General features: G+C 44.4%; 2 protein-coding genes and 2 long non-coding RNA genes across 7 annotated transcripts; 2 read left to right on the top strand and 2 right to left on the bottom strand.

Moving 5' to 3' along the window:
• Nucleotides 1-42,631: 42,631 nt before the first annotated feature.
• On the bottom strand, nucleotides 42,632-63,497 carry LOC102408962. 2 transcript variants are annotated; one of them, XR_006550133.2, is made up of 5 exons: nucleotides 61,649-63,497; nucleotides 56,999-57,223; nucleotides 56,343-56,415; nucleotides 55,149-55,216; nucleotides 42,632-45,172 (listed from the first exon to the last, which is right to left on the bottom strand). It is a non-coding gene; the product is annotated as an uncharacterized LOC102408962 (long non-coding RNA). The 2 variants fall into 2 exon arrangements; XR_006550132.1 differs by lacking the exons at nucleotides 56,999-57,223; nucleotides 61,649-63,497 and having other exon boundaries at nucleotides 56,343-56,973.
• A 34,574-nt stretch (nucleotides 63,498-98,071) lies between these two features.
• On the top strand, nucleotides 98,072-102,769 carry KLF4 (Kruppel like factor 4). 3 transcript variants are annotated; one of them, XM_006079409.4, is made up of 5 exons: nucleotides 98,075-98,569; nucleotides 98,678-98,798; nucleotides 99,473-100,466; nucleotides 100,566-100,730; nucleotides 101,686-102,769. In XM_006079409.4, exons 1-5 carry the CDS (start codon nucleotides 98,565-98,567, stop codon nucleotides 101,859-101,861), a joined length of 1,461 nt encoding a protein of 486 aa, XP_006079471.1. In that variant the 5' UTR covers nucleotides 98,075-98,564; the 3' UTR covers nucleotides 101,862-102,769.
• Nucleotides 102,770-109,136: 6,367 nt separating this feature from the next.
• Nucleotides 109,137-114,538, top strand: LOC123332945. Its single transcript, XR_006550131.1, has 5 exons — nucleotides 109,137-109,762; nucleotides 110,748-110,814; nucleotides 110,908-111,030; nucleotides 111,175-111,309; nucleotides 114,106-114,538. It is a non-coding gene; the product is annotated as an uncharacterized LOC123332945 (long non-coding RNA).
• Nucleotides 112,620-115,852, bottom strand: LOC112583507 (translation initiation factor IF-2-like). Its single transcript, XM_044940398.1, has 2 exons — nucleotides 114,891-115,852; nucleotides 112,620-113,401 (listed from the first exon to the last, which is right to left on the bottom strand). The coding sequence occupies exons 1-2, from the start codon at nucleotides 115,725-115,727 to the stop codon at nucleotides 113,360-113,362; spliced, it is 879 nt and encodes a 292-aa protein (XP_044796333.1). The 5' UTR covers nucleotides 115,728-115,852; the 3' UTR covers nucleotides 112,620-113,359.
• Nucleotides 115,853-144,179: the final 28,327 nt, after the last annotated feature.

Genomic DNA, 144,179 nt, shown 5'->3' with positions numbered 1-144,179 from the left:
GAAAGCAGCGTGTGCTCAGGAGTCCTCAAACATCACTCTGCCTTCAGTATCCCAGGACACCAGAAAACCCATTTTCTCCTATTTTATTTGGGAATTTTGATACAGAATGCTAGCCCAGTGATGGCAAACCCATTTTTTCCAATTCAGATACCATGAAGATGAAAGACGCAGGGTGAGTTTGAGGTTGATTTGACAACTTCATCAAGGATCCAGAATTTTCCCACGTCGAGTACATCAACTTTGTTCCCAGACGGACTCCCTTCATGGTCACAAAATGGATGCCAGGCACCACAGGAACAGAGAAATATCCAGAGACAGAACAGAGACTGAATCTTCTAGTTTCCCCTTTTGAAGAGTTGAAGAAACCTTTCCAGGGAGCCTCCCAGCAGCTCCCCCTTTATTCTATCTCTTAGGCCATAGTAGATGATACACCTGCCCTAAAATCCATTGCTGAAGAAGCAAAGGGTGATTATGGCAACTACGTAAATGAATGACGATTCACGTGAGGTAGATGCCTTCCACTACCAAACTGAGATCCTGTTAGAAAGGGGGAGTAGGCAAAGTCCGGGCAAGCAATAGGACCTGTACAAAAGGTTCCCCATGAACTGGGGCCTTTCCGATTTGAAGCTGCCTGGGTTCTAGGCATCTCTTCAGGCAGGGAGGCTACGGCAGGGAAGGGCTTAGGCACTTGGGTCACCCATGTTGTCTGCTTCTGGCTCCTCTAAGGGCCTCAGCCAAGTCTGTGGTGGAGAGTGGAGGGGAGCGCTGGTGTGACGATTTCTGGCAGTGTGGCCACTACCGGTTGTTCACCTGTTTACACCACTTCCCCAGGCTTCCGCATCTCACAGGATATGTTAGGAAAAAATATAGTCAGGGTACAAGAGCAAAGGGAGCCACTTTATTGTACCTCCGGGACACACGGCACTTTTTTACACACCGAATCATTTAATTCTCACAGTAACTGCCAGCTAAGTTGTCACCAGTACTCTGTCATAAATGAGGAAGCTGAGGCATGATTAAACAGCTGCCAACATCCCACAGCTAGAAAGCGGCAGAGCCAGGCCTCAAGCCACCTGACTCTAAAACCTGCAGCCTCTGAGTGCAGGCGTGTTACCCTCCAGTGCGGGACGGAGTACCACGCCGCCAGTGATGAGAAAGAGACACACACAGAAACTGTGAAGTCAGTGTAGGAACATTGCCTGAAAAGCTGAAGGAAGAGTTAACAATGTTCAGGAACCCAGAGTTGGCATCACATTATGACCCCATAAATAGATCATACACACACAAGGGCCAACAAGGCACCCTGCACCCCCAAAGCCGCATCCATGGGTCATCACGAGTGGATTTCATAAGACCCCCTAAACCAGTGTCACTCAGAGAATGGTCCACGGACCCACGATGGGCCATAAACTGTTTGTTTCCAACTCAAGATAAATACAGAAAGGAAAGCGAGTAGAAACCTTTATAATGCTTTGACACAGCTGTGATGCTGAAGCCTATAATTAACAGACTCTCATGGAACGGGGTCTGTTTGAGTACTGAACGCAGGTTGCATCTCCCACAGGCTACATTCTAGCACTGGCGTGTGATGAATTTTTTAAGCGTTTACTGAAAGTAAATCAATAAATTTTTTTAAACTCCACTTCTTTACCACAGACCACTGGAAAAGCACCGCCCTAATGTTCTCTGGGTAGACATAATTACTCCCATTTTACAGGAGAAAATAATAAAACTCAAAGAGACTGAGTCACTTGCCCAAGGTCAACACCAAGAAGCAGGAAAGACAAACTCTCTCATTCAACCAACAAATGAGAACCATGAGATCTCTCAACTCCTAACAACAGAAAGAGTGTTGGCAAAAGGAGCTGTTAAAAGGTAAAAAGGTGGGGGCTTATTTAAAAAAAAAAAAATTTCCTCTACCTCTTCCTTTGTCAAAAGTCCAGCTAAGATGCCTCAGGGAAGAACTGTCTATAGAACAAAAGGGAAATGAATGGCTTCATTCCTGACAAAGACCAGTCTTTTGCATCCCGATGTACAGATGGGCTTACTAATTGTTACCGCAATTGCACTTCCACACATCAGGAAGGACTCCTGAAAATCCTCCCAAGCTGGCTCTAGAACTCACCAGCCCCATTACTGACCCTAGGACCAATCTGACTTGGCCCTTCCTAGAATGTTCTACCATGACCTCTTCCTGGTCCCTAATTAGAAAAACTCTGCTCTGCCTGAAAGTATTTTTAGAATAGATTATTGTTAGAGCAACACTCTGGGTTTCAAGAACTAAGAAGCCTTCAAGTTCATTTTCCTTTTTTATATCGTTTAACTATTAATCTTTACAGATACTATATTTATTGAAAAAAAAATTCACGTATCAGGTAAACTTGTGTAGTTCAAACCTGTGTTGTTCAAGGATCAAATGTATTTGTGTGTATGTATAATATATATAATATACTTTTATTTATAGATCAATAAAATTAAATCTCTATTTATATATATATATTTGCTCTTGTTAAAAACTCTCAATTCCTATTTTCTTGAGTATTTTTATCTTCCATGAATGTTGTTTTTATTGAAGGCCTTTTCAGCATCTATCAAATTCTCTTAGATTTTAAAATATTTTTTCTCATGGATTTTTTTTTTATTAAAGTATAGTTGATGTACAGTGTTTCAGGCGTACAGCAAAGTGATTCAATACTCCCTGATAGCTCAGTCGGTAAAGATCCGCCTGTAATGCAGGAGACCCTGGTTCGATCCCTGGGTTGGGAAGATCCACTGGAGAAGGGATAGGCTACCCGCTCAGTGTTTGGGGGCTTTCCTTGTGGTTCAGCTGGTAAAGAATCCACCTGCAATGCAGGACACCTGGGTTCTATCCCTGGGTTGGGAAGATCCCCTGGAGAAGGGAAAGGCTACCCACTCCAGTAATCTGGCCAGGAGAATTCCATGGACTGTATAGCCCATGGGGTCGCAAAGAGTCAAACATGATTGAGCAACTTTCACTTCATTTCACTTCATAACATATATATAAATCAGATTGGTTTTCATTATTCAAATTCATTTTAAAAGAGGGTATAAATAGTGGGGCTGCTCAGAGGTCTCCTAAAGATACCCCAAGACAGGGGCAAAAGTAGAGGACCACACTGGGGACTGGAAAACTGTTGCCACCCAGGTACCTCTTGCTCCCTCTCTCGTGGAAACCACCAAGAGAAGGCAGAGTCCCAGGCTTCTTTCCACCTGTCTGCCCCAGTCTCCTTTTTCTCCCATGATCTCTGCTTATCTATTATTTTCCTGCCAATCAGAGTCGTCTCCCAATCTCAACTCTACCTTGTAACTTTGTAAATGCAGTACCAGTGCCAACCAGATTCATCTCTATTTCCAAGTCAAACTTCCTGGAGAAGGCAATGGCACCCCACTCCAGTACTCTTGCCTGGAAAATCCCATGGACGGAGGAGCCTGGTAGGCTGCAGTCCATGGGGTCACGAAGAGTCCAACATGACTGCGCGACTTCACTTTCACTTTTCACTTTCATGCATTGGAGAAGGAAATGGCAACCCACTCCAGTGTTCTTGACTGGAGAATCCCAGGGACGGTGGAGCCTGGTGGGCTGCCATCTATGGGATCGCACAGAGTCGGACACAACTGAAGCGACTTAGCAGCAGCAGCAGCAGCAACTTCCTGGAAAAGGACTCTGGTTGGCTGAGCACATCTTTGTAAGCTGGGTTGCTAATCAGTGGTCACCGGCCTACCTGAGAATCAGCTGTCCTGGGATCCAAGGTCAATTTCTGATCTCAACAGCCATTGACAATAAAGGCCAGGTGTGTGATATGGAGAATGTCTGCTTCTGTGAAGGAAGCTTTAAGAAGACAAGCCAGCACTGCTAACATGGTCTATGTCGGAATAAATGAGAAACAAATGCATTCCTATTCATCCTTCACTTCCCAACGCTGGTGACACCTCCTCTGGGAGGTCTTCCATGATTTCTCCAGGTTGGCTTTTACTCCTTACGTTCTAGCAATTCAGTGTGAATCCCTCTATAGGAACACTCTCCTTGTTAACTAGAAACTGCTTTCCTGGGGCTCTGCCTTCTCCACCAGACAATGAGGACTCTAAAGATTTGGACCATAACCTGTGTTTCCTCAGCGTGCGGCATGGCGTCTGGTGCTGGGTGAAGAAGGAGCTCAATAAATGAGCCGGGAGTAAATGAATAAATGAACACCCGAGTCAGCACCTGACTGAAAGGCTAGACAGCAAATCATGCTATTCAACTCGACAAATTTAAGTCCCTCTGCGTCTACTCTAGATAAGGGGGTGAAGGAAGAGAGGAGGAATTAAGAGGTCGGGGGATTCTACCAGGACAGGTAAAAAGAAAAGAAGTGATTAAGAAGTAGGTAAACCGCTGGCTGTGTTGCACCATCTTATTTCCAGACGCTTCATTTCAGGGTTGTTCGATTCCTTGAAATAGCACTTGAGAGCAAAGGATTAAGGCTTGGATTCAGCTTTCCCATCTATAAAATGGAGCTAATAGTAGCTGCTTTGATGGGTGGCTGAGAGGGTAAAAATGAGGCAACAGGTGAAAAGTGCCCAGCAGATGACCTGGGGGCAGGTATAAAGTGCTCCTGGGTTCTGGGAAGGGTTTTAGATCTGCTGGGCACATCCGGGCAGTCTCTTAATGGCAGATGCTAGCTTGTACGGGGATTCTCACACGGAAGCACTGAATCCTGATGAAATTGTTCTTCACCACAGGGCTTAGGGCACCGGGGAGCTGACAGCAGGGTGTGCTGCCCAATGACAGCAGGAGGCTGGCGCAGGCCAATAACAGTGTTACGATGTTAATCATTAAAATGCTCTGTCTGTTTTTGTCTGGGGACCAGTCATGTCGATCTTTGTTCTCCCTCTATTAAGATGAAAGGTGAGGTGCTACCAAAGGTGGCGACTCCAAGCTGAGCCAAGAGGGTGGCAGGCCTGCCTGGCACCTGCAGGGCAAGGCTCTGTCTCCCTCAGTCCCCAGCATTCTTGGGGTCCTTGGAAAAGACAGCCGAGTAGGGAGGAAAGGGAGGGAAGGCAGGTTAGTTTCTCCTCCCAAGAGGCCCAGCTCCACCCAATCAAATGAGAGTCCTCCTTGGCTAGCTGGCAGAAGACAGTTAAAAAGCAAGAATCAAAAATTTTTAAATAATGTTAAAAATTAAAATAAATTTTACAATTTTTAATTTTAAAAGACAAAAAAAAATTTTTTTGTTAAAAAAAATTAAAAGCAGGGTGAAGATTTATACCCAGGAGAAGTGAACCATATCTTCACGCAGAAACTTGTACACAAACTTTCACAGCAGTATTATTCACAAGAGCCAAAATGTGGAAACAGGCCAAATGCCCATCGACCAATGCATGGATGATCAAAATATAGCATATCCACACGGTGAGGTATTATTCAACAATGAAAGGAATGGAATACTAACACTACAAAGGTGAAGTTTGAAAATATAACACCAAGTGCAAGAAGTCAGTCCCCTCTCCCCGCAAAACACTCCACATGTGCTATGATTCCATTTATATGAAACGCCCAGAATCAGCCAATCTATAGAGAGAGAATGAAGATTAGACTTGCCAGGGCTAGGAGACAGGGGACTGGGGAGCAGACCCTAATGGGTACATTAGGGCCCTTGTCAGGCACCTGGTGATTGCTACTCCCTAGAGGCTCTGCTGCGGCCTTCTCCTCTCTTTAAGGGCCTTCCAGCTGGCTCTGAGCCCTGTTTGGCACTGATCTGAGTCGGAAGCTTGGTGAAGGAAGAAAACATGAGCAAAGGCTTTAGACTCAAGCATATCTGGATTCCAGGCAAACTTACTTCTACTTCTTCCTGGCTAAGTGCCCTGGGGATGGGGCTTCTCACCTCTAAACTCCATTGTTACCCTTTCACAGAAGAGTAATCTGAGGCTCAGACAATTAAAGTCAAGTGCCCATACTGCTAGTTGATGAAAGAACCACTGGAAGACTTGGCTTCCACTGCAGGGGACACAGGTTCATTTCCTGCTTGGGGAACTAAGATCCCACGTCACACAGAAGGCAGCCCCAAAATATAAATAAATAAACCCAATAAATCTGGCTTCCAGAGCTTGTGATCTTTACCACCACACACTACAACATCTCAAAACTCTGAAATTGGACAATAATGTCTGTGTAGTACATGTTTTGTGAGAGAACTGACAGAGCCAGTGTACATAAAGCATCTTGGTGCTTGAAATACAGCGTCCAACAAATGGCACCAAGCCTGCCACACTTACACCCCTGGCGTTCAAAGCACATTCTGCTGTTGGAAGGGTTTTTTTTTCAGACTTCCAGGTGAGGTGTGTCTGGGGAGAGATGGACAACACTAACTGTCCGGTATTCCCTGAAGTTCCCGTGGGGTCCTGGGACTCCCCCTACAGAACAGACCCAAGAGAGTTGACTCATGCTTTCAAGGGAAACTGCTGGCATCAACTTCAAGGGACCTGGACCTGACTAGAGCTCTGAGCTAGATGGGGCTTCAGTGGCTAAGAGGAGGAGTGGGGAGGGCTCCCAGGAGGTAAGCTGAGGGTCCAGTCCACTTGGCCCTATCAGCAACAATGGTTCTCAAAGTCAACCTGGAGGCAGAAGAAAACTTTCAGTGAGACACTTTCAAAGGAGCCTAGAACCCCAGCTTGGAAGTGGATGAGAGGGTATGGCACTTAGTCAAAGGAGAGCTGCATCTCCCCCTTTGGGGAGCAGGAGTCAGGAAAGCAGCAGAGAGACATGGAAGGAGCCTAAAATCATTTCTAGCACTTACCAGGAAGGAACTTCTAACTGTTTCCAGACTCCATTTCTCCATTTTCAACATGAAGCAAATAACACTGACCTTACAGAGATCAGAGCACCAGATACATACAGCAAGTATCCAGCACGGGGCAGGCACATAATAATAATAAAATTTATTTGATAATTTATTTACTGTGCTAAACTTTACAGGTACATTTGATATTCTCATTGATTCCCCACAACCACTCTATGAGGGAGATCTCATTATTAGCCCCATCACACAGACGAGGAAACTGACTTTTAAAGAGTTACAAGATTGCATGTTCAAGATCATACAACTAGGGAGCTGTCAAGCTGGGATTTGAAACTGGGCAGTGAGATCTCCGAGCCTCCATCTGAATTGGTTCCACTCTCCCTGCCTCTTCTCAAGCGATCACACAATCAACCCAACGCCAGTTCACAATGATGAGGTCATTCATGGTAACTTGGACAGTGTGGAGGAATGGCTGAGACCATTTATTGACTTCAGACAAGACCAGCTCCTCCTTTATGGAGGAGACGTAGTATTATCTCATCAAATCCTTGCAACAGTTCTGTGCAGTCGTTGTTCGGTTGCTAAGTCATGTCCAACTCTGTGACGCCATGGACTGCAGCACACGAGGCTTCCCTTGTCCTTCACTATCTCCCAGAGTTTGTTCAAACGCATGTCCATTGACTTGGTGATACCAACTCTGTGAGAGATGTAATATATTAACTTCACTGTGCAGATGAGGAAACAGAGGCAAAGCAGTGAAGTGAATCATTCAAGGTTATGGTCAGGCAGTAAGAAGAGAAACGAGAGCCCACTTCAGCCTTAGGTTGGGTTTCAGGGAAAGAGTTGCTAGATAATAAGTTATCTCACCTCTGGGAGGCCAGGCAGCCTTGTGTCTACACAGGAAAACAAAAGTAGATAAATGCAGGAATTCACAGCCCTATAAAAAATGAATTAAGATAAAATACATGTACCCTTACTACTTAATGAGGGAGGTTTATGAACACAAATGCATGACAATGACTCAGAGGAGCATAATTATCTTATCATAAGTTAAAGGCAATCAATTTTCATTTCTAAGTAAACATCATATTTCCTTGATCCTAAAACACACCTTTTTTTTTTTTTTTTTTTTTTTTTGGTCATTTCTGAAGTTCAGGGATAGGCACGTTGAATTTGTGTCTTTCTTCCATCCTTTAAAAGCTGGTATTGAATGGAACCTGGATCCGAAAACGGATGTTGCCTTAGAATTGAAGTTCCTGCTTCTTGCTTCTGTCCTAGGTAAAGGCCCCCCTCCCCCGCCTCTTCTCCTGTCTTCCTTTTCTTCTCTCAAGTCCAAAAAGGAAAAGTGGGCATCCTTTGTTAGGAATAAGAGGTAGCTAGAGGGATCATGGAAGAATTAAGTGGTTGGGGATAGCATAAATAGAAGTCTTCTCTCCCCCAGCCCAGGACTCCCCCTATACCCTGATCCATAATGCAAAGACATGGGAATGGTTGACTGAGCCTGGTTCCACCCATCCTAGGCCAGAGGAATGTGGTCAGTGGAGAGAGGGTCTTTGTGAATCCAGATGCTGCAGACCCCTCAGCTATGCCACAGTAGAACTTGGTCATCAACCTGAGGTTCTGGGTTCCCAGAATGGATGCTTCTCATTCTCCTGCTTCTGATTGGTTCTCTCGACATCCCTGTGGGGAAGGACCCTCCCGCTGGCCCAGGAGAGGTGGCGCTGTCCTCCCCGAGGCAGAACAGGCTGTGTGCCCCCTGGGCAAGTCAATTATCTCCTCCCAAATGCCCCCAGCCTCACCCTGCCCCAGGTTCTCTATCTCTCTGGATTAACAAGGGGCCTCCTTCAAGGGCCTTCAGTCTCAAATGTAGGGTTGACCGTGATCATGGACTCTCAAGGTTCTCCTTTCTCCTGAACTCTTAAAATAAAAGAAAGAAAGGACTCAAAGAAAGTACCCAGTCAGGAATCAGAAGTGCCAGGTTCAGTCCTGACCCTCACCCTCCCTTGTCTGTGAAATGGGCACAGCCCTGGCCTATCTCTGAACCTGATTTCCTACTTCCTCTCCAGCCTGGCATCCGAGGCCTACAGGCTGTGACCCCAGAGCTGCCGGCAGCCTCTGCCTGGGCAGGGACTTCCAATAAAGCCCCTGGGCTGTAAGCTTTGTGGGGGCAGCCTCTGGCCTGCCTTGTTAATGCATGTTGATGAATCACTCAGAAGCCACACTCTGGCCTCCTTTTAAATAGCAGACCCCAAAGACAGGCAGCTACAACCTCAGCGTAGGCTTCTTAACAAAACTCTGGCCCAAGGAGCTTTGCCTCCACCCTTGGATGCAGAGCCAAGTCTCAGCCCAAGCTGGGGGGGATGGTGTGTGGGGAGGGCAGGAAAGGGAGAGCAAGGGGGTGGGTGAAGTCCCCAAGAGGGCCCAAGGATAGGTCTCATCAAGGCAAATGGTTGGTGGCACCCAAATCAGCTGGAAGCCACTGAACCCAGCCAGCGCTCAACAAGCACACAGCTCCCCGGGGGCAGTGTTTGCTGGGTGAGAGCCAAGCTACTGGATTCACTCTGCCGCCTACAACCTGTCTGACCTTGGGCCACAACTTCACCTACCTGTAAAATGGGAGTAAGTAGTACCTGCCTTCTAGAGCTGTGGAACGATCAAAACAATGCTAGCACAGAGCTAATTCTATGGTATTGTTTGCTGCTATTACCTGCCCGGAGGCTCACATACACTATTATCCCATAGAATCTTCAGGACAAGCCTGGGAAGAAATAATTGTTTTCTAGATGAAAAACCTGAGGCTCGAGTCAAACTGCAGCTTTGTAGCAAGGCTGGGATTGAATGGTTCCCTATTCTTGCTCATTTCAAGTTCCACGGTCCCAGGTTCCCTCCCAGGAGGAGGGAAGAGTAAAGTACAATGTCATGGGAAAAGGGAAAGAAAAATAACGAAGGGAAATTGATGCCACTGAGAAAGGCTCAGGGTGGGAGAAACTGGCTGGTGGCCAGGCAGATGGAGCATCTTTTCCCATCGTGAGCACTGCCTCCAATGGAGGATGCTGGCTGCAGGCTGAGGGTCTCTCAAGAGCTACAGGTCTTTCCCAGCAAGGCTGTAGTCTCTGAGGCTCAGGAAAAATCCTGCTGCCGATGATACCACGGGTCAGCATCCACAAGGGAGGAAGGAGAACAGGAGGAATGAGGGCCTGTCCTCAGCCCCTTGGTCTCCAAGGAGATCCAACCAGTCCATCCTAAAGGAAATCAGTCCTGAAGATTCATTGGAAGGACTGATGCTTTGAAGCTGAAGCTCCAATACTTTGGCCACCTGATGCGAAGAGCCGACTCTTTGGGAAAGACCCTGATGCTGGGAAAGGTTGAGGGCAGGAGGAGAAGGGGATGACAAACGACGAGATGGAATCACTGATTTAATGGACATGAATTTGAGCAAACTCCAGGAGATGGTGAAGGACAGGGAAATCTGGCGTGTTGCAGTCCACTGGGTCACAAAGAGTCGGACACAACTGAATAATAGCAACAACAGCAAAAGGATGGGCCCCAGGCTGGCCCCAGGCTCCTCGGGTCCCAGACATTTCACTCTGGAGAGGGGAATGGGGTGGGGGTGGCCACATGGGCGGGTGGACAGGCGGCATCCCTTCCCATCCCAGCCAGCAGCAGGCAGGCCTGTGGGGAGGCGAGCAGGAGTCCAGAGGGCGGGCAGCTGTGACCACAAGCCAGGCATCTTTCTGGCCACAAGGTTTGGCAAAGGGCAACCAGACTGCCTTCTCAGACTGCAAAGAGAAGGCGTCTCTTCAGCTCAGAGGAATTCCTGCCTAGTGCCACTGGTCTATTCCCAGACTCGCCAAACATTGGAGCAGGAAGGGGTTTCCTGAGGTCAGCCAACGCGACCTTCCATGTGTGGGGAGGAGAGGAAGGTCACCCAAGTCGGGAAGGTGTAAATGAGACCAGAACCTGGGTGCTCCAACACCAACGCCTAGTCCCATGGCCTTCGGGGGAAGTAGCAGAGACTCAGGTCAGGTCTCCGTGACTCTGGCTCTGTTCCCAGCTAGCAGTTCTCTAGAAGCGTCCTTCAGCTTGTAGATTCTATAGTTCTGAGACAGAGGGTGACCGGCATGCACCCGGGTGTGCGTGTGTATCTACTCATTCAACAGTAAATATTCATCAAGGGCCTTGGGCCAGGCTCCACTTCAGGCCCTGGAGATAAAGCTGTCCACAAAAGAGATGAAGCACCTCCTCTTGGGGGGCTGACATTCCAGAGAAGAGACTTACAGTCTGCGGGGGTCTAGAAGGACCCTCGTGTATCACTGGTGCCTAGAGGCTGGTAGTTCGGGAACGTCCCATCCATACCATTAAGAGCCACACCCTTCTCCCGGCTTCCTTGTGCATCTCAGCAAACTTGGACAAATCTTGTGAAAGCATTTCCTGGGCCCTCACCCCACACCCTGACCCCCTGCTCCCACAGCACCCCAGACTGCTTCGTCTGACAAGCCTTGCAATCATCGATTCTGTTTGCTGACTGTGTGAACAACCTGAAAAGAGCCTGCATCAGTGTCTCCTCTGGTCCCCAGTGCCTGGGAGACAGGAGTTCCCTGGAACCTCTTGTTGAATACAAGTCTGATTGAATGAAACCATTGATTCTGAGCTCTGATCGCTCATCTAGAAAAAAACAGGCGATCACTATCTGGATGACTCCTGACTGTCCCACAGATCAGATGAGACAGGAGATGAAAGGACCTTGGAACTAGCAGGCTGTTCTGCCAGCGATAGTTCTTATTATCCCCCATAAAAACGGCACCAGTTAAGTGCCTCTCTCTGGGAAAGGACTGAGAGGTGGTGCTCCTGGCACTGGCGGCGGCGTATGCTGGTGCAGGAGCAGCACATGTGCACACAAGGCCCAGGGATGCTATGAGGAGGACAGGCCGCCTGGGCCAGCAGGGCCCTGCTGAGTCAGCCCATGTCAGAGGGCAAAGGGGAGGAAGGGAAAGAGAGCAGGCACCGAGTCCCCATGGCCACCCATCCATCTGTCTGCTGCAGCCAGTAACCTCCAGCAGGACGGAAGCACTGCCCGGCCGTAAATGACTGCTGGCTCCAGGCTGGCCACCCGCCCTGGCTGCCTGCACGGAAGGGCCGGACTTTACCCAGCAAATCGGGAAGGAACTGGAACCTCTGAACTTGGGACTTGGGCTCCGTCGATAAGGCCAGTGGACAAACAGAGGGCAGGGGCTGAGGTTCCCCTTTATACACACAGAAGCCCGGCTCCAGGCTGATACTGCCGAGATCTTTGCCCTTTAGTTCAAACAGGAAATCTTAAAATGGAAAATGAGCTGCGTAAGGAAGGGGCGCGGCCACCAGCTCACAGGGAAGACGGAGCAGGTTGTTCCCAACAGAGCTTTGAAAGGGGAGGGATTCAGCCAGCCAGGGGTGTCTGGGGGACAGAGAAAGCAGTGCTGGGCAGGTGAGAGGAGCCTCAGACTGTCTTCCTTGTGGCATACAAGGCCACTGGAGGGCCAGGTAGAAGCAGAAGGCTCATCTGAGCCACAGTATACCATCTCTTCCTCTTGGGGCTTGTGGGGCTTGAGTTCACCCATAGGAACCTCAGTTTCTCCATCCATAAATTGGGCTAGTAATGCCATCCCCATCAGAGAGCAAACAAAAGGATCCAAATGAAGGCATGAGTGTGTGCTGCAAACTGCAATGGGCTTGACTGGCATCCTGGCAGAGCCCCCCCGCCGCCCAACCACCACCAACACACACACACCCCTGCATCCCACCAGCCCCCAAAGGTATTTCACAATTGAGAGGGGAAATCCCAAATAATATCTCCTGCTCCCCAAGCCACCCCCATCCACCCCCATGGTAGCAGTTCAAAGAAGAGAAAGTTGAGAGAAGATAAATAATTAGAGAACCCCAGCAGTCTCCCTGCTGAGGTTTCCAAGTAATTATTCATCTGTAAATTACCCCCTCTTGCCTTAATTCTATCTCCAGATCCTTTTGACAAGGTAAATTCATTTATTTACATCTCTAACTATCCTGCTTTGGTAAACATTCCAACAAGCTTGGATGGCCCATTAAAGAAACAAAAAGTTGGAAGAAGTAAGGCCGACAGGAGAGAGAGAGAGAAATTAACTCGTGGTCATTACTGGCACTTACAGAATTAACCTTGGAGGGTAATTAATGAAGACTCCAAGCCAAGGCAAACCTCATCCCCTGCCAAAAGGGAGCCCGTCACAGCGGGGTGGGAGCTGCCGGAGGCCCCTGTTCCACTTGGCCCACACCTCCCACCAGCAGTAGGGCTGGAGGGGAGATGACTGGAAGGTTCCAGGCACTGGTGTGGGCTGCACTTTCATTTTCAGGAAGAACACTCCTTATCTGGTGAAGTCACTTCCTTCTCATTCACTGACCCCCAACCCTGCCAGACCACCCCCCGCCAAGGCCTGGCCACTTCCAGACCTGGCACATTTTAGCTGCTGAATGCATGGGTCAATGTACTGTTCATTCTGGTGTCTGAAGGCATGTCAGATGTGTTCAGTTCCACAGCTGCCCCTCTGATGAAGGCCACCATCCTCCTTTGCCTAGACCAGTCCTCTCAGCCTCCACACAGAATTATCTCCTAAAAAGCAAACCAAAAAAAATCCAGCAAGGTAATACACTTCAGTTCTGATCACCAAGGAGAAAGTCATGGTTAAGACAGGGATCCCTGGGTGATTCTCTAGTGCTTAGGTGGTTAGGGTTTTGCAGGAGGTCCAGTGGTAAAGAATCCGCCTGACACAAGAGACGTGGGTTTGATCTCTGGGTAGGGAAGGTCCTCTGGAGAAGGATATGGTGACCCACTCCAGTATTCTTGCCTGGAAAATTCCATGGACAGAGGAGTTTGGTGAGCTACAGTCCATGGGGTCACAAAGAATCGGACACGACTGAGCACGCATGAACCATATCCAGTGGTTAGGGCTCAGAGCTTTCACTGCTGGGGCCCAGGTTCAATCCCTAGACAAGGAAGTAAGATCCTGCAAGCTGTACTGCCAAAAAAAAGACAAAGATCCCTGGGCTTGAAGTCTGGGCCTTAACAGACCATCTGTGAGGCCTTGGGTAAGTTACTTGACATCTCTGAACCTTAGCTTCCTCTTCTAAGAAAATAGCAATAGTATCTATTTCTTTACAGTTGTTGTTTGTGTTATAAGTTAGTGAAGGGATGCTGAGCACTTAATAAATATTAGCTATCAGCAGCAGCACAATTATTATTGTCATCAACATCACTGCTTAAAATGTCTTCACTGTTTTCCCATTGTCTTTGGATTAAAAGTCAAGCTCTTTAGCTCAGCACCTGGACCTGCTGCCTCCCAGCCTCAGTTCTCACTCCTTCCCCACTCTTGCTAGTCCAGCCACAGAAATCCTTGTTGTTCAGTCGCTAAGTCGTGTCTGACTCTTTGTGACCCCTTGGACTGCAGCATGCCAGGCCTCTTTGCCCTTCAAGAAGTCTTTGCAATTTCCCAAATGCTCCTTTCTCTCTCCACCTCAGCTCTCTGCCTTGGCTGCTTTCTCTACCTCCCAGGACCCAGACACGCACACACAACAAACCTAGAGAAAGTAAAAGGCTCCATCCCATAAAGAGGCTCCATCCTCAGAGACTTACCCAGATTTGGGCAGAGAGTATGTGCGAAGCGGAGTTGGACCTTGAAACCAGCCTTTCTACGTTTATTGTCTTTTAAAGAGAGCTTTCCGGTTGCTTTGCAATATCCAGTAACTCTATGAAAAGAGAAGGTAGATATGACCACCTCCACCTGAAAATGAAGGGACTATGGTCCACAGAAAGCCAGTGCCTTGCCCGCGCTCACTGCTTAGCAGCTGTAGGAATAGTATTTTCAGTCATTCCAAACAGCAGAATGGGGAGAAAGAACACCCACCTGAAGGTAGACCTGAGTTTGCATCCCTAAGACGACCATGGACAAACTTTCAGCTTCAAGTTTCTTCATCTACAAAGCAGAGATAAGAATGATTCTTTTGCAAGATGCTTTGGAAAGATGATTGAGATACCTGCTGTAAGAGAAAAGGGCTCAGCCTCTTGGAAACAAGAGCAGAAGCATGAGAGGAGAGGGGGGCTGCACGGAGGGATGTGAAAGTGGCCAGAGGAAAACAGGAGAAGCAGCCTCTGCCTCCACCCCTGGGCTCAACGACCTTCACAGCCTTCAGTTCACTCTCAAAGGTCAAGGGCAAATGGCATCCTTGGCAGAGAGGCAGGGGGCAGTTAAGACCAGAAGTAGAGGCAAGATTGGGGTTGGGGACACCAGTCTGGGGGGCCAGCATCCACGAGGAAGCCACAGTGATGGGACTGGGTGCAACTTCCTAGGAGAATGCTAAAGACAGATGCCGCAGGCACACCTGGGGCCAGGAGGCAGGAGAGACTTGGAAAGGGCAGGGACCTAAGACACAGCAATGATTTTGGAATTGTTCCCACGACCACCAGCCCAGAAGTAGCAGTTCTATTTAATCAACATTTTCTTTCTTCCAAGTGTTTTCTAAGAGAGTTTTGTTTATTTCACTAAAAGAACAAATGATCCCACCAATGCTATGATTCATGTTAGGGGAAAGTAAGACAAGTTCACTTCACCGTCCAACTAGGACATGGATTTCTCAGGGACAAGGTTTCGATTCAGAGCCTGGCCCAATTATCTGGCCCCAGCCTCAATATAGTGAATGAATGAAGAAACTAAAGAAGAGTGAACACTAGGATTAAAAGGGGAAATACCTAGAGAGCCCTTAAGTTCATATTTTCTTCGTATGAATATTATTGTAGTTATATAATAACAATAATAATCTGATTATTATTATTATTTTACCTTATTTTCCAAATTACAGAGTAAGCTATTACTTGAATAGAAAAACAGTTTTGAGTTAAACTAACCTGAATTAACTCTCGCCTTTTCTGCTTACTTCCCTGAGCCTCAATTTTCTTGTCTGTTCAATAAATATTCTTTTTTATTTGGAATCAGCATTGGGAAGATTCAAGATTATGTATATAAAGGGCCAGCCATATGTTTTTCACTTAAAACATGAAAACTTGTCTTCCAAACCATAAACCAAGTCCAACAAAATTCACAAGCACAGCATATATGCTGCATTCTCTGACCACAGAGCAATTCAGTTGAAAATAAATAATGAAAAGATGACAGAGAATCTTATGGTTTTGGAAATTTATGAGCATACTTACTTCTACAGAAGTCAAAGATCAAAGAAAGAATTAAAGTAGAAATTAGAACATAGATAGAACTGGTTGTCAATGAAGATTTTATGTATCAAAATGGATTGAACACAGCTAAATCAACACTCAGTGAGGATATGCAACCTTAAATGATTAGTTGAGCAAAGAAGAAAGGTTGAAATGCCCTGAGCTAAATACTTAATTTAAGGATTAAAAAAACAACCACAGGAGAGGAGACATAAGCAAGGAGAGCAGACATAAGAAAAATGAAAATAAGAGCTGAAATTAATGAAGTAAAAGATAAAAATAAGATAGCCCCAACAGAAATTGGTTCTTTATGAAGTCCAATAAAACTGATAAACTTGCAGTGAGAATGGTCAAGAAAAAAAATGACAAGGCTTAAATAAATAAGGTTAAGAATAATAAAAGGGGGAAATCATGGATAAGTAGAAATTAAAAAGATGAGTCAAAGCTGATTTTTTCAGTAGTCACGTGTGGATGTGAGAGTTGGACTATAAAGAAAGCTGAGCGCCGAAGAACTGATGCTTTTGAACTGTGGTGTTGGAGAAGACTCTTGAGAGTCCCTTGGACTGCAAGGAGATCCAACCAGTCCATCCTAAAGGAAATCAGTCCTGAATATTCACTGGAAGGACTGATACTGAAGCTGAAACTCCAAAACTTTGGCCACCTGATGCGAAGAACTAACTCATTGGAAAAGACCCTTGGAAAGATTGAAGGCAGAGAGACTACAGAGGATGAGATGGTTGAATGGCATCACCAACTCGATGAACATGAGTTTGAGCAAGCTCCGGGAGTTGGTGATGGACAGGGAATCCTAGCGTGCTGCAGTCCATGGGGTTGCAAAGAGTTGGAAAAGACTGAGGGACTGAACTGAATGAAAAAAGACGAGAAATACTCTGAACAACTTTCTGCCAATAAATGTAAATTTTAGACAAGCTAGAAAAGCATAATCAGGGAATTCCAAAGCAGTGCAGTGGTTAGGACTCAGCATGGGTTCCATCCTGGTTGAAGAACTAAGATCCCTCATGCTGCACAGTGTGGCCAAAAAAAAAAAAAAAAGTGTAATCAACCAAAATTGTCTGAAAAATTAGAAAACCTGGCTTTTCCTTTAACCATTAAAGATATTAAATCTATGATTTAATACCAACCCATAAAGAACTGACAGGCCCACTGGTCGCAAAAACAAGCTCTAACTTAATATTGAGAACAGGTAATTACAGGAAATTCCCTGGTGGTCCAGTGGTTGGGACTCTGTGCTTCCACTGCAGGGGGCAAGAATTCCATCCCTGGACAGGGAACTAAGACCCCAGAACAATATATTAGCAAGTAAACTCCAGAAATTATAAAGAAAGATCATACACATGACCAAATGTGGTTTATCTAAGAAATGCTATGTTGGCTTAAAGTAAATACTTATTATGCTGCTGCTGCTGCTGCTAAGTCGCGTCAGCGGTGTCCGACTCTGTGCAGCCCCATAGACGGCAGCCCACCAGGCTCCCCCGTCCCTGGGATTCTCCAGGCAAGAACACTGGAGTGGGTTGCCATTTCCTTCTCCAATGCATGAAAGTGAAAAGTGAAAGTGAAGTCGCTCAGTCATGTCCGACTCTTCACGACCCCATGGACTGCAGCCTATCAGGCTCCTCCATCCATGGGATTTTTCCAGGCAAGAGTACTGGAGTGGGGTGCTGTTGATTTATTATGCTACTCATCATCATTAAGTGAGAGAAATCACAATATCATATGAGGAGACATAGAAAACTCTAAAAATTCAACACTAGTAAGTGTTTGGGGAAAAAAAAAAAAAACCTAGCAAACTAGAAATAGAAAGAAATTTCCTTAACTTGAAAAAAAGATATTTACAAAAATCCAAAATAAATATCATACTTGATGGTGAGTTATTAGAAGAATTTCCTTTACAGTCAGCAAAGAAGCAGCTATTTTGGTTTAAATTTGATTTCTTTTAGAGGTCCTACTTCATGCAATTAGACAATACAAATTTTTTTTAAGTATAAAAATTATCTTTATTCCCAAATTATATGAATATCTACCAAAAAATCAATGAAAACTATGAATTATTAGAAATAACAAGAAACTCAGAAAAATTGTTATCAGACAAACAAAACTCAAAAAGCTTCATTTAAAATAATTATACTTTTATAACCCAACACTCGTCAGTTGAAAATACAGTTTAAAAAATACAATTTATCATGATAGCAAAAATGATTATAACAAAAAATGTGCAAATCTTTATGAATAAAGCTATAAAACTTATTAGATGACATTTTAAAATATTTAAATGGAAAGAGAGAGTTCATAGATAAGAGATTATGTTCACAGATAAAAAGTTTCCATAGATTGATGTCAAACATCCCCAAACTTAGATTCAATACAATTGAAATCAAAATACCAGCAGAGTTCTCAAGGGACCTTGAACATCTCATTCGAAATGTATGACCACAAGCAAAAGGCCAATAGTAATTGAGACAATTCTGAAGAATAACAAATAATAAAACTTGCCTTTCCAAATATCAGAGCTTATTATAAAATTATGAAAGTATGGAGGGGACACATCTATACCTATGGCCAATTCATACTGATGTATGGCAAAAACCACCACAATATTGTAAAGTAATTATCCTCCAATTAACATAAATAAATAAATAAAATTATGAAAGTTAAGATAGGACACTATCCACATGTGGAGAGACATATATGCCAATTGGGAAATAACAGAGCCTAGAAACACACCTATGTAGATTGAAAAAGTTGGCTTAAAGCTCAACATTCAGAAAACGAAGATCATGGCATCCAGTCCCACCACTTCATGGGAAATAGATGAGGAAACAGTGGAAACAGTGTCAGACTTTATTTTTGGGGGCTCCAAAATCACTGCAGATGGTGACTGCAGCCATGAAATTAAAAGACACTTACTCCTTGGAAGAAAAGTTATGACCAACCTAGATAGCATATTCAAAAGCAGAGACATTACTTTCCCAACAAAGGTCTGTCTAGTCAAGGCTATGCTTTTTCCTGTGGTCATGTATGAATGTGAGAGTTGGACTGTGAAGAAGGCTGAGTGCCGAAGAATTGATGCTTTTGAACTGTGGTGTTGGAGAAGACTCTTGAGAGTCCCTTGGACTGCAAGGAGATCCAACCAGTCCATTCTGAAGGAGATCAGCCCTGGATTTCTTTGGAAGGAATGATGCTAAAGCTGAAACTCCAATACTTTGGCCACCTCATGCGAAGAGTTAACTCATTGGACAAGACTCTGATGCTGGGAGGGATTGAGGGCAGGAGGAGAAGGGGACGACAGAGGATGAGATGGCTGGATGGCATCACTGACTCAGTGGACGTGAGTCTGGGTGAACTCCGGGAGTTGGTGATGGACAGGGAGGCCTGGCGTGCTGTGATTCATGGGGTTGCAAAGAGTCGGACACGACTGAGTGACTGAACTGAACTGAACTGAAAATAGGAAAGACTTTCATGGCAGGTCAGCAGATAGATATGGACTATTCAATAAATGGTTATGGAATGATCAGATATGCATACAGAAGATACAACAAAATTCTTGATCTCTAAGTCACCGTTACCAAAAAATCAGTTTCGGGTATTTTAGTGACTAAAATGAAAGGCAAAACTTTAAAATGTTTTACCAAAAAAATATAGACTGTATTATTGATGGTTTCAGGGTAGAGAGGGAATTCTTAGATCGGATACACTAAAAAAGCATTAGCCTTTATCAAATTGATATGTTCAACAACTTCTGTCCCTCAAAATACAATATAGAAAAGTGAAAAAGCAAAAACTGGGAGAAAATATTTACAACACTAGCCAAGGAATGGTAGTTGGAGCATATACAGTACCATTATATGGTACTTTGTGTATCAAAGTTATACAACCATGCTTATCTTTAAATGGCAGATGTCTCTTTCTCTCTTTTTGTTTTTGGTAGTTTCTAATTTTCTACAATGAACATGTATGTCTTTTATAATCAAGGAAAGAAAGAATAAATACTTTATTTAACAAGACAGACCCCCTAATTGTAAGGGTAAATACCAGGCAGCTGAAAGGAGAAAGAAAAAACAAAACAAAACCCACGAGGTATAAAAATAACTTTCCCTGGGTTTGATCTTCCAGCAACAAGCTACAATCTCAGGAACTCTTGCTCCCCTGAGCTTTTCTGAGTCCCATGCAACAAAATAAGGCAAAATGTGCCTGTGGAATTATATTGTTCTCAAGTAGAAAAGAGAAACCTTTTGTGCATTTAAAGAAAAAAAGCATACTGGTCCTCCCAAGTCTTATTTTTAGTTTTACTATAATTTGGTCTCCCAAAGGCTCTGCAGCCAAGTGAACTCGGAAAGTTTGTTTCTCATTCTTGAAGCGTCATTTGTTGCTCTGCTTCGTGTGGCGGTGAGTGCCATGCAGCCTCACTGCAGGCAGGGACTTCCCTGGAGATTAGCGTGTTCCCTGGCATTCCTCTGATTTGGCCCCAGCCCCTCGCTGGCCTCCACAATTGCTACATTATTTCCTGGGAGGAGATTCGGAACTTGGAGCAGTAAGGGGCTGAGAGCAGCGGAGAAGCTCAGCTGGGACTGTGGTCCCCCTGATGCAGCCCGCAAAACCCAGACACCAAGAGGTGAGTGGTCTGCCTTTTGTCGCCCACAGGGAACCAGGTATGGAACCAAATGCCACAGGCTGTGATCAGCTTGGCCTCAAGCCTTGCCCTGACATGCCCAGATGCTGTCTTTTAGCCCCTTTGTGACATCCCACCTCCCCAGATGCCAAGAGGCCTTAAAAACCTTCTCGTGGGCAATGTATACAGAGAGGAGGAAGAGTTGGAGAAGGAAAGGAGAAAGGAGACAAGAAGAGACTTATCTCTGTAATAACAGCCAGTGCCTTCTGCGTGCCAGACTTTATCCCAGACAATTTACTCTACAGTATATCATTTAATCCTCAAAGCAACACAATGGATTCGGTAACTGGTTTTGTTTGTTTGGTTTTGCCTGTTTTTCAGAGAACAAAACTGAACTTCACAATGTTTATGTGTCCTGCCCATGTCGTTCAGTCACTCAGTCGTGTCTAACTTTTGTGACCCCATGGACTGCAGCACACCTGTCCTTCACTGTCTCCCGTAGCTTGCTCAAACTCATGTCCAATGTGTCGATGATGCCATCCATCTTGCCCATGCTGTTGCTGCTGCTGCTGCTAAGTCGCTTCAGTCATGTCCGACTCTGTGCAACCCCATAGACGGCAGCCCACCAGGCTCCGCCATCCCTGGGATTCTTCAGGCAAGAACACTGGAGTGGGTTGCCATTTCCTTCTCCAATGCATGAAAGTGAAAAGTGAAAGTGAAATTGCTCATTCGTGTCTGACTTAGCGACCCCATGGACTGCAGCCTACCAGGCTCCTCAGCCCATGGGATTTTCCAGGCAAGAGGACTGGAGTGGGGTGCCATTGCCTTCTCCACCATCTTGCCCATAGTCATGTGCTATTAAGAGCAGGAAGTAGGACTTGACCCTAACATTATGTGTTTGGGCTTAAATCTGAGCTATGATTCCTTCTACTGACCCCTCCCCAAGTACCCATCACAGGTGCCTGGAGAGTTGAGGTTTTTCCTCCAAAACAGAAAAAAAAAAAAAAAGTTATGTGTGGCCAGTTGTATCTGACTGCAACACCATGGACTATAGCCCACCAGGCTCCTCTGTTCATGGGATTTCCTGAAAGAATACTGTAGTGAGTTTCCATTTCCTCCTCCAGGGGATCTTTCCAACACAGGGATCAAACCTACATCTCTGGTGTCTCCTGCATTGGCAGGGGGAATCCTTACCATTGAGCCACCTGGAAAGCCCACACGTGGCTTGGCTGCCCCCAAATATTCAGGGGCTCCCTGTTTCCTGAACTTATTTATCAGGATTCCATATCTACCTCTACAGTTTCTCCCCAGGATGACCCCTACCCATCTACCCAAATTCCAGGTCTGTGCAGGATGGCTGGTCCCCACCTCAGGCCTCCACCCTTCCAAGTTCAAGGCTGTCTCTGGTTTTAATTGCCAGGTAGCTTCTCTCCTTTCTCCAGTTTCCTGGAATGACTTCTTTTCAGCCCAATAAGTCAAGAAGCCATCATGGATTTCATTAAGTGCATTAACTCCTTCATTCAACCAGCAAATTTTATTAAGCAGCCACAATGTGACAGACCCTGTGATTTAAATCCTGAATAAATACTCCAGTGAAACTCATAGGGAAGTTGAGAAACACTGTTCTGAAGAACTGGTGGTTGATCAGGGATCTGAAAGTTGAGCAAGAAAAGTTAACTAGAACAATTGGAGGAGGGGGTGTTATTAAGAGGATCAGACCAAAGGAACCACCATGAAACAACAGACAGACCAGAGACTAAATGTAAACTCGCTGTGGGAATAGGGCCAAGTTATTCTACCAACCTTTATGAATCTCAGTTACTAAATGATGTGTGTGTGTGAGTTGCTTGGTTGTGTCTTACAACCCCATGGGATGTAGCCCACCAGGCTCCTCTGTCCATGGAATTCTCCAGGCAAGAATACTGGAGTGGGTCGCCATTCCCTTCTCCAGGGGATCTTCCTGACCCAGGTATGGAACCTGGGTCTCCTGCATTGCAAGCAGATCCTTTACCATCTGAGCCACCAGGGAAGCCCTACTAAATAATAGGGTGTCATTATCCAGTCAACTCCAGATCCCTGACGTCACCACCATCTGTTATCCCTGCCCAAACCTCCACTGCAGAAAGGGACTTCATTTGTCTTGCTCACTACTCTATCTGCAGCATTGAAAAAAGTGCTAAATTGGGAGTGTTTGTTGAATGAATATCTGATGGCTTTACTCATCTGCTAGACCAATGGTTCTCAAAGTCTGATTCTCTAAGCAGTGGTGGCCTGGATCTTGCTAGAAACACAAGTTCTCAGGCCCCATTCTAAGCCTACTAAATCAGGAACTCTAGAGTGGGGGCCAAGGAATTTTTATTTTTCACAAGACCTCTCCCCACTCCCACCCCCGCCGTGACTCTGATGCCCACTTGACTTTGAGAAAACACTGATCTAGAGATGAGCTCCTAGAGTGCAAAGCCTGGCTTATTGAGTTCTAAGCACACAGTGCTGAGCAAGCTTATCAGCTCTAAAAATTGGTTGTCCTTCCCAGAACTCACATTTCAAGCAAAATTCAAGCCAACCTGAAGAATGTCAGAACCATACCCACTCAGGGAGCAGGGCCTCCTCCCTTCACCAGCCCCCAGAAAGATGCTCCTACCTTTGCCAAGGATGCCCTTCCCTTCTGGGTGCAATCAAAAGAAAGTGAAGTCAGTCAGTCATGCCCAATTTTTTGCAGGCCCATGGACTGTAGCCTACCAGGCTCCTCCGTCCATGGGATTTTCCAGGCAAGAGTACTGGAATGGGCTGCCATTTCCTTCTCCAGGGGGTCTTCCCGACTCAGGGATTAAACCCGGGTCTTCCGCATCATGCTGCTGCTGCTGCTGCTAAGTCGCTTCAGTCGTGTCCGACTCTGTGGAACCCCATAGACAGCAGCCCACCAGGCTCCCCCTGTCCCTGGGATTCTCCAGGCAAGAATACTGGAGTGGGTTGCCATTTCCTTCTCCAATGCATGAAGGTGAAAAGTGAAAGTGAAGTCTCTCAGTCCTGTCCGACTCTGAGCGACCCCATGGACTGCAGCCTACCGGGCTCCTCCATCCATGGGATTTTCCAGGCAAGAGTACTGGAGTGGGTTGCCATTTCCTTCTCCAGGGGATCTTCCTGACCCAGGGATTGAACCCAGGTCTCCCACATCGTAGGCAGATGCTTTACCGTCTGGGCCACCAAGGAAGTCTCCTTCTGGGTTTCCCAATGATCTAGTGGTTAAGAATCTGCCTGCCAATGAAGGGGATCCAGGTTCAATCCCTGTTCCAGGAAGATTCCACATGCCTCAGGGAAGCTAAGCCCATGTCCCACAACTACTGAGTCCTAGCACCCTAGAAACAAGACACGCCACTGCAATGAGAAACCCATGCACCACAACGAAGAGTAGCCCCTGCTCGCCACAACTAGAGAAAGCCCAAGTACAGCAACGAAGACCCAGAAGAGTCAAAAAATTAAAATATTTCTATTTTTAAAAGTCTCCTTCTCTGGAAAGACTTTGAAAGCAATTCCTAGAAATGATCTCTTGATGTGTTAGAGTAGACCCTTCATTATGGCCAGCATCCCATGGAGGCACATAAATTAATTTAGAAGCATGTCCCTTTAGACATGCACCGTCTGACATGGAAGCCACACATGTGGGTATTGAGCACTGCCAATGGGATTAGCACAAATCAAGATGTGCTATGGGTGTAAAATCCACACCTGATTTGAAAAAAGAAAATTGCAGTAGGAATAAAAGAGTGTGAATTATCTCATCAACAATTTTTATAGTGACTACATGATAATTTGGGGATATATTGGGTTAAATAAATGTATTCTCAAATTAATTTCACCTGTTTCAGTTTTCAGATGAAGTTATCCTATATGGCTCCCTTTTTTTTTTTTTTTTTTTTTTTTTGGCTGCTCTGGGTCTTGGATCTACATTGCTGCCTGCGGGCTTTTCTCTAGTTGCAGAGAGCAGCAGCTACTTTCTAGTTGCGGAGCATAGGCTTCTCATTGCAATGACTTCTCTTGTTACGGAATATAGACTCTAGGATGTGCGGGCTCAGTAGTTGAGGCACATGGTCTTACTTGCCCTGCAGCATGTGGGATCTTCCTGGAGCAGGGATACAACTCATGTCCCCTGCATTGGCAGGCAGATTCTTAACCACTGGACCACCAAGGAAGTCCTGGCTCGCTTTTCTAGCTCTATTGGGCAGTACTCTCTGCTGCTGCTGCTGCTAAGTCACTTCAGTCGTGTCCAACTCTGTGTGACCCCATAGACGGCAGCCCACCAGGCTCCCCCAACCCTGGGATTCTCCAGGCAAGAGCACTGGAGTGGGTTGCCATTTCCTTCTCCAATGCATGAAAGTGAAAAGTGAAAGTGAAGTCTCTCAGTCATGTCTGACTCTTAGTGACCCCATGGACTGCAGCCTACCAGGCTCCTCTGTCCATGGGATTTTCCAGGCAAGAGTGCTAGAGTGGGGTGTCATTGCCTTCTCTGGCAGCACTCTCTAGACATTCAGAATTCCACTGTGGTGAAGGCCAGGGCTCACTCACCTTTGGATCTCGACAACCATCCCCTCTGTGGCATGATTCCCCTCTGATCCTTAAGAAATGAGTGTAGAAAAGTGAAAGAATTCAAAACACCTCAAGGCTTAGAAACAACTGTTGATCTTCTTAAACATCGATGCATTGCTATCAACATCTGGGACCAATTCAGCTTGTTCCAACTCAAAGTCAAAGAAGGAGGACAAGCTTGGGAGTTTAAAGGCCCTGGTTCTGGGCTGACCCCCTAAGCAGCCAGATGATCTCATGAGCAACTCAGTCTCTTTCTGAACTCCAATAATTGCTGCCTTGCCCATTCCATGAGCTTTATGGGAGTTGAATGAGAAAACGAATGGGAGCCTACTGCAGAGCCTCTCAGCATTGGAGGCGTGTAAGACATTCCCCTCCATGCCTCCAGTTGTTGTCTGGCTTAGATTTTCTAGAAAGCTACAGAGTGTGCAGACATCGTGTTCCCAGGATTTATGGCTCAATTTACAATGTTTTGGGTGAGGCCAGAAGCTTTACATGCACTATTTTTCTTTGTTTTAAAACTAAATTTGCTTTCTCTCAAAGAGAAGAATTCAAGAAGGAGGAGGAGACTACCAAGGTGGGAAAATCTCTGGCTCCCTTCCAGTTGATGACCCAGACAACGTATTTTGGTCTATGCCTAGGAAACGGGAAAGAAACTTGTCTTTTTCAAGTAGCAGGCTTTAGCCTCGCGAGTATCAGGAAATCCAACAGTCTAGGAACTTCTCTGGTGGTCTAATGGCCAAGAACCCGCCTTGGAATGTAGGGGTCGTGGACTCAATCCCTGGTTAGGGAACTAAGATGCCATATGCCGAGGAGCAATTAACCACTAGTGTGACAACTCCCGAACCCGTGGACCACAACCAGGCTGTGTGCCACAGTGAAAGATCCCACATGATACAACTAAGACCAGTGCAGCAAAATAAATAAATATTTAAAAAAATTCAACAGTCTAATTCTATAGTTGTGGTTGGTACAATTGCCGTCAACCTTCATGATTCTCAAATTATTCCTCCTTATTTATGAATTCACCTAGCTACTAAAATTGATCTAGAACCCCCAAATCAAGGCTCACACGGCTATAGAGCTCATTCACAGATAATTGCAGAGCAGCAAAAAATTTGAGTTCCCTGATATATATGGTTGTGGGCTACCCTGGGTCCCCCCAGATTCATAAATCGAAGCCTTAATCTGAGAATGTGACTCATTTTGTGACTGTTATTTGCAGATTAAGCCTGTAAAGAGGTAGTTAAGTTAAAATGAGGTTGTTAGGGTGGATCCTAATTCAATCTGACTGGTGTCCTCATATGAACGGATTCAGGACACACAGACTCACAGAGATCATGTGAGGTTGCAGCAAGAAGGTGACCATCTACAAACCAAGCGCAGTGGCCTTAGGAGAAACCAAGCCTGCCAACACCTTGATCTCAGACTTCCAGCTCCAGGACCATGAGAAAATGAAACTCTGTTGTTTGAGCCGCCCAGTTTTTGCTTGTTGTTGTTATGGCGGCCCTAGCAAACTATTACACAAACATTCCCAGCTGGGGTCGTGTGTCAGCTCTCAGACTGTAAACAAGTGTCCTTTTCATGGTCTGTTTAGCCACGTTTTTTTCACTTTTTTTTGTGCTTTGGGTTATGATTTTGTGCTTATGATTTCACTGTTTAAAATGAGCCCTAAGAGCAGTGCTAAAGTGCTATCTGATGTTCCAAAGCACAGAAAGCTGTGATGATGTGCCTTACAGAGAAAATACAAGTTAGATAAGCTTCATCCAGGCGTGATTTATGGTGCTTTTGGCTGTGAGTTCAATGTTAATGAATCAGCACTATATATTAAGTAAGATGTTTCTGAACAGAAACACATTACAATAAGGTTGTATATTGATCGATTGATGAAAATGTTGTGACCAGAGGCTTGAAAGAACCTAAGCCTGTATTTCTCATAGAAGCAACAGCACAGTTCAGTTCAGTTCAGTCGCTCAGTCGTGTCCGACTCTTTGCGACCCTATGAATCGCAGCACGCCAGGCCTCCCTGTCCATCACCAACTCCCGGAGTTCACTCAAACTCATGTGCATCGAGTTGGTGATGCCATCCAGCCATCTGATCCTCTGTCGCCCCTTCTCCTCCTGCCTCCAATCCCTCCCAGCATCAGGGTCTTTTCCAATGAGTCAACTCTTCTCATGAGGTGGCCAAAGTATTGGAGTTTCAGCCTCAGCATCAATCCTTCCAATGAACACCCAGGACTGATCTCCTTTAGGATGGACTGGTTGGATCTCCTTGCAGTCCAAGGGACTCTCGAGAGTCTTCTCCAACACCACAGTTCAAAAGCATCAATTCTTTAGCGCTCAGCCTTCTTCACAGTCCAACTCTCACATTCATACATGACCACAGGAAAAACCATAGCCTTGACTAGACAGACCTTTGTTGGCAAAGTAATATCTCTGCTTTTGAATATGCTGTCTAGGTTGGTCATAACTTTCCTTCCAAGGAGTAAGCGTCTTTTAATTTCATGGCTGCAGTCACCATCTGCAGTAATTTTGGAGGCCAAAAAAATAAAGTCTGACACTGTTTCCACTGTTTCCCCATCTATTTCCCATGAAGCGATGGGACCAGATGCCATGATCTTAGTTTTCTGAATGTACAACAGTTACTAATTCAGTTTTCATGGTGACTTCATAGACCATTAACAGAGCAAATAATGAAAATCAACTGGATCCAGCAATTCCACTTCTGGGCATTTGTGCAAAGGAAATAAAATCACTATCTCAAGAATATATTTTCATCCCTCTGTTCATTGCAGCATTATTTACAAGAGCCAAGATATGAAAACAACATGTCCATCAATAGATCAATGGATTAAAAAGATGTGAGATATATATGTAATGGAATATTATTCAGCCATATAAAAGAAGGAAGTCCTTCCATGTGCTACAACATGAATGGACTTTGAGGGCATTGTGCTAAGTAAAATAAGTCGGACAGAGAAAGATAAATAAATACCGTATGATCTCACTTATATGCTGAATCTTAAAAAGACCAAATTCATTGAAACAGAGAACAGATTGGTGGTTACCAGAGGCAGAGGAAGGGAATGGGAAAAACAAATGAAGGTGGTCAAAGGTACAAACTTCCAGTTATATGATGTTATGTACCACAAGACGATTACAGTTAACAATAGTATATTGCATATTTGAAAATTGCAAACAAAATAAATCTTTTTTAACGTTTTTTATCTATTTATTTTGGCTGTGCTTCATGGCTTGTGAGATCTTAGTTCCCAACCAGGGATCGAATCCAGGCCCTTGGCAATGAGAGCACAGAGTAATAATTACTAGACCACCAGGAAATTCCCAAGAGTAGATCTTAAAAGTTCTTATCATTAGAAAAAAAAATTATAACTGTGTGGTGATGAATGTTAGCTAAATTTATTGTGGTAATCATTTCACAATATGTACATACATCAAATCTTCATGTTATACACCTAAAACTAATACAAGTATATATATGTCAATTATACTCAATAATTTAAAAAAATGTTTTAATCAGCTATACATGTCTTTAAGTAAGTGATTTCTGAATTCTGCATTTTTCTGTGTATCGACCTCTCTGGTCTCATCTCTTTTGAACTGACAATCACCAGCTTATAACTCAGTGAAGTTCAGCAGATGTGCTCAGAAAGAGAAGGAATAGCTGATCATTTCTCACTGTTGTGAGTAGAAAATCACCCTGATTTGTTTCATATTGTTTGAGGAGGGCTTATGCTGGTCAGACATAGGCATTAGTCATGTGGACTGAAGAATGGAAATTAAACCCTTAATTGGGCAAATTGGCTCTAAATGTCCTGTTATTAAAAAGAAATAAAATGCTGTGTCTTTACCACTGTACTGGCACATGGAATCCAATACAAGATATCCAGACAGTAATAAATGAGACGGCCTAGCTCATTTACTAGCTACTTGGTATGAAAGGACACTTGCCTTGAAAGAGGGGAACCTTTGATCCTACTTCCTGAGTCACTCATCTGGCATCTCTCCTGCCCAATGGAGAGGTCAGGGGTTATGGAGTCAGACAGACACAGGTTAGAATCCTGTCTGCCCCACTCCCTGGCTGTGCAAACTTTAGCCTCAGGATCTTCATCTGTTCAGCTCAGTTCAGTTCAGTTTTCAGTCACTCAGTCGTGTCCAACTCTTTGTGACCCCATGGACTGCAGCATGCCAGGCCTCCCTGTCTATCACCAACTCCCGGAGTCTACCCAAACTCATGCCATTGAGTCGGTGATGCCATACAACCAACTCATCCTCTGTTGTCCCCTTCTCCTCCTGCCCTCAATCTTTCCCAGCATCAGGGTCTTTTCAAATGAGTCAGCTCTTCTCATCAGATGGCCAAAGTATTGGAATTTCAGCTTCTACATCAGTCCTTCCAATGAACACTCAGGACTGATCTTTAGGATGGACTGGTTGGATCTCGTTGCAGTTCAAGGGACTCTCAAGAGTATTCTCCAACACCACATCTCCTCATCTGTAAACTGTAGCTAATACAGTAAGTCCCCCACATAGGAACAAATTCCATTCTGAGAGCTCATTTGTTCAGTCCAATTTATTCGTAAGTCCAACAAAGTTAGGCCAGGTACCCAACTAATACAATAGGCTCTATAGTACTGTACTGTAATAGGTTTATAATATTTTTCACACAAATAATACATTAAACACAGAAAATAAAATGTTCTTAATCTTACAGTACAGTACCCTGAAAACTGTAATAGTATGGCACAATGGCTGGCATACAACGGCTGGTATGGCGTTAACAGGCAAGAAGAGTTACTGACTGGAGGAGGGAGAGCGGGTGGGAGATGGTAGAACTAAAGGATCATCAGCAATAAGAGAGAGAGGGCAAGCTACAGTTCCACTCATGCCTGATGCTGGTGGAACGCACATTCGAATCTGTTCACATGCAGAGGACTTAAGATCCCCAGGAGAAAGGAATGGCAACCCACCCCCGTATTTTTGCCTGGACAATTCCATGGCCAAGAGGAGCCTTGAGGGCTACAGTCCAGGGGATCACAAAGAGTCAGACATGATTGAGCAACTAAAACTTTGACTTTACTGTAATACCTATTCCATGGGTTATTGAATGGATTGAGGAAAGTTAAATATGTATTACAATCCCTAGCACATACTGGTTTATTCAGTAAGTGAGGGTCATTTTGTGAGTGCACGTTTATTTGTGAATATCATCTCTTAGCAACCCCTTCTCCCTGGGAAGGAAGGACTCTGTGTCAAACTTTCAGTCCTTTAGCAAAGTTCTACTGTGTACCTACTGCTTACCAAGCCCTGTATGATATAAAGAAGCAAAAATGTAAAGTTCATGCAATCTGGTTCTGAAGGAACTCTCTCTAGTGTCCATGATAATACCTTCATATCTTAAATAATAATATCTTAATATCTAATATAACCCTGACAACACAAACAGCGTGATAAGGTAGTCAAGGAATCAGGTCTAGGGCTGTAAACATTCCACAGAAGATATTACTTGCATGGTGGTGGGGGTGGGGAAATCTGAGAAGACTTCTGGAGGAAGGAATGCTTCATATAAGCCTTTAATAAGAGAAGTACAGCTGAGATGAGAAAGAGGGCAGATAAGAGAAAAAGTGAATCGCTTGATTTTCATAGGAATGTGTATCAGAGCCATGAGTGGAAAACCACACAGTGAAAATACATTGGGTTAATTTCTTTCTATTGCAAGAAATTCAGCTCAATTCAATTCCTTATCTGCCATGCCAAAGCCAGTCTTACTTCTTCCCTCTTTCTTTTATTGAAGTGGGAGGAATTTTTAAAATGTATTTTCTAAATTATATAAATATTGAATGTTCAATTAGCAAATTTAGACAATTCAAACAAAAATAAAATTATGATCATCCATGTTCCTCCTCCATGAAGATATCCACTGTTAGAGATAAACCTCTTCCTAGAATATTATGTGTCTATTTGTGTGAGAGGGAGAGAAAGAGAGAGATACAGAATGATATTTCCAAATTAAGATCTTAGTGTGTGCCTATTTCAGAGATTAATTTTTATCACTTGATTAACATGTTGAATATGTTTTCAGTGTCAGTAAACACAGAATTCTTATCTTTAACAACTATGCAGCATTCCATTGAATGTATATACCATCATCTATTTAACTCATCCTTTCTTGAAGAATTCATTATGTGCCTGTGGCTTTTTTTTTTAATTTTTGGCCACACCGTGCAGCATGTAGAATCTTATTTCCCCAATCAGGGATCAAATTTGTGTCCTCTGCATTAGGGAGCTCAGAGTCGTAACTGCTGCTATTAACTTTCTTATAAAAAATAATTTTCAATCAATATAAAGTATCTAGAAATAACAAGGACCTAATCAATAAACTGATTTTACCTCACATCTAAGGCATCCAAGAAATTCAGACCTTGATAGTAATGCCTATCTGATAATGTGCACAGCAGTGCTAAGTTTTCCTAGTAGCTGACTTCATCCTCCTTTCTTTTCTTTTTTTTAAAGTATTTATTTATTTGGCAGTGTCAGGTCGTCAATGGGATACACAAACTCTAGAGCACACGGGAGCTTAGTTGCTCCATGCCATGTGGGATCTTAGTTCCCTGACCACGGATTGAACCCAGTCCCCTGCATTGGAAAGTGGATTCTTAATCTCTGGACCACCAGGGAAGTCCTCATCCTCCCCCTTTTTAATTAAAAAAAAAAAAAAAAAACAGATACTTTAATGCAGACTACCCTAAAATTGCATTATGTAGAAATCAAGTTGTCTTAGAATACACGTGGGCTTCTCTGGTGGCTCAGATGGTAAAGAACCTGCCTGCAGTGCAGAAGACCTGGATTCAATCCCTGGGTCAGGAAGATCTCCTGGAGAAGGGAATGGCAACCCACTCCAGTATTCTTCCTGGAGAATTCCATGGACAGAGGAGCCTGGTGGGGTATAGTCCATGGGGTCACAAAGAGCCGATACAACTGAGTGACTAACACTTTCACAGGACTTTCTCCATCACCTATTTCTTTAATGCTTGCAATTTTATTCAATAAATGTGTGTTAAATTTATACCCGAACAAAGTAAAAAATTTTTAAGACATGGGAAGTTGCAAGAAAAATAAAGTCCCTCATCTTCCCACCCACTGTTAATATTTTGATGTATTTCTCTCTAATCTTTTTCTATGCCTACTTGGGAAACTAATTTTACACAGCTGGGATCATAGTATCAATATAATCTTATATCCCGCTTATTTCAATCATAACATCAGCATTTTCCATTTACGAGCTCTTCATAAACAGTTTTAATGACTGCATAATATTCCATGGAGCTGCTATGTAATCATTTACATAATGCTTCCCCTATGTTTGAATATTTAGTTGTTTCAAGCTTTCCTCTATGATACATAAAGTTTCCATCTTGATGCATAAATCTGGGTCTGCACTTTAGATTATTTCCTTATGAGAAATTCCCAGAAGAGAAATGACTAGCTCTAAGGCAATGAACATTTTTCAGGCCTGTGATACACATTGCCAAATTGCTTTCCCAAAAGGACTGTACCACTTCACACTCCCACTGACGCTGTTGCTCATTCCGTTTATAACAGCATCATGTGACTGAAATGGCCAATAGCAAGGTTTAAATAAATGATCATACATCTCACCAGTGAATTATACAGCCCATGAACTTGATTATGAGGCCTGCATAACAACATGGAAAAATAGTTATGTTGCAGCGTCAAGCAGGAAAAGCAGAAAACAGAATTTATGTAACTGCTACTGCATTAAAAATTAAAAAAAAAATAATAACTCTGCATAATGATGAGAACTGGAAGGATAAAACAAAACAGGAAACATTGACATATAAGGATCAATGTGGCAGGGTGATGACTTCAAGATTTATCACTGCTCCTCCAGTTTTAATTATTCTCGTTTTCTGTGTTAATTTCACCCTATGTTGCTATAACACTACTTAATATTTCAAAAACTTAGCACACAGGCAAAATATTCAGGCTACAAGATGGCACAGGGCAGGACTTCTCAAAAGCAAGCTGCGCCTGCCGACGAATCCTAGCAGTTTCCAAGGCCAGCCCCAGCATTTTCGCAGCTAAAGGATCATGGTGGTCTTTTCTGAATTCCCAGAAATAATGAAGTCAATGAATGGAATTTTCTCGAATGTAAATTCTCCCATGATCTTTTCCTCCAACCTCTGGCAACTGCCACCACTCTTCTGCTGGTAGATGACAAGAATGACTTCACAAATAGTAACAGAAAACCACCAAAACAGCTGGTCACATTCTATGGATCCTGCCCTTGCGGTTGGACCATTTTGCTCTAGTAGGGAAGAGAGTCATATTTTCTGCTAGCAAAACTGTCCCAAATCTTGTGCTGGTGCGAATATCAATATGTTATGATGATCATTCAAGAGCACTGTGATGTCAGTGGCCAGGCCTCACCATCTGAAAGACTTGGGCAAAGCTGGGTTCTGACCTTTTCTCCGCCCTGTTCTGAGTGGGAGAAATACGGAAGATGACTTAACCCAAAGCTGATAGGGTCTGAGTCCCAAAGTTGACTGGAGAAGCAACAGCCTTCTTAAAAACCAACTCCCGGTTTTCCAGTGTCTGCTTGAACATTTGCCCGCCTCCAGTCTGTCTCTGGGCTTCCCTGATAGCTCAGTTGGTAAAGAATCTGCCTGCAATGCAGGAGACCCCAGTTCGATTCCTGGGTCGGGAAGATACCCTGGAGAAGGGATAGGCTACCCACTCCAGTATTCTTGGGCTTCCCTTGTGGCTCAGCTGGTAAAGAATCCACCCACAATTAGGGAGACCTGGGTTCTATCCCTGGGCTGGAAGATCCCCTGAAGAAGGGAAAGGCTACCCACTCCGAATTCGCAGAGTCAGACATAACCAAGCGACTTTCACTTTCAGTCTCTCTCTGCATTGGCCTACAGTGACTTGAAGAACAGCTACTTAACATCTTTCTACTTTAAGGGTGTTCCAGGGACCAGTAGCATCAGCATATCCTTGGAACTTGTTAGAAATACAGAATGACAGGCCCCGCCTCAGACCTATGGAGTGGGAATCTGCATTTTAACAAGAAACCTAGGTGATTCACAGACACAGTACATTTGAGAACCACTGGGCTAAACCACAGGACTGATGTCATTTCTTCTGCCCAGACACTTTTAGTGGCTCCCTGTGGCCTGAAGGAAACCATCCAAGCTCAACAATTTCATCCCAGCCTACCTACTCAGCCTCTTCTCAATTAATTAATTCCCCATATTCAATACTCTCTGAGTACATAAGGCTTTCTCAAGCCCAACACAGCACAACTCTGTATATGTAGTGTTCGCTGCAAGAATGTCCTTTTCATAAATGGTGAAATCACACTCAGTCTTCAAAGCCCAGCTGAAATCCTCTTCCAGGAAGCCTTCTGGGACCCCTCCTCCCAAGACACTCCCTACTCATCCTTCCTCTAATCTCTGAGGCCCTCAAGCATGTGCTTAGTCACTCAGTTGTATCCGACTATTTGCAACTCCATGGACTACAGCCCTCCAGGCTCCTCTGTCCATGGGATTCTCCAGACAAGAATACCGGAGTGGGTTGCCATGCCCTCGTCCAGGAAATCTTCCCAACCCAGGGACTGAACCCAGGTCTCCCACATTGCAGGCAGATTTGTTACCATCTTAGCCACCAGGGAAGCCCAAAGCCCTCATAAGCTCAGTAATCTGTGTGCATACATGTGTGTGGCAATTTCCTATGGGTACCTCAGTAAAGACCCTGATGCTGGGAAAGATTGAAGGCAAGAGAAGGGGGCAACAGAGGACGAGATGGCTGGATGGCATCATCGACTTGATGAACAGAAGTTTGAGCAAACTCCACCAGATAGTGATGGACAGGGAAGCCTGGCGTGCTGCAGTCCATGGGGTCTCAAAGAGTCAGACACAACTTAGCGACTGAACATCATCATCTCAGTAGATGTCTAATCCATGTTCCCAAAATGAAAATGGATGAATGAGTGGATGAATGAATGAATGAATGGTGCTACCTCTGGTTCCACCACAGAAGTGCTGATGTGACTTTTCCCTTTGGAAAGTGCCCTATCTCACAGGGACATTGTGAAAATCAAATAAGCTTTGTTCTAAACCCAGCACTTCCCAAGGGCTCTGCCTGGAGCTACAGCCCCATCAGCATGACCCAAAGGGATATTAATACAAACAGATTCCAAGGCCCCACCCACAGAGATTCTGATTTGGGAGGAATTCTGCCTTTTAACAGGCTTCCCAGGTATGTCTGTTGGTAAAGAATCTGCCTGCCAATGCAGGAGACACAAGAGACACGGGTTCAATCCCTGGGTCGGGAAGATCTCCTGGAGTAGGAAGTGACAATCTGCTCCAGTATTCTTGCCTGGAGAATCCCCATGGACAGAGGAGCCTGGAGGGCTACAGTCCATGAGGTCACAGAGAGTCAGACACAACGGGGCACTTGTGTGCTGTATTTTAACAAACTTTTCTGGTGATTTCAGTAGAAAGCCCCATCTGGAAACAGCAGGCCCGTGAAGCTTGTGAAGTTCAGCTCACACCCCTTGACCCAGGTCAGGAATAGAGTGAAGTAAGAGTGTATAGATCAAGGAGGCCCTCACATTCAAGGTCAGGGAAGTACAGGGTCTGAGCCTGAGAGGGAGAGCCTGTGAACCTTAAAACTATGCCCTGTGCCTCTCTGGCTGCACCCAAGTGCTGGTCCTGCCCTGACCACCCAGAAAAGCAGGCCCAGGTCCAACGTGTACCCTCGCCTGTACCCAGCCCTCAGGAGAACCCAGCCGCATGGGGAGCTCGGCCACTGGCCACAGGCAGACCCAGGGAAGCCGAGGACAAGGTGTTCTCACAGCTTTGGAATTCCAGGCCCGACCACTGCAGCCCCATTGACAGTCTGTTTTCCCTGAAGTGAGGAAGAGGCAGGCTGATGCCAGCCTCATGCCCCAGGAAGTCTGACCACCTCGGGGCACCAGGGTCCTTTGAAGAAGCTGGGGCTTGGCACCTCGAGTAAGATTCCTTGGTTCTTCAGACCTGAAGCCCAGCCTTGAGGATTTCTTCTGGTGGCACACCATCAAGTGGGAATGTCCCCAGGGTAGCCACACATGGGGGCAGGTGAAGGCTAACTTTCCAGGCTGCTCACTTTCCCTTCGACTCCCCAGAGCACGTAAAGCTTGCCCCCTGATCTCCTTCTTTGTTTCTCACAGGCTGTGTGAGGACTCTGTGTCAAGCTCCGTGGAAGGCACATCACACGTGTATTTCTTTAATATCATCACTATGAACCCGCTATGATGCTGCAGCTGAAGCTCCAATACTTTGGCCACCTGTTGCAAAGAGCCAACTCATTGGGAAAAACCCTGATGCTAAAAAAGATTGAAGGCAAAAGGAGAAGAGGGCAGCACAAGATGAGATGGTTAGATCACATCATGGACTCAGTGGACATGAATTTGAGCAAACTCCAGGAAATGGTGAAGGACAGGGAAGCCTGGTATGCTGCAGTCCATGGTATCGTAAAGAGTCAGATATGACTTTGCAACTGAACCCACCAGGTAGAAACTATTTCACAGATGGGGACACTGAGGCTCAGAGAGGTGAGGGAAGTTGTCCAAGATCACTAAGCGAGTCCATTTGTGGGAGTGAGATTTAAGCCCAGGAGCTCTCCCTGCTCCTCCCCCTGCCTCTCTGAATTTACTTTTTCATCTTTTATGCCCCTGCTTTGTATTTCCGAGCTCCTTCCTCTGTTTTCCTGGATCTGTAGATAACAGCAATCAGCGGCCTTGAGGTTTGGCAGTTTCCCTGGAGGGTATTTCCTGGAGTCTAAAGCTGGATTCTTAGGAATTCCCTGGCTGTCCCTGGATTAGGACTTGGTGCTTTGCTTTCACTGTAAGGGCCCTGGTTCAATCCCTGGTCAGCAAACTAAGATCTTGGAAACTGTGTGGCACATCTAGATTCTTTAGACGTTGTGGTGGGTGTGTGTATGTGTGTGTGCAGGTGTGTGAATGGGTGCACTGTGGTCTCTGGATATCTTCTCAAAATCATGTCCTGCCACTGAAGGAGACATAAGAGATGTGGTCTGGGTTCGATCCCTGAGTCAGGAAGATCCCCTGGAGAAGGAAATGGCAACCTACTCCAGTATTCTTGCCTAGAGAATCCCATGGGCAGAGGAACCTAAGGGACTTAAGTTCACGGGGTTGCAGAGAGTCAGACATGACCGAAGTGACTTAAAACACATGCAGTAAATTGCCTTTGACTACAAAGGAAAGCAATTGTGCAATACTTCAATTATCAAAATATTAAAGAGCAAATTTGTGATGTAATAATACAGGCTTCTTTATTATTGCATTAAATATAAGCTCTAATGTGAATCTAATTTCTAAGTAGTGATACCATAAATGATTTGGAGAAATCTGCAATAATTATCATTTGAAATGAAAAATAGTCTTATATCCAGATATAGCACATATACACATTTGTACACAACTACCACACATCAGCAGAGGCCAAACGGAACGAAATCAACTACCTTCCAGGAGGCTAATAGGAATACAAAAGGGGCTGCCTTGAGTTCCAGCCCAAAATTCTCCCTCTGATATCACCTTAATGCTTTTTCATTTAAAGTGCTTACACGCAAATTGTCACAAGGTCTCCAGGATTGCCCAGGAGGAGGGGAGCGTGACCCTCTTCTTGAAAAGGTGGGAAATGAAGGATCTCATTCAAGGTCACAGCTAGTGAAAGAAGGAACCAATGATTTTGCAGACTTCTCCTGCCCTTTCCAGCATCCCTGCACCTTGTCAGCCCAGAGCCAATAACACAGCATCACGTTTGAGCGGGGAGACGAGAAAGTATATGTAAGTTTCCCAGGTTATGCATTCTGATTCTCCCAGAACTGTGCAGAGGCTGACACTTACCCAGGCAACCTATTTCACAGGCATCACCGCTGACACTTACCCAGGCAACCTATTTCACAGGCATCACCGAGAAAAACTAGCTTCCAAAAGCAAACTGAATGGGAGTGAATCACATACCAATCCAAGACACGGTAAGAGAAGACAGGAATCCCCTGAGTAGCAGGCTGGCTGGCATGGGGGCCAGGGATCAGACAGGTTAGCTGAGTGTGAGCTCAGCTAGTAGATAGACAGTGGAACATCTCAGATAGCAGAGAAGGAGGCTGGCAATTTCTCTGATTCACAAAAAATGGGGAGCAACTGAAGGCTTTGTGGGAAAGGAGAAATCCCTTGAGCACTGTGTTTCAAGTTCACAAAGCTCAGCTCAGGGCAGTCAGCACCTACGGTCCTTCACGGGGCACTGGTCAGGGTTTGAGGCGGGGAGCTGGGCGTGGACGGTTGAGGTAGAGAAAGGAAGAAGACAGAGCCCCCATCACCAGAGAGCAAACAATCCCCACAGTACCTCCAGTCTAAGGACAGAAAGGAGCTCCAGGAAGGCTTATTGGGAAAGTCGAGGTCTGAATAAAGGCTGCTGCTGCTGCTGCTAAGTCGCTTCAGTCGTGTCCGACTCTGTGGGACCCCATAGACGGCAGCCCTCCAGGCTCCCCCGTCCCTGGGATTCTCCAGGCAAGAACACTGGAGTGGGTAGCCATTTCCTTCTGCAATGTATGAAAGTGAAAAGTGAAAGTGAAGTCGCTCAGTTGTGTCCGACTCGTAGCAACCCCAAGGACTGCAGCCTACCAGGCTCCTCCGTCCATGGGATTTTCCAGGCAAGAGTACTGGAGTGGGGTGCCATTGCCTTCTCCATTGGTATTCTCTATGAAGAGCTACATATACACAGCATGCCACAAGATAATCAATTACTAACCTCCTTCGTTTTTTCTAGTTCATTCTGCAATGCTTGCTTTGCTATCTCAACTTCTATGAGCTGTTGCCTCAGTTTCTCATTTTCATCTTCCATTGTTGTTCGCTTTTCTTCCACATTTTCCAATTCATGGTGCAGTCTCACAGATACATCCTTTGCAACCTTGAGGTCTTGCTGAATAAAAGACTAGATGATAAGTTGGCATCACTGATTCAATGGACATGAGTTTGAGCAAGCTCAGGGAGATGGTGAAGGACAGGGAAGCCTGGCCTGCTGCAGTCTTGGGGTCGTAAACAGTTGGACACAACTGAGCAACAGACAACAAAGGGTGGGGGCAGGGCATTGAGAGCAATGGGGGTCTCTTTGGAGGAGAGAGATCACCAAGCTGCGTAGGGCTGTGGTGCCAGACGCTTGCCATGCCCCAGGAGGCACAGCAGGAGGCTGACCTTTACAGGCTACATCAATGATAACATTGACTCTGACTGCTGTTTGGGTTCAGCCTATAGAAGACACTGGCAGGAGGCTGGAGAGGATGGGGAGAGAGCCTAGTTAACTGCCTTCCTCCTCTTGACCCTTCAGGTCTGGGGGAGTAGGCAAGACGCTCCCTGCTATTAGACATAAAGTACTGCCCTAATAGCTGCTGGGTTTCCCCAAACCCCACCCAACTCTTTGTAAAAGTCATTTTTTAAAAATACCCTCCCTGGACTTCCCTGGTGGTCCAGTGATCAAGAATCTGTCTTCCAATGCAGCGGACACAGGTTCGATCCCTAGTCAGGGAAGATCCAACCTGCCCAGGAGCAACTAAGCCCTTGAGTCGCAACTTCTTAGCCTGTGTGTTACAACTACTGAATCCCGCATGCCTAGAGCCCACGCACTGCACTGAAGAGTAGCCTCTGCTCGTCACAACTAGAGAAAACCTACTTGCAGCAATGAAGACCCAGCACAGTTGTAAATAAATAAATATTAAAAATATGTATGTGTGTATAAAAAGTAATACTCCCAAATTCATTATGTCCTGTGAGGACCATGCAAGATACAGCAGACCTGGAGGAGGCCCATTATCTAGAGGCCTTGTGATGAGAGCCTAAGCCAGGGGAGAAGCAGGGTTGCTACTGTATGAATGCTCAGTATTCTAGAGTTAGCAAAGTCCTTTCCCAGTCATGGATTTCGTGGTTCACAACCACCCGGTAAGCATCAGACAAGTTTGAGCAACCAACTCCACCTCACAGAGGCAGGAATGAGGCCCAGGAGTATGTGGAGACTTGACCAAGAGGCTCAGCTAGTCAGGAGAGAGCCAGAGCCTCGGCTTGATTTTTAAATTGCTAAGTCAGTCCATTTCTACCAAGGCAATTTAAAGCAGGCCTGGGATGGAGGACGAAATTCAGGAGACCTTATATACACACACACATTCACCAAGAATTAGTGATTCATTCAACAAACATTTATTGACTGAGTTTCCAGACTTGGATTGGAAACTGACAGATAAAAAAGATTAGATACAGGGAGAAGGAGGATGAGTCAGAGCAGAAGGGGTGGCCATGTGGAGCGGTGGACAGACGGCAGTGGCCCTGGGGTCAGAAGACCTGGCCTCCAGGCAAGTCTATGAGGTGTGGCCCTGACATTGTCCATTGCTGAATTCTCAGGGAGTTTGCAGGGGGCAACAACGGCTCCTGGTTTTAGACAAAATAGTCAAATCCATTTCAGATGGCAACTGCAAGGTTGAAATCCCTTCAACAGCTCCAAATGTCTTAGTATGATACCCATGACCTGTGCTGTTGTGCTCAGTCACTGAGTCATGTCCAACTCTTTGCAACCCCATGGACTGTAGACTGTCAGGCTCCTCTGTCCATGGAATCTTCCATGCAAGTATATTGGAGTGAGTTGCCATTCCCTTTTCCAGGGGATCTTCCCGACTCAGAGATCGAACCTGCATCTCTTGCATTGGCAGGCAGATTCTTTACCCCTGTGCCACCTGGTTCTCGCTTATCTCTCCAGTCTTGGCTGCTGGAGGCTCTGGGATTCTTGCTACCTTGACACTGGGAGCCCCACACAGTTCCCCATAATTGCACTTCCTCTCTTACCCACAAGACTTTGCACTAGATGTTCTCTCTGCCTAACAAGCTTTCCCCTATCATCATTCCACTTTCCTCACCTGGAAAATGCTCACTCAAACTTCATGACTCAATTCAGGCAGTTACCATATCCTCAGGAGTAACCAGTACATACCAGGTACCGAGAAAGTCTCCAATTTTTTTTTTTTTTTGAGGGGGGGAGTTAATGATTTGATTGATTAATAAAAATAAAATAGCTAGCATATTGTGAGTATATTCTGTCTCCATGGCATAATAATAGAAATATCATACAAACTTTGTGGAACTAGAATCTTGAAAGTGGTTGAAAAGTAAGTGGCTGCACGTTCGAATGGATGAGTGCGTAGATGGATGGATAGGGGAGCTGAGGAGGGGTGAGCAGATGGATGGTGAATTAAATGAATGGCTTCATGGATGGATAGATGGGTGAATGAAATAACTTGCTTGAACCTGATCAAGTTCAGTCATCTTAAGGCAATGAGAAAAGGCAGAAGTTGAACTCGGAAGACTGGGACTGTAGAGCTTGGTATTAAAAGCACATTTGGAACCTTGCTAGCCAACGTAAAATGTTCTCGTGGGCAAGGAACCATTTGTGCAAAGGCCTTAGGAAATTCAAATCTGCTGTTCCAGGTGAATCACTAAGGATGATGCCCGTCTTCAAAGAATGACTGACTGACGGGACTTTACTTAATGGAAGCACAGCAAGGTTAGGTCAAGGAATAGAAATATGACTTTGAGACTTCCAGGAGCTGACAAAGACATTTCTATGACTCCTGTGACAAGACAACAATGAACAAAGAGATGGAAGTACAGGGAGCATGTATGAGGGGATGTTAAACCAAGGTGGATCAGCACTTTACTATACACCTGAAACTAACACAACATTGTAAAAAAAAAAAAAATTGTAAAAAACATTGTAAAAAAAACACTGAAAAAATATTGAAAAAAAAAACTGTAAAAAAAAATTGCATAAAATTTTTTTAAAAAAGCAAAAACCCCAAGGTGGCAATTCCTCGCCTAGCGTCAGAGTTTCAAGATGAAATTTGTGCCCACAGCATCAGGTCCTAAGCCAGCCTGCCTCCTCCTCAATCCCTCAACAGGCTCCCTCTACCATGGGTTTGCCTGAATCTCAGAGGCTTCTGACAGCTGAGTCCCACATTCCGCAGCTCCTTGGAAACCCGCAATTCACATTACTCCCCTCCCCCAACCTTTAAGTCATCTCCTTTTCCTTCCCCCGGTAAAGGGTAATCAGTAGCTTGTCAAATCCGTGCCTCTAGACCTTGCCGTGGGCTGGAGAGAGCTCCCTGGAGACCCATCCAATGCACTTGGCCCAGGATTACTAGGGTGGGGCTGGATTTCCTTTGGAGCCAAAGATGAAGCATCAGCAAGAGTCTGCTTTCTATGATGGCCTGCGTGCTGAAAGAGGAATCTTTTTTGTTTTTTTTTTAAGTATAAGAATGACTTTCCTTTTAAAGTTAAAGGGAGTGAGAATTCAGACTTAGCATGGAAAGCCAATGAGAAGGTTTCTTTCCAAGGTTACTTCCGCCTTGATCAAGTTCTTTCCCATAGTTTTTGTTTTGATCTCTACAGGAGCCTTCTGAGTAGTCTCTCCCCCTTTGACTGTACGATAGGGTTACCTGGAGAGTTGTTGTTTTAACCTGGAGTGTTTTTTAAAACCCTGATGCTTTGGTCAGACCCAAGAACAATTTACACAGGAATCTGGGGGATGGAATAGGTCCAGGCTCCAGCTAATTCCAATTGGGCCTCCCTGGTGGCTCAAATGGTAAAGAATCTGCCTGCAATGCTGGAGACCCAGGTTTGATCCCTGAGTCAGAAAGATGGCTTGGAGAAGGGAATGGCAACCGACTCTAATATTCTTGCCTGGAGAATTCCATGGACAGAGGAGCCCAGCAGGCTACAGTCCATGGGGCTGCAAAGAATCAGACACGACTGAGCGTCTAACACAACACAATTCCGATATCAGCCCAGGTAAGGACAGGTGCTCTGGGTGTCAGCAGCATTTTGCCAAGGCTTGGGAGCCTCCACAGGGCCGAGATAAGCTGGTCTGAGATATCACCACCAGTCGGGGGAGCTTCAAAGCCAGGACCTCTGTTCACTCACAGACCATCAGTCACTCTGTGTTCTTCGAGGAGCGGCTCTCAGGGGCACGGGAGACAAGAAGTTACTGACAAACACAGCTGACCCCTGAACACCACCAGTTTGAACTGCGCAGATCCACTTATATATAGTTTTTTTCAGTAAACACATACTAGAGGACCATAACACCCATAGTTGGTTGAATCTGCAGATGTGGAACCACAGAAGTCTAAGAGCCACTGAAATGATACATTCCACACAATGAACCATAAAAATAATTATAATAAAAATAGGCTGTGTGAAAGTCTTTAAATCTTCCAGTTGTTATCAAATCCCATTAAAGTCATAGAGCAAGGAAGATGAAGGGTTTCTTCCATCAACAAAGTGATTGGTAGGCTCTTTGTTTTTGAGTATTCTATTCTACCAAGTTTTGCCTGTTTCCCCAACATTATTATATCTGATAGGTAACTGAATGTATGATTTTGTGCTTGTCAGCCCTTGCCAAAGACCCAGCTGAGACAATTGATACTTGAAACAATCTAAGACAATGCAAACACTTCTTTTCCCTGAGGTCTCTTGAAGCTATTCCTACATCAAATAGAATACCAGAAAGCCACACAGCTTAACTCTGACGCTTTAATTCATCATGTAGGGACTTCCCTGGTGGTCCAGTGACTAAGACTCTGTGCTCGCAATTCAGGTGGCCTAGAATCAATTCCTGATCAGGGAACTAGATCCCACACCCTGCAACTAAGGGTCCGAATGCTGCAACTAAAGATCCCTAGATAAACATATGTATTTTTTAAAATTCATTGTTTAAGTCCATCAGAGTCTGTCATTTCTCAGTGCTGGAGAAAGCCACAAAAGAACACTCCTATTTCTTTGGTAACAGTTTTTTCCAGGGGGGTACTTTTTATTTCAATGTTCCTTAAAGTTTTATCTTATAACTTTTCAGAGTTTACATTGAAGGAAAAGAAAATGACTACTGAAAATGAGCTGGTTCACTCTTATTTATTGTCCAATGTGACCTATAATTCATCCTTTTGCATTTCCCCTTGATTGCTAGGGATCTTGGTTCTAACTTGTATGTAATAACACAACAGATACTTTCACACTATGGATCTGGACCAACTTCCTTCCCCACTACATTTCATTGCTTTTGATCTGCCTTCCTTATTTTGACAGCTCTAGTTCATACCATCTCAAATCTCTTTTAGGAAAAAAAGTAATAAAGCAGAGCATAATAATTGAGTAATGGATAAAGGAGGATACCAGTACCCAGGCTTAAATGTAACCGCATCTGCTTTCTGAATTAAATAGAGGATTCAAAACTAATTGCTAATTTTGAGTGCCTGAAACTTAACAAAAGGCTATTGAAAGCAGATTAATGGCTTTACTCACATTAGAGATAATTATCTTCAACAAATACTTTCTCATTCAAAAATTTACAGACTTTAGTCCAGTACCTGACAATACTGTCAGAACTCAGTAAATATTTGGTGAATAAATGAAGGCAAGGATAACAGCCTTCAAGGTCATCAAAGAAGCTCAGTTGATAGAAAATTTGAAACAATAAAAATCTTTCAAAAAGATGATGATTATGATCATTAGTTGTTGGTGTATATTGTAGGCTTCCCAGCACCAGTTCTATACAAAGCACTGAACAAAGCAGCATATTAGAGCTTCCCTGGCGGTCCAGTGGTTAAGACTCCATGCTTCCACTGCAGGGGGTTCGATCCTGATCAGGGACCTTCCCACATGCTATGAAGGGCGGCCAAAAAAAAAGTTAACAAAAATCCAGCATAATTGGGACTTCCCTGGCGGTCCGGCGGTTCAGACTTCACCTTCCAGCGCGCGGGTTTGATCCCTGGTCAGGAAGCTGAGATCCCACATGCCTCATGGGGAAAAAAAAAAAAAAGTAAAACATAAGCAATACTGTAATAAATCTAATAAAGACTTCTTAAAAAAAAAAATAGCATATTAGTACTCCACAAAGCCTGTATCATTATACCCCTTTCATGATTCAGAAGCCAAGGCTTAGAGTAGCTAAGCAGAGCTAGGCAATGTTCATGTTTGGATTCTAGTCTGTCTGATGCCACAGTCCACACTCTTTATCACCATGCTGTACTTCAAATATTTTTGAATATTTTTTACCACCTCTGTAACTTGGTCATGCGTCAGGACACGAGATTGTAAACAAAACTAAATGTGGCTTTTTTTCACCTTGCTGATTTTTTTACACAGTTTCTTGCATCTGCATCCACAAAACAGGAGAGGGAGTAATAGAGGGGAGGATATATATGTATATATATGATATATATATATGTATGATATGATATATATGTATATGATATTATTATATATATGAATGTGTATGTTGCATAAAGCTTGAAAGTCTTCATTCAATCATAAGTTCCTCCTCCCTTCAAGTGTATCAAGTGATTTTTCACATCCATTATTTGAAGAAGGGAATAGTAAATCACTTCAGTATTCTTGCCTCTAGAGCCTCATAAGCAGTATGAAAAGGGAAAAAGATACACCATAGATGAGCTCCCCCGCCCCAGCTCAGTAGGTGTCCAATATGCTACTGGGAAAGTGTGGAGAAATAGTTCCAAAAAGAATAAAGAGCCTTCACCAAAGCAGAAATGATGCTCAGTTGTGTGTGTGTTTGGTGATAAAAGTGAAGTACAATGCTGTGAAGAACAATATTACATAGGAACCTGGAATGTTAGGTCCATGAATCAAGGAAAATTGGAAGTGGCCAAACAAGAGATGGCCAAGAGTGAACATCAACATTTTAGGAATCAGTGAATTTAACTCAGTGAACTAAAATGGACCATTATATCTATTACTATGGGTACGAATCCCTTAGAAGAAATGGAGTGGCCCTCACAGTCAGCAAGAGTCCAAAACGCAATACTTGGGTGCAATCTCAAACACAAAAGAATGATCTCGGTTAATTTCCAAGGCAAGCCATTCAACATCACAGTAATCCAAGGCTATGCCCCAACCACTAATGCCAAAGAAGCTGCAGTTGAACAGTTCTATGATGACCTACAAGACATTGTAGAACTAAAACCAAAAAAAGATGTCCTTTTCATCAAAGGGACTGGAATGCAAAAGTAGGAAGTCAAGAGATACCTGGAGTAACAGGCAAGTTTGGCCTTGGAGTACAAATGAAGCAGGGCAGAGACTAACAGAGTTTTGCCAAGAGAACACACTGGTCACAGCAAACACCCTCTTCCAACAACATGAGAGACAACTCTACACATGGACATCATCAGATGGTCAATACCAAAATCAGATTGATTATAGTCTTTGCAGCTGAATATGGACAAGCTCCATACAGTCAGCAAAACAAGACCAGGAGCTGACTGTGGCTCAGACCATGAACTTCTTATTGCAAAATTCAGGCTTAAATTGAAGAAAGTAAGGAAAACCACTAGACTATGGTATGACCTAAATCAAATCTCTTACAATTGTACAGTAGAGGTGAAAAATAGATTCAAGGGATTAGATTTGGTAGACAGAGTGCCTGAAGAACTATGGATGGATGTTTGTAATATTGTAGAGGAGGTGGTGACCAAAACCATGCCAAAGAAAAAGAAATGCAAAGAGGCAAAATGGCTGTCTGAGGAGGCCTTACAAATAGCCAAGAAAAGAAGAGAAGCGAAAGGCAGTGGAGAAAAGGATAGATATATCCATCTGAATGCAGAGTTCCAGAGAATAGCAAGGAGAGATAAGAAATTTTTTTAAGTGAACGATGCAAAGAAATAGAGAAAAACAATAGAATGGAAAAACAATAGAGCTCTTCAAAAAATTGGAGATACCAAGGGAATATTTCACGCAAGGATGGGCAAAATAAAGGATAGAAATGATAAGAAAATAACAGAAGCAGAAGAGCTGAAAAGAGATGTCAATAATACACAAAAGAACTATACCAAAAAAAAAGTCTTAATGACCCAGATAGCCACGAAGGTGTGGTCACTCACCTAGAGTCAGACATCCTGGAGTGTGAAGTCAAGTGGGCCTTAAGAAGCATCACTACAAACAAAGCTAGTGGAGGTGATGGAATTCCAACTGAGCTATTTCAGATTTTAAAAGATGATGTTGTTAAAGTGCAGCACTCAATATGCCAGCAAATTTGGAAAACTCAGCAATGGCCACAGGACTGGAAAAGATCAGCTTTCATTAGGGTACTCAAAGCTGGTGCACTGGGACAACCCAGAGGGACGGGATGGGGAAGAAGGTGGGAAGAAGGTGGGAGGGGGGCTCGGGATGGTGGATACATGTATACCTGTGGCTGATTCATGTCAATGTATGGAAAAAACCACCACAATATTGTAAAGTAATTAGCCTCCAATTAGAATAAATGCATTACTTTTTAAAAAATCAGTTTTCATTCCAATCTCAAAGAAATGCAATGTCAAAGAATGTTTAAATTCCCATACAGTTATGCTCATCTCACATGCTAGCAAGGTAATGCCCAAAATCCTTCAAGCTAGACTTCAACAGTATGTGAACCAAGAACTTCCAGATGTACAAGCTAATTCAGAAAAGGCAGAGGAACGAGAGATGAAATTGCCAACATCCGTTGGATCACAGAAAAAGCACGAACATCTACTTGTGCTTCACTGACTATGCTAAAGGCTTTAGCTGTGTGACTCACAACAAACTATGGAAAATACTTAAAGAGATGGGAATACCAGACGACCTTACCTGCTGCCTGCAAAACCTGTATGCACATCACGAAGCAACAGTTAGAATGGGACATGGAACAATGGACTGGTTTAAAATTGGGAAAAGAGTACACTAAGGCTGTATATCATCAATCTGCTTATTTAACTTCCATGCAGAGTACATCATGCAAGATGCCGGGCCAGATGAAACACAGGCTGGAATCAAGATTGCCAGGAGAAATAACAACAACCTCAGATATGCAGATGAAACCATTCTAATGGCAGAACGTGAAGAGGAACTAAAGAGCCTCTTGATGAGGGTGAAAGAGGAGAGTGAAAAAGCTGGCTTAAAACACAATGTTCAAAAAACTAACATCATGGAATCTGGTCTCATCATTTCATGGCAAATAAATCGGGAGGAAAGTGGAAACAGTGGCAGATTTTATTTTTTTGGTCTCCAAAATCACCATGGACAGTGACTGAAGCCATGAAATTAAAGGACGATTGCTCCTTGGAATAAAAGCTATGACACACCTAGACAGTGTATGAAAAAGCAGAGACATCACATTGCTGACAAAGGTCCATATAGTCAAAACTATGTAGCTATGTTTTCTCTAGTGGTCATGTAAAGATGTGAGAGTTGGACCATAAAGAAAGCTGAGCACTGCAGAACTGATGCTTTCGAATTGTGCTGGAGAACAGTCTTGATAATCCCTTGGACAGCAAGAAGATCAAACCAGTAAATCAACCCTGATCAAACCCTGCCCCAACCAAACCAGTCAATCAACCTTGAATATTCATTGAAAAGACTGATGCTGAAGCTGAAACTCCAATACTTTGGCCACCTGATGCGAAGAGCCGACTCATTGGAAAAAACCCTGATTCTGGGAAAGATTGAGGGCAAAAGAAGGGGGCAGCAGAGGATGAGATGGTTAGATAGCATCATCGATTCAGTGGACTTGAATTTGAGCAAACTCTGGGAGATAGTGAAGTACAGGGGAGCCTGGTGTGCTGCAGTCAACAGAGTTACGGACACAGCTTAGCAACTGAACAACAAAATGTCATTTAACTCTGAAAACCTATAGGGTTGGTTCCATCATTTCTGCCTTCCAGGCGAGGAACCCAGTCCATGGAGATGGAAAGATCATGATGGAGCCTGGACAGTCCCAAGCCAACCTGGTTCCAGAGCGCAGGTGCTAATCCTTTCTCACAGCTTCCTCATGCTCTCAGCCTGGTGCCATAAGGACTCACAAGATGCCATGTGTGCTGTGCTTAGTCACTCAGTCGTGTTCGACGTTTTGCGAAACATGGACTGTAGCCCACCAGGCTCTTCTGTCCATGGGGATTCTCCAGGCAAGAATACTGGAGTGAGTTGCCATGCCCTCCTCCAGAGGATCTTCTCAACCCAGGAATCAAACCCAGGTCTCCTGCATTGCAGGCAGATTCTTTACCACCTGAGCTACCAGGGAAGCCCAGATGGCTTGTAAACCATGAGAAATATATGTGCAACCCAAATGTACAATCATAGACACATTTTGGGCAGAAGTGGAGGCTTTAGGTATGCAGAGGTCAGGAATATTTTGGAACAGAGATGAGCCAAAAGGAGCTGGGCCTCTTACACTGACCTGGGCTGAGCTGAGGATGTGCAGATGTAAGGAAGGAAGGGCCTACGTTGAAAAAGCAACTGTGTTTGGATTCAAGCAGAAGGGCTATTTTTATACGATATTAACCTGTTAGCTAAATTTTTGTTAACTAAAACCACCAAACTTTGGGACCTCCTTGGCAACCCAGCTATTAGGACTCCACATTTCCACTGCAAGGGGCCCGGGGTTCGATCCCTGGTTGGGGAACCAGACTCCACATACTGCAACCAAGACCTGGCACAGCCAAATAAATTAATTAATTGAAAAAAAAAAAAAATACCACCAAGCTTTTACTTGCAGCTCACATAGCAGAGCACACCCACCCCACCTTCAGATTTTCAGCCTTAAGCAGTTGAGTTTAAGATCTGCTGCACACGTGTAAAGCCCTCCCATCCTTCCCAGGCTCCTGAGTCTCTCTTTCAACACCTTAAATTCCTCATCTCCCCTTCTCCTCTTAATCACCACCCCAGGGAGGCCTTGAAAAGAGTGAAAAGGGGCAGACCAGGGCTCAGCTTCCCTCACACTTCAAGGGGGCCAGCTGATGAATTAGGTCATTCCTGTAGATTTTCTGGCAAGTTCCCCAGGGAGCCTGCTGGTCCATGCCCCAATGCTGTTCTCTCTGCCGTGAAAGCCTTTCTTCCCTCCTCAGCCTGTAATTCACTCTCTCAGAGGTCAGCTCAGTCACCAAACCAGAGTCCATCTTCCTCCTCTTGCGCTCACAGCGCTGACCACATTCAAGTGAAATCACTGCTTCTCACCTCTCCCGCTAGCTGGGTATGTTTCAGGTTCTGAGGTTTACACCTTACTGTTTTTGCCTCCCTAGCCTGGGGCCTTGCACAGTGGGCAGATTAAACAACCGGGGTCCACAGCTCAGTTCTTGAATGTGTGTCTATACGTAACAGTAGTCCTCACTGATGAGAATTCATGTTGACAATGGGTATCTTAATGTGCACATGACTTCATATGACACCACCTGCCCCGATGCTCAGCGCGGCCTTAGGATCTGGGTATCACCAAGAATGATGTCAGGTGAGGAAACAGAGGCTCAGAGAATGACGGTGGCCCCAGGTTACACAGTAAGAAGACGTAGGACTGGGATCTTGGCCTCCTGGCCTTTCCTGGCCCCCACCCCTGCCCCCACACACCACTGGCCCTCCAGGGACGTTCACAAGTCTGTGCTATGCGCTGTTTCTCACATGTTGCCATGGACATCGCTAGTCCCGTCTAGGTAACATATACAGCTCACTCTTACGAGAACAGCCTCGCCCTCCGTCTGCTGTTTCTAACTTGATGTCACCAATAGACTCTGTTCCTGGACTGAGCTCATCTCTTTTCATAAAGCAGGACTGTCTGGACTACTGCTCTCTCCTTCCACCCAAGCCCAAAGCAAGTCCTGGGGAGTGAAGGATACAGATCTCCTGCTAGAGAAGGGAGATTCCAATTCAGAAAAAAAAAAAAAAAAAAAAAACCCTCCCAGGAATTCCCTGGCAGTCCAGGGGTTAGGATTCCGAGCATTCACTGACAAGGGTACGGATTCAATCCCTGGTCCCATAATCCCGGGTTTTTTTGTGTGTGGCATGGCCAAAAAGGAAAGAAAACCACCTTCCTGCACATATCTGAGCCTAAGACCCTCACTCTAATCTGCCACCTGAGGGAAGTGAACTGTCAGAGGGCTCCCTGCTTGCTTGTCATGCCCAAGAAGTATCCCTGAAACTGGCATGCAGACATTAAAATCCTAACTCAAATGCACGAGGAAGCTTGGTATTTAGAGGAGGCCTGCTGGTATTGATTAAACTAATGGAAGATTCCTGCTATAAGTAGAATCCCTGGCCCAGAATAGTTCATTTATACCTAACGGGTTTGCTTCAAAAAGGGCCCACCAGCTCCCACTTCCACGCTGGGGGTACTAGGACATGTGATCTTTCTCGGGTCCCTGGAATCAGAGCTTCATTTCCTCACCCTGCTTCCTTTTGCTCCCCAAACGTCCGTGCAGATCTGAGGTCCTGGCCTTGGAGTTGAGGAGGGGCCTTGGCGTGGTACCCCTTTGGGAAAAATAAAATCATACGGCTGGCAAAGCCTGTAGTGGATGATACATAGGGAAAGAAAGACGTGTCTACATTTCATCATGGCTCTGTCTCTAAGATCAGTTTCATTTTTACATCAGGGACAGAATCCGGTGGCTCTTACTCATGGTTGCGTCACTGAGGGCAATGATTGTGTTCCCTACACTGAGTGGCCCTCACACATGTGTTGGACAGGGGAGGGGAGTGACGGCTCTGAAGCGTCATTCAGGACAGCCTCTTCCCCATCCCTGGTTGACGAAGCTCCCACCCCTACTTCTCTCAGCAGCTGGTTCTAAATCTCTACCCCTTCCTCAAACTCACAGCTGCATCCATCCCAAAAGGCTCCCTCATCCTCAGCAAAGAAGACATCCAGTCCTGGATTCTCACGGTTCCTCAGCTACCCTTCCAGTCCTGTCTCTCTTCTTCCACCTGAGCCTGCCACCTCCCCAACCGTCCCCTCGGTGAGTTTTATCATCTCCCTGAAGTGTCTGGAATGGATTCCTTTCCACCAGCTCTTCCCATCAATAGTCAACCAAGCTCACATCTCTCACAGGACAAAAGTAAATATCCCTTCATCCCAATTCCCCTCCAGCTAGTTCCTCAGCTCCTGCTGCAGTTGGTTCAACTCTCCCACAACCCACAAGCTGGCATCAGACCCATTCTGCTACCGAAACAGTTCTTATGAACGTCACCGTGATCTTCTGTTGGCCAAAGCTAGTGGTCAGTCTAAGGACCAACCTCCTCCCCACTCACAACCACTACTCCTTCCATCGTATTCCCTAACACTTTATCCTCAAATTCCTAATTGCTCCCGCAGATGCCTGGCCTCAGCGGCTTCTTGAACAAGACCAGCAGATGTTCTGCCTATAGACACACCTGCCCCTGGGAAGGCACAGTAGAATCTTGGAGAGTCCCAGACACAGTCATGTGACCAGAAAGTTTAGCAGAGTTGAGTCACCGTGTCTTAGAGCATCCATCTTCAGTTCAGTTCAGTTCAGTTCAGTCGCTCAGTCGTGTCTGACTCTTTGCGACCCCATGAATCGCAGCACACCAGGCCTCCCTGTCCATCACCAACTCCCGGAGTTCACCCAGACTCATGTCCATCGAGTCAGTGATGCCATCCAGCCATCTCATCCTCTATTGTCCCCTTATCCTCTTGCCCCCAATCCCTCCCAGCATCAGAGTCTTTTCCAATGAGTAGACTCTTCTCATGAGGTGACCAAAGTACTGGAGTTTCAGCCTCAGCATCATTCCTTCCAAAGAAATCCCAGGGCTGATCTCCTTCAGAATGGACTGGTTGGATCTCCTTGCAGTCCAAGGGACTCTCAAGAGTCTTCTCCAACACCACAGTTCAAAAGCATCAATTCTTCAGTGCTCAGCCTTCTTCACAGTCCAACTCTCACATCCATACATGACCACAGGAAAAACCATAGCCTTGACTAGACGGACCTTTGTTGGCAAAGTAATGTCTCTGCTTTTGAATATGCTATCTAGGTTGGTCATAACTTTCCTTCCAAGGAGTAAGCGTCTTTTAATTTCATGGCATCCATCTTCACATACCCCTAATAGAGCAAGCTGCCAACTCTGATGTTGAGATCCTGGGAGTCTCTGCAGTTTCCACTTTCCAAGATTCCAGGAATGACACAATCCTCCTTTAGATATGTTAAAATTCCAGAAAGCCTTGCCCTGGTCAGCAGCTTTATCTCTTTTTTGATTTGCATATCTCTGGTCCCATTCCTACTTTGCTAGTTTATGTTCTCCGGTTAGAATGTGACTTCATTTACAAGTGCCCATAACACTGGCATGCTGGTGTTCTGGGTATCACCAGCAAGGGATCTGTGACTGGTATGAGGTCATCCACCTGTGGTTAGTGATGTTTTCACCTACTGACTCTCAAACTGTCCCTTGATCCCTGCTCCATCTCCCTCCTCCAGTTCTTCTCAAAAGCCTCCTCAGCTCTTTTCCCATCCTATTAATACAAGGCCCCAGCTTCAGTTCAAGCAGAAAAAAATGGGTCACCCTCTGGGTTCCCTCCCATAACTATAAACTTTATCACACTTGAGTATTGATTACTCTTGACATTCTATTAGGGCCATTTAGGGCTTATTGTCACATTTATTTTCATTTTAAAACAGAGTGTTAAAAAGCAATCTATGACTGACTGATACCTGCACAAACATCCAGAGCCATTATGTCAATAACCTGGTAAATGTTTCACTCACTGGTTTCCAGCTGCTATGGGGAGAGCTCTTACCATTTGCCAGATGCTCAGATGCTGCCTGAGAAACAGATCTATAAGATGCATTTGACAGGACAGAAGGGTGCAGTTAATCAACAATTTTAGGGCTGTTGAATGTTTCATATTTATTTTTTTTTAAAATAAGAAAAGTATGCTGGATAAAGGGTGAATTAAACTTGGATTCATCTTGGACAAACTGGACTCTAGTCCTGACAGTACCACTGCCTGGCACTGTGCAGTCTCTGGGACTCAGTTTACTCATCTTTACAATGGGCACAAATAACAAGAAGATTGCCTGTCTCACTGGGGATTGTTGGGCTAATAGATGCAAAAGGCTTTCATGAGCTATAAACTCGGACTGAGAATCAAACACCTTTGCCTTCACCCAATTGGGTCACTTTAGACACAAGATGCCTGCATTATGTCACAGAATTCCTTGGGGTACAGTCATATAGGAAATGACAAATAATTTTGAAAAGGCAGGAATGTGGGGCAAGTCTTGGGGCACTCAATAGCAGTAACCCTTTGCTGCTGCTGCTAAGTCACTTCAGTCGTGTCCGACTCTGTGCGACCCCATGGACTGCAGCCCACCAGGCTACTCCGTCCATTGGATTCTCCAGGCAAGAACACTGGAGTAACCCTTTATACAGAAGCAAATTGAGAACATATATTTCTACCTCCCCTCCCCAGGAAGATTCACAAACAAGTAAGAAAAAAACTTCACTATCTACTTTGAGCCTAGGACCATCCCGGCACACCCTCAACCTCCTGGCCTGGCAACGCAAGTCTCCTGAAGTATGGATGACCTTGGGGTGGTTACTTAAGCACTCTGCCTCATCTCATCTGTCAACTGGATATACTGAGAGAGCCTTGCCACATGTCAGAGCATTAAGTGAGATCATATATTTGAAAAAATGCTGGTAAACATTTAACTATCTACAGAGCTGTCTGCATGTTAACGATCAGCATATTTACAGTAAGTGTGTGGGATGAATATGAAGGAAACCCCACTAGGCAGAAGCAGAAGTTCTTTTCAAAAAACCTGATTTGGAGTAAATCTCCCTATAATGGATGGAGCTGCAGGGAAGGAACATGGATAAGGGTCAAGAAAACAGTGGCTTTGAGATTTTAGGCTTGAATCCTGTCTGTCACTAGTGGTGACAATTTGCATAATCTTAGGCAATTTATTTAATCTTTCTGAGCTTTGGGTTTCTCCTCTGTAAAATGAGAATAATAATAGTACTTACCTCACAGGATTGTCATGATGATTATTCAAGATTATGCGCTTTAAACAATTCACACAAAGTCTGGTTCCCTGTAATAGTTAGTTTCAGTCAGTAGGTGGGTTGGAGAAAGGAAGACAGACTATTAACTGGTAAATTATTTATATCTTGTTCCATACTGTGGCTCATTCTCACCTAATGAAATATATAAACAGTATACATATTGGCAAGAATTAAGCGATCATACTGGTCTTCCCTGGTAGAGCAGATGGGAAGGAATCTGCCTGCAATGTGGGAGACCCAGGTTCGATCCCCGGGTCAGGAAGATCCCCTGGAAAAGGAAATGGTAACCCACTCCAGTATTCTTGCCTGGAGAATCCCATGGATCAAGGAGCCTGGCGGGTTACAGTCCATGGGGTCGCAAAGAGTCAGACATGACTGAGCAACTAACCCTTACCCCCTAAAGAAATATTGTCTTGCTTGTAATGATGGAGAGATATGGAGTGATTTTTTTTTTCCTTTCTTCAGTTCTTGTCATAATGTTGTTTACAAAAGAATACAGTTTTGACATATATACACATATATGTATATATGCTGTGCTCAGTCGCTCAGTAATGTCCTACTCTTTGTGACTCCATGGGCTGTAGCCCACCAGGCTTCTCTGTCCTTGGGACTTTTTAGGCAAGAATACTGGAGTGGGTTGCCATTTCCTCCCCCAGGGGATCTTCTTGACCTAGGGATCAAACTCGTGTTTCCTGTGTCTCCTGGATTGGCAGGTGGATTCTTTACCACTGCGCTACCTGAGAAGCCCATATATATACATATATATATTTAATAATTGTATTTTATTAAATAATTATTTTTGGCTGTGCTGGGTCTTCATTGCTGCATGGGCTTTTCCCTGATTGCAGTGAGTGGAGGCTACTCTTGGGTGGTGGTGCACACGCTTCTCATTGTGATGGTTTCTCTTGTTGCAGAGCACAGGCTCTAGGGCACATGGGCTTCAGGAGTTGTGGCTCCCAGGCTCCAGAGCACAGGCTCAATAGTTGCAGAGTACGGGCTTAGTTGTTCCTTAGCATGTGAGATCTTCCTGGATCAAGGATCGAACCCTTGTCTCCTGCATCAGCAGGTGGATTCTTTACCACTGAGCCACCAGGGAAGACCCTATATATATTCTTTTTTTTTTTTTTTAATTTAAAAAGAAAAAATAAACCTTACCCTGAAATGTTGTGGCAGTTGGCTCTGAAGATGCCTTCAAGACCATAAGTCTTAAGTAGGTAGAGACAGAAATCTACAACTTGCAGGGAGAAAAGTTAGAAAGTGTTAAAGTATTCGAGTCCCAGTGCATTTGGCAAAGCATCCATAGGGGTCTAAGAGCACCTTCTTGAACACAGAAGGTACTCAAGGACTGGGCTGTCTCCTTTCTCCCCCATGAGCACCTCCACCAGCATCACAAGCTAATCAGCAGCTGACTCTCCAGCAGGCTCCTTTAATCCAGGGCAGATCTTAGTCTGTTTGCAGTTCAGGTCTCTGATCAACATTATCTCCCTCCAGAGCCCAGCCCGGATCATTCTATCTCATTATCCCTTTTTCTTTTATTCATAACACTTATACACTATCTAGAATTATCTCATTTGTTTACATGTTTATTATGTACCTTTCTTTCTCTAGAATATAAACACCATCAGATCAAGGACCTTATCTGTCTCACTTGGCCACTGTATCTCCAGCAATGGAACACTGGCAAGGCACTCACTCAGTATTTAAGAATAAAGGAACAAATGAACACGTGTGTTGATTGCTAATGATGAGGGGATGAGTAGGGGACAGATAAGCAATGCCCCACCTCCCAGCTGACTGACATGCACACATACCTGGGCAGAAATCCAGGCATTTTAGCCAAAGAGCAGATGGGAGCCAAGGCCAAGGTATAGGTAGCAATTGGCACAAGAGGCTCCGGTCATAGAAACCTGTAAGTTTCAGCAACATCAGCTTTGTGTAACTTTGGACAGAAATCTGCTGGTTAGACACAGCCACATAGACCTGGTGTCTGGGCTTTGGTGCAGGCGTGGATACGAGGCCAAAAGTCCATGTCCTTCCTTGAATTAAAAAAAAAAACAACAAAAGACAAAATCTGGCTCAAGGGAAACAAATTCTTGGGAAATAGCACAAGCTTACTTTGATTCAACCCACATTTACTGGACCAAGTTCTGTAGCAGGAAGAACAAGATTCAGAGTGTATGTCTCATAGGGTGATAGGCCTAGAATGGAATAACTAACAAAGCAGAATAAGGCGAGAGTACTAAAACAGCCCTTACTTCTCCTGGAACACCGACCAAGGATTCAGAAGCTCCATCTAAAGCTAAGTCCAGGCTCCCCATTCTTGTAGAGGTGCGAGTGCCATCAGTAGGCAAACCCACAACAAAAACAGCCCTTGAGAACCTCGGTCGTCCTTGCTGTCATTGCAGACTGTCCCACAAGTTCTGACATCCTTCTCCAGCTCTGCAAACAGTGGCAGGCCTGGGGGGCAGATTGACAAACCACTTCCCGCTATTGGCACAAAGCAGGACAAGATCTTGAACCACGCAGTTCCTCGGAAAGAACGGCCAGTTCTTCTGACCACAGCCTGGGCGGTTCTAGGGGCTGCTGCTTAGCCCTGGCAGGTGAAGGCAGGGCTCTGTGCTTCAGGAGAAAAATATCCTGGCATCTCCTTTAGCAACAGGCCTGCTTCCGAAAGGTTGTACCTAGGGGCCTTTGTGGATCTTTTTTTACACATTATACAAAAAAAAGAAAGAAAGAAAGAAAAAGTCCCTCCCAGCCCATCGTCTTGCAAGTACACACCTGGTGCAAAGGTTTTTAGAAAGAGCTTTGGGGTCGATACATCTGACTTCAGTTCTGTTTCACCCACCACTTTTCTTAGGCAACTACCCTTCCCCTCTCTGTATCTCAGTTTCCTCATTTGTAATCAGAGGGACCAGTGGTGTTTTTCAAACTACAAGTTTTAATCCAATGATAAGCAATAAAATCAGTAGAGTGGGTTACAACCAACATGTTTTTTTTGAAAGGGAAATAGAAGAGTTTAGAATATAAAATATCTGAATGCATTGCAATTAATAGGTAAGTATTATCTTGTAGAACTTTTATTTCATCTATCGACATGCTTACCCTGAGATCAAAACAAAATGTGTTTCACACTGTGGGTTACTGTTTTGTTTTGTTTTGTTTTTAAAGTTCAAAACATACTATTTGAGTTTTCAAGGCTAGGACCAGTAGGTTCAATTCTACTCCTGGCCTAATTGCCAATTTCCCATTGTTTGCCTGCAGACCGAGCCCAGCTCCAAGTGAACCTGTGATTTGGCTCATGAATAGATATACCTAATCTCCAAAGTGAATGAGGGTGCGCTCTTAAAAGGCCTGCACCATGACCCATCCTCCCCAAATGACAGGACTTTTCTGACTTCTCACAGTGCACGTTAGCTGGGTTTGTTTTTCGAACTTCATATAAATGGAATCACAGTATGAACCCTAACTGTGGACACAGTGACCTAGAAAGGAGATGCTCAATGCTGCGTTTATTGTCCAGCATGACATCAGCCAGAAAGCATTGCGAAAATAATAATATTATGATTATTGAGTGAAGGCCTGTTGGGTGCCAGACTCTGTGCTAAGGGTCTTAAAAACATTCAAGTTCATTCTCACAAGGTCTATGGGATTTGAGGTGTCTGCTATGACCCTCGTGTTTCAGAAAGAGAAACTGAGGCACAGGGAAGTTGCAATGTGATGTCCTCAAGGTCATGCAAATTGCGGAGCAGGGCTGGAGCCCTTATCTGATGCCCTTAGACCCCTTTCCACTAGCACTTTTCCACGGGGCTGGGGTACTTCGCAACAAAGTATCTTGGAGACTGCTTGGAATCAGGCCTGTGGAGTCCTCTCCTACCTGGCTCTCACCCTCATTTGGTGGAATCCAGTTGGTTTACACTGCTGAGGAGGCAAGCAAACTACCCTTCACGAAGCCAGGGGGTTCCAGAAGGCCTGAATTAGCCAAGAGGTTTAATTTGGGGATATTCTTACTACACGAAATTTCTTTCAGAACATTTGGTCCTTTGGGACTTCCTCAAATTGCCAAGGATTAGACAGAAAATTCCATCTCCTTCTCCTTGGTTGCTTCATAGTATCCAGCAGTTCCCCTACCTTAACCTACAAGTGATTGCCTTCTTTGGCAGCTCCTTACTAACCAGAGAAATTTGACTGTTTTTTTGGGTGGGGGGGGATGGGGAGGGGGTAGAGGAGGGGAGTGCTTTTGCTTCCTTAACAAATACATTTCACTACTTCATTGGTGAAGCCACATCTAACCAATGAGATTGGTTGGTAACTTGTTCAGTCTACTCAAGAATAGAGGATAAAAGGATCCATGTATCAATTTTCTTCATATTAGAGATTTTTAAGAGTCATTTTTTTGGTTGTTGTTTTTTTTTTAGTATTAGCCATCCCGATTACAACATACCTACTACTCCAGAGTTCCAAGGAAATTAGTCAGGCCTTAAAATTAAACTTTAACCTTGATTCAAATTAAAAATACAATTTGCCACATTAGTTTCATATGTTTGTATTTCCTGGCCTCAAAAACACTACTGGCCCTTGACTACAGTAGTTGAAATCCTACTTAGCACTCAATAACCAACAAAACTTCCTGCACCCCCAGGCAAAGCTAAAAGAGTGGTCCTTTGGCTTCCATAAGGTTCTGTAAAATAGAGGCCTGCACCTCCAGCTCCTAATCACCACCACCACCCCCAAACCCTGAACTCCCCTCAGGGCAGTAACCACATTGTATTTATATTTGTCCTGATACTTACCCCTAACGCTGGCAGGATCAGGTTTCCAGCACATAGCAAGACTTCAGAAAACATTGCCCTTGAATTGAATCAATTTCTAAGGAAACTTTTTATTGAAATATAAGATGCATATGAAGAGGCCCACGATTGTAAGTGTTTCAATGTTCACAAAGAGAAAGAACATATATCAAGCGCTCCCAACCCCCCCAACCCCATCCCCCCTCCCACCTCCCCCACCCACCCCAGAAGGTCTGCACCATGGCCCTTCCTCCAGCAAAGATAAGACTTTCCGGACTTCTAAGGCCCTATGGTAACTTTGCTTGCTTGTTGTTGTTGTTGTTTTGAACTTTGTATAAATTGAATCACAATGTGAGCTCTCTCGGTTTGGGCTTTTTATATTAAACATCGTGCTTTTGAGATTTAACCTCACTGTTTTGTAGCCTGCTGGTTAATTTATTCCCATTTGCTGGCCAGCATTCCACTGTGGCTGTGCAGTTATATATTTATCCATTCTACTGCGGATGGACACTTCGCTTTTTTCTAATTTGGAGCTCTTCTGAATAGAGTTACTATGAACATTCTTGGATATTTCTTTCTGTTAACCATTTATCCAGGAGTCCTATTGTTAGGCTTTGGTGGATGCTGCCAGTTTTTAAGGGTTTTGAGGTGGTTGTGGAAACTGAAAAGCTGTTTCTAAAATTTACATGGAAATACAAAAGGCCAAAAATATTCAAGACAATCTCGGACAAAGCTGGAGGTCTTACACTACGACATATTATAAAACTACAGGAATTAAGACAGGGTGGTTTAGGCACAAATAGGCCAGTGGCTTGGGGGAGAGAATTCAGATACAGATGCAAGCATAAATATTACTTGATTTATGATACAGGTAACACAGCCATGTAGAAAAGACATAGTGATGTTTTCAATAAATGGTGCCAGATCAATTGGATAAACACATGAAAAAAAAGCTTACCCACACGTAAAAATCAATTCCAGATGAATTGTAGATCTAAACGTTAAAAGGAAAACAATAAGGTTTTGTAAAAAAAAAAAAAAATGTATAAAATTCACTAGAATATGAATATGACTGGAATACTTGAAGTAGGTAAAAAATTCTTATAAATAGGACATAAAAAGCTCTCATCATAAAGGAAAAATTTGATACACTGAACTACTTCAAAAATAAGAATGATTCCTCAAAAGATACCATTAGGAATTGAAAACACAGCACTGATTAAGAAAAGATGTTTGCAAACATAGACCCAACAAAGGACTTGTAAACAGAATGTATACTGAACTCCTACATGTCAATCATAAAAGACAACCAATAAAAAAGTGTGCAGAAGGGGAAAGAGGAAAAGGAAAAACTTGAATGGGCACTTAAACACACACACACACTATGGCCAAATGGCTAATAGACATATGAAAAGGTGCATCACGTAAATGCAAATTAAAACCCTCAAGCGACATCTCTGGACTCAGGAAAACTGCTAAAATTCAAAGTCACGTGATACCTGGTGTTGGCGAGAATGTGCAGTAAGCAAGCTCTCCTACACCGCTGAGGTTAAGGAGCAAATACTGGTCTGTCCACTGAACTTTTATCAGGATCTGCCCCAATTTTTCCCTCTCCCCAGGCCCCAGGAGAGTGGGCTGGAGTGAGCGGGTGGTGGTTGGAAAGCATGTACAAACCTCTATTTACGCCTTTTCTTCGTTCTGTGTGTTGACCCAGGCTTCACACACTCCCTGAACCGTATTTTCCGCTAGATCCTTTGCTAGAGCCCACGCAGACGTTAGAAGTAAGATCCACTTCGGACCAGGGTGGCCTCCCTCAAGAGCTCCTGAAACAAACAAGCACATACTACAAACAACATGCAATTCTTATCTCATCCAAAGACCCAAAGCTTTCTGATAACTCTTAAATATGTCCCCAAAATGAATTCCTAGAATTCAAAGTTATGCTTATTTTTATTTCCCTACAGGTTCAAGTTGCAAAATCACCCTCCTGAAAGGTTGGATCAACTTTCACTCCTACAAGAGGCAGACACATGCCCCATTTATCAACATGCTAGGTGAAAAACAGTATTTTGTTTCATTTAGCTCTTTGATCACTAAAAAAGCTGAACTTTTAAAAGCTGTTTATGGGTCATTTTTATTTCTTCTTTTGTAACTAGAAGTTCACATATTTTGTCCATGCTGTCAGTAATTTTGTCTTATAATTCTGAAAGAGGGCTCTATGTAGCAAGGATATGAACTTTTCACTTGTTACATACTGTACATATACTGTGGATATTTTCCCCAATATTTGGTGTTTCCTCCTTTAATTTTATTTATAGGGTTTGTTCTTATACAAATGAATTTTAAATATTTATATAGTTAAAAAAAAAGAAAAGTATATCCGTTATAACCTTTGTATTTTTGCAAAGTATTTAGGAAATCTCTTTCCATTTCAAAATTATAAAAATGGTTATACATTTTTCTAATATGCTTACATTTGTTATCTTTAAATATTTGAATCACTTGGAGTTCATTTTGCATCAGTTAAGGCTCCAGTCATGTGTGTATGTACTTTTTTTTTTTTTTTCCAGAATGGCAGCCAGTAGTTCCAACACCATTTATTGAAGGATGTATACTTGACCTGGTCATTTGTCTGTTTTTTGGGTAATACAGTTGAATAGTAAGGTTCACTATCAGAAGGATCTCCCTGGCCTTCCAGCTGGCAGATTGACCCCAAGCCACCAGAGTGGAGATGTGGACCAGTAGGAGGCTCAGTTGCAGCAAACAGTGGGGAACAGGAGAGTGCTGGAATTACAGCAAGCAGGGGGCGAGGTGAGGAGTGAGGACTGACTGCCCTCGTTCCCTCCCTCTGGTCCCCGATATTCACTTCATCTAGCTGTCTTTCCACATCTGGAAGCGTCAGCAGCTGTCAGGGGAGGGAATAATTAATCTCGGTAGCCAATCCTGGAGAATCTGGAATCAGGTTACTGTATTTAAATCCTGACTTCGCCACTTACACCAACCTTGTGATCCCCACTTACATCAACCTTGTGATCTCAAGCAAGTGTCTTCATATTTCTGGTCTTCAGTTTGCCCCTGAGAAGTGGGGATCATAGTAACACCTATTGCAGAGCACATGGAGGAGGGTTTTAAGGAACTAAATCATACGCAGCTCTTAGGTTGGTGACTGGCACAGAATAAACTCACAGAGTCAACATTGTTATCAGTTAACTTTTAAAGAAATTCGTGACTGTCTAGTAGAACAAGACATTAGTCCTCCCTTGGGCTGGGTCTGAGCCTGAGCAGAGCAGTTAGAGGAGTAGGTGGAATTTCAAGCCGATGGGACGGTTTTCAGGTCAAATGGTTGAAGGCACTGGTCTAGAAGATGTTTTCTTTAGGGAGCCTCTATTCTTTAAGGCATACTTATGCAATAAAGCTTACAAATGAAGGACTAGCATACTAATTAATGTTGCCATGTCTTGGGGCTTCCCTGGCTCTGACAGTAAAGAATCCACCTGCAGGGAGAATGGCATTGAAACATGCATATTATCATACGTGAAACGGATCACCAGTCCAGGTTCGATGCATGATACAGGATGCTCAGGGCTGGTACGCTGGGATGACCCAGAGGGATGGTATGGGGAGGGAGGTGGGAGGGGGGTTCAGGATGGGGAACACATGTGCACCCATGGCAGATTCATGTTGATGTATGGGAAAACCAATACAATATTGTAAAGTAATTAGCCTCCAATTAAAATAAATAAATTTATATTAAAAAAAAAAAAAGAATCCACCTGCAATGCAAGAGGTCTGGGTTTGATCCCTGGGTTGAGAAGATCCCCTGGAGAAGGAAATGGCAACCCACTCCAATATTCTTGCCTGGGGAATTCCATGGACAGAGGAGCCTGGTGGGCTACAGTCCATGGGGTCTCAAAGAGTTGGACACGGCTGAGGGACTAACACTAATAGTGTATTCCGCCACCCTCACCCCACTTTTAAACATAACTGCTAATTAGTTTAGGTAAAGTTTTGGTCAGAAGTAGAGCCACTGATGTTTGTCTTTCCTTCTCATATTTTTCAGAGAATGAGATAATAGCTATAGTTGATTGATTCCATCATAGGCAGACCTTTAACAATTATTTCATATAATACTCTGTAATATATTCAAGGTTGTCATTATCATCCCCAAGGTCAAGAAGAGGAAAGGGAGCTTCCTCGAAGTGAGGAGGTAACTTGCATGCAGTCTGCCATAACTAAGAACCAAGATTCAACCCAGGTCTCTCTAACCCCAGGACTCAAGCTCTAAACTCAATGAAGAACACATGGATATTGAGCTGGAATTTTGGAAGCTGGGAAGTCCAGCTTGGCAGATGGGAGAAATTACTTTCTGAAGGATTTAGTGCCTTCTATTTATTTACAAAATGGTCATGCCTGGAAGGACTTCGGAAGGAATCTATCCAGAGTCTTCATCGTACAGATGGAAAACCTGGAGCCCACAACAGGATGTGTCTGAGCCGATTACACAGGGAGCTCTCTGCTGAGTCTTGGTCTCCTCACTCTGTACAGTAACCTCCATGTAACCTTCATGTGGCCTCAAGATAGAAGGGGAAACATGCTTGGTGCTACACAGACTGTATATCATCCTGGCCCAAAGAAGCTTGCAAATCATCAAGGGAGAAAATTCATGCCGACAAATAACAGTCAAAAAACGAAGATCATGCCATCTAGTCCCATCACTTCATGGCAAATAGATGGAGAAAAAGTGGAAACGGTGTAAGGTATTGTTTTCTTGGGCTTCAAAGTCACTGCAGATGGTGACTGCAGCCATGAAATTAAAAGATGCTTACTCCTTGGAAGAAAAGCTATGACCAACCTAGACAGCATATTAAAAGGCAGAGACGTCACTTTGCTGACAAAGGTCTGTGTTGTCAAGGTTATATTTTTTCCAATAGTCATGTATGGTTGTTAGAGTTGGACCATAAAGAAGGCTGAGCGCTGAAGAATTGATGCTTTTGAACTGTGATATTGTAGAAGACTCTTGAGAGTCCCTTGAACAGCAAGAAGATCAAACCCAACAATCCTAAAGGAAATCAGTTATGAATATTCATTGGATGGACTGATGCTGAAGCTCCAATACTTTGGCCACCTGATGTGAAGAACTGACTCATTGGAAAAGACCCTGATGCTGGGAAAGATTGAAGGCAGAAGGAAAGGGGACAACAGAGGATGAGATGGTTGGATGGCATCACCGGCTCAATGGACATGAGTTTAAGCAAGCTCTAGGAGATGGTAAAGGACAGGGAAGCCTGGCGTGCTGCAGTCCTTGGGGTTGTAAACAGTTGGACACAGCTTAGCGAATGAACAACAACAAGTAAAAAGGTGAAAAACACTTTGGGGTCTTTGGAGCACTTTATCCCTCTGACCAGAATCAGGAAAGACTTCTTGGAGGAGTTTGCATAAGAGCTGGGTCTGCAGTAGAAATGACAGGAAGGGCACTCCAGATGGAGAAGGGACTGCTAGTAATGAAAGCTAACATTTATTGAGCCACAGCATGCAGACTCCATGATAAACACTTTATACTTATTATTTCCTTTAAATCCCACAGGACACTAATAAGGTGGGTACCGTAATTATCCCCATTTTAGAGAAGGGGAAATTAAGACACATAAAGGATAAATAGCTTGTCCATGGACATATGGCTAGGAATTGGCAGGTTCCAGGATGAGAATACCAGCCGGAATGACTCCTCATTTCTTGATGCCTGAGGGGAGGACCCAGGGAGGAGCACTGGAAGAGGACACAGGATGAAGGAGTAGGATATAGGTTCTTTTTCTAGGACAAGTCAACTTCTAATTGACCCTTGGATTTTCCTACCATCTAGGGACTTCCTGAGATAGGCAAGGCATACTCAGTTAATGAGAATCAGGAACCCAGACCCACTGGCCTCTCTGGACCTTCCAGAAGCTACCAAGACTGAGCTCAGAGACTCTGGTCAAAGAGCCACAGAAGCCATCTGGCTCACTCTAGGGCCACAATGTCCAAGAAACCATCCTGACTGATGTTATACCAGCTCCAGGGGTTTTCCTAATGCCAACCATAGCTGTGGCTCAGACCCCCTGGAGACAGCAAGGTTTGGAGATAAGAGCACAGAATACAGCAACAGCCCAAGTCCAGCACTGAGACCTGTGTGACCTTGGGCCAGCTCTGACCCTGGTTGGATTTCCGGGAGCATCTGGCAGCGGGGATCAGCCTGACTTCTAGGCTTCTTGGGAGGAATCTGTGAAAAAAAAACTGATGAGGGCGTGCACAATGCCTGGCTCCCAAAAGTGCTCAGTCAATGCTAACTTCTTGCCCTTGACCTTAAAGCTCGTCATCTTCTTGGAGAAGGCTAAAAATTAGATAGACTCACCCCATTCCTCAGTTTCTTGTTGTCCCTTAAAACAGATCCACAGGCCCTTGGAATGTTGACAGTGTGACTGCTAATCACTAGAAACAGGAGACAACAGACACTGCCATGAGAGGTACCAAAGGTCTCAGCACCCATGTACATTCCCCCATCAGCATCTCCTGCTCCAACGTGACAGCAGCCTTCCTTGGGCAGCACCCACTTCTTCAAGCAGGAGCAGCTTTCTTCAACTCTCTTCCACCCCAGAGCTTCTCAAGTTACCATTCGAGTTCCATTCATCATTAACTGCTCATGAACACCTATCCAATATTCTTGACATGAGCTAACTCAGAGGCAAATGGGAAAGCAACAGCAGTGTCCATAGACAGATGACGGATAAACGAAATATGCTATATACATACAATGGACTGCTAGCCTTAAAAAAAAAGAATGAAATTCTGACACATGCTGTAATACAGATGGACCTTTATAAAGACAGCAGGCTCCATGAATAACCCTAATGCAAGAGGACAAATACTATATGATATCACTTACGTGTGGCACCTAGAGTAGTCAAATTCATAGAGGTAGAAAGAAGTTACCAAGGGCTGAGAAGAAGGGAGGATGGGTAGTTAGTGTTTAATGCGTACAAAGTTTCAGTCTGAGAAGATAAGACCTGGAGATGGAAGGTGATGGTTTCACAACAAGGTGGATGCACTTAATGCTCTTGAACTGCTCACTTAGAAATGGTTAACATAGTTTGACATCAGTAAATGAACACCCACAACATCCTTTAAAAAGTGGTTAAAATGGAAGCTCTATGTTATATATATGCTGTGTTGTGCTTAGTTGCTCGGTCATGTCCAACTCTGCAATCCCATGGACTGTAGCCCACCAGGCTCCTCTGTCCATGGGGATTCTCCAGGCAGAATACTGGAGTGGGTTGCCATGGCTTCCTCCAGGGGATCTTCCCAACCCAGGGATCAAAACCAGGTCTCCTGCATTGCAGGCAGATCCTTTACCATCTGAGCCACCAGGGAAAAGTGAAAGTGAAGTTGCTCAGTCATGTCTGACTCTTTGCAACCCCATGGATTGTAGCCCATGGAATTTTCCAGGTAAGAGTACTGGAGTGGGTTGCCATTTCCTTCTCCATGGGATCCTCCTGATCCAGGGATCAAACCCAAGTCTCCCACGTTGCAGGCAGAGGCTTATCTCTGAGCCACAGGGTTACTATCTGAGCCACCAGGGAAGTCCATTATATACATATTTTACTACAATTTTAAAAATATGTGAGCAGATTAACAATGGGTTAAACAACTGTGGTACATCCAAACAATGGAGTGCTGAAAATTATTATTACTATTATTAAAATTATTATTCAGTGCTGAAAATTAATAAGCTATTAAGCCATGAAAAAGCATGGAGAAAACCTAAATGCATATTAACTACAAGAAAGAAGCCAATCTTAAATCTACATACTGTATGACTCCAACTATATGACATTCTGGAAAAGGCAAAACTGTGGAGATACAGAAAATGAATTAGGGGTTACCAGGGGTTGGGGAGGGGTGGAGGGATGAACAGGTGGAGCACAGAGGATTTTCAGGGCAGTGAAAACACTCTGTATGATATCATAATGATGGATACATGTCATTATGTATGTCATTCTACATATATTCAAACTCACAGAACGTGCAATTCCAAGGGTGAACTCTAATGTCAACTTTGGACTTTGGGTGATTATGATGGGTGAATATTGGTTCATCCATTGTAACAAATGTACCCCTAGATGTTGATAATGAAGCAGGCTATGCATATAGGAAGTATACGGGAAATCTCTGTACCTTACCCTCAATTTTGCTGTGGCTTCCCTGGTGGCTCAGCGGTAAAGAATCTGCCTGCCAATCCGGGAAATGCAGGTTCGATCCCTGGGTCTTGAAGATCCCCTGGAGGGGGAAATGGCAACCCACTCCAGTATTCTTGCCTGGGATATTCCATGGACAGAGGAATTGTGGGCTACAGTCCATGAGGCTGCAAAGAGTTGGACATAACTTAGCATCTAGAAAACAACAACAAAATTGCTCTGAAAAAAAGTCTTTACAAAAATAGGGGGCAGAATGCAAATGGAAGTTTCCTGTCCCCAGAGGTCTCCTTGTCTGGTTGAGACACAAAGAGATAAGCCATGTGTTAAGAGATCTCGATGATGCAGGCAGCCTCAGATGTCTCAGACTGGCCCTTCTGCTGCTCAGAGTATAGAAGGTTCTCTGGAGGCAGTGAGTCCCTTCTATACGGGGAGGCCTGCAGCCTAGGTGTAGCCATCTCAGTGGGTCCCCTAACCCTTCCTGGAGAAGTCCCTTCAAGTTGGGCCACAGGGCCCAAGAAGTCCTGCCGTCAAACCACACCAGCTTCAGTGCTCTATGGGAATTCATTCTGCTAAGTGGGCTTGGCCTTCACAGAAATGGATGTCGTGGACTCGGCACTCCCCAAATGACACCCCCTGCTGCTCCTGAATTTTTCACCCATCCCAGCTCCGTATTATTCAGCTCTCCTCTTTCTACCCCATCTCCCCCACCTTCTTTGAAGAACTCATAGCCATCCTGACCTCTCAATACCCACTTCCAGAGCCCTAGGTGGGAAGGGCTGTGTGGGTGCCAGAGGGCAGCCTCCACTCACTCGAGCCAATCCCAGGACTGGAGTTAGAGCTGACAGTGAGATGTCCTAAAGCATCGGGACAAAGACGTGCAAAGCTGAACAGAGACAGGATGGCTCTTCCAGAGCAAAGCTGAACTGGATTTAGGATAAAGGAAGGAAACTGCCCCTCAGAAGAGGCTGGAGGCAGGAAAGGAAGGCATGTCAGCCTCAAAGTCAAAGCGTGAATCGCCCAGTCAACTCTGACTCTTTGGGACCCTAAGGTCTCTAGCCCGTCAGGCTCTTCTATCCATGGGATTTCCCGGGCAAGAATTCTGGAGTGGGCTGCCATTCACTTCTCCAGGGGATCTTTCCAACTCAGGGATCAAACGCTGGTATCCTGCATTGCAGGCAGATTCTTTACCATCTGAGCCACCAAGGAAGTGTCAGCCTGCAGGTGCAGGAAAAGTAGAGTCATTCATTCATTCATTCATTCATTCAACAAATAACTTATAAGTCCTTATCAGGCGCCAAATGCTGAGAGATATGGGTATAGATATGAGAACACAGAGTGAAGGAAGCAGCCTGGAGTCCTGCTCTTGTGTAGCTGACAGCTATGACATTCTAGGGAGACCATAAGAAAGATAACCAAGACAAAGAAAAGATATGTCAGACGGTGACAAGGCCACGAGCTCGGCAAGAGGAATGGAGATTTCCAGGTGCGGGAAGGGAAGATCGCAGCATTTTAAAGGCCAGTTATGCTGAGAAGTCTGGAGAAGGCAATGGAACCCCACTCCAGTACTCTTGTCTGGAAAATCCCATGGATGGAGGAGCCTGGTAGGCTGCGGTCCATGGGGTCCCTAAGAGTCGGACACAACTGAGCGACTTCACTTTCACTTTTCACTTTCATGCATTGGAGAAGGAAATGGCAACCCACTCCAGTGTTCTTGCCTGGAGAATCCCAGGGACGGGGGAGCCTGGTGGGCTGCCATCTATGGGGTCGCACAGAGTCGGACATGACTGAAGCAACTTAGCAGCAGCAGCAGCATGCTGAGAAGTCAGTACCTGAGCAATGACTTAAATTGAGAAACTGCTATTTGGGTGCCTGGAAGAGCATTCTGGAGACAGGATAGTGCAGATGGAGAAGACTCGAGCAGGGAGGATACCAGGAGTGTTGGAGGAGCTCCTAGGAAGCCAGGGTTGGAAGGGAGTTTTTTTGCAAGTGGGGACCAGGAGACGAGGTCAAGAAGGAAACAGGGAGCTGGGTTGTCTCAGGCCTGGTAGATGATGGCAAAGACTTAGCGAGACATAACGGTTGATCCCAGCACTGTTCAGTGGGGAGGGGGGCCTCACCAATGCATTTTTAGCCTTCCTCTCACAATGGCAGGATGCTTTTTTTTATTATTACTATAGTCCTTTAATCTGTAAGTGAGCAAGTGACTGAAGTCGCTCAGTCATGTCCGACTGTGCAACCCCATGGACTGTAGCCTACCAGGCTCCTCCATCCATGGAATTTTCCAGGCAAGAGTACTGGAGTGGGGTGCCATTTCCTTCTCCAGAAGATCTTCCCGACCCAGGGATTGAATCCAGGTCTCCCGCATTGTAGGCAGACGCTTTACCGTCTGAGACACCAGGGAAGTCCTACAATGGCAGGATGGATGCATGGGGTCATGAACCTGCTTGAATTCCTTGCCCACAAGGTAACTTTCTGGTCATACCCTGGCTTCCCACAGACAGGTCCTCTAGGGCGAGAGCCTGCTGGCAGCCAGGGTGTTGTCCTCACTGTGACACCTCTCTTTTCATTGTAAATCGACATATAATATGGTGTGCTATGGATGGTATGGTACAGTATGGTACAGTATGGTATGGTGTAAACCAATATGACACAATGCTGCAGCTGCTGCTGTTTTGTCGCTCAATCATGTCCAACTCTTTGCAACCGCATGGACTATAGCCCACCAGACTCCTCTGTCCATGGGGTTTCCCAGGCAAGAATACTGGAGTGGGTTTTATGATATAATACACAACCATATCTCAGAGCTTGTATAACGTGACTCCAGCCCCCAGAGTTGAAGCCGCACTGGTGGGTGGACTAATCCAATCTCTAAACCGACCAGGCTCCTGAACTAGGTCCCAGGGTCACAGTGTCCTCTCCACGACTGTGCCACTTGGTGAGGCCACTCGACAGCCAGTCAGCTGCCCTTCTCTTGGCACTGTCCTGATCTCACCACTCAACTTTTGAACCAAACCACTGAGCCTCAGTTTACTCAGTTGTAGAATGGGCATGATACTTTCAGCCTCCAAGGGTGGCTGTAGGAACTGAACGAGATAAAAACCTCTGAGAGCCAGCAAGGCTCCTGGCTTCCCCTCTCACCCTCCCTTCCCTGACACTCACCCCTCTTTTGTTGGAGCACTCTCAGCAAGGTCTCTCCAGCCTCCCAGCTTTCGTCTTCATGCCCGTCGGTGCATGGTAGACATGCAGGATGCTTCAGACTCCCTAAACATCTCCCTCTGGTTAGAATGCCCTTCCTGTTCTCTGCCTGATGAGCAGCCAGAGGTCCTTCAAGTTCTAGTTGCAATGCCACCTCTCCTTTAAAGCCTTCCCAGGCTCTTTCTGGGGCTTCTCAGGTGACGCTTGTGGTAAAGAACCCACCTGCCAAAGCAGGAGATGTAAGGGACATGGGTTCAATCTCTGGGTCGGGAGGATCCCCTGGAGTAGAAAGTAGCAACCCATTCCAGTATTCTTGCCTAGAAAAATCCCATGGACAGGGAAGCCTGGTGGGCTACAGTCCATAGCATCACAAAGAGTCAGACACAACTGAAGAGACTTAGCACGCAGGCCCCCATGCTCTTTTTGTTCTTCCTGCCTGGTTGATTCTCCTGACTGCTTACAGCACCCAATGCTTTCCTCTATCACAGCACTTAACTGCTGCACTGGTTTAACTACCTGGGTTGTTGGTATTATTTTTTTAATCTAAACTAAAGCTCAAGCTCCCTGTTGACAAAGAAGGATCATCTTCTCTTGTTTCATTAAGTTTTGCCTGCCAACAAATTTTTAGATTCACCATTATTTTGTGTACCATTAAGAAAGAAAAATATGCACCACTTACATCTTGACACCTTGGCTTCTTGGGATTTGTATTTTATGCATCGTGAAAGAATTCTTCTGAACTTACTTACAAATAGTGTAGATATCTTTTATCACTTCTGTGCATATCACATGTATTTGTACATGAAATCAATTGGTTAAGGTATTACCACTTGCATTGTGACTAGTACCTGTCCAACAGCAACTGTAAGAGCCATTGATTGTAACACCTACCCCAGTTTTAAAGATGTTAAAAAAATGAAAGGAAAAAACATGTGCTACAGATGTGAGAGTTGGACCATAAAGAAGGCTGAGCACCGAAGAATCGATGCCTTCAAACTGTGGTGCTGGAGAAGACTCTTGAGAGTTCCTTGGGCAGCAAGGGTATCAAACTAGTCAATCCTAAAGGAAAGCAACCCTGAATATTCATTGGAGGACTGATGCTGAAGCTGAAGCTCCAAGACTTTGGCCACGAGAAGCAAAGAGCCACCTCATTGGAAAAGACCCTGATGGTGGGAAAGACTGAGGGCAGGAGAAGGGGGCGACACAGGATGAGATGGTTGACTGGCATCACGGACTCAGTAGACATGAGTCTGAGCAAACTCTGGCAAATAATAAAGGACAGGGAGGCCTGGCGTGCTGCAGTCCATGGGGTCGCAAAGAGTCGGACATGACTTAGGGACTGAAAGACAACAAAAAACTTGAGGAAATACAGATTATCCCTTTCTCCTAGACTAGTGTCTGGCACCCAGCCGATGTTCAATCAATGTGTGTAGGCTTGCTATAGCTTTGTGACATGATTCAGCCCAATCTACAGCGACAGTGGTCATTTCTATACAGCCCTGGACCTCTCAAGTGTCCAAGGCTTCTGGAAGGACAGGCTTGCACCAAGGCGTACCAGAGGTCATTTGAGGAGGAGCTGGAGGCAGGGGAACCTCTGCATAGTTCCTGGTTTCCCAGTGGACGATTGGACCAGGAATGGAGTGTTGCTGGGCAGAGAGGAGTCCTTCAAACCCTCAGAAGTTCAACAGGGTCAGGCTGAGACTATGAACTTTGGAGCACAAAACCTTAGCTGTTAGAAATACATTTTTATCTATGCATAAAGTTTGGACCCCGTATCCATAAACAACAATAAATCTTAGGCTCTTTCTATCTCCTGCTGCCCCACTCTCAGTGATATACAAGCTGGAAAAGATTTTTTATTTTTGGATAGTGAGAGACAAGGCAACAGAAAGTTATAACCTAAGGAAAGTAATAACATGTTCTGGCCAGAAATGCCCCACTGTGTCTCCATGTGAATGTCACTGTGTTTGAACAAGTTGAACTGAATTTTATCTGCTGATTTTGAATGTGCAATGCACAGGCACATACAGAAATTACATGAGGGAAGAACAGAAAAACCCCCATTGCTTGGCATCATATTTTAAGCTTAGACAAACTTGGAAGGCTGTTCTCAAGCCTCTGACATTTGGCTACCCCGAGTCTCACTCTGTGCACAGAGGAGATTGTCAAAACTCAGGTGGGTGCAGTCAGACCACATGCTTCACGTCACAGAGAATAGGAGAGCCAGGAGGAGGAGGTGTGACTGTGTCCTGGGAAGAGACCCGGAGGCATAGGCAGAGCCGTCCCATGCCTGCTGGGGGGCTGGGTTTCGAGTGTAAAATGGGGCCTGTGAAGCCTCCCTTCTGGGCAGAGTTCACCAGGCATTTAACAACCCATGTGGCTGGAGGACTGCAGAGGGTTCCAGGGGGCCCCCACGGCACCTGGAGTTAATCCTTTAGTTGCTGGATCACAGGAAGGACCAGGGGACAGTGTGGTGGGGGACACTAAGGACAGCTGCTGTTTATTTACAATATTGATAAAATATTGCAACAAGCAACTGGACTGTATCTGTGTGTGTCATATGAAGAGCACCCTATCGGTGAACTTTCTGCGAAGATGAAATCAGCAGATGAATGAATGAGTGAGTGAATGAATGAATGAGTGATTGGGCACCATGCACTGTGCTTGTGAGTCGAGAATGTTCTCTCATCCAGTAAATATTTATTGAATGTCCATAGTGTGCAGTTTTCATGTCAGATGCTGAGGATGAAAAGCTGATTCAGAAAGAACCCTTCTTTGGAAAGTCCTTCTTGAGGTAATAAGTCATGGGTGGGAAGGGCATCTCTTGTGGGGCGAACAGTATGAGCAAAGACACAGGGACAAACGCAAAGGAGAGCAAATCAAGCAAGCAAGCAAATAAAAAGCACCTTATCTTGTTCTGAAGCAACAATCTGTCATTGTGATCAGTATAAAGTTTGGGGCCAGAAGCAGCAAGAGATAGGGCTCTTGGAAGCGTAAATAATGGCCAGTCTGCGAGGGTGAACATTGTTGTGTGGGAGCGTCAGGGATGAGCGGCAGCAGGTCACTTTCACACTGAAATAGTCACTGCACAGCAGGGTGGGGCCTGGCCTCCAAGGGCTAAGGCTGGAGGCAAGGAGGCCCCTTAGGGAGCCACTGCGACAATCCAGGTAAATGAAGTGGCAAAATAGAAACTGGGAGGATCAACTGAAAAGATTAAGTTTGGTTTATTTTTCTCTTCTAAGTTGAAGAGTGCAAGAAAGAAAGAGGGCCAAAACTTGATCAGCAAACCTAGGGTTGAAAAGAAAGTGACATATGACCAAAATATAGTCAATCCTTTATGATAACTTGGTATGGAGTGTGATCAATCAAAATATCCAATTATTATGTTGCACACCTAATACGGGTTATTCCTGGTGGCTCAACTGTAGAGAATCCACCAGCAATGGCAGGAGATGTGGGTTCCATTCCTGGGTGGGGAATATCCCCTGGAGGAGGAAATGGCAACCCACTCCAGTATTCTTGCCAGGGAAATCCCATGGACAGAGGAGCCTGGTGGGCTACAGTTGCAAACGAGTAGGTCACGAATTAGGACTAAACCATCACCACCACCCACACCTAATATGCTATTATAATGTTGTATGTTATATAATAAACATTGTAACAAAATATAGGAGTAAAGTAATGCTCAAAATTCTCCAAGCCAGGCTTCAGCAATACATGAACCGTGAACTTCCAGATGTTCAAGCTGGTTTTAGAAAAGGCAGAGGAACCAGAGATCAAATTGCCAACATCCGCTGGATCATCAAAAAAGCAAGAGAGCTCCAGAAAAACATCTATTTCTGCTTTATTGACTATGCCAAAGCCTTTGACTGTGTGGACTGAAAGAGATGGGAATACCAGACCACCTGACCTGCCTCTTGAGAAACCTATATGCAGGTCAGGAAGCAACAGTTAGAACTGGACGTGGAACAACAGACTGGTTCCAAATAGGAAAGGAGTACGACAAGGCTGAATATTGTCACCCTGCTTATTTAACTTATATGCAGAGTACATCATGAGAAATGCTGGGCTGGAGGAAGCACAAGCTGGACTCAAGATTGCCAGGAGAAATATCAATAACCTCAGATATGCAGATGACACCACCCTTATGGCAGAAAGTGAAGAGGAACTAAAAAGCCTCTTGATGAAGGTGAAAGAGGAGAGTGAAAAAGTTGGCTTAAAGCTCAACATTCAGAAAACGAAGATCATGGCATCTGGTCCCATCACTTCATGGGAAATAGATGGGGAAACATGGAAACAGTGTCAGACTTTATTTTTGGGGGCTCCAAAATCACTGCAGATGGTGACTGCAGCCATGAAATTAAAAGACACTTACTCCTTGGAAGGAAAGTTATGACCAACCTAGATAGCATATTGAAAAGCAGAGACATTACTTTGCCAACAAAGGTCCGTCTAGTCAAGGCTATGGTTTTTCCAGTAGTCATGTATGGATGTGAGAGTTGGACTGTGAAGAAAGCTGAGCACCGAAGAATTGATGCTTTTGAACTGTAGTGTTGAAGAAGACTCTTGAGAGTCCCTTGGACTGCAAGGAGATCCAACCAGTCCATTCTGAAGGAGATCAGCCCTGGGATTTCTTTGGAAAGAATGATGCTAAAGCTGAAACTCCAGTACTTGGCCACCTCATGCGAAGAGTTGACTCATTGGAAAAGACTCTGATGCTGGGAGGGATTTGGGGCAGGAGGAGAAGGGGACGACAGAGGATGAGATGGCTGGATGGCATCACCTACTCGATGGACGTGAGTTTGAGTGAACTCCAGGAGTTGGTGATGGACAGGGAGGCCTGGGGTGCTGCGATTCATGGGGTCGAAAAGAGTCAGACATGACTAAGGGACTGAACTGAACTGAACATAATATTATAAGTCAACTATACTTCAATTTTTAAAAAGAAGAAGAAAGAAAAGAAACACTTAGAGGGTACATAAAGTAAGACCGGGTTCACAGAGAAGGAGTAGCTAAGGGAATTCCCAGGTTCCTGGACTGAAGACCCAAAGGTGATAGTGTCCCCAAGACCAGAGCTGAAGAACAGGTGGGTCTGAGGGGAAGACATGAGACAGGGTTAAGGTGGAGGAATCTAGAAGGTCCAAGAGGAGGGCTTTGGTGAACAGGTTTTCCTCAGGCTTTCCCACAGGTTTTCACAAGGTTTGCTTTGACTCACACTCTCTGAGCCTCAGCACGAGAAAGAGAAGTCTATGGATTCCAGTCACTTCACCATCATCCTCGAGCTGACATTTTGTATTTTAAAAAGTTGGCTAAGGATTCTGCCCAGCATGTCTTTTTTCCCCCTTGATTATTGAGGTGTAGCCTACATACAGAACAGTGCGTGAATCAGGGGGATGGGGTGGGAGGGAAGTTCAGAGAGAGGGGACATATGTCTGACTCATGAAGATACATGGCAGAAACACACACAATACTGTAAAGCAATTGTCCTCCAATTAAAAATAAATAATTGTTTAAAGCTAAAAAAAAGTATACATCTCAACAAGTATGTCATTTGGATTGTATTAAAGACCTTAAAAATACTCACAAGTACACACACACAGAGATATATATGAAAATAGAAGCCAGTCTCCTAAGAATTTTCCTTCCCGAGGGAAGGACTCTGAGCAGTCAATGGGCATGCAAACACCATTAAGCCCAAACACCCTACTTCACATGGAATGCAAGACCCCTACCCACTTCCCCTCCCTCACTTGCCAACACCACCACCATTCCCTCCCTAAATTAAGCTCTGGCCTCACTAAGCCTCAGTGTCCCGGATCCCAACCGCGCATCCATCCATCCACACCCACTATGCTTCCCCTGCCTTTTCCCACTTACTCAAGATCCAGCCAGCAAATTCTCTCTTGGGCTTTCGGGCCCTTCCAATGCTTGCTCTTCTCTGAAGGCCTCCTCCACTAGTCTCCAATTTCCGTCCCAGTTGCAGTTCATTTCCATTGCTAGTTTTTTTTTTTTTTTTTTTCTCTAAATTCTATCAGTACAATTCCAAGGCTGTATCTCCAGACTGATGTTGAACACACCTTAACTCTGTTTGGATGCTGTTACCATCACTGAGCTCTCAAAAGAAAAAAGAAAAAAGTCTGTTTTGAAACAGACTCACAGACTTAGAGAATGAATTTATGGTTACCAGGGGGGATGGTTGGGGAGAAGAATAGAGAGTTTGGGACTGACATGTACACACTGCTAGATTTAAAATAGATAACCAAAAAGGACCTACGATAGAGCAGAGGGAACTCTTCTGAATATTCTATAATAACCTAAATGGGAAAAGAATTTGAAAAAGAATAGATACATGTATATGTGTAACTGAATCACGTTGCTGTACACTTAAAACTAACACAACATTGTTAATGCTGATTAACATAACTGATTGTTAATGCTGATTAACATACAGTCCAACATAAAATAAAAACTTTTTAAAAAAAGTCTGTTTTGACTTGTGGTTGCCAAGGAAAGAGGAATGGGGAGAGAAGGAGTGGGGGTTGGGGATTAGCAGATGCAAAGTGTATTATGTATAGGATGGATAAAAAACGTCCTAATGTATATCACAGGGAACTCTCCTGTGATAAACCATGATGGAAAAAAATACAAAAAAAGAATGTATACATAAGTATAACTGAATTACTTTGCTGTACAGCAGAAATTAACATGACATTGTAAGTCAACTATAGATTAATAAAATAATTTTTTTTTAAATGTCTCTTTTGAAGAAAGCAAGAAAGGAAAGAAGACAAGGATGGAGGGAGGGGAGAAGGAGGAAGGGAAGAAAGAGAGAAAGAAAGGAAACAAAGGAATGAGGAAGGAAAGAATATACAAGAGAATTCACTTTTATTCTCAGTTCCGAGCCTGGCAAAAATGTGTTGGCTATGAAAGACCAGGAATCAGAGGCCCAGGCTGGAGTTTGAACTTTACAACTGACCAACTGTGGACAATGCACAAGTCAGTTCACCCCTCTTCCTGATTCCTTCCACTTTGCAAATGTCCGTGATCCTCAAGCCAGGAATTTAAAATCATAATAAACAGTATGTTTAGTGATCTCATTTCTCTGCTTCCACCATTCCTCATTCGGTCTCCACTCGTGTGAACAGAGACTGATGCAAAACATATTTCTTTTCATTTTTACCCTCTGAAATATAAAACTGGGACAGAGAGGGAGAGAAACAAGAGGTGCTGAATTCTTTCTACACGCAACACAATAAAGTCAAATAATATACGTTTTAGTCATCCTACAAGGGAGCCAGATCAATAGCTTGGTTGGCGACACCACGCTGGCCCCTCTCTCTTCACAAGGGCAGGAAATGTGTACATTCTCAAGGGCCAACTGGCCAACCACCCCCGCATCAGCCATTCTCTTTAATGATGCTCTTCCATCAGACCCCTTTCTCTCGAAGACAATTCATTTTATAAAACGGCTGCAGCTGCCATTAGAAGTGGGCGAATCCAGGCATGTGTTTGGGTTCGAGATCTGTCTTGTGTGATGTTTCAAATACTTTAGGTTTGGCAGAAGCCAAGACACATTCTGTCAAGTTCTTTTTCCCCTTCGTTTTTTAAGCCCGTGTGGATTCGAGAGAAATGTGGCCATCTGATTCTCATTCGTTTTTGCCTAACTCAACAACAAAAATTGTCTCAGAAGAACTAGAAAATGTCCAAGTGGCAAATATAACCTCTTTCACAGAAGCCTTCTTAGGATCTCTGTTGGTCCACCCCAACCGCTTGACATTCTCCAAACAGGCCAAGCATTTTCACTTCTTTGTGCCAGCTGCACTTGCTCCCTGAGCCTGGAATGTTCTTCCCTTTCACCCTCTCCTCTGCTCATTGACTCCTGCTCCCCAAGTCCCATGCAAAGACGATCTCCTTCGTGAAGGTTTTCTCCACCGTCCAACTTGTAAACGCTCCCACAGTCCCCTGAAGTCTCGCAGGACTTCACCTGGAGCCCTAACGACCCTCTGTTCTGTGCTGCTTCGTGTTATAGTGGTTGTTGAACCACATGAATCAAGCCCTCACTGATGTCGTCCTGGATGTGAAGCTCTCAACCTTAATTAAAGGCCTTCACGAGAAAAGGCAGACAAGGACTGGCATTTGTGGGAAAACTGTTGCCAAAAACATTAATTATTGTGTCTATCAATGTCCATAGGTGGGCTTCCAGGTGAGAAGTGAACTTGAGGCTTAAGGACCAGAAATAACAATGGGCTTCTTCCTCTATGATAATGAGAGCTATGTTCCCTTTTTCTCCTGGCTGCCAGGAAGCTAAGAAGCAGCTCCAATGTTTGTTCATAGCAACTGTATCTCATGCCAACTTCCTTTTTTTTTTTTTTTTATTTTGTGGACCTGTTTTTAATTTCCACATTATTAACGTATAAAGGGAAAGAAAATCTATCATCCACCATCCGTCACTTCAAAGTCTCTGTAGAGTAGCCAAGTGAAAATAATAAAGAGCTATTTGTGATGGTTTCATCTAGAAAATAGCTCTAGTACTTAGAAAAGATTTTGCTTTCAGTTTTAGGTTGGGCCCTTTTTACCAGGTGCAGTCAGTCAGTCAGTTCAGTCGATCAGTCGTGTCTGACTCTTTCTGACCCCATGAATCACAGCACTCCAGGCCTCCCTGTCCATCACCAACTCCCGGAGTTCACTCAAACTCACGTCCATCAAGTCCGTGATGCCATCCAGCCATCTCATCCTCTGTCGTCCCCTTTTCCTCCTGCCCCCAATCCCTCCCAGCATCAGAGTCTTTTCCAATGAGTCAGCTCTTCGCATGAGGTGGCCTAAGTATTGGAGTTTCAGCTTTAGCATCAGTCCTTCCAATGAACACCCAGGACTGATTTCTTTTAGAATGGACTGGTTGGATCCCCTTGCAGTCCAAGGGACTCTCAAGAGTCTTCTTCAACACCACAGTTCAAAAGCATCAATTCTTCGGTGCTCAGCTTTCTTCACAGTCCAACTCTCACATCCATACATGACCGTAGGAAAAACCATAGCCTTGACTAGACGGACCTTTGTTGGCAAAGTAATGTCTCTGCTTTTGAATATGCTATCTAGGTTGGTCATAACTTTCCTTCCAAGGAGTAAGCGTCTTTTAATTTCATGGCTGCAATCACCATCTGCAGTGATTTTGGAGCCCCAAAAAATAAAGTCAGCCACTGTTTCCACTGTTTCCCCATCTATTTCCCATGAAGTGATGGGACCAGATGCCATGATCTTCGTTTTCTGAATGTTGAGCTTTAAGCCAACTTTTTCACTCTCCTCTTTCACTTTCATCAAGAGGCTTTTTAGTTCCTCTTCACTTTCTACCATAAGGGTGGTGTCATCTGCATATCTGAGATTATTGATAGTAGTTAATAAAAAATCAATTTTTAACTTAAAATTAATTGTTAAAAACATAACCATTTATAATTCTGACTCCCCCAGAGCACAGCCCATGTCATTCATCTCCTATGAATTCTCCTTCATATCAGAGCACTCTGTATATAACTGGCATTCATCAAATACCTGTTAAGTGGACGAGGAACAAAGTTCTCCCAAGTGAATTTCTGAAGCCAAAGAGAAAGCTCTGGACTCCGTATCTCTAGACTCTCCTGGTTTCAAAGCCCAGCTCTGGCTGACCACAAAGCCTTGAGACAGACAGTTACTTGGATCCATCTGAGCCTGTTTTCTCATTTGTACAATGAGGCTTTAACTACTTCTGTTTCAGGGTTGTTTTGAGCATTGATTGGAAGATGAGCAGCTTAATATTGCTAATTCCCTTCCTTTTATGTACAGGTGCTCCTGGGCAAGAAAAACAACATTGTATGTTTTAAACAGGAAACTGACCACTGGAAGTTGCACTGCTGGGGAACACAAGAGGAGATTACGTGGGCAGTTGTCATTAGCTGGATAATGCATGCGCTTCAGTTCAGTTCAGTTGCTCAGTCGTGTCTGACTCTTTGAGACCCCATAGACTGCAGCACATCAGGCCTCCCTGTCCATCACCAACTCCTGGAGTTCACTCAAACTCATGTCCATTGAGTCAGTGATGCCATCCAACCATCTCATCCTCTATCATTCCCTTCTCCTCCTGCCCTCAATCTTTCCCAGCATCAGGGTCTTTTCAAATGAGTCAATTCTTCACATCAGGTGGCCAAAGTATTGGAGTTTCAGCTTCAACATCAGTCCTTCCAATGAACACTCAGGACTGAGCTCCTTTAGGATGGACTGGTTGGATCTCCTTGCAATTCAAGGGACTCTCAAGAGTCTTTTCCAACACCACTTCAGAAACACAGAAATGGGGAAAAAATGAGATACAAAAGACAAGCCAAGCTCATGGGCTTCTTCCAAAGGAGGCAGTGGCCCTTACTTGCTAGTCATAGAAAACAGTTTAGACAGAAGAGATTCTGCTCAACCATTAAATGTGAGACACAAGTGACAGGAGAAAAAAATAATCTTTTGGTTTTTAACATCTAAATTGCTCTGATAAACGTCAAGGGCCTACTGTCTAGCACAGGGAACTATATTCAATATCCTGCGACAAACCATAAGGAAAGAATATGGAAGAGAATGTAGATCTATGTGTAACTGAATCACTTTGTTGTATAGCAGAAACTAACACAACATTATAAATCAACTAAACTTCAATAAAATAATTATTTTTAAAATACTAAGAAAAAAAAAGAAAGAAATTGCCGTAGAGTTGTGGTACAATGGTTTTCATCAAAATGGAATACAAGTACCACTGATGGGATTCAAGATGATTTTATATGGCATGCTGCTGCTGCTAAGTCATTTCAGTCATGTCCGACTCTGTGCGACCCCATAGACGGCAGCCCACCAGGCTCCACCGTCCCCGGGATTCTCCAGGCAAGAACACTGGAGTGGGTTGCCATTTCCTCCTCCAATGCATGAAAGTGAAAAATGAAAGTGAAGTCGCTTAGTCGTGTCCGATTCTTAGCGACCCCATGGACTGCAGCCTACCAGGCTCCTCCGTCCATGGGATTTTCCAGGCAAGAGTACTGGAGTGGGGTGCCATTAGAGAAGCATTTATTCTTTTAATCATGTATTTATTGTATATTGTGTTATAGAACACTGAGCTAGTACAGCCAAACTTTGATATTATACAAATTATTATGGAGTGTATTTTAAAGTTTTACAATATTTTCTAAATAAGTGGATGTACAGAAAAATACTGAACGTGTCACAGCTGGCAGAACATATCTATGCTAAACAATTTTAACATAGTTCTAGAATTACTGGAAGTGTGGAAAATACAACTTTAACCTGTGGGTCTTCCTGAGCAGCTATTTGGGCCCCTCAGTTTTTGCCCCAAAAATGACTTTTCAAATATTACGAGTCGCATCTACCCTCTCCACGTTGACCCCACTGGACTTCACACCAGTGCATCTACAGACCCTGCAGTCTCCCACCTCCATGTCTTTCTTTGCCTCCGTGCCCCTCCCTTCGCTCCCTGGCAGGCCAGCCTCCAGCAGCATCGGTCCCGGTCTCCTCTGGGCGCTCCCGCAATCTTGTGCACAACGCTTGCTATTGCAACACTCTGCACTTTGTTTTACAATTTCTTTCAGGGGTGGTCCTAGGCAGTGTCTTGGGTTTTTGAAATTATTTTTTCCTTTATTGCAACCTGGTTGATGTGCCATATTATGTCCGTTTCAGGTGATTTGACATTTGCATACCTTATGAAATGATCACAATAAGTCTGGTAACCATCTGTCTCCATACAAAGTTATTACAATATTATTGACCATATTCCTTATGCTGTATATTACATCCCTGTGGCTTATTTATTGATATAACTGGAGGTTTGTCCCTCTTAATATCCTTCACCTATTTTCCCCAACACGCCCCTCGGGCTTTCTATATCTATGAGTCTTTTCAGCTTGTTTTGCTTTGGGTTTTAGATTCCACATAGGTTATACCATTTGTCTCTGTGCCCTGAGACCCTGGCCTAGAACACTAAATAACTCAAAAAATTAATAACTTAGAAATATCATTGAGGCTATGCTAGGTTCAGAAATTCAAAGGCATAAATACTTGTAATTGTCAGGGATCATAGTCCACAGGAGGACATGACTTTCCTCTCCCCACTGTACTCCTTATATACCCCAACTCGGCCAGTTTCCTTTTAAAAGCTTTCCTGTCCCATGCCTCTTCTTTCATAGCAGTGTTTGCACTTCGCTATTATTTTTCCTTGTTGTTGTTATTTGATTAACATCTTTTCCCAACAATAGACTATAACCTTCCCATGGGCAAGATCACATCTACCTTTGTTCACCGTTGGCCTTTCTTCTTTTTTTTTTAATATTTATTTATTTGGCTGTTCTGGGTCTTAGTTGCTGCATGTGGGACCTTTGTTTCATAGCGTGGGATCTATCACAGCAGCACATGAACTACAAGTGGGCTCAGCAATTGTGGCCTGTAGGCTCAGTTGCCCAAAGGCATATGAGATCTTAGTTCCCTGACCACAGATCAGACCCGTATCCTCTGCATTGCAAGGAGGATTCTGAACCACTGGACCACCAGGGAAGTCCTCCATTGGGCTTTCAGTCAATGCCCAGCACCGAGTCAGACACATAGCTGGTGCTCCCTAAACATCAACTGTATGAGTAAATGAATGAGCGTTTCTCCCTACACACACACACACATACAGGTTTCTAGCACCCACATTGTTGTATACATCACTGAGTAGGCAGATGGGTGACACAAAGACCAGTGTAAACTCTACTGTTTGTTTTTCAGACAGGTTACAGAGGAAGCACAATGTTTGCCAACTAGACGGGGAGAAAGTCAAATGGTAAACGGAGCGTTCTCGTTCACAGGGCTCCATGAGCGCTTGACAAACAACACGAGCCAAAATAAATGTGTCGAAAGTATACTCCAGCAAAAGAGTATTGACCGTGTCTTTTTAAGAACTTTCCCAGCCAGCAAGAAGAAAAGCCGTAAGGACTGGACTTTGAAGAGGACTCAGGCAACTAGGGAATGTAGTCTCTATGCTGACGACTTCTCAGAAGTGGGAGGACACTGGGGCCACAGCGAAAAAGCAGAAGAACTGACGTCCTATTCAAATGAAGAATTGCTTTTGTCCACACTGACAACAGATTTTCTAAAAGGATCAAAGTTACTTGAGCAGCACAGCTTTCAGCAGAGTTGTGTGGAGGGTGAAGAAGAAATGTCTCAGCTTTGAGAGCCACCAGATTTACTGCTGTTTTTTCCTTCTTACTTGAGAATATCTCGGCTGAGACCATCCAGAAAAAGTCAAGAACGGACCCCACCATCCCAATTAATCCTGATGCTTCGGAGCCACGGGGGCCTTCCTCTGCTCGCTCTCTCGTGCGCAGCTGAAGAGCCCACATGCAGACAGAGCCAGTGACTGACCTCAGCCCACGTGTGTGCATAGCAGGGCCTGCACTGGTGAGTGAGCGAGTGACAGCTGCTCAGTCATGTCTGACCCTGCGACCCCGTGGACTGTAGCCCGCCAGGCTCTTCTGTCCATGGGATTCTCCAGGCAAGAATACTGGAGTGGGTTGCCATTCCCTTCTCCAGGGGATCTTCTCAACCCAGGGATCAAACACAGGTCTCCTGCATTGCAGGCAGATTCTTTACCCTCTGAGCACCAGGGAAGCCTGTGGACTAGAAGCCAGCCCATCAGTTTTGTGGTCAGGCTCAGGTCCCTCTCCATCCTGTTCTGTGACTACCTCAGACCAAACACCAAGCCTCCATCTGCCCCAACCCTCGTGACTGGCTGCGAAAATCTGCTTTAAGATCAGCCAGTTGAGGGCCAGGTGTTAGCTCATCTGTGGTCTTTGTTGCAGTGCTTTTTCTATCCCAGGACATCCCCACTCTGTGCCGCCAAGTAAACAAGCAGTGAGCCTCTTGGTAGTATCTTCTCTTAAATAACTACCAGTTTCAGGCAACCTAATCAGATCCCAGCCGTCTAGAATACAAGACAACATATGTTGACTGGTCCTGGAGCTCCTTGAGGGCAGGAACCATTTTTTACTTATCGGTGTAGCCCCAGTGCCCAGGCTAACATCTGGCTCATGGCAAGACAGCAAAATGGGAGGACGCCCCAAAATCGCGCAGAATCTGAAATTGAAGCCAGAGAGAATCACATAAGAATCCTTGGCCAGAAGCTTACAAAGATGCCTAACCTCTGTGGACTTCAATTTTCTCATTCATAAACTAACACGTAAAATGCCAACTACCTAACAGAATTGCTACAAGGTAAGAAGACGATGTGTGTAAGTGTGCAGAGCATCAAGCCACGGGATGCTCCGTCAGTAGTCCTTACAATGACGTCCTTCATCATTGTAGGTGCAAGGAAAGGATGAAGTAAGGCAAATTGAAATTGGTTCTTTTCTAGGAGACAAGCAAGTAATAAAGAAAAGGAACCAACAAATGAGTTACTCACCCTGTGAGTGGTCAGACTTTCCTCCACTATTTATTGTCAGAGCCCAGGGCCCTGCTTTAAAGCCAGCCCTGCCTCATCCCAGCTTCTGCTTCATCTCCCACTGAAGTCATAACGCTGGGCTCACTCTCTGTCTATTGACACAGAGAGCCTGTGAGTCACAAATTCAACAGGATGACTTTGCTGCTGTGTGATTGACTGGAAAATGTTCCCTCATCTGAAAGACTTTTTCTTTTTTTTTCAAGCAAATGGACATGCTTATTTTTGCAACATGGAGTGCAAGCCCTGTATTTATTTGACATTGGTTTCTGTGACATTCCAGCCGGCCAAGGGAGGACTCAGGACGTTCACAACCTGCCTTGCAAAGTGACACATATTTTTCCCTCTCCCTCTCCTTCTCCCTTCCTGCCGACTAGTATATCTAAAGCAAACAGTCCCAGCACAATAGTTAGACTGCACTTCAATTTGGTGTTTACTTGACATTTATACATGGGGCATGCTGGACAGCTCAGTCATTCCAGAGGGGACCTGGCCAGCAAGCATTGGGTTCCACTTGTGCTCAACCCCTAGCAACACAACCCCTGAACCAGCTAGACGATGTCTTGAGAGGTGCTTGTGCTGCTGGGTTTTACTCTTACACGGGGATGCAGAAGACGTGGTTTCAATCCCTGGGTCAGGAAGATTCCCTGGAGGAGGAAATGGCAACCCACTCCCTCCTTCTTGCCTGGAAAATCTATGGACCCAAAAGCCTGGCAGGCTACAGTCCATACAGTCACACACAGACACACACACACCCCTGGGGTGAGGTGTCAGAATGTCTTTAGTCATCCCAGGAAACATCTCCATGATCCATTTAGGGCAGATGGGTCTTGCTGATACCACCCTTCCTCGCTTTAAACCCAGCACACACTTTGCCTCCTCATTCACTCTAAGACAGATGTAATCTAGTTCCCCGTGCTAAATCTCCTTAGGACTGGGCACAGGTTACTCGTTTGATTAACTTCATCTCCCTTTTGTTCACTTCTTCCTCTGTAGAGTGAAATGAATAATACCTACCTCACAGGATTATGGAGGGCCCAACATAGGCAGAGTATCTGGGGTAGGTGGGAGTGCTTAGGAAGTGCACTGAGGCACTTCCCTGGTAGTCTGGTGGTTAAGAATCCGCCTGCCAACGCAGGGGACAAGAGTTCGATCCCCGGTCTGGGACGATTTCACAAGCCACGGAGGAACTAAGCCCATGCACCACAACTACTGAACCCATGCTCTAGGGCCTGCAGCTGAAACCACTGAGCCCGTGTGGCACAACTACCGAAGCCCACGCGCCTAGAGCCCGCGCTCCACAACAAGAGAAGCCATCTGCAACGAGAAGCCTGAGTACCGCAACAAGGACCCAGCACAGCCAAAAATTAATTAAGTAAAATTTTTTAAAATTTAAAAAGAAAGCACACTGAAAATGTTGGTTCTCATCCCCTACTGAGGTCCACACTTCTGGTTGCAGAAGGGAAAGGGGCTCAGGGAAGGGCAGGTTTTAGGGGTTCCTGTCAGTGCGGTATGATGCAAGCAAGGAGCTGGGACTTGGCTGGGAGTCATGACACATGTTCTGCGGCCCCACCTCTGCCAGTGTGTGGCATGGGCATCACCTCTGCTCCCTAGGTCTCTGATTCAGTACGTGCAAAGTGGAAGCCTCTGATTGCATTCTAACATTGTCTGATTTCCACACCCTCAAAGTCTGGAAGCAATCCAAACCAACTGCCCTACAAGGTTGACTAGCCTCAAAGCTGACATATGTAGATGCCTGGATTTCAAAGGAGCAGCAGGGAACTGTACTCAATATTTTGTAATAACCTATAATAAAAAGGATCTGAAAAAGAATATATACGTATATAACTGAATCACCCTGTTGTACACCTGAAACTAACATAACATTGTAAATTAACTTTACTTCAATTAAAAATAAATAAAAGCAAATGAACTTATTTTACAAGCAGAAACAGACTCACTGTCTTGGAAAACAAATTTATGATTACCAAAGGGGAAACGTGAAATGAGGGTAGGGATAAATTAGGAATCTGGGAATCACATATATACACACTACTATAGGTAAAATAAATAATCAACAAGTACCTACTGTATAGCAGACGAAACTCTACTCAATATTTTGTAATAACCTATATGGGAAAGAATCTGAAAAAGAATGGACATACGTATATGCATGACTGAATTATTTTGCTGTACACCTGAGCCAAACACAACATTATAAATCAACTATACTCTAATATAAAATAAAAATTAAATTGTAAAAACAAAAACAAACAAAAAAGCATAATAATAAATCAAAGAGTAGCAAAAGAGTAAGATGCCAATACTCGGTGCTGGGCAGCAGGTAACATTGTCATGTAGCCCGCCCTTTCGTCATCCTTGTTTCTTTCTGTCCTCAGCTGTGCCAGGCTTCCCTTCATCCGAGTTCTTTTAGATCAATTTCTTCAGCAAATAAAGTTCTAATCCTTGGTTCAAGTTGGGGGAAAAGTAGTCACACTGTTATATGGGGTAGGGGAGGAATCTTAGGGCTTGATTGGATGGATGGATGGATTAGTAGGTGGATGGATGTAATACACCTTGCTAATGGGAATGGAAATGCTGATGGGAATGTAAATTGATGGAAACACAACTTTTTGAGGAACTATTTAATAATGAGTAATAATATCAACCTAGTAAAGCAATTGCTATAAATCGAACCTAATGAAATAAGCAAATCTGTGTAAGATTGCAAAAGGAAGTTCTGGAATAGTGAAAAATTGAAACAATCTACATGACCATCAAAAGGCAATTGACTAAATACCAAGATTAGGAACTACTATGATGTGTTTAAATATAAGAGGTATATCTATGTATTAACATGTACAGCTATGGTAAATTGCTAAGTGAAAATAAAAGCAAATTTGCAAAGCTGTGTGTAAATGGTAATTGGTATTTTAAAAATAAATTTTACTACTTTTATATATGCATAAAAATCTTGAAACTTTGTATACCTGTTAACTACAGTCATATCTGGATAGGTACAATGTGAATTCATTTTTCTTGAATCTGCATTTATTGATTGAATTTGTGAGTAAGCAGGCATTACTTTTTAAAATCAGAAAAAAAAAAACCTTTAAAAATGAAAAAAAAAAGGAGCAAAGGGTTTTTTAAGAATCAAACATGGTGTATTCAACAAAAGTGTTTTCTGATGCTCCTTCTGACACCCCATTTAGGTGACAGTAAAGAATTAAAAGACAAAACCTACCAGGGTAAAGACAGTGGGAGCTGGGAAGCCACCAAAATATAGCCACAAACTTAGATCAGAGGAAGTAGAAAACCAGGCAGATTGATTTCAAGGTGCAGGACCCTTGGAAGGCTCAGGAAGTGGAGACACCAAGGTGTTACTCAGAAGTAGGGAGCATCTGGGGATGGAAATGGGATTACTGATTGAAAGCCTATATAAGTAGTTGCTGGGAAATCCATTCATCTATCCATCCATCCATCCACCTACTAATCCATCCATCCGTCCAATCAATCATGTCCTAAGATTTCTCCCTTACCCCATACAACAGTGTGACTACTTTCCCCCCAACCTGAGCCAAAGGTTAGAACTTGATTTGCTGGAGAAATTGATCTAAAAAAACTCTGGATGAAGGGAAGCCTGGCACAGCTGAGGTCAGAAAGAAACAAGGATGACAAAAGGGCAGGCCATATAAGGAGAAGGGATACCCCAGGTCTCTTTCCATATGTGGACTCCAAGAACACTGGCATCCTCACTCACTTAGCTGTACAAGCCTGAGCTAGTCACTTTGCCAACTCGACTTTGTAGTTTCTTAAACTGTAAAATGGAGTTCACTTATTAAACAAATGTGTGTTGAGCACCTGTTACAGGCCAGCAAACTGCATTACATTCTGGAATAACAGTAAGTCAGTCAGGGTCCTTATCTCTTGAAGCCTGCATTCTACTGCATCAGTGGCAGTGCTAACCTCAGAAAGTTTATCAATGGGGATAACTATGTTAGTTTCCATTGCTAGAGTGGAGAAGCTAACCCCAGCGGTGCCTTTCACACCTGACGTCTTGGTGCTCATAACAGCTTCGGGAGGTAGGTGCACTCACAGCCCCATTTCACAGGCATGGAAAATAGAGGGCAGCTAGATAACATACCCAGAGTCATCCAACTAATAAGAGGCAGCACAAGGTCTAGGAATCCAAATTCTTGGGTGGAAGTCCCAGCCATCTTCCTTAGCATGTTTGCACTCTCATCACAAGCCATTCTTTCATCTCTAAGACAAGGAATTCTGTCCAAGACCCCTCCTTCACTGAGTTGAAGCAAGAGGGGGCAAAGAATCAAACTTAGATAATGACACTCTAATCCACATTCACATAGACCAAAGAGTCTGACCTGTCTTTAAAGAAACTCATATCAGTGTTGAAAAATTACCAGTTATATTTGCTGTTTATAATCTATTTGTAGATTAGGATTAAAATGGATTTAATCCATTTTTAAAGCTGTGTGAATTTTTCTAAACAGGAACAACTATTTGCAATATGGGTTTTCATTAAACCAATTATAACTTTTATTATTAGCAGTTGAGAAGCACATGTTCATATAGCAATGTAAAAATATGTTAATGAGTATTTGGTAAATTCCAACAGGCTTTTCCCATTAGCATAATTTTGTGTTGTACAATTAAGTTACATCTATAATTTTGGATAACATTCATTGATTAACAATAAAGTGACAAAAGCTCAAAAAAAAAAAAAAGAAAGAAAGAAAGAAAGAAACTCAAATGAGTTTCTATTTTAATAGAAAACTGAGTTTGCTGAATGAAACACAGAACACCGAAATTCAACAGTTCGGTGTTTCCCATAAACACGTGACTCTGAGAACTCTGTTGGGTAAGTGTAGCAACCCGAGGGCTTCCCTGGTGGTGCAGCGGTAAAGAACCCACTTGCCGGTGCAGGATACACAGGTTCCATCCCTGGGATGGGAATATCCTCTGGAGTAGGAAATGGCAACGCACTCTAGTATTCTTGCCTGGGAAATCCCATGGACAGAGGAGCCTGGCAGGCTTCAGTCCACAGGGGTCGTAAAGAGTCAAGACATGACTGAGCGACTGCACACAACAACAATCTGACAGCATAGACTGAGTGAGTCTCTGAATAGTTTAACTTGTTGAATCTCTATAATGCTGGGAATTCCTGTAAGATTAGGTAACTATTCTAGGGCTTTCTCTTTCAAGAAGCTTCTGATCATCCCTGGATCTAAGAAAAGCCTGTGTCTAGATTTGAGCTAGTGACTTTGAAAAACACACCAAGCACACTAAGAGATATGCGACTGCTGCCAGATATTTATTTTGACCTTTGTTAAAAAAAAAAAAAAAATACGGACACTGGCTATCCTCCCAGCACTCTTCGCACCAGCCAGGACATTAAAATTGATTAACAAACACAATGTCTGTGAGAAAGAGTCAGCTGCAGGATAATCAAATGTATTGTTATTATTATTTTTTTAATAATTTCTTTGGCCAGGAGTACATAATATCAAATTGGCAAAAATAACTTATCCTCTTGTCCAGCCCACAAACTGAGATGAAAATTCAGCACAGAATTGTTTCTTGTTTGCATTTCTCAGGGTGTGAAGCATTTGTTTTCAAACCCTCAAAATCTCTACACTTTCCATAGTGCAAAAGATTGCCCTCCGCCTCAAAAAAAAAATGCCCTCCATTCTGATTTAAACCAGGGAATCTTGTTTTCCTCAGAAGGGCGATATTGTATTAGTCTAAGAATCTGAAGTATAGAGACCTTTTTCCTCAGAGTTGTATTGAGATACAATTGCCATACAGCCCACAAAGGCTTCTAAATTAAGGACACAGAATCTTCTAGAGTATAATAGGCTTCTCAGGTGGCGCTAGTGGTAAAGAACCCGACTGGCCATGCAGGAGATATGAGACTTGGGTTTGATCCCTGGCTCAGGAAGATCCCCTGGAGGAGGGCATGCCAACCTATTCCAGTATTCTTGCCTGGAGAATCCCAGGGACAGAGGAGCCTGGCAAGCTATAGTCCATGGGGTTGCAAATAAGGGGACACAACTGAAGCTACTTAGCATGCAGAGTATAATAATGTTCTGCTTCTCTTTTCAAGTCCAGGTTCTCTTGGACTTCCCTGGTGGCTCAGACAGTAAAGCGGCTGTCTACAATGCGGGAGACCTGGGTTCCATCCCTGGGTCGGGAAGATCCGCTGGAGAAGGAAATGGCAATCCACTCCAGTACTCTTGCCTGGAAAATCCCATGGACAGAGGAGCCTGGTAGGCTACAGTCCATGGGGTCGCAAAGAGTCGGACACGACTGAGCGACTTCACTTCACTTCACTTTCTCTTTTCAACGCAATTCTACGTGAGGAAATTGTTTTTCAGGCCAGGGAAATTTGGTGAACCAAGTCAAGGAGAAAATTCCAGCAATGGTTTTCTCTGCTGATTTGCCTTTGTGGGTTCATTTACCCCCTTTTTTTTTTCCTTGGCTACAGCATGGGGCATGCGGGATCTTAATTCCCCAACCAGAGACTGAATCCGTGCCCTCCACATTGGGATAACAGAGTCTTAACCACTGGACCACCAGGGAAGTCCCTGATTCGTTTACTTTTAAGTGCTAGATTTATTTTCAAAAGCACGTAGTAGCAGAAGATTCTTCTTGTGGCCTTAAAAACATAGTTTTTAAAAAATGGTAGATGTTAGACCCTAATTATTTGTTAAGAGAAATAGTACTACTATGCACCTTGTTTTAAAAGATATTACTTGCTGTACTTAGGCATTTAAAAATAACCTAAACAGAGATTTGGGTTTTTTGTTTGTTTGCATTCTCTTAATATATCAGAACAAGCTGAAGACACTGAAAGGCTGAATTTAACATATTGCTGTCAAAATAGCTCAAGTCTTTTAAGATAATCCCATTAAGTGCAGATTTCTTTTTAAATAGCTTAAACCCGGCCTCACATTTTTGGCCTAAGAATGTAGCTTAAGTGATCAAACCTAAAGGTTCATGAAAATGATTTTAATTAAATTTCTGAGAATTGATTTTTAAATGTCTGTGATTCATTTTCTGCTCTAAAAACTTCAAAACCCAATGTTTGGGTTTTGAAAGGCAATGGATTTGGCTCCAGAAGAGTGGCCGCGCTCTCTGTTTGGTTTTGGTTTGGCTTTTGGTTATTTGTTTTTGTGTTTTCTAGTTTGTTTTATTACAATGCCTTGGGCCGAGCTGTTCCCTCGCTTTTTGTCCAACTGCTTTGAGAGGACATAACTACGAAGGACTTTATTTTCTCTGTCCTTCATAGAATTTTTCAAAGAGAAGCGGGTAGAGGGAGAGAAGGGACTGGAAAGCAGAGGGCTGAGCCAGTGAACTCTCCACCAGAGACAAGTTATTGACAAGATAAGGGCAGGGCTCAAGGCAGGCTCCCAGATGAGTCCTTTCACCAGGGCAGTTTTGCTGGCTTTCTTCATGCTACAGAGAACACTCACTGGGCGTTTGTCCTAAAGATGCCCCAGCAGAACAGGAGCCACAAACAAGTAACCAGATCATTGCAGTCCACTGGGAAATGGCATGGCAGAGGCCACATGGCTTCATTAGAGCTCAGAGGAAAGAGGATGACTCTAGACAAGGACTAACAGACCAAGGGACAATTAAGAGGGACTAGGGAGTCTGAGCCCGATGAGAGCCTGAGGGGAGACAAGGCATTTCAGACAGGAAAAACAGATGAGGAAAATACACATTGTGTATTCAGACTTGAGAGAACATCCAGTTAAAGTTGAGGGAGGGTGGAGTCAGTCTCTGGAGATGATCCTGTTAGCTTGTCTAGGGCCAGGATAAGTTTGCTACTTTAGGCTAAGGAGTTTGGTGTTGCTCTTTTAGGCCAAGGAGGGTAGTTGGGCAGAAGTGATTTGAACAAAATGGATTAGATCTAATTCCAGAGAGACTATGATTTTGGGGGGGGGGGGGGGGGGGAGGGGCAAGGCATGTGGGATCTAAGCTCCCTGACTAGGGATTGAACCTCTGCCCCCTGCAATGGAAGCACGAAGTTTTAACTGCTGGACTGACTGGCAAGTCCCTCCAGGGAGGCTATGGAGGAGGTTGAAGAAGAGGACAGCAGTTTGGAGGCTTACAAAAACAATTAAAAGTGAGAGATGAGCCTACGGGCAACTAAGATGTCATGCAGCCAAATAAAAAAAGAAAAATGTATACATATGTATAAATGAATCACTTTGCTGTACAGCAAAATACATTGCAAATTAACTATACTTCAACGGAGTAGGAAAAAAACCCTTTTTCTAAAATTAAAAAAAAAAAAAGTGATAGATGAGGAGGGCTTGAACCAAGGCAGCCCGCCCTGACAGTAGGGAAAAAAAATGACTGAGATATTTAGGAATAGAAAGGGCTGAACTCTGTGCAGATGCCTGAATGCCCAGGTCAAAGAAAATGAGGCATGAGTTGAGGGAAATAAGAGCTTGGGAAGCTGGGGAAGAGTGATGAAATAAGGTGGGAAAAATGATAAGAGTCTGAGTGGATTAAGGTTCTTTACAATGAAGGGGATTAATGAGCATAAAGTTGAGACTTAAAGGGAAGACAGGCTCTCTGTTGATGGACTGCTGACAAAAGTACATTATTCGTTCAACAAACACTTAAAGAGTACTACAGTATCACTGTACTAGAATTTGGGAATATGGTAATTAAAAAACAACAGCTCCTGTCCTCATGCAGTTGAAGGTGCCCTGGAGAATCCTGGTGGTAGAAACACATACCTGTGTTGAGTGTTAAGTCCTGCACTAAACACCTTACTTGGATGATCCCGTTTATAATCCTTATTATTTTCAGCAGTAGATACTATTAATATACCCATTTTGTAGAAGAAAAAAACAGGGAAAGTGAGGTCAAGGAGCTTGCCCAGCTAGAAAGCAGCAGAACCAGAACAGAAACCCAGGAAATCTAGTGTTACAGCTCACTTTCTTAACCTCTGCACAAGACTGAGGTGAAAAAGAGACCGGGAGTTCACCAGGACACGAGAGTCACTCAGAGGCTGGGAAAAGATTTGCCACCCTGAGAAAGTTGCAAGACCCTTTCCCAGTCATTTATCTGTAGGGATTTCATTTCAAAGCGATGGGTACTTCAAAGCATCTCTTACTTTCACCTTCTGAAAAAAGCAGCTTTTCCTGAATCCCATGGCATTTAAGTACAAGCTAGGGTGCTGTCAGATGCCCAGATTCTGGTGCCCAGCTCTGGGTGCCAGGTCCTTCCCTTGAAACACTGATGTAGCCTCTTCAATCTATCACACTCCTCTGTGGCTCCACATTAATCCCTTAACACAAATGGTTTCCATCACATCTTCTGCCAACTAATGCAGTTTGTGCTGGAGGAAAAAAAAAATCTATTTTATAACTCCAAAGACATTAATAATTAACTTCCATACCACAAAACTTGTAATATCAGTTTGCTGAAATAAAGTCACCAGTAAGTATTTAATTCTTTTTTCAAGGGTGTCTTCCATTATTATTTCAGAGTGCAATTTAGTCATCAAACGTTTACTCAGCCTCATGTTTATAAATTATATAGGCCAGGGATTTAACTCTTCTGGACCTACCTGTTCTGAAAAGAGGCATGGTCATAACCCTGATGTCACACCAGGCACCTGCCTTGAAAGGAGATGACTTGTGAACTTGAAGTTCCTTACCTCTTTTAGAAATGCTGGAGCAAATCTAGAGAGTTCCCTTTATGATGCAATCAGAGGAATAACCAGAAAGCTGCCTGCCACAAAGAGGCACTGGCTTTCCTCCTCCAGAAGGCTGTTAGGAAAGTCTGCCTTTTTTAATTGAGTTTCAGAATCTTGTCTTGATTATATGACATAATAATAGTGGCTTTCCTATTCATCTGTGTAATATTGTTTTTTCACTGTGGTGGTTACTTTTGTTGAAGGGGAAGGCCTACTGCCTTAGATAAATAAGAGAAAAGCAGAAAGCTCCTCACGGCACGGTTCCCTAACTAGAAAATGCCAAGTCCTTACTTACATATCAGGAGGGTGAGGGTTGCCAATCAAGGACTTATCCAAGTTCAATGCAGTTTAAGAATCTTGGCTTTGATGGTAAAGTGGATTAACTTTTCCATGTTATCTTCAAGCCCCAGTATCCCAAGAAATGTTTGCCATCACAATGAAAGCAACAGGGGGAGGAGGTTGCAGGTATCTTTCTTTCTTGGTTCCTCCTTTTGAAAAAGGCAATATTTTCAGAGTTAAAGTAAACTGGCTGGCTCCTATGGGGTGGGGTTGAAACTCTCCAGGCCGCTGGAGGAGGGTCGGGGGTTTCCCCGCGAAAGCCTGCCCTCCCCTCTGGTTACAGGCCCTGGCAGCCATTGGCCAAAGACCGGCTGGAGGATCCGCAAGGGCTTCCCAGTCTCCGAACCAAGCGGGATTCCTGGGCTTGGCATAAAGGGCTGAGTGGATTCATTCGGGGCGCGATGCATTCCAAGAATGCTTCTGTGGTTGGCAAGGAGTAGGAAAATCAAGGATAACAAATATTCTAAGGAAACCTAATAGGTACCAGGAGCGTAGGACTCAAACAGGTGACTTAAAGTACGAGGTAACTGGATCTCAGTGAGGGTGAGTGCACACTGCCTAGGGCTGGGGCTTCGACCTTTCCGCATCTCCTTTTTCTCTCCCGGGCTGACACCCGGCCGCCTTTACAGACAAGGGGGCTTGGTGCAGAGGGCGGGCGGAGCCCAAGGCGCGCCTGAATCCAAACAAAACACCTCGCAAGCCTACGTTTAGAAAGCGATACCGAACACCACACTCACGTTTAAAAAAAAAAAAAAAAAAGGCACTGTTTGCAGAGAAGATGACGGCGAAAACATTTCCCGGCTGGAAAATTACTGATCACAAACTAAGGGGGAGTGGGGGTGGGGAAGCCGAGTTATAAGACTGAAATAACGATTGCCGTTTCCTCTTCTCTTCCTGGTGGGCAGGGACGGCTGCTGCGAGCTCCGTGGGCCCTTTTCCAGTACCTGGGTCCCACCGCTTAGTTCTACTTTCTGGCACGGGGCCACTTTCCAGCTGAGACCCTTTGGGTGGGTTTGACCGCTCTAGAGCCTGAGTCAAGGGAACTAGTTGCCGTTTGACCTTTACCTCGCCACTTCACCTCTTTATGACTCAGTTTTCTCATCCATAAAGTGGAGAGTTGCGTGCTTTGCAAAGTGCTTTGAGATTCCCGGTTGAAAGGTGTCCCCGCGCCTCATGCCCCTCCCTTCTCTCCCCACCTCACATAGCGAAATTTCTTTCAGTCCCTTCCTCGCTCCTTCAGCTATCAAAACCGTAGCTCCATTTCCCATCCCGGCCTCTTTCCGTCCCTTTCAGAAGGAGAACACCCCTCCCGCTTTCTCCGTCTCCGGGTCCTCGCCACGCAGTTGAGGGCGCCCACCTCCCTTCTACTCCCAACCCCCACCCGGGCAGACGAGCCCAAGAAGGACCATGCGAGGCCAGGCCAAATGCCCGCACTGGCGCTCGGGGACTAGAGCAGGGCTCCTGCGTGCGTATGACGGACCCGAGCTGGATGAGTCACGCGGATAATCGCGCTCTTCTCCAGCGCGCAGACTGCGCGGCAAGCGCGCACAGGAGCGGGGGTGGGGTCGCGCTACCGTCCCCCTCTCCCCTACCGACCCCTCCTGGCCGCGAGCTTCGAACTCAAGGAGCGGCCCGTGGCGACGCCGACTGTCCCGGTCGCCCGGCGACCGGACCTGCGCCCTGTACCCAAATCCCCGCGCCCGGCCCGCTGCCGCCGCCGCCGCCGCCGGCGTCAGCGCGGCTCCTGCCCGCCAGCTGCCGGGCTGGCGTCACGGCCCACCGGGCCCCGCCTGCGCCCCTCCCTCCTCCCCGCCCCCACGTGCGCTGAGTTTGTTTATTTAGCTGCCATGGCAACGCGCGGGGGGGCCGCTGGAGGGAGGGGAGAAGAAAGGGAGGGGCGGGGCCTGGCGGCGGGCCCCTGCGCGCAGCGGGTAGGAGGCGGGGGGGAGGGCGGGAGCGAAGAAGTTATAAGTAAGGAGCGCGCGGCGGCCGCCGGCAGTTCCCCGGCCTGAGAGAGCGAGCGCGGCTGTGGGCGCGCGGGGAGCAGAGGCGGTGGCGGGCGGCGGCGGCACCGGGAGCCGCCAAGTGCCCCTCCCCGCCCCTCCGGCCCCCCACCCACCCACCCACCCGCCCGCGGCCAGCGCCCATGGCCGCGCGCGCCCCGCGCAGCCCCCGGGACTCCGCGCCTCGCGCCGCCGCCCAGTCCGCAGATCCGCGCCACCGCATCCAGTCTCACCTGGCGGCGCCGCCCGCCTGCCACCCCGGCCACAGCCCCAGCGCTCACGGCGATAGCCGCGGCGACCGCGACAGCGGTGGGGGACGCTGCTGAGTCGAAGAGAGCGCAGCCTGGCCACCGGACCTACTTAATTCGCCTTGCTGATTGTCTATTTTTACGAGTTTACAACTTTTCTAAGAACTTTTGTATACAAAGGAACTTTTTTTTTAAGGCATCTCCCTTTTATATTTAATCCAAAGAAGAAGGATCTCGGGCAATTTGGGGTTTTGGGTTTTGGCTTCGTTTCTAAGTTTTTTTCCTCTTCGTTGGCTTTGGGGTTCGGGTACCCCTACTGCTTCGGACTCCCGAGGACCTTTTGGGCCCCCACATTAATGAGGTAGGTGCGGCACGGGGTGCAGGGTGGGGTGAGGGCGGATGGGACGCGCCAGAGCGGCGGTCGAGAGTGGCCCCTGACTTCTGCCTCTGCTCCCTACCCGGTCCGAAGGCAGCCACCTGGCGAGTCTGACATGGCTGTCAGCGACGCGCTGCTCCCGTCCTTCTCCACGTTCGCGTCCGGCCCGGCGGGAAGAGAGAAGACACTGCGTCCAGCAGGTGCCCCGAATAACGTGAGTGTCGGCCCGGGCCTTTGGGGCCCTCCGGTGGGCTTCTGTGGGTGGGATGGGGACGGGCGGAGCCCTGGGGTCACCGAGCACCACTAGACGGGCAGGAGTGGCCCCGCACGGGCTCCTCCGCAGGCTACCCGGGATGGCTTCCGCGCCCTTGGCTCAGCTGTACATGCGTGTGGTCCCGACGCGGTGGAACCGCCGGGGGCGCACGCCGGGTCCGCACACGTCCCGGAGCGCGCGAGCGGCAGGGCGGGCGCGCGGGCCACCGGGCGGGAGGTGTCTGTGTCCCCAGACACTGGCTGGGCCAGAGTGAGCTTGGCGCGTAGGCGTCCCCGTGGCGAGGGCGCACCAAGAGAACCTCGGTGTCCCAATTTCGGGGGCGGCGGGAGCGTCCCCGGGATCCGGCGGGGGAGGGACCCAGGCTGGCGAGCCTCGGCGCTCGCTCACACGCAATCGGGCAGACACAACCTAACATCCTCCATATATCCACGCACCGCCTTTCCCCAGACCCGGGTGTGGGCCATGATTGCAGCACTGGCACCCACAGACCCCGGGGCCCTTCCTGCCCATCCGGTCCCCGTGTCTAGGCGGTGTAGGCGCGGCGGGCCCACCACTAACATCGAGTGGCAGTTAGGGACAACACTGACTGTCTCTCTCGCGTCCTGTCCCCACAGCGCTGGCGGGAGGAGCTCTCCCACATGAAGCGACTTCCCCCGGTGCTTCCCGGCCGCCCCTACGACCTGGCGGCGGCGACCGTGGCCACCGACCTGGAGAGTGGAGGAGTCGGCGCGGCTTGCGGCAGCAGCAACCCGGCTCTCCTGCCGCGGAGGGAGACGGAGGAGTTCAATGATCTCCTGGACCTGGACTTTATCCTCTCCAACTCGCTGTCCCATCAGGAGTCCGTGGCCGCCACAGTGACCTCGTCGGCATCAGCCTCATCCTCGTCCTCCCCGTCGAGCAGCGGTCCAGCCAGTGCGCCCTCCACCTGCAGCTTCAGCTATCCAATCCGGGCCGGGGGCGACCCGGGCGTGGCGGCGCCGGGCGGTGCGGGCGGCGGCCTCCTGTACGGCCGGGAGTCTGCACCGCCTCCGACGGCTCCCTTCAACCTGGCGGACATCAACGATGTGAGCCCCTCCGGCGGCTTCGTGGCCGAGCTCCTGCGGCCCGAATTGGACCCAGTGTACATTCCGCCGCAGCAGCCGCAGCCGCCAGGTGGCGGGCTGATGGGCAAGTTCGTGTTGAAGGCGTCGCTGAGTGCCCCTGGCAGCGAGTACGGCAGCCCGTCGGTCATCAGTGTTAGCAAAGGCAGCCCGGACGGCAGCCACCCGGTGGTGGTGGCGCCCTACAGCGGCGGGCCGCCACGCATGTGCCCCAAGATCAAGCAGGAGGCTGTCTCCTCGTGCACCGTCGGTCGGCCCCTAGAGGCCCACTTGGGCACTGGACCTCCTCTCAGCAATGGCCACCGGCCGCCTGCTCACGACTTTCCCTTGGGGCGGCAGCTCCCCAGCAGGACTACCCCGACCCTGGGTGCCGAGGAACTGCTGAGCAGCCGGGACTGTCATCCTGCCCTGCCGCTCCCCCCGGGCTTCCATCCCCACCCCGGGCCCAACTACCCTCCCTTCCTGCCCGACCAGATGCAGCCGCAGGTCCCACCGCTCCATTACCAAGGTCAGTCCCGGGGATTCATAGCTGGGGCTGGGGAGCCCTGCGTGTGCCCGCCGTCCGGGGCACACAGGATGACGCTGACCCCACCTTCTTCACCCCTAGAGCTCATGCCACCCGGTTCCTGCATGCCGGAGGAGCCCAAACCAAAGAGGGGAAGGCGGTCGTGGCCCCGGAAAAGGACGGCCACTCACACTTGTGATTATGCAGGCTGCGGCAAAACCTACACGAAGAGTTCTCATCTCAAGGCACACCTGCGCACCCACACAGGTAGGAGGACGGGAAGCCGTGGAGGTGGGGGGAGCGGCTGGTGTCCAGCCTCAACACTCCTCAGGGCCTCCCTTGGGATGTGGGGTGCAGTCTATCTCCTCCATCTCCTGGATCACAGGAGAGAACAGCAAACTGGCGCCTACTATTTTGCCCAGGAGCCTTTTGCTGGGCGGATGGTATCAGTGCTTGAAAGTGCAGTTTTGTTAGGCCTTTGAAAGGCAGGGAGATTCCAGGCTGCAGGTGGGCCTCTTCTAGCTTGAGCAAAGTATTGCCCTTGTAATCAAGAAATTATGCCTTGCTGTGCAAAGTCATGATAAGTTTTTTAAGCAGTTCTGTATTCTCCACTATTTTTATTGGTTGTTCCCTTCCCGGGGTTCACCCCTCCCCCTCTCTAGTCCTAACAATTAGGTTTTATTTAAATCTCAAGGACTTCATGGTTAGGCTTGCTGAGATTCTGATTTAAGATTGTCACCACAGAGAATCTGTGTAAGTAGGCACAGAAGGTCACTGAAGTATAGCTTTCATTAATAATATTGGTACAGGAAAAGTAGTAGTCTCCTGTCACTTTTTAGAACCAGTTGTAGTGGGATAGGATATTATTGCTTGGTTTGGATTAGGAGAGACACCAACAGTCATAATTTCTAAATTCATTTCTTGCCCCATCTTTGCTCAAAAGAATGAAAACGTTAGTCCAGCAGAAGTATAGTTTTAAGTGGTTTTTGTGTTTTCTGCGATTATCTAATTTCTCTTAAAAAAAAAGAGCAAAAAAAAAAAAAAAAACCCCGTAAAATTCCTGTTTATGATCTGAAATGTAATACAGCCTTGAGAAGGTATAAAGACATTTCCTGGATCCTTTCGGAATGGAGTACTTGAGTTGGTTTGATGTCTGGCCTCCAAGTTCTTAAAATTTCATCCTTCAGGAATAGCTTCCAACAAGTTTATTTTCCTTTTCTAGGTGAGAAACCTTACCACTGTGACTGGGATGGTTGTGGGTGGAAGTTTGCCCGCTCAGATGAACTGACCAGGCACTACCGCAAACACACCGGGCACCGCCCCTTCCAGTGCCAGAAGTGCGACCGGGCATTCTCGAGGTCGGACCACCTCGCCTTACACATGAAGAGGCACTTTTAAACCCCCAAACAGTGGATGTGGCCCACACTGCCAGAAGAGAATTCAGTATTTTTTACCTTTCACACTCTCTTCCCGGTGAGGGGAGGAACCCAGCTGGAAAGCACTACAATCATGGTCAAGTTCCCAACAAGTCAACTTGTGAATGGATAATCAGGAGACACAAGGAAACCAAAAGACAAACTCAAGAAAAAAAAAAAAAATGGGGTCTGTGACTGGATCTTCTATCATTCCAATTCTAAATCCAACTTGAATATATATATTCCTGGACTTACAAAACGCCAAGGGGGTGACTGGAAGTCGTGGATATCAGGGTATAAATTAGATCTGAGAGTTGGGGGGGAGGGAAGACCAGAACCCCTTGAGAATTGTTTTGATGCAATATAAGCCTAAAGATCACCTTGTATTCTGTTTGCCTTCTAAAAGCCATTTTGACGATCTTAGAAGAAGAGGAAGAAATTCAGGTACAGAAAATGGTGTTTAATAGCCTAAACGATGGTGCTTGGTAAGTCTTGGTTCTAAAGGTACCAAATGAGGCCAAAGTTCTCAAACTGCTGCATACTTTGACAAGGAAAATCTATTTTTGTCTTCCGATCTACATTTATGACCTAAGTCAGGTAAATACACCTGGTTTACTTTAATCTTTTTATGCAGACAGTCTGTTATGCACTGTGGTTTCAGATGTGCAATAATTTGTACAATGGTTTATTCCCAAGTATGCCTTAAGCAGAACAAATGTTTTTTTCTATATAGTTCCTTGCCTTAATAAATATGTAATATAAATTTAAGCAAACTTCTATTTTGTATATTTGTAAACTACAAAGTAAAAAAATGAACATTTTGTGGAGTTTGTATTTTGCATACTCAAGGTGAGAATTAAGTTTTAAATAAACCTATAATATTTTATCTGAGCATTGTTTTTGTTTTGCGTTGTTTTTCCCCGGGAAAAGCACATAACAGAAATTTCAGTTTAAACCCAGTGGGTAAGGCACAGGAAAAGCACCCCCAAAAAACCGACTTTATCTCAACAGATTAAAAGAAGACTTTTAAAAGACTACTTAGCTTTACAATGAGTACTGTCTAATGTTGTGGGGTGAAAGCTCTGAGGATTTATGATCATAGAATTAAACTTACCTAGTTCAGGTTTCTCTTTCAAATGTTCATTAAAAGATACAGGAAAGCAGTTTCCCCACCTGACTGAACTTCAGGTAGAAACAGCTCAGTGATTCAGTTGGCTCAGTTTACTATGAGTAGTCATTAAACATACATGTTTCAGTTTCACATTTTTGAAGATCTTTATGGTTTGGTCTTTAAAATCAAATGAAAATGTAAAAGTCTCTCCCAGGCCAGGCCTTGCACTCGGAACAATCTGTATAACAAAAGAACCTCCCCACAGCGGACGATATCAAGAACAGTTCCACAGTGCCCTCATGAGGATTAAAGGATTCACTTAGGTTTTGTGTGTAACAGATATATTACTTTTAGAGCACCAAAAGAGGGTAGAACCAAAGTTTCTAGCAAATTTTTAAAACTTCATCAGTCCTCAGATAAGCCAGCCCCATCGTTTCAGTCCATTGAAACAAAAGAGGCAAAAATGACTCAGTCACAAAACCAAGGGTAATGTAAATTTGAGTACGTTTTAAACCATGTTTTTGTAAGTTGGTAACGTATTTCTTGAATTATTAAAGCTTAAAGCTTTTTTTACGGTGGATACCCAAGAATCTGAAGTTCGTTTGTGGCTGTCACAGAATGGAAAAAAGCATTTGTGACTCCTGTTGACATTATGTATTTGTAATGGTGATATGGGTGACTAATTAACATTGTCAAGCGGACAGAAGCTGACTGGCATTTTCTTTAGACTGCTTATTACCTGTCCATTATAGCTGGTGTTCAGAGGTGTGTTGGCACTGTGGGTACATTTTATAAATGGAATGAAAAACAGAAATTCGTAAGAGGCTCATGGTGGATCAACACAAAGTATTTTCCTTGGCTTTTAAGAGTCCAGCATGGCTGGAAAACGTGGCATGTGTCTTAGCTTAAAAGAAAACAGGTGCATCAATAGGATGGAATTTTATGTGGCCAAGAACATATTCAAAGCATATTTAATGACATGGAAAAATGCTCACGGTATGTTAAGTGGAAAAAGCAGGATATAAGACTATAAACAGAATGATTCCAATTGTGTAAGTTCAAATGTGTGCATTGAAGGAGAAGAAACAAAATTAAGAGTAAAGATCGGAGGGAAACATCAAGATACTAATACTGGTTTTCTTGGGTTAAATTTTTTAGTTTCCAGCTATTCCAAAATAAGTACCTATTTTAAATGGAGAAACTTTTTAAAAAAGGGTATAGGTGCAACTATTTAGGCTTTATTTTTAAAAGAGCAATTTAAGTTATTTAAACAGAAAGTCTACATTCTGTTACCCTTTTCTTTGTATTAAATTATGGTTCCTGCTCTTGGAATCCACCTTTCTCTTATACAGAGGTTTCTGGCACGTAGTTTGTGTATAAAAAGTGTTTGTCAAAAGCTTGTTTTACCATTTTCCTGTTTACTAAGAGCCTATCATCTCAGGTAGAAGAAACACCATAAAATACCAAGACGTATTAAATGTGTTTAAATTTTCTTATGTCAAAGGCAGGAAATATTGCATTAACTTTTTCTAACCTGAAGAAGAAAGCTTCAGTATCTAAAGTGAGATTTTCTGAAAATGTAACAGGACAAAAGTATTCAAGATGCACGAATAGCTAAACTATTGACTTTAGTACCTCTCAGTTCTGAGCTCCTGGGTGCGCTGTCATCACTGCATTACAGAGCCGTTTATACTGTATAATAAAGAGTACCCAATAATTGAGATGCCTGCTTATTACATTTTCCTCATGACATTTAATTTTATATGTCCTAGATTTTAACTTGTGTGTGTGTGTGCGCGCACACACACAGGATTAACAATAGTGTTTCCTACACATCAACAGACTTTTCAGTCTCTTCCCTTCCAACAAAATGCCTCTTCCAGCAAAATTATTCTTTGAATCTGAGAACCTGTTTGACTCCTACAATCTTGTTTGGGTTTGTTAAAACAGGAAACCTCACCATCTCAAGCAGGACAATTGGGGATTAATCCTTTCTTTTAAAAACTGTCCCCGGTTTTTAGAAATCAGCAAAGTTGTTTCAGATTTGGAGAGTCACAATTTTTGCATATAATTTTTTTTACATATAAGGAAGTTGAAGGGAGACAGTCTTTAAGCCATGGAAGCAAGTCTGCAGGGAAAATATTAAGCATTGGTGGGACCCATTGTACTTTGATCTATGGGAATATCTAAATTTAGCAGCCTATGTAGCCACCTGTTCTATTATATGTTCTGGCTTCTGAAGCTCCATTCAGCATAATACCACACACGCAAGTGAATTCATGGTCCTTATTCTCTTTCTCCCCACCTTCACCTTTCTCCCTGTCTTGTAAAACACACAGACGCCATCCAGACCTACCCAAACCTTTTTTGTGTGTTTATCATTTTGTCCTTGTACTTATTATTATATATTAGCCTTTTACGTGTTTTATTTACTCGTCTTTCCTAAGCACATTTTACACACTATTGTAAAGTGACATGTTTTTACAGCACTAAGCTGAAACTATTTCTGCTTCTTAAAAGTTGTTTAGGAAACTCACTCACTGTTCACATGCAGAGCACTCAGTAATATTTCATACAAAACTACCAAGAATGCTCTACATAACGAATGCTGTGGAATATATCACGGAATGTTCTATATTCCATGAAAATGCAAAGATAGTACTGTTCGAATCGGAATGCTTTTGATTGCATTTGATTGTATAATATCTTTTTTCCCCCCACATTAAGTGAAACTAAAACACAAGTTGAGAACAGACACCCTTTGGAAAGCTTTAACTTAGACCAAAAAAATTAATTTTAAGTAAATTTCTCACCATCTCCTAAAAAAACTAATAAATTCTTAAATCCTTCTGAAGTACCTAGGGGTTCAAAGCCCTGGTCACAGTCAAAATGCAAAGGAAACCATCTGCCAAAATGTTAGCATAAACACATAAAATCTTTCAGGCTGCCCTCTCGGCTACCATAGGCAGCTGACTTAGTTGCGGGGGAGGTAGGGCATGGTGTAGGAATATCAGTCAAGTTGCTTCTCTGGAAACACAAACATCCGGAGCCCATCTTTCTAATTGTTTTCCCCGATGCCTGTGCTATAATATCACTTTTTCGAATTGTTTCAGTCTTCTCAACACCCTAAATGAGTCAGCATGTTGCAACGCGTCCTCCCAAATGTCATTCGCCACTTGTTCTTAAAGGAAAAGGAGGAAATAAATAGAATTCTAATTTAGTAACAACGACAGGAAATAAATTCACACTTCTAGAATCCCTCTGACATTTGGGTATGCCTACTAGAACATTTCTCATTGATACAACACAATAATTATTATGTTCCAGAGTATGAGGGCCATTTGCCATCCTTTTTTGTTTCTTTCCACGTGTATGTTACATGTTATCATCGAAACAGAAAAAGAAAGGAGAAACAGCTGTTTATGGAGAGACAGATCAATAGATGGGTGGATGAAGCTGCAGGTAGAGATGGGACAATTATCTAAAATCAAATAGGGAAAAGAGTCAAGGATGTCCAGTCCAAGGTATCTGAGGCTGAGAGGTTGAGTGGGGTTACAACACCTGTCTCAGCTATAATATTTGCATCTGTACTCTCGGGTACTCGATCAACATATTACTAAATGGTGACCAGATTATCAAGGCACAAAGCAAATGCACTCACACTCTCTACCTGCATTGTTGTTGTTGTTTAGTCACTAAATCATGTCCAATTCTTTGCAGCTTCATGGACTGTTACCCACTGGCTTCCTCTGTCCATGGGATTTCTCAGGCAAGAATACTGGAGTGGGTTGCCATTTCCCTCTCCAGGGGGATTGAACTTGCATCTCCTGCACTGGCAGATGGATTCTTTACCACTGAGCCACCAGGGAAGTCCAACTCTATCTGCATGACCTCTTAAAAAAGCTAAAATGGATAAGCCACTTTACAGGGAAGTTGAAGGAACTCTAGATACACTTGCTGAAAGCCAACAAGAAGCGTGAATTTGTGAAAACCATAAGCAGAGTCTCTTTGTCATGACACACGGAAGGAATTTTTCAGTAAAGACAAGCATACCCCTTTTCTGATCCTGGTCACTTTTGTTGATAGTCACCTCTTGTTTCTGCACAACTGTCTGAGTTGTCTGAAGCATGTACATGCTCTATCACCTCAAATAATCCTCAGAACAAAAGGTAGGGGTGGGATTTCCCTCTCTCATCCCCATTTTATGGACGAAGAAACCAAGGTTTCCTTTACAGGTTAGTGTTTTGTTTTTGTTTCTCATTCTTGCTGACATGCTCAAAGCGTTTCTCTTCTAATGCTTTTGTCCTCCATCTGCTGGGCTGGTAGGGCTACAGGCAAAATGGATACACCCCAATTCAGAAGGATTTACTAACATCCAGTTTCTTCCAGTAAACCTGTTTAGGAGTCAAAAGCCCCAGACTTTTTGTCTCCCAGTTAACATGAGACTGCCTTTGTCAAGGTAGACAAGATGGGGAAGTTTCCTGCAGAAGTTTCTGGAGCTGATCACTCTGCCATGAATATGATTTACAATTTTAGTGTGAGGTGGAAGAACAGCACCTGTGTCTGTCTCAGCACACAGCTTTCCTGGTCAAACAGATCTGGTCAAGCCCCTTCTCTACTCATTACCTTCCCAGTGTCCCTAGGATCTAGTGGGTAAAGATTTAAATTGTGGCCCCCCACTATTTGTCAAGCTTCATCTCCTTAAGTGTCCAATCACATTGTAAGTGTGCCAGCCAGGCAAAACTACTCTGGACACCTCAGTGCATGATGTTTCAGCCTTTGAGCCTCTGCTGGCAGACGCTGGCCTCTGCTGCTTCTCAAAAGACCCATATTCCCCTGACAAGCACTCATATATCCTTCATAGGTAATTCTTAAAAAGCCCTCCCACCCCTTCAGTCTAGATCTTTCCTTAAAATCATTTCCTTATAGGTCACAAAATTTTATACATACCACAATATAAAATAGATAACCAACAAGACCCTCTCTATATCATTCTTTATTTCTATCTTATAAAAACCTGTAATGGAAAAGAATCTATAAAAAGAAAAAATTATATATGTGTGTATATATATATATATATTTGAGTCATGAGTCATTTGTTGTATATCTGAAACTAACACAGCATTGTAAATTATCTATATTTCAATAAAAACTTAAAAAAAAAAAAAGATTTTATGGGCTTGGCTCCCCCAGCAGACATGAGCTCCTGAAGGGCACTGGAAGCTTTTCTTATGTGCCCTTGAATACCTGTAGTTACTGGATTTCATTGAATACAACTAATCATTTATTGATTATTTAGCCTCCAATCCTGGCATTTCTTTTTAAAGGACTCCTCCTTGCTGGGTGTTTTTGAGTATTGATTCTGTAAAGAATGTTGTTCATGGCTGGATGGGAGAGGGGTGGTGTTGATGTGTATTAGGGGAAGCAGATGGGTTCAGGTGACCCACTGGAAGTAGTTAGGAGACTATTGGGCATGGCCTTCAGGAAGCCAGAATTTGGGGAAAGGAAGTATTTTTTTCTTCCCTTGGGATACCCATTGTGCCTCCTCTCAAGGGTGAAAAAAGAAGTAAGTGAACTGTGAACATACGACAAACAAACACTTGAAAATCTTTAAGAAGCTACTTTCCATTCTAGGATCCTGGATGGGCCAGTCTGCCCAAATAAGGGAGGATCACCTATTCTTCAAGTTTGTTGTTCTTCAAGCTTGAGACTCTCCTTGCTGCCTGGATGACAGTAATTTTCTTAGTTCTGAACATGTCTAAACTGTTCTAGAAAACTGACTCTAGAAAACAGTGCATAGAATTGACAAATGTTCCTCCCTGCCTTTGAGGCATTGTTACTACCTCTCGGAGGAATTAAAAACAGACTGTAAGCATTGAAAGCTATAAAACTACACAGGCGGTCTGAGCACCAAAGGGTCTTCAAGACCCTTCAACTCAAGGAGAGAACTGAGGCCAGGATAAAAGACTTGAACTTGCCCAAGGTCACATCAAGTGGGGATCTGAACACTGTTGAGGACCTAGGTCTCACTGAAAAAGCCAAGAGCTGATGGCTCCAGCCTGAGAACCCAAGGCGACAGTAGAGGAGGATGCAGATTTTTTTTTTTTTTTACAATACATACATCATTTTTTTAAAAGGTAAGTTCTAAATTCAATGTGATGTTGTGCTCTGATGTCCCAAAATTGTTTCATTATTCTCTGTTGTGCTTCTATAGTATTGTGTTACCAGCTAAGATGGGGACTATTCACTCACCACCATGCTCCTCACTGGAGAACATAGGAACCATTTCCTAAAAGTATAAAAATATAATTCTGACTTGTTCTGCTTTCTGTTTCCATGCAACTTCATTCAAACATACATAATCTGTTCAACACCTACCTTACCAGCAACTGTGCAAAAAGCGATGGAACCAAAAATGAATCAGTACATATAAATGTGCATGTCTACAGATATTTTTTCCTAATGCAATTGCTCTATCCACACTGTAACCCAGTAAAAATTGTTTACCTTCCTTGGAAAAGTGATTGGATAGTTAGTTCTTTGAGAGACTTAACTACGTTGACTGCAACCACATGAGCCATTTTTTCCCTACAATTTTCTTGATTGCTTATTATTTTAGATACCTCCAACTTGTTTATCAGGCACATGTTAAAGCATGTTGAAACGCGTTATTCAGGTTCAGCATGAAGGATTTGGCATTATTCAACAAAATATCATAAACTTCTGTTGAAATGAATGATTCCAGCAACATGGAGCTTCATCTGCAAATCCAGGTACCTTCTGTCTCTAAAGTTTGGAGACTGTATATCTAGACTAGGGGAACAACCTGATTTTGCTCTAAGCACAATTAATTTTATGATTATGCAGCATAACTGACTTCATAGGCTCTTTTGGTGCCTGGTGCCAAAGCTTGTAGAAACAGGGGAGGCTTTGCCTAAGGGATTCTTTGCATTAAAGACTTTGTTAGGCAAAGCCAGCCTGGCATGGGAGTCTGATTTGCAATTTGTGTCTTTGTAAAAGGATTAGAAGATCCCTATTGTTTAATGTTTGGATCTCAATTTGCATTTGGAAGCACATGACCTCTTCTAGGTTCAGAGTTTTTTATTTTCATTTTCTTGTTCTGATATACAATCAATACTGCCTGTGAAAAAACTGATAATACAGCACAGCCAAATGTTTGCACTGATTAAGTTAGATCAGTTTTCTCTATGAATGGTGGAGTCTACTCAGGCTCCAGCAATACTGAGCCAGTGATCTATTTAGCAACTGACAAATAACTCATAGGAATAGGTACGCACACATTTTCATTTATTATTTCCTTAATTAGAATGTGTGGCACTCTGGGCTTTTTTTTTTCAATCTTTCTAAAGCACTACAGATGGCTGATGAGGCAGTAAATCTACAAAAAGAACAGAAAGGAAAAAAATAAATCTTCTGACTACCTCAGGACCTATTTGAACACTTCCGTCCAATGTCCTCCTTTATAAAGAAAGGTTTGAGAAAAATTATTGTAGGTTTGCGATAACAAAATTCTCAGCTGTACGTGATATTTAACTACCTGTCCTTTGGTAAACAATTTTTAACTAACATTTGCTTTGACAATGTTCCCAGATTGGCCACACAGAACTTGGAACAGAAATTGCATGAGGAGGAACAATTTCTTAGATGCTAGGTTTAAGACACATGGTTTATTTGTTTGTTTGTTTTCTTTTTAACTCTTTGGTTTCTCCATCCTTGGTCTTTGCCATTGACCACAAGAAAACATTTCTTGCATGTATGGAGGAAGGTCCTGGGAACCTGGAATTGCTGGTTGAGCGAGCTGGAGGTAGATGGAAAGCATTCACGTTCACGGAGTACCCATGGTATGCCAAGGACTTGGCTAGATGTTTACTGTTTTATGATTATGCCCATTTTGTAGTAGAGAAGACTAAGGCCCAGAGGAGGCAAGTGACTCACCCAAGGTCACATAGCTGTGATGGGAAGTTAGATCTACCTGATTCCTAAGCTGAGGCTTTTTCTGCCACATCACACCACCTCCCAGGTAAACTCAAGCTAACTTCATTTGGAGGTTATTCTGTTCCTCACCTCTGTGGAATGTGTTAGTTTTTAAAACTAAATGGGTTAATTTTGGTGTACAGGAAGCTATAAGGACAAGACTAACCTAATCTACTCTTCTTTCTAATAGACACAAGTAATCTTATCTGTCATTCCATTAAAAATACACCACATTCTTCTGTGCTCCAGTTTGGATAATGACTCAAGAAAAGGCAGTCCGTTTCTGCATTGCGGCACCCCCACAGCTTCTATAAAATCATCAAAAGTAAGTAAGCCATGCTTTTTTCCTGGGTATTTCATTCACTGATTCCAAAAGTACTTGACACATGTATTCAATCTGTTAGAATAAAGACTAGCATTTGACAGTTAGGCCAGTTGGAGGCTAGCCTAAGAGAGTGTCTTGTGCGGAAGATCATACACTCCAAGGCCCCCCCTGAATGGAGAATGCCCAACAGGAAGTCAGCCAAAAGGAGTGGCACGCTGGAGGGTTGTACTTTGAGCCCACATTTCTCAGCCACGTCCCATGGGAAACACTTTCACCGCCATCTTCCAAAATGCTCTGCTAACATTCTCCTAATGCTCCCAATATCTGAAGATAATCCCTTTTCCCCTAACCGGGATCTTAACCTAAAATAGATCTGGGTCTGTGCCTCGGGGCATGGACGGATGACTCATAGAGCCATTTCTGATCTCGGAAGCAGGGGAGGTTCTGCAGAGCACGGGAGCACAGTCTGGGAGCTGGTTAATACTCAAGGAACACATGGCCGTCAGAGCCAGAGGGAGTTCCAAGAAACGTGTCACCTGAAGAAGCAGAGCTCCCACCTGAAGAAGCTGAGGCCCCCAAGTTTCCACATTTAACGCTGCTGTAGAATCTCATTCCCGTCTAGGACTGTTTAGACCCTCATCCTCAGTCTACATCAGGCCATAGACTGACCTGCTCGGCAAAACCCAGAGGTCCCTGAACTTTAAGCGTACGTGGCAAATGGACAGATTTTTAATGTGAGAGTCTGATTCAGCATTAGCAGCAGCAGAAAGAAGAGTCCCTCCTAAAAAAATGTACTGATGGAACTTCCCTGGAGGTCGAGTGGTTAATATCAGGCTTCCACTGAAGGAGGCACAGGTTCCACCCCTGACTGGGGGACTAAGATTTCACATGCCGTAAGATTTCACATGCGGCACAATCTAAATAAATAAATAAACGAATAAATATTTTTCAAAAATTTTAAAAATTCTTAAAAACTTAAAACGTGCTGATTTGGCACGTTTCCTACAGTTGAGTTTGGTTTCGTTTTATTTTTCTCCTTTAGCTCATTCTTATTATCTGAGTTAGGTTTGCATCCAAATCTTTCTGTCCAGCAGCACAGTGTAGGTAAAGTAAGTCCTAGGGCACCTTAGGCTTCCCGGGTGGCACAGGGGTAAAGAATCTGCCTGCCAATGCAGGAGATGCTAGGAGGGAAGAGCCTCTGGAGGAGGAAATGCCAACTCACTCCAGTATTCTTGCTTGGGAAATCTCATGGACAGAGGAGCCTGGTGGGCTACAGTCCATGAGGTCGCAAAAGAGTCAGACACAACTTAGTGACTAAACAACACAAAAACATCTATTAAGGTTTACTACATGCCCTCCTCGTACTCAGTATTTGACATGTATTTTTCTCATTTGGTCTCCTCAATAACCCTTAAGAGGCAGACATAATTATTTATCTCATTTTAAGGATGAGGGTTCTGAGGCCAAGAAAGTTTAGGGAACTTGCCTAGAATCACAAAACCAGTGAGGAGTGAAGCTGGAATTAAACTTGATTCCACCCAGTCCCAAGTTCTCAAGCCATATGCTCTTTAGATACAGAAGAATGTTCAGGAGCAGTTAACTGGAGGGGGAGACACCTATACAGTACAATCCAACTTGATAAAAATATATCTACATTAATGTGTTTTGGGATATATTTGCATTGGGAAAGTTCTAGAAGGACCACTCAAATGTCAATTCCTTGGAGCAACCTTCCCTGGCTGAGGGGAAAACCCTCCCACTCTGTCCCTGGTATTTTTTATCTTTTATTGTGCTGGATTTTTCCACAGGGCACCATTAGCTGAGGTGTGTCATATACTAGATACATGTATTGTCTAGCTCCCCTGTAGAAGAAGGGGTAACAATGCCTAACAAATTGCTTGGCATGCAGTAAATGCTTAATAAATATTTGTTGGCTGGAGCAAATGTACTAAACCCCTAATGTTGATTTTTTTCCCCCTCTCTCTTGCTGTCAAACAAAAACAATTTAGATTCTTCTTCTTCTTTTTTTTTTTAATTTAGATTCTTGATCTTAGATATTTTCTTTTTTTTTTTTCATGTTTCCTCCGAAATTCTATAAGGAAAAAAGGAAAAGAACATATGTATCCCTGTGACTGATTCATGTTGATGTTTGTTAGAAAGCAACACAATATCGTAAAGCAATTATCTTTAAATTAAAAATAATTTTTTTAAAAAAACATAAAGAAGCTGCTTCCACATAAGGACAAGAACCTAGATCGGTTTACTTGAAGATGCAAAAGGATCTCCTCCATGCAGTACATACACCTTAAGAACAGAAAGTTCCTAGAAGAGGAAACCATTGGAAATCCGCTTAGGTTAACTTGCCTTGAGTCAAAAAAGGCTCATTAATGTTTCAACTGCTAATCCATTTAGTGTCCTATTCACCCTGATGACTTCTAGGAGCATCCCTCTGATGGTTTTAGAAAGATAACCCTTCCAGTCACTAGGCTCAATTGAGCAACAGGGAAGGACAATAGACTGCAGAGAAAGGGGCTGATTGAAGTGTTTGGGATGAATGGAAGACTGCCTATCAGGACAACGAGAAAATGAAAGGAACATCTGAAATGAGCTGATATGAGTTGAGCAGGTTTTATCCCAATAATAAACTCTCCTTTCTCCTCTCAAAAGGATTAGGCCTCCCGTGAACGGGAGTATCTTGTCTTCAAGTCCCATGGCCTTGATCTTCTTTTGTACTGTTCAATTCACTTTAAAACCAGCGGTGGTATTTGTTTAATTTTTCTTTTTTTCCATTCCCAGCCATGTTCTTCTGAAGGAGGACTTTTACCCCATCAGCAGCTTCAAGATCCATTGACAAGTCAGGAGCACAGTATCCCTGAATTCCGGGCAGAGGAGGGGGCTGCTTTGGCTCACTTCCTTCCTCCTTCCCCAAACAGAATCCAGCTCCTATATAAAATTCATAAATTCTTGGCAGGAAAGAAATCCTCCCATTGGAAGGAACAGATGTTCTACGAGTAACTTTTGCCATCATAACTCTGTTCCTAATATCATACTTTTAAAGTGTGGGGGGATGTTAACTTTTTTTTTTTTTTAAATGTCAACATGTTCTGGGCAGCTTTTCCATCTCCATCTGTGGCATACACATCACCAACCCTCCCACCGCCCTTTTTTAAATTTCCAGAGACTAGTTGGGAATTGGAAAGATATTAAAAAGTGAAAGTGGAAAATTCAATTCAAGAAGTATGCTAATGTATAACCTAATGCAAAGTAACATGATATTTCCCTCCCAGTGGTAAATCTCAGAAACATTCTTTTCCTTGTCCTCTTAGAACTTGGAGGGGTCTGCAAGACCTTTAACAGGCAGAATGACCAATTAAATTCAGGGGTGATTACTGGTAACAGAATTCCTTGAAAGTAACCTATTCATAACATTCCCCTTCTAAAGAAAGCCTCAATTGGTGCTTCAAATTCAAGAGGCTACCAGGCCATTTTCACTTAGTTATCACCTCGTTAAACTGCCCACCTTAAATGCCCGTATCCCAGGTGACCGCGGAGAAGGGTCAAGGTCAGTGGATGCCTCTTACCTCGCCTGGATATAACTTTGGAAAGCATGACCCCGCCTCTGTGGGGTTCCCTTGCCCAGGTACAGTGATGCCCACTTGCAGCTGCTTTGGCGAGGGCCAGAGCGCCTGCTGGCTGTGGCCTGGCCTCAAATACTCCTGAACACGTTTCGGTTCAAAGTCAGAATTCGGTGAGCAGGCTGGGTGGGGAGTGAAATTTTCAGGGCAGAGGGAGAGAAAGGTGACAGCTTGAGCAGGGTGGGGAAGCAGCGGCCGGACATTCAAATGCGCCGGGGATACTCCCGGAGTCCCAGCTCTTGGTCTGGGTTTCCCCTCCTCGGTCTGAACGGAGCCAGTGGAGTCCAAATCCCCCGAACCCCAGCAGGGCCCGTGCTGAGCCTGCCGCGTCCACCCCGGAAGACGCGGTTCCTGAAACTTTTCTGTGCCCAAGTGGAGGTGTAAGTGAGAGCGTGCAGGGCGCGGGGGGTTGTCTCTGGGGCCCGGATCGGCGTTCTCTGCATCCCGGCGGGAAGGTTGGTCTGTGCTTAGGGGCCAGGAGGTAGCGGGGGCCAAGGCTGGGGCGAGAGCGGCGCACCGGGGTGCCGCGGCCCCCGGGCGCCGGGAGCTGGAGGCGGGAGCAGTGCCGCGAGCGGTCTGCAGTGCCCCCAGCCGGCCGGTTCGGCTGAGGTCCGCTGGCGGCCTCAGGGCCGGGTGCCGAGCCGCACCTCTGCGTGCGAGACGCGTCCCTCTTCGTCCCTGCGGAGGCTGACCCAGTGTTAGGAAATTTATCATCAATTCGAGGTGGATTCTCAGTCTGGTTCTGTCACTTACTGGCTTCTTGCCCCCTGGTGCTCTGGACATCTGCCTCCCTTTGGCTAATGTGTATGATACCCTAGACAAAGTTGATGAAATAGTTGAGAATGCGCCGTCAAGTGCCCAGTATATAGTAAGTGAAGTAAAAGTCGCTCAGTCGTGTCCGACTCTGCGACCCCATGGACTGTAGCCTGCCAGGGTCCTCTGTCCAAGGAATTCTCCAGGCCAGAATACTGGAATGGGTAGCCTTTCCCTTCTCCAGGGGATCTTACCAACCCAGGGATCGAACCCAGGTCTCCCTACATTGCAGGCGGATTCTTTACCAGCTGAGCCACCAGGGAAGCCCAAGAATACTGGAGTGGGTAGCCTATCCCTTCATCAGCGGATCTTCCCGACCCAGGAGTCTAACCCAGATCTTTGCATTGCAGGTGAATTTTTTACCAGCTGAGCTACTAGGGAAGCCATATATATACTATATAGTATAGTATATGTATATAGGATGTGGGTATATAGTAAGTACTCATTAAATGGTGACCCTCACCACCACCACCGTCATCATCATCATTCGCTGGCTAGGCTTTGGAAGGGGGTCTCACCGAAGTCTCTGCTCTTCAATGGTGGGTCTGAGGGGAGGACAGGGAGTGATGGTTTCTGCCTCCCCTCTGAAGTGGAAAAGGAACTCTAAGCACCCAGCTGGAGTCCTGCCTTCCTGTGCCTTAGACTCCACCTCTATCTGCGGACTCAGCCATCCCCTCTTTGAACTAATATTCTCATTGCAAAATAGGAATACTCATCCCCAACTCAGAGTTGTTGCAAGACAAGAAATGCAGAGCTCCTGATACATAGTTGATGCTCAGGAAAGTCCCCATCCACCCATGTGGCCCCCAGCCAGCAGGTCCCAGAGCACCTGTATAGGTAGCACATAGCAGGCACAGCGCAAGCCCCTTTCCCTTTTACACTGGCAGTCAGCAGGCCCAGGGTCCCGCTCCTGACACAGGGGAGGTGCTCAGCGCAAGCCCCGCCCACCTAGCTGTCAGTCAGTGTGCCATTTATTGAGTCCTTACTCTGTACCTCTTCTATCCCCATCTGACCGGGACAGCTTGGGCTGCAGGAGGCTTTAACTCTGAGGTCCTTCTACTTCACCTCCCCTGGGGTCTCCCCTCCCCCAGACACCTCGGATCCCTTCTGGAAATTAGTAGTGTTGGAAACAGTAAGAACACACACTCCTGATGTTGAAGCAATGGAATGTATAGTCAGAGAACCTGGCTGTCAAGAGCAGCTCTACCAGTTCCTGTCTTTATCTCGCAACCTCTCTGAACCTCAGTTAACTCATCTTTTAAAACTGAGGCAATAATACCTTCTGGGGTGATGAGTGTGAGGGTCTATGGATACATGTGTATAAGAACGCCAAGCACACAGTAAGTATTTAGTAAATACTAACTTTTATTTGTTTCAAGCATAAGGCAGGTGCCCAGTGAATATTAGTTGGACTGAACTGAGCTTTCCCCTTGGCTGAGTTCTATACCTGGGAAAGCTTCCATTCGAACTTTCTCCCTGGTCCTTGGCCTTTGTCAAATGTCATGTCCTGTGACTTGCTGCTGGTGATCTTTTTCTAGAGGTTGGTACTTAGCTTATAGGAAGAATAATGGATCTCTCCAGAGTTCAAAACCTAGTATTACCTCTTTCAAACCTGTTCTGCGATACTTACTTCAAAAGTTTGCGGAGATAAAATTCAACATGGAGACTTCATATTTTTGTTTTGTTTTTCATGACCAGTGTGTCTTTTATCTGAGGGCAGAGGGTTTGTTGTTGTCTAGTCGCTAAGTCATAACTGACTCTTTTTCTACCCCTTGGACTCTAGCTTGCCAGACTCCACCGTCCATGGGATTTTCCAAGCAAGAATATTGGAGCAGGTTGCCATTTCCTTCTGCAGGGGATCTTCCCACCTCAGAGATTGAACCATATGTCCTGTGTCTCCTGCATTAGCAGGCAGGTTCTTTACCACTGAGTCACCAGGGAAGCCCAATGGGGGAGATGCGTAGAGCATTATTTAAAAGTCCTAAATGAGCATTTGTATAACCATATTTTCTGCCAGCAATTCATATGTGGTTGATTTTGTGGGTGTGTGATAGGATGTCAGCAACTTTGGGGTCCTGTCCCTTCTCTAGCTCTTGATTAGGACAAACTCTGAATGGGAAAACAAATAGACAGTGTCCAATCTTAAACGGGCCTTGGCAGTCTCAGGGCATTTGTGTGTCTGTTACATGCATGTAATCCTCAGCACAGCCCATTTTCCAGATGAGCCTCATTGAGGCAGATGGCTGACTCAGTGCTCCTTTCCATGCCACAGACTGGCCTCCGAGTCCTGCCTCATCTCCACACTGCTCTCTCAGGCTATTACACACGGGGCTTTTTTCACTGGCCATCTGAACAAGCGTTGTTAAAGACTCTTTAGAAATGCCAGGATGTGAGTTTTATTAATACAGAGCACTAACCAAATTAGAGAGTTTCCCATAATATGACAAGGTATGCAACAGCTGTTACTTTACCAAAACTATTCATTATGGGGCCATTTGTTTAAAGGTTACCCCGGTGGCGTGGGGACAGTGCCTTTTGCTCTCTGACTCACAGGAAGCAAAAATAAGTTACTATCAGGTGATGGTCACACTTAGAAACCAAACTAAAAATTAGAAGGTTTGTCATCCTTGGGAGCGGGGCAGCTGGCTTCACTTTTCAAACTGGTAAGTGTTAGGCGGTTCAAAATTGAAGATTTTGTTTGTGTCATATTTGGTTTTTTAAAAAAATCTATTGAAATATTTGCTGACTAATTCCAGTGTGCCAATTTCTGTGCTTGGCCATACTCAAAGATATTCTGTGGTCTCTGGCATCCAGTATTTCACAGGTGGGTAGCAGAGATGCATATATGAAGTGCATCCAATAGTCACCTTATCATAATCACAATAGCTGCTTCCTGGGTTTATGAGGCCAGCCAGGTGAGAAGCACAGGTGAGACGCAGTTGCTGAGAACCGCCACCCACCACCCCCCACCCCCCCAACCCAAGGCAGGCTCTTCCAAACAGAGAGGTTGCATTAGTCAAATTTTTAGACAAAGAAATCGAGGCTCTGAAAAGAGAAGAGGTTTGCTGGTTCACAGCATACCCAGGATTCAAATTCAAAGATTTAATTCAAAGCAACTTTGTTATTTCCCTTCTAGCCCAGGGCAACTCCTCAAAGAACCTTTGAAGAGCCTTCTCTTTAACCAGTCTGTGTATACAGTGGAACTTAAAGGTTGTCCAGGTGTTCACTGGCTCTTTGGCTTATGAGATTTCTCGATCATGTCAAATGCATTCCCCCATCTTCCACTCTATTTCAGTTTTCCATGGAGAATTATGCCTTCCTGTCTTTATTTGTATTTATCCTCAAAGTTAATATGCAATTACTTCCTTCACTCCCTTCCAAAAGGATGAATTTTATTTAGCCCACAAGTATATCCAGGATCTCAAGTACTTTGAGGACAAAACAAGTTTTTTATGCGTTTGTTTCTTGTTCAGCTTCATTGAGGTATACTTGTATACCAGAAAAACTGCATTTGTTAAATGTGTACAATTTGATGAGTTTGGACATAAGCATACACCCATGATTCCACCTCCACAGTGAAAATAAGAAACATATCCACCACCTCCTGAGATTTCCTTGTATCCCTTTGTGTGTGTGTGCATGTGTGTGTGCTTGTTGTAATAAGAACACTAAACATGAGATCTACCCTCTTAACAAATGTTTAAATATGAGACACCGTATTATTAATTATAGGCACTATGTTGTGTAACAGATCTCTAGAACTTACTCATCTTGCATAACTGAAATTTTATACCCACTGAGCAATGATTCCCTCTTTCCTCCTCCCCCTAGCCCTTGGCAACCACCAACCTGTTTTCTGCTTCTATGAGTTTGACTATTTGGACACCTCATATAAGTGGAATCAGGTAGTGCTAGTCCTCCTGTGACTGGCTTACTTCACTTAGCATAATGTCCTCCAGGTTCATCCATATGGTCACCAATGATGAGATTTCCTTCTTTTTATTTTTAAGGTTGAATATTATTCCACTGATGTTTTCTTTATCCATTCACCCGTTGATGGACATGGGGTTATTTCCATATCTTGACCACTGTGAATAATGCTACAATGAACACGACTGTAGATACCTCTTCAAAATCCTGATTTTGGTTCTTTGAGATATATCTCAAGAACTGCGATGCTTGGCTCGTTTGGTAGTTTGTTTGTTTGTTTTTTAATATGGTAGTTTTATTTTTAATTTTTTGAGGAAACTCTGTACTGTTTTCCTATTAATTGTACCATTTTACATTCTCATCAATAGTATACAAGGGTTCTGATTTCTTCACATCCTTACCAACATTTATTATCTTTTTTAAAAAATAATAGCCAATCCTAACACGTGTCAGGTAATACCTCATTGTGATTCCCATTTGCATTTATCAAGTTTGAGTAGTGATGCTGAGCACCTTTTCATGGACCTAGTGGCCATATGCATGTCTTCTCTGAAGATCTCTGTTCAAGTCCTCTGCTCATTTTAAAAACCGGGCTATTTAGGTTTTCTTGCTGTTGGGTTTTATGAGTTCCTTGTATATTTTGGACATTACTCCTTATCAGATAAATATATTTTCTCCTTTTTCACCCTGTTGACCATTTCCTTTACTGTACAGAAGTTTTTAATGATGTAATCATGATGTAGTACCATGTATCTCTTGTTGCCTGAGCTTTTAAGGTCATACCCGAGAAATCACTGCCAAGGCCAATGTCAGGAAGCTTTCCCCCTATGTTTTCTTCTAGGAGTTTATGGTTTCAGGTCTTACATTTAAGTCTTTAGTCCATTTTGAGTTGATTTTTTGTGTATGGTGTAATATAGGGGCTCTGTTTCATTTTGCGTATTGATATGCAAAAGGACTGATGCTGAAGCAGAAGCTCCAATTCTTTGGCCACCTGATGAGAAGAGCCGACTCATTGGAAAATAGCCGGACTCTGGGAAAGAATGAGGGCAGGAGGAGAAGGGGCAACAGAGGATGAGATGGTCAGGTGGCATTATTGACTCAATAGACATGAGTTTGAGCAAACTCTGGGAGACAGTGAAGGACAGGGAAGCCTGGCATGCTGCAGTCCACAGAGTCACAAAGACTCAGACACAACTTAGTGACTGAACAGCAACAGCAACAAAAATACAAAATTAGTTTTCCCAACATCATTTGCTGAAAAAACTGTCCTTTCCCCATTGTGTATTCTTGGCAAACTTGTTGAAGATCAGCTAATTGTATATGCACAAATATATTTCTGGGCTCTGTTTTATTCTGTTGGTCTATATGTCTGCCTTAATGCCACTTCCATACAGTTTTAGTTATTATACCTTTGTACTATACTTTGAAATTAGAAGGTATAATGTCTCCAGCTCTGTTTTTCTCAAGATTACCATTCTGGGTATTTGTGGTTCCACTGAATTTTAGAATTTTTTAAAAATTTTCTGTTAAAAACACCACTGGGATTTTGATGGGGACAGCATTGAATCTGCAGATCACTTTGAATAGTATGGAAATTTAATCAATACTGTGGCTCAGATCATGAACTCCTTATTGCCAAATTCAGACTTAAATTGAAGAAAGTGGGGAAAACCACTAGACCATTCAGTTCAGTTCAGTTCAGTCGCTCAGTAGTGTCCCACTCTTTGCAACCCCATGAATCACAGCACGCCAGGCTTCCCTGTCCAACACCAACTCCCGGAGTTCACTCAAACTCACGTCCATCAAGTCAGTGATGCCATACAGCCATCTCATCCTCTGTCATCCCCTTCTCCTCCTGCCCCCAATCCCTCCCAGCATCAGAGTCTTTTCCAATGAGTCAACTTTTCACATGAGGTGGCCAAAGTACTGGAGTTTCAGCTTTAGCATCATTCCTTCCAAAGAAATCCCAGGGCTGATCTCCTTTAGAATGGACTGCTTGGATCTCCTTGCAGTCCAAGGGACTCTCGAGAGTCTTCTCCAACACCACAGTTCAAAAGCATCAATTCTTCGGCCCTCAGCCTTCTTCACAGTCCAACTCTCACATCCATACATGACCACAGGAAAAACCATAGCCTTGACTAGACGGACCTTTGTTGGCAAAGTAATGTCTCTGCTTTTGAATATGCTATCTAGGTTGGTCATAACTTTCCTTCCAAGGAGTAAGTGTCTTTTAATTTCATGGCCGCAATCACCATCTATAGTGATTTTGGAGCCCAAAAAAATAAAGTCTGACACTGTTTCCACTGTTTCCCCATCTATTTCTCATGAAGTGGGACCATTCAGGTATGACCTAAATCAAATCCCTTATGATTATACACTGGAAGTGAGAAATAGATTTAAGGGACTAGATCTGATAGAGTACCTGATGAATTATGGAAGGAGGTTCATGACTTTGTACAAGAGACAGGGATCAAGACCATCCCCAAGAAAAAGAAATGCAAAAAAGCAAAATGGCTGTCTGAGGAGGCCTTATAAATAGCTGTGAAAAGAAGGAAAGTGAAAAGCAAAGATATAAAGAGAAAAGGAAAGATATAAGCAGCTGAATGCAGAGTTCCAAAGAATAGCAAGGAGAGATAAGAAAGCCTTCCTCAGTGATCAGTGAAAAGAAATAGAGGAAAACAATAGAATGGGAAAGACTAGAGATCTCTTCAAGAAAATTAGAGATGCCAAGGGAACATTTCATGCAAAGATGGGCTCAATAAAGGACAGAAATGGTACGGACCTAACAGAAGCAGAAGATATGAAGAAGAGGTAGCAAGAATACACAGAAGAACTGTACAAAAAAGATCTTCACAACCCAGATAATCATGATGGTGTGATCACTCACCTAGATAGAGCCAGACATCCTAGAATGTGAAGTCTAGTGGGCCTTAGGAAGCATCACTATGAACAAAGCTAGTGGAGGTGATGGAATTCCAGTTGAGCTATTTCAAATCCTAAAAGATGATGCTGTGAAAGTGATGCACTCAATATGCCAGCAAATTTGGAAAACTCAGCAGTGGCCACAGGACTGGAAAAGGTCAGTTTTCATTCCAATCCCAAAGAAGGGCAATGCCAAAGAATGCTCAAACTACCGCACAATTGCACTCATCTCACACGCTAGTAAAGTAATGGTCAAAATTCTCCAAGCCAGGCTTCAGCAATATGTGAACTGTGAACTTCCAAATGTTCAAGCTGGTTTTAGAAAAGGCAGAGGAACCAGAGACCAAATTGCCAACGTCCACTGGATCATGGAAAAACCAAGAGAGTTCCAGAAAAACATCTATTTCTGCTTTACCTTGACTATGCCAAAGCCTTTGACTGTGTGGATCACAATAAACCGTGAAAAATTCTGAAAGAGATGGGAATACCAGACCACCTGACCTGCCTCTTGAGAAATCTGTATGCAGGTCAGGAAGCGACAGTTAGAACTGGACATGGAACAACAGACTGGTTCCAAATAGGAAAAGGAGTTCGTCAAGGCTGTATATTGTCACCCTGCTTATTTAATTTGTATGCAGAGTACATCATGAGATACACTGGGCCGGAGGAAGCACAAGCTGGAATCAAGATTGCCAGGAGAAATCTCAATAACCTCAGATATGCAGATGACACCACCCTTATGGCAGAAAGTGAAAAAGAACTAAAGAACCTCTTGATAAAAGTGAAAGAAGAAATGAAACAGTTGACATAAAAGTCAACATTCAGAAAACTAAGATCATGGCATCCGGTCCCATTATTTCCTGGCAAATATATGGGGAAACAGGGGAAACAGTGGCTGACTTTATTTTGGGGAGCTCCAAAATCACTGCAGATGATGACTGCAGCCATGAAATTAAAAGACGCTTACTCCTTGGAAGGAAAGTTATGACCAACCTAGACAGCATATTAAAAAGCAGAAACATTACTTTGTCAACAAAGATCTGTCTAGTCAAGGCTATGATTTTTCCAGTAGTCAGGTATGGATGTGAGAGTTGGACTATAAAGAAAGCTGAGCCCTGAAGAATTGATGCTTTTGAACTGTGGTGTTGGAGAAGATTCTTGAGAGTCCCTTGGACTGCAAGGAGATCCAACCAGTCTATCCTAAAGGAGATCAGCCCTGGGTGTTCATTGGAAGGACTGATATTGAAGTTGATACTCCAATACTTTGGCCACCTGATGTAAAGAGCTGACTCACTTGAAAAGACCCTGATGCTGGGAAAGATCGAGGGCAGGAGGAGAGGGGGACGACAGAGGATGAGATGGTTGGATGGCATCACCGACTCAATGGACATGGGTTTGGGTGGACTCCAGGAGCTGGTGATGGACAGGGAGGCCTGGTGTGCTGCAGTTCATGGGGTCACAAAGAATTGGACATGACTGAGCAACTGAAGTGAAGTCTTTCAATTTATAAACATGGGATTTCTTTCCATTTTTTCCTTTTTTGTCTTCTTTCATTAGTGTTTTATAGTTTTCAGTGTACAAGTCTTTTACCTTCTTCGTAAATTAATTCTTAGGTATTTTTTTTTAATTTAATTTTTTTAGTTTTTTTTTTTTTTCTTTTTGATGGTATTCTAAGGGAAATTGTTTTCTTAATTTTTCTTTCAGATCGTTTGTTGTTACTGAACAAAACACAGTTGATTTTTGTATGTTGATTTTTTTTTCTTTTTTTTGTATGTTGATTTTCTACTCTGTAACTTAATTAGTTCTAACAGTTTTTGTAGTGGAGTTTTTAGGGATTTCTATTTATAGAATAGAAATCTGTCATCTGCAAAGAGACATTTTACCTCTTCCTTTTATATTTGGATGACTTTTATTCCTTTTTTGTTTCTTCTTTTTTTGCCTAATTGCTCTGATTAGGACACCAAGTACTACGTTAAATAGAAATGACAAACAGTGGGCATCCTTGTCTTATTCTTGATCTTGGAGGAAAAGCTTTCAGGTTTTCCACTGTTAAGTGTGATGGTAGCTGTAGGTTTGTTTTATATGTCTCTCATTATGTCAAGGTACATTCCTTCTATATGTAGTTTATTGAGTATTTTTATCATGAAAAAGTATTGATTTTTTTCAAATGCTTTTACACCTATTGAAATGATTGTATACTTTAATCTCTCATTCTGTTAATATGGTTTATCACACTTATTGATTTGCATATATTGAAGCATTCTTACATCCCAAGGATAAATTCCACTTGATCACAGTGTATGATCTTTTTAACAAGCTGTTGGATTTGTTTGCTACGATTTCAGTGTGGATTTTTGCATCTATGTTTGTCAGGGATACTGGCCTGTAATTTTCTTTTCTTGTTGTGTCCTTATCTGACTTTGATATCAAAGTAATCCTGGCCTTGAACAATGAATTCGGGAGTGTCTCCTCTTTTTCAGTTTTTTGAAAGTATTTGAGAAATATTGGCATTAATTCCTTTACTATTTTATAGAATTCATCAGTGAAGCCATTTGGTCCTGGGCTTTTCTTTTATAAGAGGTTTTCGATTACTGCTTCAGTCTTCTTAGTTATTATTGATTTGTTCACATTTTCTATTTCTTCATGAGTCAGTCCTGGTAGGCTGTATGTTTCAAGAAATTTGTGTATTTATTCCAGGTTATCCAGTTAATTGGCATGTTCAAGTAGTTGCTCATGATCCTTTGTATTTCTGTGTCATCAGTTGTAATATCGTCTATTTTGTGTCTATTTTTTGTTTCTATTTTTTAAAAATTTGAATCTTCTCTCTTTTTTTTCTTAGTCTAGCTAAAGATTTGTCAATTTTGTTTATCTTTTCAAAACATCAGCTCTTAGTTTTGTTGATCTCTTCTATTGTTTTTTTATACCCTGTTTCCTTTATTTCTGCTCTAATTTTTATAATCTCCCAATTTTTATAATCTGCCAACTTTGGGCTACAGAGCCTGTGCTCCACAACAAGGGAAGTCACTCAATGAGAAGCCCATGCACCTCAGCTAGAGAGTAGCCCCCACTCACTGGAACAAGAGAAAGCCCAAGCACGTCAATAAAGACTCAGGATGCCAAAAATAAAATAAAATGTTTAAAAAAGCATTATCAGAGGAAAATAGTAATAAGGAAACTAATATAAATTGAAGGTCTTCTATCATTTAACTCTCACAAGTCCCTGGAAAGGAGGTATTATTCCAGTTCTAAAACTCAGGAAACTGAGGCTTAGGGAGCCTAACAAGCCTGAGATTCTGGTCTCTGCTTTATATCATAATCACCCTGGGAATTTTAAGCAAATATGGACCCCTGGGCTTCCTGGTGCCAAAGACCATGAACGTTCCTGAAGGTGGGATGTGCTCTCCTGTTCTGTAGGCAAACCTACACCAGTCACTCCAGTTACTGTAGCTCAGATTCTATTCCACTCTCCTTCAATTATTGATGTTAGAATGGAGAAGTGGGAGAATTAGGGACACGACCATTCTTACCTCTATTTGTCTTTTGCAACCGTGTGAATCTGGCATTTCACAAACCCAAACACAAGAGAAACTTGACTTACCTGGATTCATTGCTGTATCAGCGTCTAGAACAGAGCCTGGCATGTAATGGGTGCTTAATACATATTTGGAAAGAATGGGTGAATGACTAAGGACATCAGTGTAGGAGAAAGGTGATTCAGCGCGTTGTCACGCTGATCAAATCAAGTCCTCTCGCTACTGTGCCACACCCTAGGCCACACCTAGAAGGGTGTTCCTGCCTAAAATTAGCCCCCCACTGCTGACTATTGCTGATGGAGGCAGCTACTGAATAGAAAGGGGATCTGATACACGTGCGATAATATGAAAACTTCAGGATTTGCAGCAGGGACCATCGTCCTGTTCTGCCATTTAAGAAATACTGTTGAAACCGGCACATGGCTTTCAGGTTTGTCCAGGCAACGTAGTTGTTTGGGCTTTCTTTGCAAAATGCCAAGCAGGCTGATTATCGTAAAGATGTCCCTTTATGCCTGGTCACATATTGTCTGCCTGCTTGGGTAGCAGAATGAAAAAGAGAGGTGGCAGAACAAGGACCTACTGAACAGCACACGGGACTCTGCTCACTGTCGTGTGCCAGCCTGGACGGGAGGGGCGTTCGGGAGAAAACAGATACACGTATGGCTGAGTCCCTTCACTGTTCACCTGCAGCCACCACAGTGTTGTTAATCCGCTATACCCCAAAACAAAGCAAAAAGTTTGAAGTTTGGGGGAGGAAAAGGCAGGCCTGGGTCAAATCTCCTCTTAGAATAGCCATAGAACCTGTGGTCACCGAAGCACTTTCAATCTTATGTTCATGCTTTTCTATATAGGCAGGAAGAGGGGAAAAAAAGGAGACAACCAGTGGGGAGTGTTGGTGCACACCCAGCTGTTGTGAAGTGCACTTTGGAGCATATTTGAGAAGCCCTACCTGACCCTCTGCAACTCCTCAAAACACCGGCCTTCAAAAGCCCGCGATGCTCACTCTCTTCCTCATGGTTAAAGAAATTCAACACTGGAAGCACAGATTCAAGTGCTGACATATTTACTGGCTGAGGATGGGGCCTTGGTTGGGTTACTTAACCTGGCTGAGCCTTAGTTTCATCGTCTGTAAAAAGGGGAAGACAATAGGGCTTATTAACGTAAGACTGTTAATAAGAATTAAATGGGATAATGCACTGTCTGTCTCATAGCATGCATTCCATGAGTGCTGGCTATCTTAATCATTGTTATTAATTGGGTCAAATTTCCTGGGTGTTGGGAGAATGAATGCAAGCTGAGGTTCCGTTACTAAATAATGCTGGTAAAGCCATCTCTAAGAAGAGATTGTTGGAGTTAAATGCTTCAGGCCTCTGACGTTTGATGGTTTCTGGCTCTAGCTCATGCACTCTCTGGTCCCATGACCTCAGAGTCTAAGGCAAGCTCTCCTCATCTTTAGCCCTCAGTGCCCCACTGACCACCCCAAAACACATCATTAAAGGAACCAGCCTAGCTCTCTAACCATGTTGAGCATGTTCTCTGCTACAATTGGAAGGACCTCATCAAAAAATTCTTTGTTTCTCTCCTATCCTATTCCAATTCCTTGCCCGGAAAGTGGAAAAGAATCCAAATTAACCTTACCATGACAGGTTGCAACTTCCAAAGACCAAATCTGGCACCTTGAGACAAGAGTAGTACAGTCAAAATATAATATAAATTGACCGACAAAACTTGAAATATGTATAGTATAGCAGCCACAGTCCTGTATGTAAATATATGAAGTTGATCACTGAAGCTGAACGGAGCTGGATGTCCCCAGTCTTAGGAAATATGCACTGAAGTACTTAGGGGTAAAAAGCCATCGTGCTTGGAACCTAATCTGAAACAATAAAATCTTAACAATAGATGAATCTGGGTAAAGGGTATATGAGGCTGACTGGTACTTTTTTTGTGTACAACTTTTTTAAGTTGGAAATTATTTCCAGATAAAAATTAAAAAATAAAAACCTAATAAAGGGGATATAATGTACAACGTGGTACATATGTGTGTTATTTATGAAAGTTGTTAGAGTAAATCTTGAGTTCTCAACACAAGAAAAATTTTTTTTCTATTTCTTCAAATTTGTATCTATATGAAAAAATTTATTTTTGTATCTGTGTAAGAGGATGATTGTTCACTAAACTCATTGTGATAATCATTTCATGATGTAAGTCAAATCATGCTGTACAACTTAAACATACAGTGCTGTATGTCAATTATATCTCAATAAAACTGGAAGAAAAATAAAAGCAAACAAAATCTAGTAAGGGCACAAGGAACACCTGAAGATTTTGTTAATCTTTTCCCAACTAACCCAAGTGCTCTGAAGCAAATAGGTGAGGTTCTGGGGTAAAGATTTCCCAGAAAATACAAATTCATTACAAAATACTGAGGTTTGAGGAGTATGCAAATACTATTCAAGCCAATCACCAGATGGGTGTTTATGTAATATCTTCTATTTCTGTCACAAGTACTTCAGGTATGGTTTAATGAACCTCTAGTGGCTCACACAATAAATGGCTTGTTCAAGATCACCCAGTCAGTGACCCCGGCTTTGAGTCTGGAGACACATGTCTCAAGATCCATTTCTCTTTTCTTCTCCCCTCTCCCATCATGAGCCAGCATGGGCCAGCCCTGTGGGAATTTACTGTTTCCAGGGCACAGTACACACCAACGTGAGACGATCTTGCATCTAAATGATGTATAAGGAGGCTTCCTTGGTGGTCTCGTGGCTAAGACTTGACGCTCCATATGGCTCCATATCCCATGTTTGATCCCTGGTCAGGGAACTAGATCCCACAGGCCACAACTAAGACCATGTGCAGCCAAGTAAATATATAAATAAATATTTTTTAAAAGATCGTGTCTGAGGCTGTAGAAACAGCTATAACAATAAGGGCATCACTACAGAAGGATTCACATGGAATCCAGTTCAGCCACAAAACAGGCTTTGTGAACTTTTAGCAGGAACTCCACAGATAATCTGCAATTGAACCCCTAGATGTTGGATTAGTGGTGTGTTTCAAAACCATATAAATATAAGGAGAGGGGAGGCTAGCGTTTATTTCCACATTTACTATTTTCTATCTTATCTTTCCAGGTGGCGCTAGTAGTACAGAACTCGCCTGCCAATGCAGGAGACATAAGAGGCCCTGGTTTGATCCCTGGGACCGGAAGATTCCCTGGAGGAGGGCATGGCAACCCACTCCAATACTCTTGCCTGGGAAATCCCATGGACAGAGGAGCCTGGTGGGGTACAGTCCATGGGGTCGCAAAAGAGTCAGACATGACTTAACGACTAAACAACAACAGCATTTAATAAATTACATAATATATTCAACACTTTGTTATAAAATAGGCTTTGTGTTAGGTGATTTTGCCCAACTGTAGGCTAATGGACATGTTCTTAGCACGTTTAAGGTAGGCTAGGCAAAGCTATCCGGAGAAGGCAATGGCAAGCCACTCCAGTACTCTTGCCTAGAAAATCCCATGGATGGAGGAGCCTGGTAGGCTGCAGTCCATGGGGTCGCTACAAGTCGGTTGCGACTTAGTGACTTCACTTTCACTTTTCACTTTCACACAATGGAGAAGGCAATGGCAGCCCACTCCAGTGTTCTTGCCTGGAGAATCCCAGGGACGGCAGAGCCTGGTGGGCTGCCGTCTGTGGGGTCGCACAGAGTCGGACACGACTGAAACGACTTAGCAGCAGCAGCAGCAGCAGCAGGCAAAGCTATGATGTTTAAGAGTATTAAATGCATTTTCAACTTATGATATTTTCAACTTATAGTGGGTTTGTTGGGGCATAACCCCATCGTGAGTCAAGGAAGATCTGTAGACAGGCTGAGAGAAATCCGTTTCTTGTATCAAAAGGCACTTACTTCCCCTCCATAATCAGATGTGATAGATGAATCTACCCTGTGCAGCCAGATAACAGATGAGGGAAAGTGTCTCCTTCTATGATCTGCCAAATAACATACGAGAACAAAAAGCTGGAATTAGAATATCAGTATTTTGACGCCCCAGTGAATTAATACATCTAGGCATTAGCATCAATGTCTGCTAACATCAAAAAAAGAACAGAGAACCCTGCTCAATATCTTGTAACAACCCATATGGAAAAGAACTTGGAAATAAAAAGGAGATATATATATGTGTGTGTATATATATATAAAACAATCACTTTGCTGTACACTTGATACTAACACAACATTGCAAATCAACTATACTCCAATATATAAGGTAAAAATTAAATTTTAAAAAGGAATGGAAATGAGACATTGTGTGTCCTCTGATGAAAGAATGCAGAGACACCCATAGGCTTGCCAGAGGGATCACCTCGGTGGCTGATCAAGCCTTTGAGTCCAACTGTCACTTTGCAGGGAATTCAGGCGACAGAGAGAAATGCTGAGCTGCATCCAGAGCATGCAACCAACGAAATCCAGATGGAGAAATTTACATATCAACCTGTCACGATCTTCAATGTACAAAGTGCATGGAAAGGAAAGGATGAAGGGGAAACCCATAGATTAAATAGACTTCAGAGATATAGCAAGTTGTTTTTTTTTAAAGAAAGACCTTCTATAATGTTTAGATATGCCTAAGTGGATGACAAATTCAAGGAAGTAACTCATGTATGGATCGTAACATCTTTTTCTTATTTTTTGGCCAGCCTGTGAGATTTTCGTTCCCGGACCAGGACCCTCGGCAGCGAAAGCGCAGAGTCTTAACCACTGGACTGCCAGGGAATTCCTGGAAGTAACTACTCTAGAAATCAAGAATTGTGGTTACTTTGGAGGGAAGCCTGGGGCGATGAATGGGATGAGACACGTGGAAGGCAACTGGGGGTTCCTGGCCAAGTTCTTCTTTTTGACTCGGGTGAAGTTTTAAAAGATGCATGGCTTTATAATAATTCACTAAGTTATAAGTTTGTGTGGTTCACTGTTGCTGAGCTTTATTTTACAGTTAAAAATATCAGGGGCAGCACTCTACAGTTTATCTGCAGGAGGCTTCAAGCTTTGGTACCCAAAGCAACAGTCAAGGAGTCAATGACTGGGATCCTTTGAAACCTTCACCATTTCACAGGTGCCATCTTTTCACACAGCATCACGAGGAAGGAGACCTTGTAGCCCAACACAGGAGGAATAACAAGAGATTTGAAATGAGATGGACTTAGGCTAAGGCCTGCTGTCTGCACTTTTTACTTGTTGCCTTCTACCTTATAGCCCCACTGTTGTGTAAATTCCCCAATCCCAAGGAGCTTCAATTTCCTTGTGTATCAAATAGGGATAAAGTGTTGTGAGGATTAGATGTGTATGCAGTAGTATACAGTAGATGCTCAAGTGATGCTATTACTAAAATTATTCCTACGAGTCAAAGAAGAGGTTGTTGAGGTTCTAGGACCTGGGAAGTTTGTGTCAGTCCACTGCCATGCTGGGTCGTCATTCTAATTGTTTTCACACTTGCTGTAAGCCCAGTGGTCTATTTTCCTCCTGTGCTCTGCCTGATTCAGGAGGACAGACCCACACAGGGAAACCCGGGGTCACACCTGGGAGCGTCTGACCCTTAGGGTGTCCTTCCCTGGAGATATGATGTAGGAGATTCATGAGTCACTCTGTCAGTGACAAGGTCAATGGCAAAAACTTGACTTTCCCCACCTGGGAAGTGTGGGCTCATCAACAGGAAGCCTCCTGCTCGCCAGGCTCCATCTTCAGCCAACACTGCTGAGACCACCAGAACCTGTCCACTATCCTGACACCCAGGATGTCACCTGGGTGACATCCTCCTACTCCAGGGGATATTTGGAAGTGTCTGGAGATTTCTGTTGCTGTTGTCATAATTGAGAAGAGGCTACCAGCAGCTAGTGGGAAGAGACTAGGGAGACAGAACATTTCACAGCTCCTCATAGCAAAGAATTATTAGGTCCAAAGTGTCAATAGGGCCAAGGTTGAGAAACCTGATCTAGAGGGAGATGGGCAAGGGGACTGTGATCTGCAACCTTTAGGGCCTGCCTGGGCACCCTGGCATGTGCCCATTGTATAGACAGAATGCTTGAGGCTATGAGAGGTTATAGTGAAAGTGAAAGTGTTAGTCGCTCAGTCATGTCTGACTCTTTGTGGCCCCATGGACTGTTGCTTGACAAGCTCCTTTGTCCATGGAATTCTCCAGGCAAGAATACTGGAGTGGGTTGCCATTTTCTTCTCCAGGGGATCTTTCCAACCCAGGGATGGAACCCGGGTCTCTTGCATTGCAGGCAGATTCTTTACCATCTGAGCCACCAGGGAAGACCCAATGAGAGGTTATAGGACTTGCCCCAAAGGGTTTTCAGACACTAAGGTTCATTCTGTGTTTAAAGACCTATCTCAGAACGTCCTGATAATTGGGGTTTGTGGGAACCCTTTAAAATAAGATTTTCAAAGAACAAGGTGAGCCACAAAAAGGGGGCAATGGTTTCCCCCTGTTTTGTGAGTTGCTCATAGCCCAGACTTTCAGTGGTTGCCCATTCCTGACTCTGAGAATCAGTCCTGCTCCTTGGCCAAGCATACAAGCCCTCTGATATCCAGGCCCTGTTCAGCCCTCCAATCTCACATCACAGTCCTCCCACCTTGGGCTCACTCTTTCAGAGTTTCCTCCACACCCCACATTGTTACGGCCATGCCTTTGTTCAGGTTTGCCAAATGTGGTAGGTACTCATTCTGCCAGATGATTTCAGGGGGATAAGAGAATGACCATTTTTCACCTGAACATTAGATTTTCATTTTAATGTGTATTAGAAAAAAAGAACCTAAAAAGCAACCCCACAATAGTGTGTATCCTTTTTTTTTTTAATTAATTGTTTACATTTTTAAATTGAGGTATGGTGACTTGGGCTTTCCAGGTGGCACTAGCAGTAAAGAACCTGCCTGGTAAAGAACCACCGTAGGAGACGCGAGTTCTATCCTTTGGTGGGGAAGAACCCCTGAAGGAGGGCATGGCAACCCATTCCAGTATTCTTGCCCAGGGAGTCCCACGGATGGAAGAGCCTGGCAGGCTACAGCCCATAAGGTTGCAAAGAGTCAGACACAACTGAGGCAACTTAGCACACATACATACTTGACTTACAATATTATATTAGTTTCAAGTGTGCAACACGGTGACTCAATACACCACACAAAGGTATTATAATATTATTGACTATATACCCTGTGTTGTATATGACATCCCTGTGACTTATTTATTTTATATCTGGTAAGTTGTACCTCTCAATCCCCTTCACCTACTCCATCCATCCCCCACCATTCACCCTACCCCAGCCCACCTCCCGTCCCCAGCAGCCAGTAGTTGGTTTTCTGTATCTGTGAGTCTGTTTCATTTGTGGTTTGTTTTTTAGGTTCCACATATAAGTGAAAACATACAGTATTTGTCTTTCTCTGTTTGACTTATTTCACTTAGCATGATACCCTCCAGGTCCATCCATGTTGCTACAAATGGCAAGACTCATTCTTTTTTTTTTATATTCTGGAAAAATACAGGACAGTTCTTTATTAGGACAGATTAAGAAGACTCATTCTTTTTTATGACTGAGTAATATTCCAGTGTGTGTGTATGTGGTGTGTGTGTATATGCCACACCTTCTTTATTCATTCATCTGTCAATGTGGTGTACCCCTTTAAAACAAATGCATTCAAAGAAATAGTCAATTAAAATATTATCTAAATATTGTATAGGTGGCAGTCAGAGGAAGTACCATTCATGAAAGTGATATACACTGACCTGAAATATGTTTTTGCCCTTTCTCTGTCTTCATGCTTTTTTTCCTGCCTGACCCTCCCATCTCCCCAGCTGGCCTCCCTGTCTCCTCTTCCTTGGCATCCCTTGCCCAGCTGACGCTGACCCCTCCTTGAAAACACAGCTCAGGCTTTCACTCCTGCAGAAGCTTCTCTCACCCCCACCCACTCCTCGAATCTAAGCTGGGTCAAGCATTTCCTCTGTGAATTCCAGGAGGTGGGACACCCAGCTCAGTGAACTCTGGAGTAAAACTGCCTGGCGCGGCGCGGGCTGGAGCGGAGGCCCTAAGGAGTTGTAGTTGTTGAACCACGGGCACAAAGCACTTCTTTTTACCGTGAGGCTCCTGTCTGGGGTTTAGCCTGTCCTGAGAAATGAGCTCCAGACCAAAACAAAACTTTAGTAACAAGCCAGGACTTGAGAGCAATTCGACTTCAGCTCCACATCCACCCTGCACGGGCACCACCACCGTGAGGCACTGGAGCCGGACCTGGTCTCTCCAGGCCGTCACTGTGTGCCCGGAAGTCTCTGAACTCGGTGCTGGGAGGCCCGGATCTATTGCGTTTGGCCAAATCAGTTTCCTCTCTGAGCTTCAGTGTCCCCCTCTGTAAAGTGGGAGAGGGGAGTAAAACCCACTTCCCAAGGTGACTGGGAGTTTCGCCCTGAGTGAACAGCTGCAGAAGTACTTTGGAATCCATAAAAGGCTTTTGAATGAATGGAAAGGGTTGTTATTTTTAAACTCATAAATGAGGACAGCCAGTGCTCTGGGGTTTTCAGTATGATGCTGTGTAACTAGAAGAACCGGATTGCACGTTCCTGCATCTGTACCTACATGCGTGCACACACGCACACACCCTGATTACCAAAGGCGGCTTTGAGGTCTCTCTGAAATCCAGCATATAGCCAGTAGTTCACAAAGGATGACTATGATCCTACAGCTTGGGAGGGGAAAGTCTGAGAGGAGAGACACATGATCAAGATCCAGAAAGAGATTCTTCCCTACAGAGTTGACTGCACTTGCTTGAGCAGCTCTTGTGAGCCAGGCCCTGGCAACAGGGAGACACAGGATGGGTCTCTGCCCTTGTGAGCATCTCTTCCAGCAGCGAGGACCTGCTGTGAATAAGCCATTCCATGCCCAGCGATGGCAGTGGATTCACTGCACCTGGGGAACCACCAGAATTCCCAGATATAGTCCACAAATCCTGGGGTGCCAGAGCTCCCTACAAGGCAGATGAGAAAGATTGTTTTAAGATGAAAGAAATGAAATACTACCTTACTAATCATCTTTTACAAGATTCACAAAAAATACAGAATGTCTTTTATTTTCCAGAGGCATTTTGAACTACCGAAGTGTTTGGGGAGAACAACAGATTAGCAGTGAAAAATTGTGCTGTGCTCGGTTGCTCAATCATGTCCAGCTGTTTACGACCCCACGGATGGTAGCCCGAGAGGCTTCTCTGTCCATGGAATTTTCCAGACAGAAATACTGAAGTAGGTAGCCTTTGCCTACTCCAGGGGATCTTCCCGACCCAGGGATCAAACCTGCGTCTCTTGCATCTTCTGCATTGGCAGGTGGATTCTTTATTAGTGCACCACCTGGGAAGTCTTGGCAGTGAAAGGCACAGCTAAATCATGCGCCCACCTTAAGGCTAGAACTGCGTCTGGTGCTTTCCAGCATCACTCCAGGTGGAGCAAAGTGTTCTGCACAATGGTCTAAGCTACCAGCAAATGCAGGGTCAACATGAGCACAGTCCGACAGCCAGCAAACACTGCCTGCCAGGTGCTAGACTGGGCCTGGGGGTTGGAGGAGGGTGAGAGCCTGTTTGCAGCGAAGAGTCAGGAAGGCAGACGGTGATGATGCCTGATGCTGGGATGGCCTCTGCCTGGGCTGGGAGCCACAAGGGAGACCTGCACCGAGGAGGCCATCCAGGCCCATGATGGGACCAGCTCCGTCCCCGCCAGCCATGACCTCCTCTGAAGCACATTCTTGGGGCCATCAACAGAGCCGCAGGAGAGCCAGGGCCTGATTCTAGGACTGTGGGTCCCTACAGTTCACACTCTCCCACGTCTTTTAGCAACTCTAGACCAAGAACCAGTTACTCTGTTTCTCCAAATGCCTGGCACAAGGAACTCAGAATACTGTTGTTGAATGAAAGATTAGAAGACTATTCCATACTTATAGAAGACCACATACCTTAAACCCTGCATCTCAAGAGTTATGTGTGGCTCTAATTTAGATCTCATTATTTGAGCATTTCTGTTAGGCACTTCTGTATGCTCTTATTAAAATTATGATTAGTATTTGGAGAAAATATATAATGCATACAAAAGATGTATCCACCATATATGTAAATTATGAAATACAGTTTGAAAATGAATACCTAAGTCAAGAACAGAGCATTTCTACTGCTGCTGTGTCCGCCTGGGTGAGTCTTTCCTAGTGCCCTCTTGCAGACCATCAGACTTCTCATGGCCTTTCTACTGAACTTTATATTTCTTATTCCCTTTGTTTTTTTAATGTCTTCATTTCAAATGAATAAGAAATAGTCTGTTACTTAGTTTATTTTGTTTTCTTTGGTTTGCTCTTCATGAGAAGGTGTCCTACTCCATCAAATTTTACACAGCGTGCTTTCTTTACTCCAGTAGTCATATACGGATGTGAGAGTTGGACCATGAAGAAGGTTGAGTGCTGAAGGACTGATGCCTTTGAACTGTGGTGTTGGTAAAGACTCTTGAGAGTCCCTTGGGCTGCAAGGAGATCAAACCTGTCAATCCTAAAGGAAATCAATCCTGAATATTTATTGGAAGGACTGATGCTGACGCTGAGACTCCAATACTTTGGCCACCTGATGCAAAGAACTGACTCATTGGAAAAGACCCTGATGCTGGGAAAGATTGAAGCCAAGAGGAGAAGGGGGCAACAGAGGATGAGATGGTTGGATGGTTGGATGGCAAACTCAACGGACATGGACTTGGTAAAGGACAGGGAAGCCTGGTGTGCTGCCGTCCATGGGGTTGCAAATAGTTGGACATTACTGAGCAACAGAACAACTCATTCATGCCCCTTGTATTAATATATGATCATTGTTATTCATTCACTTGTGAGCGGACATTATGCTTGTTCCAGTTGTTGACCCTTATTTCCAATGCTGCTATGAACACTGTGTGGAAATTTTCTGGTGTACACAAGCAGGCTTCATCTAGGGTATATATACCAAGAAGTGGATTGCTCAGTTGTAAGGTTCTGACTTGGCCCAGAATACTCTCAACTCTTGCCCCTATAACTCCTATGAAGTCCATCCCTCTGTGCTCCATTTCCAGAACAATGACTTGCCATTACTTCCTGTCTTTAGGACTTAGATCAAACCTGGAATGCCTATCTTCCCCTCTTCCATCTCCTCTCTTCTCTTTGAAGTCCAGCTCAGAGCTCCACCTCTCAGGCTGACGACCAGTCTCCTCTGCATATTTTGGATTTGGGGAGGAAATAGTCAGTGCTAAGCTCCAGCTCTGCTGTCTTCTGGCCTTGTGATTTAAAAATATTTTTTTCATCTATGTGGTCCTCAGATCCGCATCCCTAAAGCCGAAGGGAAATGCTACCACTCCTGCGTGTTTACTGGTGCCAGGCTTACATGATGTACAGTCACGCCGCAGTTAATACAATGGCTGTGGTTAGGATCATACGCTTTGGAATGAGATCATTGTGGGCTTGAGGATTAAATGAGTCAATGTATATAAAAGACTTAGCACAATGCCTGGCACATCAAAAATGTGAAGTAATTTCTAACCATTGTTAACAATCACACCCCTACGAAGGAGTCACTATTTTTATTTATTTATTTATTGGTCACATCATACGGCATGCGGGATCTTAGTTCCCCGACCAGGGATTGACCCTATGCCCCTTTCAGTGGAAGCGCAGAATCTTAACCACTGGAGCGTCAAGAAAGTCCCAGTTCCCAATTCACAGATAACGACACCAAGACACAGAGATTATACAGCTTGTCCAATTTGAACTCTAACAAGAAGCCCAAGCCCCTAATTGCAGTTTGGAGATGCGAGCCCCAAAGCAAATATTAATATCACCTTTTGGATATTTGGCCAAATCACTTTGACTTCTGTCTGAATCTCTGTTTTTCTCTCTCTGATGATAAAAACTTTCAGATGCAAAAGACTGGCCATTTTTGCATCTGGTACTTTCCTGGAATAGCTGGGGCAAAAGGAGGCATTTAAAAACGATCGAGATGGTTCATTCAGGGGGAATCTCCTTGCTAGGAACTATTGCCTCTCTCTGTCTTTCTCTCACCTAAAAATCCTCAGTTTTATGAAGTAATAAACCTAAACTGTAAACATGTTTTTCAATTTCACCACCATCTGTCTGGTGAGTCATAAAGCTCCCTGAAATGAGGTAGGAACGAGGACCATCCTGTCAATGAAAAGATTAAACTTCAGGTTTTAAAGTGGTAAACGAGTTACCAGAAACCTTTAGACCATTCAGTTTTTAAAGAACAAACGCCCTGCCCTGTGTTTCTCTGACCCACTTACACAGGTACCCCAAGCACTCGTTAACAGGATTCGGTGTTCTTTCAACTCTGCCCTTAGAGGCAAGGATTTTATTGTATGTATGTTATTTTAAATCCTGATAAAATACACATAAAATGTATCATTTTATATATTTATTTATGGCTGTGCTGGGTCTCTGTTGCTGCACGCGGGTTTTCCTCTAGTTTTGAAGTGCAGGGGGCTGCTCTCGAGTCGCAGTGTGCAGGCTTCTCATTGCGGTGGCTTCTCTTATTGGGGAACTGGGCTCCAGGGTGCTACAGCTTCAGCAGTCGTGGCTCATGGGCTCCAGAGCACAGGCTCAATAGTCGTGGTTCATGGGCTTCGTTGCTCGATGCCATGTGGGAACTTCTCAGATCAGGGGTTAAACCCGTGTCTCCTGCATTGGCAGGTGGGTTCTTTACCACTTGGGAAACCCATTTTACATGGCAGCTCAGGCAAACTAATATAGAAGGAGAGGAAGCAACAGGTTATCATGATAATTACATAGGATATTTCTTGTTTAAGGAGGATCTATAGCACTGTAATGATCCCATTCAATAAAATTATGTTACTTGAAAAAAAAATAGTTGCTTATCAGGAGATTATTCTGATGTGGCAATACACAAATGTTTTCAAACAGCTGGTACCTTGTAAAAGGAGGCTCTTGTAAACAGGATATTCCTGTTGGCATGGGACTGCATATTTGCTTAGAAAAACAGTGCCCTGTTTCTGCAACAGTCAACCAATGCAAACAAGGAAATATTGATGGAGAAATAAGAAAATCTATACATCATAGAAAATCCCCTGGACATGAATGTAGACAAGACCAGCTGAAGAGTGACAAAAGATGTCTGGCAAACAGAGCAGCTTGCCCTTTGAAATGTTTGACGTTTTCCTGGAAAAGTCACACTCAGGTGGTTTGTAGAGGAAAAGCATAGAATGTCAAGCGGGAAGGGAGCTTAGGGATAATTTCATCTATCTACCCAATTGTCCTGGTTGAAGAAATGGAAGCCCAGAGAGGAGAAGGGACTTGCCCAGAGTCAACAGCCAGCTAAGATTTCTGAGTTCAGCTTTCCTCATTCCACGTCCACAAGCCCTTCCTTCTCTGCCATCCTTTCTTTCATTCTTCTGCATCTCTCTCTTTGCCTGCTTCCTCGCTGAGTTGTTTGAGTGCATGAGGGGAAAAAAAAAAAAAAAGTGCTTTCTACCTGCCAATGAACCCTCCTCACTGCTCTCACCATCCCTGGGATCTTGGCAGGGTGGGCTTTATGCTCTCTCCCACTGACCTGGGAGTGTCTGAGAATTATTCCAAGTTATGTCTGTGGAGTTGACAGGCAGAGTGACACCCTTTTCCCCCAGCACCTGATTTATTGAACCAGGGTTGGCGGGGAGTAGAATGCCCAGGAAAATCTTTTCTCCCTGGCTCTCTCCATCCCCATGAAGACATCCACAGAAACCCTTTACCTCGTGACAGGTAGGAGGGGAGGGGGGCAAGCACATCACAGCATCTAGCACAAACCACACCACACACTGAGCCCTTACAGCACACACAGACACAAAGCCCCCGGAGGAACGTGCCAAGCCCCTGAGGAGTCCAGATGTACGGACATGTGGAGGGGGAGAGAGAATGCGCTTCATTCCTGCATTTGACTCCAGCTCTGTCCTAACCCTGGGTGGGTTCCTGAACTTCTCGGAGCTTCCATTTCAGCATCTGAACACGGGGTGCTAGGAGGATCTGATGAGATGATGCAACAAAAACGCTGGGTCCAGGGCCTACTACTGATGAGTGGTCACCCATGCTGCTGTTTTTATATGAACTGCCGCTTGTCTAGGTTTATGATTATCTATACTTTGGACTTTGGGGGCCAAGGAGACCAAGGCTAATGGGATCTGACAGGCTCACTGTGCCAGCCTCCTGACTAGTCCCTCTGCCTCTATTCCCTCTCCCACCCCCAACCCCCCACTCCACCTGCCCTCCCAAGGATCTCACTGAAGGGTCAATCTGTTCATGTTCTTCCTTGCACAAGAAACTCCTTCAGCTGCCCTTCATTTCCAGGATCAAGTCCAAACTCTGAAGCTTGGACACAAGCCCACCATCAGCTGTGCCTGGCAACCCACCATGCTCAAGTCTCACAAATTTGCTCATCGCTCTCTAAACAATTGTTGCTTTTTTACCCCGCTATGTCTTTGCACAAACTTCCCCTGCCTCCTGGTCCACTCCTCTTGATCTAGCCTCGTGGTTCTCAAAGTGTGGTCCTTGGACCTCAGGGACAACCACATCATCAGGGAACTTGTCAGAGATGCAAATCCTTGGGCCCCACCCCTGACCTACTGAATCAGAGCATGGGGGCCAGCAATGTGGGTTTCAGGAAGTCCTCCTGGGGATTCTGACACATGCTTCAGTTTGAGAACCGCTAACTAGTGAAAACATACTTTACGTGGGCTTCCCAGGTGGCACAAGTGGTAAAGAACCCACCTGCCAATGCAGGAGACATAAGAGACACAGGTTCAATCCCTGGGTCAGAAAGATCCTATGGAGGAGGGCATGGCAACCCACTCCAGTATTCTTGCTTAGAGAATCCCATGGACAGAGGAGCCTGGCGGGCTACAGTCCATATGGTTGCAAAGAATCAGACGTGACTGAAGCAACTTAGCATGCACACACGACTAGTGGAAACATACTTTTCCAAGCTCATGTGTTGTTGTTGTTTGGCTGAACTGGGTCTCTGTTGCTGTGCACAGGCTTTCTCTAGTTTCAGGGAATGGGGGCTACCCTTCACTGTGGTGTGCAGGCTTCTCATTGTAGCAGCTTCTTTTGCTGCTGAACACATGTGCATGGGCTTCAGTAGTTGTAGCAGACAGGCTTAGTTGCTCCACAGCATGTGGAATCTTCCAGGACCAGGGATTGAACCTGTGTTCAACTGTCAGGCCGGATTCTCAACCATTGGACCACCAGGGAAGTGTAGTTATTGCTTTTAAAGGATGTTCTTCCAACTCCCTGCCACCCTTTACAAAGAGAATGCTTCCTTCTCCAAAGCCGTTCAAAGTGTTCCTCGAACTCTGGACACACCTTCCAGCGCTGCTGATCACATCTAGTGGCTACAAGTGTTCTCTCTTCACATTCATGTCCTGCATTAGCCAGGAGAGCCTTGAGACTGGGGACCTGGTCACACTGAAGCCTGTGTCTGCCCCAGGGCCCAGCATAGGGCCCGAAACATGTGATCAATGTGGCTACGAACCTTCATATCCTAAGGATCTTCACTGTAGAACTTAGATTTGCCTACATTTACAAAGCACATTAAACTCTATAACCTGGCCCAAGTTCAGCAGCATGGGACGACAAGGGTTTCTAATACTCATCAATCTATGATTCATGAACTTTGCCTCTCCCTCCCGGACATTCAGTCCCTATCTCCCCTCTTCACCCTGCACATAGCCAGAAAGTCACTCCTATATTTTATTCACATACTTGTGCCTTCAATTTCCTCATATACTTGTGGCAGGTTAGTTTTCTTTTAATGTTTAATTGTGGTGAAATACACATAAAACTTACCATCTTAACCATTTCAAAGTGTGCAGTTCAGTTGAATATACTGTTCAGTGAATATACTGTTGAGTGTATTCACTCTGACATAGTTTAAATGGGGAAAAAGTAATGATTTAAACTATTAGGAAACAAACAAAATTGGTAATCTAAGGATATTCTCACATCCACAATGAGATTTGGAACTCTCTGAGAGGTGTGCACACTCCATTTTGAGAATATTAGTCACAGATAACATTTATTGAATGTTTAGTAAGCTCCAGCCACCATGCTAATTGCTTTCAAGCATCTCATTTAATAGTTACACCAAATCTAGGAGGCAAATATTATTATCATCTTCACATTACAGAAGAAGCTAATACAGAGAGAAAAAAGAGTGATTCTGCAAATGAGCTGTGGCTCTCTGGATTCAGACCTGCTGTGCTAAAGTATCTGGCACTGCCCAAATCCTAGGTTGGCCTTCTAGAAATCCCAAAGTCCCTCCAGAGTACAGCTGTGCCCCTTGCTTCATCGTCAGCTAGTCGGTCTTTGCATCTGTGGACCATGAAAGAGCCATGCAATCTTCTCTCCAGTCAGGCCGTTTCCCTGCCATTCAGACTGAGCCTTTGCTTAGCCTCATGGAAGCATAATCCCTTACCTGAAACTGGACCAGAGCTGAAATTCTCCATCTGTCACTTGGTACCTCTGTGGCCTAACACACTTTGCTTCTCCTGCTAAGCCTCAGTTCTTTCCCGTGTAAACTGGGAATAATGTAGCATCACCATCTCTTACCTAAAACCCTCCAGGCCAGCTGCGCCTCAGAGCTCAGCGTGTTTCAGATTTTAGAAAGGTAACAAGCCTACCTACTGAGTATTATGTAACATCCCTTGGGAGTCGGCAACAGTATTCCCAAATCAAACACTGTACTGTTTTTGCAGCAAAAGTCTAAACAGTCACACTAAGTGGGATAAGGACTCACATTTCAAGTTAGAATTTGACCACTAAAGAAGTTGCAAAAGTGTTTTTGCATTTGTTAAGCATTCTGGGATTTGGAATGGATATTATGGATTAGAACCTGTCTTAGAAGGTGACCTCAAGGACTACACACACACTCAAAGAACAGGCAGATCCTTTTGACAGGAGGAACAGATACCACTGGAGGACCTGAAGATACTTAACAAAATGCAGCTCTTCACTTCTTCTTCCCTTTTCCAAGTCCTACATTTTCCCTCAGCTCCTTCCAAACTGTCTTCTTTGATTTTCCTGTTGATGACCCACTTCCTCACGGTGCTCCTCCCAGACCAAGACTTGCTTTCTTCATAGCCTCCTAACCAAAATCTCTCCAGAAAAGCACTCCTCTGATCTCACCCTTCAGCTTAAAAATGTCAGCTTGTACCTCCTCCAGTCAGCTGGCCTGTGGCATCATTTAGGGCTGTTGGAGGTAAGCTATTACTAAATTGGGTGCTTTCTTGCAAAAGCATGGTCACTTAGAACCCACATTTATCTAGAAAGATGAATAGGACCACTCTCTCACCAGAAACCCCAAACATCCCTCTTTTGCTGATAAAGGGTTGAGAGAGGGACTTCCCTGGTGGGCAGTGGTTAAGAATTCACCTGCCAATGCAGAGGACATGAGTTTGATGAGAATCCTACATGATGTTGGGTAATTAAGTCTGTGAAGCCCACCTACTCAAGAGCCCCTGCTCGGCAACAAGAGAAGTCACCGCAGTGAGAAGCCTGCCCCCCACCCCCCTACGCCGAGGCTAAGAGTAGCCCCTCCTCTCCACAACTGCTCATCCCGGTGCAGCAACGATCCCCCAGTACAGCCAAAAATAAACCGATATATCTTTTTAAAATGGTTGAGGGAGGGTGAACCAAGAGCTGATGAGCCAGCTGGGCTAATCTCTTGGTCTTCTAGGGATAGGCCAACTCTAGGTCCTTTCCGAGTCCAGCACTTGCTAACAGTCAGGGTATGACCACACCAGGGGCAGGGGATGCCTGCGGAGTACATGGAAACGTGGCGAGGGCAGACGCAAGGCCTCCGTTGTGGACCTACGTCAGTTTGTAGAGTGATGTTGTTGCCTGGATGACGATACGGCCCCCATGGGATGGAAAAGGCTCTTCCCTGATCTAAGCCATCATTATGTGGGTCCTGTTCTGGCCACAGACACCACGTG

This window comes from Bubalus bubalis, chromosome 3 (genome assembly GCF_019923935.1).
Source record: "Bubalus bubalis isolate 160015118507 breed Murrah chromosome 3, NDDB_SH_1, whole genome shotgun sequence".
In the NCBI taxonomy this organism is placed as follows: Eukaryota; Metazoa; Chordata; class Mammalia; order Artiodactyla; family Bovidae; genus Bubalus; species Bubalus bubalis.
Note: the sequence above shows the minus strand (reverse complement) of the source record. Positions and strands in the feature narration are given on the sequence as shown.

Bases quoted from the DNA above. Each gene is read 5' to 3' on its own strand.
- KLF4 (XM_006079408.4), top strand. The intron at 98,799-99,472 runs GTGAGTGTCGGC...CTGTCCCCACAG, and splicing joins CAGCAGGTGCCCCGAATAAC to CGCTGGCGGGAGGAGCTCTC. The intron at 100,731-101,685 runs GTAGGAGGACGG...TTCCTTTTCTAG, and splicing joins ACACCTGCGCACCCACACAG to GTGAGAAACCTTACCACTGT.
- LOC112583507 (XM_044940398.1), bottom strand. From the start codon at position 115,727: ATGTCCAGAGCACCAGGGGGCAAGAAGCCAGTAAGTGACAGAACCAGA. The intron at 113,402-114,890 runs GTAAGAGGCATC...TTTTCCTTATAG, and splicing joins CAAAGTTATATCCAGGCGAG to AATTTCGGAGGAAACATGAA.